This window comes from Helianthus annuus, chromosome 16, assembly GCF_002127325.2.
Source record: "Helianthus annuus cultivar XRQ/B chromosome 16, HanXRQr2.0-SUNRISE, whole genome shotgun sequence".
Classification (NCBI taxonomy): Eukaryota; Viridiplantae; Streptophyta; class Magnoliopsida; order Asterales; family Asteraceae; genus Helianthus; species Helianthus annuus.
This window is the reverse complement of record NC_035448.2, coordinates 29,458,551-29,602,729: the sequence shown is the minus strand read 5'-3', so window position 1 is coordinate 29,602,729 and position 144,179 is coordinate 29,458,551. Positions and strand designations below refer to the sequence as shown.

General features: G+C 39.4%; 5 protein-coding genes and 4 long non-coding RNA genes across 10 annotated transcripts in view; 2 read left to right on the top strand and 7 right to left on the bottom strand.

Moving 5' to 3' along the window:
* Window positions 1–1,444, bottom strand: part of LOC118488346 — a 3,603-nt gene extending 2,159 nt beyond the window's left edge. The window contains exons 1-2 of the long non-coding RNA XR_004884295.1: window positions 1,307–1,444; window positions 1,154–1,209 (exon numbers count right to left, since the gene is read on the bottom strand). This is a non-coding gene — a long non-coding RNA (uncharacterized LOC118488346). The remainder of the gene's footprint in view (window positions 1–1,153; window positions 1,210–1,306) is intronic.
* A 33,222-nt stretch (window positions 1,445–34,666) lies between these two features.
* Window positions 34,667–35,218, bottom strand: LOC110919183 (uncharacterized mitochondrial protein AtMg00860-like). The gene has a single exon (XM_022163460.1). It carries the CDS (start codon window positions 35,216–35,218, stop codon window positions 34,667–34,669), a length of 552 nt encoding a protein of 183 aa, XP_022019152.1.
* Window positions 35,219–57,151: 21,933 nt separating this feature from the next.
* On the bottom strand, window positions 57,152–66,058 carry LOC110917405. The gene is made up of 3 exons (XR_002580545.2): window positions 61,410–66,058; window positions 59,370–59,436; window positions 57,152–58,922 (listed from the first exon to the last, which is right to left on the bottom strand). It is a non-coding gene; the product is annotated as an uncharacterized LOC110917405 (long non-coding RNA).
* Window positions 66,059–66,928: 870 nt separating this feature from the next.
* LOC118488345 lies at window positions 66,929–72,547 on the top strand. Of its 2 annotated transcripts, none has more exons than XR_004884294.1 (2): window positions 66,929–67,400; window positions 67,982–72,547. It is a non-coding gene; the product is annotated as an uncharacterized LOC118488345 (long non-coding RNA). The 2 variants fall into 2 exon arrangements; XR_004884293.1 differs by having other exon boundaries at window positions 66,930–67,400; window positions 67,945–72,547.
* Window positions 72,548–73,586: 1,039 nt separating this feature from the next.
* LOC110919182 (glycine-rich cell wall structural protein 1) lies at window positions 73,587–83,595 on the bottom strand. The gene is made up of 2 exons (XM_022163459.1): window positions 82,595–83,595; window positions 73,587–73,893 (listed from the first exon to the last, which is right to left on the bottom strand). Exons 1-2 carry the CDS (start codon window positions 83,593–83,595, stop codon window positions 73,587–73,589), a joined length of 1,308 nt encoding a protein of 435 aa, XP_022019151.1.
* Window positions 83,596–85,599: 2,004 nt separating this feature from the next.
* On the top strand, window positions 85,600–90,597 carry LOC110919181. Its single transcript, XM_022163458.1, has 3 exons — window positions 85,600–86,329; window positions 86,621–88,390; window positions 88,481–90,597. The coding sequence occupies exons 1-3, from the start codon at window positions 85,600–85,602 to the stop codon at window positions 90,595–90,597; spliced, it is 4,617 nt and encodes a 1,538-aa protein (XP_022019150.1).
* Window positions 90,598–91,124: 527 nt separating this feature from the next.
* LOC110919180 lies at window positions 91,125–92,489 on the bottom strand. The gene is made up of 2 exons (XM_022163457.2): window positions 91,618–92,489; window positions 91,125–91,545 (listed from the first exon to the last, which is right to left on the bottom strand). Exons 1-2 carry the CDS (start codon window positions 92,434–92,436, stop codon window positions 91,216–91,218), a joined length of 1,149 nt encoding a protein of 382 aa, XP_022019149.2. The 5' UTR covers window positions 92,437–92,489; the 3' UTR covers window positions 91,125–91,215.
* Window positions 92,490–93,181: 692 nt separating this feature from the next.
* On the bottom strand, window positions 93,182–94,560 carry LOC118488344. The gene is made up of 2 exons (XM_035985762.1): window positions 93,342–94,560; window positions 93,182–93,227 (listed from the first exon to the last, which is right to left on the bottom strand). The coding sequence occupies exon 1, from the start codon at window positions 94,312–94,314 to the stop codon at window positions 93,553–93,555; it is 762 nt and encodes a 253-aa protein (XP_035841655.1). The 5' UTR covers window positions 94,315–94,560; the 3' UTR covers window positions 93,182–93,227; window positions 93,342–93,552.
* A 1,774-nt stretch (window positions 94,561–96,334) lies between these two features.
* LOC110915938 lies at window positions 96,335–99,915 on the bottom strand. Its single transcript, XR_002579368.2, has 2 exons — window positions 99,783–99,915; window positions 96,335–96,668 (listed from the first exon to the last, which is right to left on the bottom strand). It is a non-coding gene; the product is annotated as an uncharacterized LOC110915938 (long non-coding RNA).
* Between the last annotated feature and the right edge of the window lie 44,264 nt (window positions 99,916–144,179).

The window sequence follows — 144,179 nt, the reverse complement described above, 5'->3', positions numbered from 1 at the left end:
CATTATACTTGTCTAGGTCAAGCTCTAGCGAAAATCCGTACAAATCATTTAACTGAATAACAAATCATAACATGTTAATAAAAACTAATATTTCAAAAGGAAGCACAAATTTCAAAAGGGTTGATTCCAGCCTTAATCAGGGTTCCTTTTTTTTTTACCATTTTGGCCAGAATTTGGCGTGAATCTGTGCTTTAGCGCATTTCCAGTCACAACCAAGTTGCTGCACCTCGTTGCACCTCACACACTTTTGGTTTCCTTTCGAGTTAAGATATGTATTTCGACTAAACCAGAATTTCGACACACCTCAAATCTTGTGAAATAACATGAAGAAATTAGTATTAACTTCAAGTTCACTTCAACTGATAAAAAAGATTGGTGCCTCCTTCAATATTCCCATAAATGATTAAAATAATAAATAAATATATGGTCTCACAACTATTATATAAATGACAAATAAAAAATTAGCATGAACTGGATTTCACACTTCCACTAAAGAATACACAATGGATGCAGGGCATAAATAAAAGCATACACCCACATTAGGTGATTGGAATTGAGACAACAATTGTTGTGTAAATGGTTTCACTTGCATCCTACAGGTGATAACATGAAGAGCTGGATCAATTTCAAAATCAAATGAAGCAAAAAAAAAATTAATGTAACAAGAACTTCATAATTAAAATTAGCACTGTTAACTTGTAAACCTTTACACCAATGGAAAAAATCGAGTATCTTAATCATTAAAACCAGCAACCTCCATTCGTCTATCTACAAACCAATTATCCAGCGAGTGATGCGATGGTTAACTATTGCTACAGCCTAGACCTTTCTATAGAATCACAATGTAAGTTCGTTAACTACCCGATAAATACATGGTGGTTGAGATTAGCTTCACCCATTAACGGGTTCTCATTGGTCACAGATTTTTTTTTTGAAAGAGAACACTATCTTTTCAACCTAAAAAAGTAAATGCATAAACTATCTAATCAACAACATCCAAACATCAGCAAATACACATTCCCAGCACATAACAGTTGTACAAATACATACTGCAATCTTTAGTATTCATTGTTTTCTGTAAACCCTAAATTCTTATGTTTCTATCAAACAATTCGTTCACAAACAAAGCAAGAAACTACATAAAATGACTCACCCTTCGGTTTCAGAGTGGAGAAGATCAAGATATGTGTCCCATTTGTTTCCAATAACCTTAAAACACAAATTCGGGAACAAAGTTAAGATCATTCAAGAAGATTATGAAACCCTGTGCGTGTATAAAAAGAATAGATGTTGCATCAGGAGTTACCTTGCCTCAGGTGAAGCATCGAACCAGAATGATCATGTTTGCCGACACCTATTAATAATTCACCTTTCTTCTTCCTCAACTGTAACAGCCCGATTTCCATTATTACTGAATATTTTAATATTCGACTGAATATTTAGGTCCCAATTTTTTTTACACAAGCAATCTCAAGCCAAGGGTTATGGCACACCCAAACTACTTGATTTGTTGTTTTATTAACATTTGTATAAAATTAAAAATTTTAAATTATGCAGAAGCTTTATGGGCGGATGGTATTTGGCTCGGCATCGATCCCAATCACGGTCCAGCAACGCGTCCAACCTTGACATGGCAAACACCACATTGGGTTAGTAATGTAATTGATAAACGGTAACTATCCGTATGCGAACTAAATTAGTCACTAAAATAATTTTTAACATTTATCTCCTTTCCTTAGATTTTTAAGGACTTAATCCCAATATCCATTCATAACAAGGTTCACTTAACGCACTTCAATATTAAAGTGTTTAATACGGATTCTTTGGTCACTTCCATTTCTCCATTCGGATTGGTAATCAACCTAACCGACCCGTTAGGAAACCATAATTGGTTTGTTAACCCAATCCCATGTTCCCAAGCATATAGCTTTCATCTAATACACCTACAATCTTAATTTTAGGATACTTAGTTACAAAACAACTCATTGACTTACGATTTCATTATCGTCCTCATCACGTCCATATTTACGTTTTTACAAAAAGTGTAATTAAACATATTCTTTCGTTAAAACGTGTTAGAAATCATTAGAATTCCAACTTCCTTACAAAGCTTGTCATTTCTCCCAACCGTAACCTTAATTGTGGTTAGCCATTATAATACCGGTAATCGATACACATTCGCATGCTTCTGTTCTTCTTCTTTACAAATAATACTGGCGCTCCCCACGGAGAGACACTAGGCCGAATAAATCCCTTGTCGTGTAAATTTTGCAGCTGCGACAGTAATTCTTGTAGTTTCGATGGCGCTAGTCTATACGGTGCCTTAGCTACCGGTTTTGCGCCCGAGACTAACTTGATCCCAAACTCCACCTCACATCTTCAAACTCCCGTATGACCGGTACGTCTTTAACCTCTGGTGACTCTTCAGCCGAATCACGTATGTAAGTCAGGTATGCCTTACATCCGTGTTGAACGAGCTTACGAGCTTCCATTATCGAGCACATGATGCGTGTGTAGTGTGATATATTTTTAGATATATATTTAAGCCCTTTTTACACTTTTAGCCAAGTTTTAAATTTATAAAACACGATATTTACTAACACTAAACACACATATGGGCAAGTGCACCCATCGTGGACGTAGTATAGTGTTGGTAAGATACCGAGGTCGTCCAAGGACACAAGAGCTTTTAATACCGGTTTATCCTCAATGTCTAATCAAATCAAAAAGTGAAAAAAATGTTTTAAACTAAGAAAAATAAAAACTAACTAAATGCTGAAAAATAAAATAAAATAAAAACAGATAGACAAGATGAATCACTTGGATCCGACACGTGTGTTAGTATAACCTTTGATTATTTTCGCACTTTTGCACTTGTTTAAGAGATTATCTTAGTTATTGTAGTAGGCCCCTCTTTTGAAGGCGACGTTACCCTCAAACCAGTAGTTTGAGTCAGCAAGGATACAATCCTAAAGGGTCGGATTATTGAAAAATAATGAATTAAGTTATTAATGCGAATTGTGGTAGGCCCCGCTTTTGGCGGTGACGTTACCCTCGGCTAAGTAGTCTGAGTCAGCAGGGATACAGTCCTAAATAGCCGGGTTATAGTATTAATAGTAGTTAACTTATGAGGGGGTCAAAGAGTTTGGATCCCCGCCATCCAATACCTATGGGCATTGAAGGAGATCCTACTAAATTTGACCCAGGTCCCAAGCAGGACCTCTAAACGCTGAACAAGGGCAAGACCCTTACCAAACCGTTCCCTTAACCCCCGACCAGGTAGCCAACATACCTCCATATAGACCGTGGAGATATGAATGGTGAAAATCTTTTATTTTATATAGACAGTAAAATAATGCCAAGACACCACGGACAAACGATAAGGAAAGATCACCTTCAACATAAGTAACTAGTTATTAAAGTCATTAATACAAAACCAAATAAAAAGTGCAAAAGATTAAAAATAAAAAGTATTATACTAAACACTTGTCTTCACCAAGTGATGTAAGAGACTTAGGCAAACATGGCCTTGATTGTCAAGAACTCTTACGATCAATCTTGGATCCCGAGACGACTCACACACTCTACGATGGACAATGGATGATGGTGGTGGATGATGGTGTTATGGTGGTGGTGGGTGGTGGATGAGGTGTGAGAGAGGTGGTGTGCCAAGGGATGAGAGAGAATGAAGCCAAGCTCCTCTATTTATAGGCTGAACAGAAGGCTGGACACGGCCCCGTGCCCGTCTGACACTCTCTCTCCTCATTAATTATAATTGCGAATTACAATTAATGCGCCTGCTGTACTTTCACCACGCCCCCGTGCCCGCTGGACACGGCCCCGTGGTGGGCAATGGAAGCTTCTACTGGTTTGTCTTTTCTGCTGCTTCCTGGGCACGCCCCCGTGTTCGCTGGACACGGGGCGTGTTCAGACTCTGTTTCTTCTCCTTTGCCTTGGGAGGTGCCGTTGAGGGTCCGGGCAGTCTACTTTTGTTCCTTTTCTTGTATTTATGCTAGAATTAGTTGTCTTTTTGCTTCTTTTGTGATTTTGAGCTCATTTAATCCTGAAAATGCAAAAGGAAGACAAAAACACTATTTTTCCAACATTAGTACTCAAAAAGGGTTAGTTTTATGCCTTAATTGATGTGATTTATATGTTGCATTTTACACACATCAAATACCCCCACACTTGAACTTTTGCTTGTCCTCAAGCAAAACTCTTTAAATGTGGCTTACACTCTCAAATGGAATAGGTAGAAGAGAAGTTTTTTAGCTTGTCCTAGAGTGTCGGGAATCCAAGGTCTTTATAAGTTTTATTTTTATTTATTTACAATCCTATTCGTTATGATTTATTTTGAACGTTTCATAAGATAAATTACTTATTTGGGCATAGCATGCCTTATTAAAGTTCCATTTATATACAAGTTCACATACCTCACGGGAGATCACTCAATACTCGGCCGAAGGTGTATATTTTTAGTGAATCACTCGAGAGCGGCATGGAACTTACGCCTTCCATAGGCTTGCCAAGCAATCAATCCTCCTCCTTTTTAACTTTTTACCTTTGTAAATATCAAGAGGACTTTGGGGTGAAGGGTTAGGCTTGGGTTAAAGGTGGGTGGTTGGTTAGTGGTTAGTAAAAAGGGCGAAAATTGTAACAAGCGTCGGTTTTCGTGAAGTACCTTGTTTTTAGTGACTTTTTTATTTTGAAGTATTTCTCCAAACAAGCTTTTATAGCTTTTGTTTGTTTTTGACTTCATCATCATCATTTTTTTTTTTTTTGATCGTCACATAAAAAGGTGAGTTTTACGAAAAAGCGAGCTTGTTACTAAAATAAAGGGTGAAAAATAAAAAGGTTTTTGGTGGGTAAAAAGGGTTTTGGGGTAATGAAATGAAAGGTTTAGGCTCAAAGGGGCTATCTAGGGGGATTTTGGGTAGGTGATAAAAAAAATGAAAAATAATGGTTTTGAAAAAATGGTTAGTCCTAATGCCTCCATCATTTACTTACTTGGGTTTAAGTTGGTAAGGACCGGGAATGTATCGTCGTGGCAAGTTCTAGATTTGTAAGAACCAAGCGGCTATTCACACAAGAAACGAAAAATGAGCATTTAGTCTAAATATGTATATTTTTATGCTCAATAAAGGCTCAAAACTCACTTTTGTGGGAATAGGTTTTTAATTGATCAAGTATATATAATCGAATTTTTAACTAAGCTTGTCATGCCGTTTCATAATTTTCTTGTGTTGGTTCTTTTTATCATGACGCTATCGGTTGTAAACTTGTAAAAATATAACCTTTTTAGAACTTGTTATTCCCAACTTAAACTAAGACAAGTAAATAAAAAAAATGAAAAAGTTTTTGAAAAAATTTGGGGTGTTTAGCGGTTCCAATAGAGTTTTGTGTAAGGCTTGTGTTTAGGATTTTGCAAAATTTCAAGGTTTTAGCATCCCCCCCACACTTAAATTACACATTGTCCTCAATGTGTTCAAAAATAAAGTTTTTGGTTGATTAGAATGTGTAAAAGTGGGTTTAAAAGCAAAGTTTTATGTTACTGGCATCCTGGACACGGCCCCGTGTTGACCGGGCACGGCCCCGTGGTCAAGTGCCAGTAACAAAAATTACAGAATTTAAACAGAAGCCTGGACACGGGGGCGTGTCCGCTGAACACGGCCCGTGTCCAATTACCTGAACTGGGTGATTTTCTGCAGGGGGCTCAGCACGGGGCCGTGTTGGTTGGGCACGGCCCGTGTTGAGCCTTCTGTGATGGAGATTTGTGTCGGGTTGCTCTGTTCTTTTTGCATGGTTCCATTTTTCTCGTTCCCTTTTTCATCCATTACCACCATGAGTGTGTTTTATTCTGCAAAAACTAAAAGATTAAACTAAATTAAGGATAGTTCCGCGGAATGCCTCCGTGGTGCGCCACGTTTATAAGGGTCCTTGGCTAGACCCGATTTGAGGCTATATATCTTCTGAGTGGGATGCCTTGCTTCCCATGTTACACCGTCGGAGAGCAGCATCCAAGCTTGAATCAATAACCTTCATGTAGTTTACTGGGTCGTCGTCCTCTATTCTTTTCCCAACTCCGAACTTCACTTCATCATCCCCATACCTCAAAGTGAGTGTCCCGTCATTCATGTCTACCACCGCTTGTGCTGTGGCAAGGAAGGGTCTCCCTAGTATAAGGGGGACCTCGGTGTCTTCCTCCATATCGAGTATGACAAAGTCAACTGGATAAACGAATCTGCTTACCCTTACCAAGACATTCTCGATTACACCTTGTGGGAACTTGACGGATCGATCAGCGAGTTGTATGCTTATCTTTGTAGGGCTCGTGGTTCCCAAGCCAAGCCTTCTGAACATTGATAAGGGCATGAGGTTAATGCTAGCCCCTAGGTCGGCCAAGGCATTGCGAACGGGCGATTCCCCTATTGAGCATGGAATCGTTAAACTTCCGGGATCGATTTTCTTTTGGGGTAGTTTATTGAGTACGAGGGCAGAGCATTCTTCGCCTAAATTAACTAATTGTAAATTTTCAATTTTCTTTTTATGTGTAAGGAAGTCCCTCATAAATTTAGAGTATTTGGGCATTTGGGTTAGGACTTCGATAAAAGGAATATTGACATGCAATTGTTTTAACAGACTTTCGAATTTTGCGAATTGCTCATTGGTCTTTTGACGAATTAACCTACCGGGGTACGGAACTCGAGGAGCCTTGGTAGGCTCTGGTGATGGAGGAGAGTTCTTTTCCTGCAGAGGTGTTGGCATTGTTTCTTCCGTAGGTGGCGGTACTTCTGCAGGCCCTACGGTGCGGTTTCGTAGTGTGATGAGGTGAACTTGCGCCTTTGGGTTTGTTTCGGTATTGCTAGGTAATGCGCCTTGCGGTCTCTCAGAAAAGTTTTGAGCTATTTGATTTATTTGTTTTTCTATGTTTTGAATGCTAGCTTGTTGATTCCTAAAATTAGACTCTAATTGTAGAAATCTTTCCGAGTTTTTCTTATCAGTGTCAGAGACAAGGCGAGATATAGTATCTTCGAGCCTTTCTCGTCCACCTTGTTGTTGAGTGAAATTTTGTGACTCATTTCTTGATTGCTGAAAGTTTGTTCGTTGGGTTTGTTGGTTACTACTATTGCCGGGTTCCCTCCAACCAAGGTTTGGGTGGTTTCGCCATCCTAGGTTGTAAGTTCCCGTTGGAGGACCCGACGGCCTAGGTCTATTATCAATGTAGTTTACCATTTCTTGTTGATCGTCCGTTTCTTTCATGCAACTCCAATTTTCATGTGACCCACCACACCCTTCACAAGCCATAACCGAGACTGTTTTTGTCATTTCTAATTTTTTTATTTTTGAAGAAAGGGCCTCGATTTGGGCTTGTAAAGAAGTGCTTTCGTCGACCTTATGGGCGCCCGGGGCGATAGACTTATTTCCCCGGGGGGTGTGCCATTGAAAATTGGTTTGAGCAATTTCCTCAATCTGATTATATATTTCATGTGGGCGTCGGTTACCTAGAAGTCCCCCGGAGCTAGAATCAAGTGTCTGCCTAGTGTGTGGCAACAATCCATTGTAGAAAGTGGATACTTGTTGCCATATTGCGAGGCCGTGATAGGGACACTTGCGTAATAGCTCCTTGAACCTTTCCCAAGTTTCATATAAGGATTCCCCGTCCTCTTGTGAGTATGTATTAATTTCAGCCATTAATTTAGCAGTTTTAGCAGGAGGGAAATACTTATATAGAAATTTTTGGGCTAGTTCATCCCAGGTGTTTACCGAACCAGCTGGGAGGGCGTTGAGCCAAGCTTTCGCTCGGTCTTTTAGCGAGAATGGAAACATACGGAGGCGGATGGCGTCGTTTGATGCTCCATTGATCCGAAAGGTATCACATATTTCTAAGAAATTAGTTATATGTAGATGGGGATCCTCGTCCGCAAGCCCGTGGAAGGTTGCGGAGTTTTGGAGCATTTGTATCAAATGCGGTCGAAGCTCGAAGTTATTGGCTTCGACATTCGGAGCATTGATAGCGGCGCCTAGATTACCTACGGTGGGCCGTAGATAATCCATAAGGGTACGTTGGTCCGCCATTGGAGGTGGATCACCCGAAACCTTCTCTTGGTTTTTGGCTTTTAACCTTTTTCTGAGAAAGCATTCGGGTTCTTCTAATGGTTCTTTTATGTCTTTATTGGAACTGGAGCTCATACACTACGAGAGGTTGGCGTCGGGTTCCAAGTCCTGCAATAAAAACAGAAAAGAATGTTGGTCAGAAGGTTCACCACGGCCCCGTGTTGAGTGAACACGGCCCCGTGGTCGGAATTACAGTGATTGTTTTTCAGATCCCAGTTACTGGAAGTTGGACACGGCCCCGTGTTGCACCGGCACGGCCCCGTGGTCAGCCTTCTATAACTTGAAAAACAAAAAACTGTCAGTAACAATGCTGAGCACGGCCCGTGTCCGACCAGGCACGGCCCCGTGCTGAGCTCTGCAGAAGCTGAAAATCTAAGAAAAAATCCTAAAAAATTAAAGAAAAATAAAAATATGATTAGGCCGTTGATTCCTAACTTTCTTAAAATCCTTGTGTCCCCGGCAACGGCGCCAAAAACTTGATGCGTGTGTAGTGTGATATATTTTTAGATATATATTTAAGCCCTTTTTACACTTTTAGCCAAGTTTTAAATTTATAAAACACGATATTTACTAACACTAAACACACATATGGGCAAGTGCACCCATCGTGGACGTAGTATAGTGTTGGTAAGATACCGAGGTCGTCCAAGGACACAAGAGCTTTTAATACCGGTTTATCCTCAACGTCTAATCAAATCAAAAAGTGAGAAAAATGTTTTAAACTAAGAAAAATAAAAACTAACTAAATGCTGAAAAATAAAATAAAATAAAAACAGATAGACAAGATGGATCACTTGGATCCGACACGTGTGTTAGTATAACCTTTGATTATTTTCGCACTTTTGCACTTGTTTAAGAGATTATCTTAGTTATTGTAGTAGGCCCCTCTTTTGAAGGCGACGTTACCCTCAACCCAGTAGTTTGAGTCAGCAAGGATACAATCCTAAAGGGTCGGATTATTGAAAGATAATGAATTAAGTTATTAATGCAAATTGTGGTAGGCCCCGCTTTTGGCGGTGACGTTACCCTCGGCTAAGTAGTCTGAGTCAGCAGGGATACAGTCCTAAATAGTCGGGTTATAGTATTAATAGTAGTTAACTTATGAGGGGGTCAAAGAGTTTGGATCCCCGCCATCCAATACCTATGGGCATTGAAGGAGATCCTACTAAATTTGACCCAGGTCCCAAGCAGGACCTCTAAACGCTGAACAAGGGCAAGACCCTACCAAACCGTTCCCTTAACCCCCGACCAGGTAGCCAACATACCTCCATATAGATCGTGGAGATATGAATGGTGAAAATCTTTTATTTTATATAGACAGTAAAATAATGCCAAGACACCACGGACAAACGATAAGGAAAGATCACCTTCAACATAAGTAACTAGTTATTAAAGTCATTAATACAAAACCAAATAAAAAGTGCAAAAGATTAAAAATAAAAAGTATTATACTAAACACTTGTCTTCACCAAGTGATGTAAGAGACTTAGGCAAACATGGCCTTGATTGTCAAGAACTCTTACGATCAATCTTGGATCCCGACACGACTCACACACTCTACGATGGACAATGGATGATGGTGGTGGATGATGGTGTTATGGTGGTGGTGGGTGGTGGATGAGGTGTGAGAGAGGTGGTGTGCCAAGGGATGAGAGAGAATGAAGCCAAGCTCCTCTATTTATAGGCTGAACAGAAGGCTGGACACGGCCCCGTGTCCGCTGGACACGGCCCCGTGCCCGTCTGACACTCTCTCTCCTCATTAATTGTAATTGCGAATTACAATTAATGCGCCTGTTGTACTTTCACCATGCCCCCGTGCCCGCTGGACACGGCCCCGTGGTGGGCAATGGAAGCTTCTACTGGTTTGTCTTTTCTGCTGCTTCCTGGGCACGCCCCCGTGTTCGCTGGACACGGGGCGTGTTCAGACTCTGTTTCTTCTCCTTTGCCTTGGGAGGTGCCGTTGAGGGTCCGGGCAGTCTACTTTTGTTCCTTTTCTTGTATTTATGCTAGAATTAGTTGTCTTTTTGCTTTTTTTGTGATTTTGAGCTCATTTAATCCTGAAAATGCAAAAGGAAGACAAAAACACTATTTTTCCAACATTAGTACTGTCACACCCCGATTTCCACGTGTCTCACCAGTGGGCCCGGTGGGGGATTACCGTGACGATGTTGGCAACAATATAGTCAAACCACACAATTATATAAATGCACAGCGGAAGCTTAAGATAAATATATAAACTTCAACCTCTGGTTGTAATATCAAATGTATTACAGAAGTTGAATATATCCACAGCGGATCAAAAATAATAAATATTGTTCATTCAGATGCAGCATCGAGTTTGCGAGACTATGTACGATGCTTAGGAAGCTAATACCAGCCCATTTCGTATAATTTAATAAGCAAGGTTATGGTCCGTTCACGTGTCCGAAATACTCGTTTTATTTTCAAAATGGCGTTACGGTCAACTTCTAGGCGATTAACGGAAATGCGCAAAAGACTCGGATAACTCATGAACCGATCACAGAGGTTTATACCATCATGTAACCTGGTCCTAAGAGAGTCCTAAGGTATATCTATACCTCACTAAAACGGGTCAGAACTGAAGTCAATGCAAAAGTCAAACTTTTGCGACATTCGGCTCTGAACCGGGTCAATATAGCAAATGGTCGATTCAAACGAGCGCAAACAAGTTTATATACTTAATATCATATTTTATGAGTGTCAAAACAGGTTTCTTAGTATGTACATTACAGATTATGCATAAATCGCTAAAATAGCATTCTGTTGACTTTTTAAGTGCGCGTTTGACTCGATATTTGACATAGTTAGAGTGGTGATCAGGGGGAACCCTTTTTGAGGTTTATTACCCACATAAATACCAACTCAAAACCACTTTTGATCCGTCATAAGACTGAACCATTTGCAAGTTATTGAAATGACAACCGTTAGTTACGACAGTTGTGTTTATAAGCTATAACTATGAAAATGCAAGACCATATTGATTGTGAACGACTTACAGAAGTGGTATCTTGCTTAGAGAGCAGAAGGGAATGCTAGAGAGCTCTTAGAATGATCAGATAGAAGTGTTTGTGTTGTGGTGAATGTTATGAACCAAATGTGCTTATTTATAGTGTTCACAAGACCTCAAGATCATCACAACTCAGTCTACCTTTGATCATGGATCATGGGCAGGTGTCCCTAAGTGATATGGGTCGAGTAGGGGGCACCCATGCTCCATTAATTGGTTGTTTGGTCGTTCAAAGGCTCCAAAAGGCAAGATGTTACAACTTTCTGCATCTGGGCGTCTAATGCGGCCCGCATGGGAGTTCCATGCGTTTATAATGCGGGTCGCCTGAGATCCAATTATCAGACGCGTATATTAGGAGGCTCGCGGCCCGCCTCAACTTATCCCTAACCTTCACGCGGGTAGCGAGAGGTTATAAATTCAGAAATTTTAAATCTTTTGTCATGATTGCGAAATCCTGGTAATTAATAACGAAATCTTTCGTAATGATTTACCTGACCTTTCGGGTTTGAAGGGGTAACTTTGCGGTTTGGCCCTCGGTTATTTACCGATAGGGGCCTCGTGTTATTTACCCGCATTATTAAGTCCCCGGTTAGTTTATTAATTATTTGGAAAGCCTTAATTTTCACTGTTGACGCTTTTAACCCTTCTCATACGAATTTGAGTATAACTCTCTCGTTTTAAGACGGAACTTCGCGGAATTTATACAGTATATTCTAGTGAGCGTATAATACTGTTACGAAGCCTTGGGAACGTTAAAGGGTCACTCAGAGGTATAACTAAACATGTTGACACAGTTAACCCCTGTAACTCGTAATCTCTCACTTTCTTCCGCGTTTCGCTTCCGTACGATCTATGTTCTATTCGTTTGAAGGTACAAGCATTATTTAGGGTTACTATACAGTATATTTACCCTTGTTGACATTTATAACCCTCGAATTTATATACTTTCAAGGTTTGTCAAAATTAGTCCTTTATTTAATATCAATGCCACGTGTAAACAAATGACACGTGTTAACACATTATTGGACACAAAAATTCGAGGTGTTACAAGTACTCAAAAAGGGTTAGTTTTATGCCTTAATTGATGTGATTTATATGTTGCATTTTACACACATCAGCACACAATAGGGTTACAACTCTTCTCCCCATAAATAGTAACGTGCTTTCCGCTCGGAGATGTTAGTTGTATCTCCTTACGGTAACATATTACTTTTGCGTGGTGTCGAGATAGCCAATCCATCCCGATTACCACCTGGAATTCTCCCATCAACATGGGTATCAAATCAACTAAATATTCCTCATCATCGTTGATCAATTTGCAATCCCGGCACATATCACAAACAATAAAACTTTTGTTATTAGCTATTTCTACTTCTAGGGGCATAGGCAATTTTGTTAACAAAAACATAGGGTGTTGAATAAATCGATGTGAAACAAAATATCTATTTGAACCCGTATCAAATAAAATTCATGCTGGAATTGAATTTACAGTAAATATACCTGAAACCACATCGGGTTCGACTTTGCCCTCGGCCGCCGTTATGTGGAAGGACCTCGCCTTTGATTTCAGGGCTTCGGTCATTGTGTCGGTAGTTTCATTCCTTCCAATCAATTTTGGGCACTCGGACTTCTTGTGTCCCGGTTTATAGCATTTATAGCACACCGACACTTTACCAGGGCAATTGGAAGCCCCGTGCCCCACCTTCTCACACGTAGCACATGGCTTGTTTTTGAAGTAACATTCGCCCCGATGTGCTTTCTCACATGTTTTACATTAAGGTGATCCCCCTTTTGTGTTTCCCTTCTTCGGAAACTCGTTCGGCTTCTGTTTCTTTGTGGGGCTTGGATTTACATCCAACGCCCTCCTTTCACCTCTTTCGATATGTTCCTTCAACTCGATCTCTCTTTCTCATGCGGCATTTACAATTTCTGTGAGATCTTCATATTTCGAGGGAGTCATAAACTCCCGATATCCGCACTTAGCATGTTATAATAGTAGTAAATCTTCTGCTCTTCCGTCTGCACCAACTCGTCGCAGAACCTTAGCTTGTCAAGAAACACCCCCTTGATCTTATAAATTGATTCTCCTTTTTGTCTCAATTGAATAAATTATTCTTTTATTTTATTGATCACTGCTTCGGGCTATGGTGTTTAAGGAATTGTACTTTGAACTCCTCCCACATCATAGTTCTTGTGGTCTCGATTCCTTGTTCCTTTTTAAGATTATCCCACCAATTTTTTGCTTGACCTCTTAATTGACCGGTTCCGTAAGCTACGAAGTCGGTCTCATCACAATGCATTCACTCGAAAACACCTTCAATGTCGTTAAACCATCGTTGACAAATGATTGGATCAACTTCGCCATTGTAAATTGGGGGGTTTACATGCCATAAACTTGTTATACGGGCATGCCTTCACCTTACCCTTGTCTCTTTCTTGTGTAAGACTCTCCTTGAGTTCATTTATCTTGTCTTCTACCACCGATAGAATCATGGTTTGTAGTCTATCCATGAATTGTGGTAGACTAGCTTCCAAGGCTTTTTTGACTTCTTTGGAAATCTTCTCTTGCATCTCTTTAGTTATGTGAGATGTCGTATCTCCACCGGTTGCATCAGACATTTCTTTAACTGAAATGTCCACAGTAATTGATTAATAACTTGTTCAATCCACTTCCATTTCGTTACATGGAATTTATACTCATCACACTTAATCATATGTGATATATTATTCTTTTTCGGTTTGGTCAAGTATATAACTTGCCTCACCTTTTATACTTAGTGTATTTCCCAGGTTCGAGCGTATAAAACACTCCTCCCATACACTTTTTATATCATTTATTTCTATAATCTTTCAATTTAAAACTCAATTATAGTTAGTTCTTACCGGATGTCTTGATCAAGCCATGAACCAAACACGTTTCATCTATAACCTTAAGCTCTGATAACCAACTTATAAGACCCATACTTATAACTATCTTAATTTAACAAAATTACCATCTTTATAAAATTTTTGAACCAAAATTTCCATAATATCACATGGAAATTTGATAGTTAATACATAACAACATTGTCTTAAACATGTATTTAGTTACATAACTATTACGTGGCCACTAAGTAATTAATTCATTAACGTGAGATTAACAAAAGGTGCAGAAACAAAATCTTCAACGTGTTTGGTTTCTTATATTGGCTTTATCTTCATCCCAAGGATTTTTGAAATTGACCTGAAACTAAAAGTTTTACAATTTATTAGAGTTATAACGCAATGGGAACAAACCACTAGACTTTGTATGCAAAAATTAGTAATTTCAGCAAGTTTTGGACTAGGGCGGAGTCGGCGACGGCCCCAGGCCGCGTCGGCGACGCCCCCTAGTTTTTTACGTCAGCAACATTTGCCGTAGAGAGTCAAGAAAGGCGTCGGCCACCACCAACACTAGACACAGCGTTGGCGACGGCCAGTCATGGCGTCATCGACGCCCCCTCCTTCTGCTTTGATGTTGTGTTGTCTTTATCCTCCGATAACACCAAATCTTTCATAACTTTTAAACCGTTCACCCGTTTAACCTTCCGTTTCTTCCTACGTGATCGTAATTTGATATTCTATCATTTGGTCTTGAAGTCCAATATCCGGATTAACATTATTCTTAATTTATAGGCTCACGGCTTTGTATTTATTTACAATATTTTGACCCGTTCATGTTTTTATCAAACAAACCCATTGTTTATATTCCGAAACTCACATGAACATTATAACTATAAAATTTCCTCATTATCCGGAGTTCCATTCATAGGAATTATTCGACCCATTCAAATACTAGTAGTTGAACATATTTAACAAAATTCCTTCATGCAGAATTGTGCATCTACTAGTCATACTCACCATAAGAGTCTATGACTTTTTAACCCGCATTCCCGATTCTCGGTTTACGCGTATAATTAATCTCCTACTCATTATCCGGATATTATTCTGAAGTCATTACTTATGCAACCATTATGGTATGCATTAAGACTTCATTTGACCCGTTTGGTTAGTCTAACGAAATCCATCGCTTTTACTTACCAAACCTTGATCTTTCTAGCAATTTGAACCGTTTGGTTAACTTAGCGAAGTCCATCGCTTTCATATAACCAAACCTTTCATAATTTCATTATTTGACTCGTTTGAATGTATTAGCGAAATCCATCACCTTCAAACATTCAAACAAAATATCGTTTTTTCTCATTTTTTACCCATTTGAATGTATTAGTGAAATCCATCACTTTCAAACATTCAAACTTATCGTTAGTCCTTTATTCATTAATTCGGTTTATTCGTACGGAATCCACCGCTTTAGAACAAACCGAACTTCATGATGATACCTTTTCTTATTCAACATATATAAACGTAAAAATAAGAACAAAAGATCTACGGAGCATGTGGCCACGTACCTTTAAAGCTTCTCCTTTAGACGTGTGTTCGCTCCGGCTTAACTTCCCGAAGCTTCACCTGAGTTACCTATTAGGTGCAACCCATTATAATTAGAACATTTATCCATTGCTAAGGCATGTAACTTGCCCAAGCTCTCAATCATGAGTTTTAATCAACAATTTTCGTTTAATATTCGAAATGGTTCTTTTAGGCGTTTTATCGAACACCTTGTGTGCGTGGATTTTTATGCTACTTCTAATGACTACAATTTACCCATATTTTCTCATTTCATTACTTCCACATTCGCAACAAGACCAAAGTATCATCAAATTTCAATTCATCATTCATCAAGTGTATCTTTTAATCATCATACATCATGTTTTACATACTTTTAGTAAAACCCATTTACATATACATGTGCTATTAAACCCTAACACTTTGTTCAAGCAATCACTTCATGGATTTAGCAAGTGTAATGATTCTAAGTAACTAAACTACCATTATTTCACTTTAATTCTTACAATTTATGCAGGAATTGTTATATCAAGAATTTCTCCAAACCCCATAACATCACAAAATGCTAAAATTCAACATACCTTATGATACCCTAGTAGGGGTGATCAACAATCTTCGTTTATACACTATCAAAGATTCGATTTTCCCCTTCAATTTAATTAGATTGATGAATTTTAGGGTTTTGGTGATCTTCCCTTTTTGTTCTCTGGTTTGGTCGACCAGAACACACACTGAAGTGTGTGTTTTGTGTCAAAATGTCTTTTTATTAAAATTAGTTTTCCAATTGTCCAATTCAATCCCTTAAGTTCTTAGATTTTATAAAAAGGACTCCATTTCATGTTGTTCATCAATTAGCAACATAATATTAACTAGGTCACATGTTCCTAGTTATAATTCATAAGTTCATGACCAACATATGTCTATTTATATATATATATATATATATATATATATAGAGAGAGAGAGAGAGAGAGAGAGAGTAAACTGCAATTTTACCCATTGGGATTTAGGCCAATTGGCACTCTGACCCCCTCTAACGAAATAATTGCAATTTACCCCCCCAACGTTGATGTTATGTCGCAATTTTACCCCCTGCTGTCAATTATGTTAACAGATCTGTTAACTTTAATGTGAAATGACTATTTTACCCTTTAATATTACCCCCCAATGTTCTTGTTATGTCGCATAATTACCCCCCACTGGTAAATTACTAAATTGTCCTTTCTTATTACCCCCTATACTTTGTTGTAAGAAACAGTATTACCCCCTGCAGTAACCAAAACCCTTTCCTGCCTAAACCACCATTAGCCGCCATCACCCCCCTCCACCACCATCAGCCGCCACCACCCATATATATCGATCACAGCCTTAGTTATAAATCCTTTGAAACCTGGGTAAACTATTATTAACACTCTGCTCTTAATAATCACCACCACCACCATCGTAGTTGGTGTGCCTTTCAAATATGCCATCATCTTCATTTCCCAACTACAATTAGCCACCAAATCCAACTTTCTCACACACACAAACATCATTAACCATACACAGCCACATTAGTTATTTAACGTTTAGATAAAAGTAGATATCTAACCACCGGATAACAAAACATTAAGGTCATCGCAAATCTTGTATCTCTTGATTATAAAACAAGCTTTTGGACAATCCAACTTAAAACAATCAACAGCGACAAAAACATCAACAAAAAAACATATTCTAGTAAGATGATCATAACAAGTAAAAACATAGTCTACTTCATCCAAACTGAAAGAGTCTGACAGGAAACACAAATACCCGAATTTGGATTTAACATATTCAAACAGTGGTGACAAGAACACAAAGCAAAATCGCTTACCTTGTTAATTTGATAGAATTAAAAGTCGTCTTCATATTCCTCAGTAATATGCTTAGCAAGCTCTTGTTCCTGTTGTTGCCTCTCTCTCTCTCCCCTCTTCTCAGCACTTTCTTTTTCCTTCACCGGAAAAATCGATGATGTCGTCACTAAAGTGATGATGTTCAGTCGACGACGGAGACGGCGGAGGAGACGGTGGGGGTTTGTGGCGGAGGAGACATCTCCGTTTTATGGCAGAGGAGACATCGCCGGTTTGTGGCTGAGGAGACATCACCGGAACCCTAAGTCTAAGCTCTTTAGTAGCTTTCCACAACAGCTTTCATCATATTTCAAAGTTGTCACTTCCAAGCAACCCTTCTTGGCTGATTTGTTTCATCCCTTTCTTCAAGTGAATCTGTTGTACCCATTTGTTGTAAGATGAGTAAATTCTAAACAAACTTCAAGATCAACAGATTTCAGCATCCCCATTTGTGGTCCTGTGAAAAAGGTTATACCTTTCTTGCTTTCTATCCAGTTTTGGTAGCTATTCTATTATGGGTTATCTCTGTTTTTAAGTTTAGGTTGTGGATTTGATATTTTGAAGTACACAAACCCTAATTTTGCTATGTTTTCTATCTGCATATGTGAAACGAAGTTGCCGAAGAAGGTGTGATGATTGCCGGAGAAGTGATGATTGCCGGAGAAAGTGTCGCAGTTGATGTCGCCGGAGAAGAAATGAAGGAGAGCTTAATAGGTGGGGGGTAAGATTGCAGCGAGTGTGATATATTAGGGTGTTATGTTGAGTAAGATATAAAACTAGTGTGGAAAAGACGATTATACCCTTTGATCGTTAATAACTTATGTTGACTTTAAACAGAATTAGACAGCAGGGGGTAAAATTGTGACATAACATCAACGTTGGGGGGTAAATTGCAATTATTTCGTTAGAGGGGGTCAGAGTGCCAATTGGCCTAAACCCCAGGGGGTAAAATTGCAGTTTACTCATATATATATATATATTATATTTTTGGGGTGTTACAACTTCAACCCCCTTAAAAAGGGTTTCGTCCCCGAAACTAGGATACGTACCAAATAATGAAGGGTATAGCCATTTCATCTCTTCTTCGGACTCCCAAGTGGTGTCTGATCCCTTTCGATTCTCCCATTTGACCTTCACTTGGTCAATTTCCTTACTTCATAGGCTTTTGACCTTTCGGTCAAGGATTTCAATAGGCTTCACCATGTAATTAAGTTTGTCATCAACTTCAATGTCGTCGTAACGAACGTAGGTCGTCTCATCGGCCAAACACTTTCGGAGATGTGAAACGTGAAAAGTGTTATGTATACCAGTTAATTCTTCGAGTAATTCCAAACGATACGCAACCTTGCCGACCATGTCGATTACTTTGAAGGGTCTGATAAACCTTGGACTTAATTTCCCCCTTTTTTCTGAATCGGATGATTCCCTTCCACGAAGATACTTTAAGCATTACTTTATCGCTGATTTGAAACTCGATGGGTCTTCGTCTTTATCCGCATAAGACTTTTGTTCAACTTGATCTGCTTTTAAATGAGCTCGGACCACATCGATCTTCTCATTAGTAGCTCTCACTACGTCTTTGTGAGCGAGTTCACGAGGACCTGTCAGTCCCGTAAACCGGATCTTTCAATGATATCAAACCTAATCTTATGAGAGTGCGGAAACCAAACACAAGATGATTCAAGATAAACCAAAAAATATGAAAAATAAAGAACAAACCGAATCACCTTTCAAACTTGCACATGATTCTATTACTATCAACTAGCAAAACCGGCTGGTACAAGTTCACAACCAAAATCGCCTCCCTCTCTAGCTCTCTAGAATTTCTGTAACAATGGAGGTTCCAAACCTAAAACAAGTTGAAAACTTGTTTATATACTAACTCAAGCCCACTTCCCTACATGGGCTCCACTTGGGCCTGCTTGGCCCACATGGCCTAAAGCTGGGCCCAAGTGACCTATAAAGGTCCAAAACCTAATATTAACTAACCCGGTAAGACCTAGTTCTTAACCATAGCCCGTTGTGTTAATTTGATGCGTCAGTCTCACACTTTAGGGCCTAACAATCTCCCCCTAGACTGATGCCATCAAATTGTCTTCATAACTTGAATTCATCAACGTCTTCAACGAAATCTATGGTTGTCGCTCTGAACTCTCAGCACAGGGTCTCTTTCTTCAACTCTTGTGGTTAGCTTCATATCAAGATCTCGATCAGCTTTAGCTTGAAAGTCTTTGTTAAAAAGAATGTGAGAGGAGGATTCTCAACAGCTTTTTTTCTTCAATCTTTGTCTTTCAAGCAGGTTCACGGTACTTCTTCGAATGCACTATCACTGCCAGACGGCAATTCGTATCTGATTCTTCTGACTCAGGTACATCTTGATGTTGTGCTGCTTCAGGCTTCTTCAGCAACTAACAGCATCTCAGTCTTCATCAACCCTTGTTCTTGATTTAAATCAAGTTCTGCACATGCTCACAAACTCATAAGCAAGCATTTCTTATGCAACAGGGAGAGTACCATATGAACACTAGGTACATCCAAGTAATTGTACTCGGATTTCACAATTTAAACTCTTTCAACTTTTTATGATCAGTCAAATCTTCAAGAACGATTACAATTTTTTAATTTTAAGAAAAACAAATAAACACTCTATTTTTTGGGTTTCTGATTTTATAGGAAAACAAGACACTATTTTTGTATTTTTGTTTTTTTTATTTTTAAGAACTAAAAACAAATAAAAACTCAAAATATAAACAACTACCTTAATATACAATTACAATTGCAATGGTATCAAAATTCGTTCTCAGGCAGACTAAGGAACACTTTTCAATACGAGCCTAATCAAACTGGTCTATGCGATGGCCAATATGTTTGTCCACTTAAACTTTAACGCTCAACTTTCAATTTTCAACTTCGTGATATGCTTAAGGTAATATTATACTATTATACCCGTGTGTCCCATTCCAAGGCATACTCCCGCGATCAAGGTAAGCACAACAATTCATCATAACTGGTGAGTATACGGATGTCATCCTTTTTTATTTACAATGTTAGACCATTGGTGACAGGTCAGTACTTTCGTACAGCAGAGCGACCAATGATTTTGTCCAACGAGGGCGAGGTAAATACCATTTTGGTACGAATTTGGCTCTTTGAGCATTTGGAATATTCTCATTTTGAGATTTTGATTCCTTAGGGTTTTTGTCCTCTTGGGATCTTTTAAGATATCCTGACTGTGTCTAGGTCTGCATATAATCTGGATGCAACAGAAGGACAGCCAAGATATCCCCGGATGATTCAACAATATAAAGACCTGAAACCTCAGATGTTGGCTATCTATCAACGCAAGATTTAAGACCATAAAATCATACACCGTTGGTATGTTACCCACATGGTACATAGTTCGTTACGTTTATATCACTTAGTATCTTTTATCATTTTGAGCGTTAAGCCTATCAATATATCGCAGTAGATCCTAGACTTTTCAGCTATGGCACCTTACATGCGTTAGTCAAACCCTTTAACACGGACATTTATTTCACTTCCTACATCATGCAATTTTTCTTTTTGGCTTTTTCATTTTTCTAATGTTTTTGTATTTTTCTCATTTTCTCCCCCTAAAGCAATACATATATATACAACAAACTCTTTTTGTATTTTTCTTTTCTGAGATTTCTCCCCCTAAACTCTATATCTATCTATATGTCCCTCTCCCCCCTAAATTTGTGCATAAATCTTGTATTTTTGCGCAAATTTACCATTTACTAGAGAAATGACACGTTATATACAAAATAATGAACTAATAAAGAGAAAAAAAATTTTTTGCTTAACCGTTCTGTCATCAGATTGAAGACTAATCAATATTCAAATCAAGTACTGAATTTAAACGGTACCTTTTGTTGATCTTATCTTACTTCTCTAATCTCCTCCAAAGGAAACATATCATCTGTAAAAAAAAAATTTGAACTTTTTACAACAGTGAAATGTTACCCGTTTTTATCTCTGGAACAACCGCTATCAACATTCCAGAGATTGTCAATAGCTACTCCTTAGTTGTTCCTGAAAAGTAAGGAGATTATTAAGACATTGGTACCCAGGCCATCGTGGTCCTGGGTTTACCTGAAGCATCAAAATAAGACACTTCTTTTAAACATAAGTCCCCTTTAGTTTCAAGGATTGGAGACGTTGCTGCTTTGGATTTGGGTTTCCAAATCTCTTTCGGTTTAACAAACGTGTTTGTTGCTTTCGGTTGAGCAACTTTAGCTAATTCAGGCTTGTTAGTTTTAGAAAAATGTTTTTGTTCTTGAACAGCCTTGCGTTTGTTTTTAGCAGCGTTCCAATCTCCATCAGAAGGTTTAACCTTGGGATTCACATTCTTCATTGCCTTAGGTGATGATACCTTCATTGGCTTGGAATGATTGTTATCCTTTGATGTAACCCTCTGATTTTGCATATAGTAGGGTACATAGGGACGCCTTGTGCAGTTTCGAGCAATGTGACAAGCAATGCCACAGTTGAAGCATGTTTGTCTCTTCACGTAGAAAGCATTTTGATCAGCTGGATTTGCTCTTGCAGGCCCTGAAGGACAAACCGGTTGTTAGTGCACTACATCTGTCGACTTCGTCATGTATCGAGTCTTAGATTGCATTGTATAGTTTAGGGCACATTTTACGAGAAAATAGGAGAATGTATGTGTACTAGATCCTGATTTCGCTCATAGGGTCATTTCAGGTGATTTCGCTCGAAACCCTTAGTTGCTGATTTCGCTCCTGTGATCCCTGTGTTGTTTGGAGCGAAATCTGGATAGTATATATAGTAGTCTTGAGTGAAATCAGTAGAACAGTTGTATGATTTCCATACCGAAGTGCTGCCGGTGTGAAGAATGAGTGTAATTGCATTCCAATCAATACAATCAGTAGTTAAAGTAAAGAATCAGCTGTTTCTAGCTTTGTTTCTTGTTATTCCGCACCTGAAACAGAGTAAAGCTCCTCTGAACGACTCATTCGGGTCAGGTCACGATCCTACAATTGGTATCAGAGCTCAGGAGGAGGAGTTCTGCAGAGATTAGCTGGAATTCATCAAGTTTTCTTACTTCTACACCTTCTATCATCATTTCAGAGAGATTTACCGGTCAAAATTGGATCAAAATTTCACAGATAATAGATAATTGGACAAAGACAAATCCCTGAAAGTTTGACACCTAAATTCGGACTAAAAATGGACAAAATGGACATCCGAGCTGATTTCGCTCGACATGAAATTGTCTGATTTCGCTCTTGGTGTCCTGATTTCGCTCAAGTTGCAGGTTAATTTCGCTCCTGGGATATCATTCTTGAGATTTCGCTCCAGGGTAACTTCTTGATTTCGCTCCAAGCTGCTCAAAATATCTGATTTCGCTCTAAAGTCAGGCTAATTTCGCTCTTGTGACACAATTGATAGAGATTTCGCTCAAAAGTACATTGGGATTTCGCTCCTGGGTGACATATTCAGTGATTTCGCTCCTGTGGTTTCTAGGATTTTGCTCCAAACTAATAAGCTGTTAATTTCGCTCCAAAGTGTCTGTTTTTGAACAACGTATTGACAAATCATGGATACCGAGTTTTACAACGTGTTTGCTACACCGTCTAGCCCGTCTATCATTGCACAAGCCATGAATTTAGAAAACGAGACGAGAACTACACAAAAACCCCTGAAACTGATGAGTATCGAAAAATTTGGTGCAGGCAAATCATCTAAGGTCTTGGGAATGTATTCTGAAGAAATATGTGTTGCCTCGAACAGATTTGCAGGTTATCAAAGATCTATCAGAGTTTACTGATCAAGAACGGGTTATGTATAAAGCCGAAAAGATGATGATCAGTCTGCTTCAGCAAGCTATCAAAGAAGACGTCTTCATATTGCTTCAGCACGACAAAACTGCAAAATCGATCTGGGATACACTTAAAGTTAAATTTGAAGGTAGTGAGAATATGATAAAGAGCAAAAAGGCATTGCTCAAGAAAGAGTTTGATCTGTTTAGCAGTCTACCGGGTGAAGACACGAAGAAGCTGATTGAACGCTACTGTCACTTAGTGCGATCCATGTCAATGTTGAGTATTACAAAAGATCGTGAAGAGTGGGTAGACAAGCTAGCCGATGTGCTACCGCAGAAAGAGTGGGGAACATATTTGATGATTCTGAAGAATACGGGTGTTTATGATGGGCTAACGATTTCTCAGTTTATAGAAAAGATTGAAAGTCAGGATCTGGAACAGCAGAAGATCGCTAGGATGAACAGTCCAAGTGGTCAACAGGACATAAAGATGTACTACAAAGGTAGTGTTCCGGTTCCAGAAGCTGAGAGAAGTCCGAAAATCCAGACTGCATTTAGTGCTGGTAATTCAACAGAAAAGGTTGATCAGGGTTCAAGCAAAAGCAGCAGCGGATTCTCATCATTTCCAAGTGTCAATCCAAAAGAGTCAAATACAAGCTTTCATTCTCAGAGCACAAAGACAGGAAATGGTTATGTGATTCAGTGCAACATCGCTTTAAATCTTCCAGAAGGTCAAAGTTTTTCGGAAGAAACTGCTAAAGACCACATGGCTTTACATGGATCTGTGTTACTCTCGTATGAAGGTTTAGTTGTTGGTCGGATCGAAAATCCTATGCTCACAAAGGAGGATTACGATCAGATAGATGTCAAAGAGATGGAATTAATGGATATTAAATGGTGTTTAGCTAGCGTTCTTAGGCGTGCTGAAAAGTTCAAAATGATTACCGGGAGAAATGACTTTCTTGATGCACATGTTTCTACTTTAGGTTTTGATAAATCTAAAGTTACTTGTTTTCGATGCAGGGAGAAGGGCCATTTCAAACGGGAATGCAAGAACAGGGAAGCTAGTGGAGCTCAGAATCCGTTTGGAAAAGACGATTACTACCGGAAAGCCATTTATCAGCAGGTTGGTCAATCACAAGATTCACAAACGGCTCATGGTAGAAAGATCGAGGATTCAAAGAGAGCGTGTTTGGTAGATTTCAACTGGAACAACTACATATCACCCGAAAGCAAAGCATGTTTAGTCGATCAAGATGATGAAAGGGTACCTGAAGGCTTCAGCTGGGATATGTTTGTTGATGAAAAAGGGGATTTCAAAGCCTTCATCGCTAAGATTGTTAGAGAACCAGACATGTTTGCCACATGGATGAAGTCTATTAGTGAGACTGTGAAGAGTGTGGAGGAAGAGTCTGTTGTTTCTGATGAAAGCTCATTAAGTACTGATGAAAATTCACAGAGTTCAGATGAGAGTGTACAAAATGATGTTAGCTCAGAAAAAGAAGTTGTCTTTGATCAAACACCATCTGATTCTGGTTTATCAGATGCTAGTTCTGAAAAATCTGTACAGTTTGATCAATCACCTCCAGATGACAGTAGTGATGATGAGGAAGAAAAACACATTAATGTTGCTAAAACTCATCTTTTTCCTGAAAGTTTTCATTTCTATTTTGCAGATCGCATGGAGAAGCTGAAGGAGAAAAGAGCTGCAAAAGAACAACAAGAATTGAAGGTTGAAAATGTTGTTCAGAATGAGAATATTGAAAGTGTTGCTAAGAAGATGATTGAAACTGAGCAAGGGTGATAGTAGAAGAGAAGGTGATTGAAGCAGAAAAGGTGGTTGAAGTGGTGAAAACAATCGAAGTTGAAAAGATTGTTGAAGTTGTTAAGCCTTGCATGAAGTGTTTGGAAGCATGCAAGGAATGTGCAGCAAACGACGATATAATTGATGAGTATGAGAAGAAGAAGAAGAAGGAGCAGTTATTGTTCAATCTCAACTATGTAAAAGAATCTTATGATGTCTTGAACAAAACAGTAACTGGTCTTCAAAAGACAAATTCTGAGAGAGAACAAGCACTAACGATAATGAATGCTGTAATGATGACAAAGCAGAAATCTATCAACTTCTATATCGAAGAGAGTGCTAAATGGAAGCAAGAGTTGGAGACAGAAAAGATCGAGAATGAGAGAATTAGACGTTTATTGCAAAGTTATTCTAGTTCTGATTATCTCATTGATCGTATTTACCCAACTGTTGCAGGTATGGAAGCTTTTCAAGATGACAAGCTAAAGAAGAAAGATAGTGGTAAGAAACCGAATGTTAGCTATAACAAGTGTCCGCCTCCAATTTGGGAAGGGTACTCTCCTAGAAAACCAAATGAGGAGCAACTTGAAAAAGCAGTCAATATAAAGCTAAAAACCGATACAACTGGTGAATTACCAGAAAACATCGATGTCACGTTCACCTCGTCTGACACTGATTATGAGTCTGAGTTAATCAAAAAGGTGGTCGATCAGGTGTTGGATACTGATGAGGAGTCCGAGTCAAAGTCTGAGTCTGGAGGGTCAAATTCGTCAGTCAACAGTCCAAAGTCGTCGGTTAAACGGTCTTATAGTAAAGAACTTTTGTTATCAAAAGCAAATTTGGATGATGAAACATTTGAAGTAGCATACACTTTAAATGATTCGGATAAATTATACTGTGACAAAGAGTTTCCAATAAGAAGTGTTCGTTTTGACATGATCAAAAAAGTTTTCAAAATGACAGAAATTAATATTTCTGAAATAAAAGACTTAAATCTTACTAGAAAACCTAAAAAATACACTTCAAGAGTTCAACAACGTCTAAACAAGAAAAAAGGTTACAATTCTGGTTCTGGTTTTCAAAAGAAACCTAACCAAAATCGTAGCTACAAAAAGAAAGGTTTAGGATTTATTCCACCAGAAAATCATAAAAATATGAAAAATTCTAAAACAAAAACAGAATTTCTTTCAGGTGGAAGTGCAGAAGAGGAACAGAAGAAACCATTCTGGAGTCAGTCAAATCAAGAGTTTCTTGCTGAAAAAAAGAAGGAATGGAACTGGAGTGTCTCATTCAAAGGAAACTCGAACCTGTTACCAATGCAATGAAGCTGGTCACATTGCATGGAATTGTCCGAAAAATGCCAAGACAAAACAGGGAGTTTCTAAGAAACTAAAAGAGAAAGTTGTTGATGTTGAACCACCAACCGAAAAACTTAAAATTTTTGAAAACTCAACTTATGAGGTTGGTGAGTGTTCTAAAAAGAATTTTTACAAAAATAAAGAGAAAGAGAACCAAGTTTGGTTGTTAAAAAGGTTGATGAGAAAGTCGGCGATGAATCTGGTTCCACAAAGCCAGAAGAGCCACAAGTTGAGGTGAAAATTTCAGTGAATGATGATGAGTTTCCATCATTGAAATTTGAAGAGGTTAAACAGAAAGTTGGTAAAGTTGAGATCTCGAATCAGTTTTACACAGAGAAAACTAAGTTTGATGTCGAGAAAACATTCAATGGGAGTGTTAAGAAAATTTTTGGGAAAATGTTGAATGGGAAAGCAAAGGGGGTTAAAGATTTTTATGCTACTAAAAAGGCAACATACAACCCTACTGCGCAAGAATTGAAAACCATCAAGTCTGAAAAGACTTGGATGGAAGTTTGTTTTCCTTAAAGTCTTAGGACTACGCTGGAGATCCCAAGTTTATATCGTGGATCAGGAATTGGCATCATTCATGTTTTATGAGTTTGTTTGAAAGATTTTTGAATGAGGTTAAATTTTGCAGGTTGAATGACTACGCCGGAGCTTCCAGGTAGGTAAGTGCGAAGCAGGAATCAGCACTCTGATTGGTAAAAGGGTTATGTAGACGTAACATTCCTACAGTTTGTATTGTGCGTATTTTTACAAGTGGTACAGAGGTTACTGAAGTGCAAATGGTAAATCAGGGACATTAAGTTGTACTTGATTTACTACATATGTGATTGATGAACAAGATGATGAACCATAACCCCAAATCAATTATTGATGATCCTACAAGTGGTAAAAACAAACTTATTTTCCGGAAAAATCATTTTGATTAAAACAAACTTAAGTGTTTTGAGATCTAAATGAGAAAATGGTTTGTTGAAAGGGGAGTTCTGATTGTTTATGCATGGTGAATGGCGATTTGATGCGATTTAATATCGGTTGTCACTTTATTTGTATAGTTTGTGTTGAATTTTCTTTTAATTGGGTCAAGAGCTTAGATAGTTTTCAAATTTCCTTTGAAATGTGTTTGCATTTTAGGGGGAGTAGAAAATTTCAGAAAATCCAAAAACATTAGAAAATTTGAAAAAGCCAAAAACATTATAAAATCAAAAATTGAGTTTTGTTGTGAAAAGAGGAAATGATAGTACATCAGTGGGTTGTCACAACATGCTAAAGAAATGAAAAGATAAAAATGTGATAAACAATCTTACTACGGATGTGTCAGTAGGTTTTTACACATTTAGTAAATTGTGACGAGATATAAACATAAAAAATTCAAACTTGATTATTCTGTGGGTAACAACTTCTTGAATATATAGGTAACCCCTGAAATCTTGTTTGAAAGGTCCCTTATTCTGAGATACTAGGTCTTTATGCTCAGTGATATCTGGGGTATTATCCCGGGACTTCTGCTGTATGGAAGTACTGACCTAGTCCCCGGATAATGCTTTCTGCAAATGCTTGAAACATAGCATCGCCCTCAGCAAGTTGATGAAACAAAAAAATTGATAGTCGCTGCTGTTGTAATTAAAAGATCCTCTAAAGGGGACACACCTAAAGTCGAAGCCGTCATCTCTTTGCGTCTACGGAAGTATCGACCTGAGCTCTCACGGCCCTCACACCTAACCCCTGAACAGATATCATCTGTGGTATACTCACCTGTAAGACTGAATATTGGGATCTGGATACGGGAGTATATTCAAGTAGTGGGACACACGGATAAGTTCAAGAGCTTAAAACATTAACATCGTATCTCGAAACGATTGAAATTTGTGTGAAAATTTAAGTGGACAAATATACTAACAATCTAGGTGAATTGTTTAAAACTTAACATGAAATCGCAGCTTAACGGTGTTAGTGATATGTCTCATTAACTGATATGATCCTCTTACACGAACTCACAAAAATATTGTTTGTAAATAGTTCATTTCTGCATTTTCTTGATTCTTCAATTGGTCTCAGTTACTTTCTTTCAGAAAATCCAAAAAGATTTTGTGTGTGTTTTAGCATAAACTTTTGAAAAAGTCAAAAAGATTTTCGACAACTGATGTTGGAAAGCTGATTTTCAAAATTCCGAGTGCTAAACATGATGACATTGTTGTGAGGGGGAGTGTGTCTTGAACATCAAATGTGTTTTGTAAATCAACAAGTGGTTCATCATAGAGGAAGTTTTTCTAAGAGGGAGTCGCTGTTGGTGTATACGTTTATTCTTAAATTGTTAAATGTAAATCTTATTTTGAGTTAGAGTTTATGCAGGTTAAGTTGAGCCAGGTTAATTCAATCCTGAGATCTAAGCTAAACTAAAGCCAGGTTACGATACTTGAGGACTCTGATTGAAGAAAGCCAGGTTTCTGATTCCTGTAGACTCTGAAATCAAAAGCCAGGCTGATCGATACTAAAGATTCTGTGGATAGAGCTAGAGCCAAGTTTTGATTAAGGGGAAAAAGTTAAAGCCAGGCATCAATCTTGGACTTGTGAAATCCAGACAACGATCCCGTAGCAGATGTTGCTGAAGAACAAAGAAATACCAGCAAATCAAGAGGGGGAGTCTGGAGATTTTCAAGTAGATATTGTTAAAGGGGAGTCTGTTGTTGAAGATAGAGAGAGAGAAGCCCAGAGACTGATCAAGACTGAAGAAGTGAAGACATGAAGTTGTCAAAGACTCGATGGACGACTCGTCAACATCTGAGGGGGAGTCTGTTGGTGCACTGCATCTGTCGACTTTGTCTTGTATCGAGTCTTAGATTGCATTGTATAGATTAGGGCACATTTTACGAGAAAATACGAGAATGTATGTGTATTAGATCATGATTTCGCTCATAGGGTCATTTCAGGTGATTTCGCCCGAAACCCTTAGTTGCTGATTTCGCTCCTGTGATCCCTGTGTTGTTTGGAGCGAAATCTGGATAGTATATATAGTAGTCTTGAGCGAAATCAGTAGAACAGTTGTATGATTTCCATACCGAAGTGCTGCCGGTGTGAAGAATGAGTGTAATTGCATTCCAATCAATACAATCAGTAGTTAAAGTAAAGAATCAGCTGTTTCTAGCTTTGTTTCTTGTTATTCCGCACCTGAAACAGAGTAAAGCTCCTCTGAACGACTCATTCGGGTCAGGTCACGATCCTACACCGGTCCTTTTTGCGTTGGATACGCCTGCACATTACTCTTAGACGAAAATGAATTTGGATGCTTGTAGTAGTTGTTTGCAAAAGTCTTGTTGCTCTGAGCACCATTCTTCGTCTTTTCTCCCTGATTGGAGCTTTTCTTCACCTTGTCACGAGCCTTACGAGATTGTGATTGTTCTTGATGAGCAGACTTCTTATATCCCTAATTTTGAACTGCTCGTTTTGGCTCCTTTTGTGTGTTGTGAACCGGCTCACAAACATCAGCACAAGAGTGAATATTGGCATTTTGTTGCACGTTTGGACGATGAACACAATTTCTAGCAATGTTTCCAGGAATTCCACAGTTGAAACATGTCTGTCACTTCAATGTATGGAGATTCTGAGATCCAATAGCAGCAGCTAACCTGATGGGTTTAGATGAACTAGCTTGCTTTGATTACTTTGCTTGTGTTCCATGTGCCTTTTCTGAGTTCTTCTGTACCTGTTGATCAAAACTAGCACATGTATGAGATTCAGACAGATGATGCTTCTTGTCTTTTACAATTTTATCATAATCATTTTGAGAAGACGATTCAGTTTCTGTTTTAACTTCCTTTTCAGAAACATTTTCTTGTGACTGTTCATTTATAGTGACCACATCTTCTTTTATAAAATCAGGTTCAATTTTAATTTCAGAAGATGTTGAAGATGAAGTTCATCAACACATGTTCCATCAACACATGTATCATGTGAGTTTAATTGTGGTTCACTTTCAACTACGGTTTTCAATGGGGTCCCACTAGATTCAACATTAGGGACGTCCACTGAGACCAATTCAGAAGAAGAATTAGGATATTCTTGATTTTCTTGAGAAGGAGTTTCAGTGGTTTCACTGAATGTATCCTGGGGGACCTCACCTGTAACACTATCATCAACTGAAGAGTTAGAAACATCACAATCACAAGCATTAACTGAAAAACATTCATCACCACACTTATTGTTCAAGGATTCAACACAAACATCATCAGTCTTGCCCAAAACATCAGGCTCACTCGACGACACATAAGCATAAAACGACTCAAACAAAGTTTTTCCAAAAGCAATATCAGAATCAGTTTGAACAAAATAATTTTCAGAAATATCATAATTAAAAACTTGTTCACTCCCAAGAACATCTCCACACTTTACTTCAGGTACTTCATCTGCACATGAAGACAAAGCATTAGGATCAATTGAGCCTTTAGAAACAAAATTAATTGAAGTGGATCCCTGTTTCTCAACAGGTCTGCCATTAGCTGATGACTTATTGTTTTTAGGACCGTAAGTCATTTTACTTTCATTCATCAGTTCCTCCTCAGTCATAGGTAGATATGTGTAATTATCATTGTAAGGAGGAGGAGCCTGATTGTAACCCAATCCACACCCTTTCTTTTTCTTGTATGCAAGTTGTTGATCACACAAATTTTTAACTAGTTTGCTGGAAGACTCATATTTTTTAATATTGAGTTCATTAATTTGATATCTATCTCTGATATCTTCCAGTTCTTTAATTAAAATGCATACTTTCTCCTGAGCTTCTAGGAAATGGGTTGTTTTTACACTTACATCATCTTTGAGTTTGATGATGTCTTTTCGCTGAGCCTTAATTTTTTCATTATAAAGTTTTTCATTTTTTGATAAAGTGAAGTTTTTATTTTTTATATCTTGATAATCCTGTATTAGCTCAGCGTTGTGTATTCTATAAGCTTCAACCCTTTATCTACACTCAGGAGTGCAGAAGACAGAAAGTATATCTTCAACAATCATTTCTTGAGCCACGGGTTTGTGAAACATAAATGCCATAATTTCAGCTGGTGGTTGTTACTTTTGTTCTTTCCCCCAAAACATAAACCAAACGAGAACCCGTGTACTCGCTAACTCAAACCCTTTGGTAATCGAACTAGCTTCCTGAACCGCACCTCAAAACCCTGTCAAAACTTACTCCCAAAACAAACAAACCCCTTTTTTTAATTTTCATTATTAAAAGAAAACCTAATTATAATTATTATTATTACTATTATTATTACTAATATATTAATATATTATAATTAATGATTATGTAATGATGACCTATTGATTAATATTATTATATTATAAAATTAAACCTAACTGTCAGATGTCTTCGTCGTTCAAACAACTCACCCCAAAACTTAAATCAATATATCATGACAATGAAGGACGACGATGAACTTAACGGCGATCAGTGGTTGTCGGAGATGCGATGTGTTGATGATGACGAACGACGGCCGGAGAAGATGACCGGAGTTGCAGGTTACGTCGGTGAACTATGATGTGACGATGGTAACTGGATGATGAACGAAGATGATGAAGAAAAAGGTGGTGGAAGAATCGTGTGAGGATATGGCCGGAGGAGTTGTATGATCTTGTTAGGAACGACAGAACAATGATCGGTGATATGTGGTTGCGAGTCGGAACAGTGCGAGTCGGAACAGAAATGTGACTCGAGAACTTAGTCGAAATCAGAAGATATGGGACTCGAAACCGATGGTTGCGACTCGAAAACGTGATTGCGACTCGGAACCAGATAATGATTGATGACTCGAGACCTGGCTATGAGTCGAAACCTGGTGACTGACTTGAGACGATGGTTGCGACTGAAATGATGTTCTGTGGGAGTCGAAACAGTGAATCGAAACCGGCACTCGGAACCTGATGAAGATGATGAGTCGAGACCACTCGGAAATAGTGAAGATGAAGATGGGACTCGAGACCTGTGAAGTGGTTGCGACACAAGAATGATGACTCGAGATCTCGGTTGCGACTCGAGAAGAATGACTCGAGACCGTGAAGTCGAGACCGTGAAGTTGAGACTGTGAAGATGATGAGTGAAACTTTAGTGATGTGTCGAGACCGTGACTCGAGACCTCTGTTTCCTGAAAAATTGGACTCGAGACCGGGGAGGTAATGAATGGAGGTTGCAAATGACTCGAAACCAGAGAATGATTGACTCGAGACCTCAATATTGTATCAGATGGTTTTGGAAATGTTTTGAAGTTTTGGAAAACTCATAAATAGAAAGTTGAAAGTTGAAAACAGATTTTGAGATTTCCCTTTTTTTTAATTTGGAAACAAGAATTTTTCCAAAACAACTAAACAACCAGATATTTCGAAAATTTTGGGATTGATTAAATCCTTTTTCAAACTTATCAAAAATAAAAAATTCAAATCTTAACAACTTTCAAAAAATCAAAACACCAAAATATAGCGATTTTTGATAAAATTTTGATGAATGCTACGAAGAACACCGAACCAAAAATTACAAAAATCTTGAATCTTTGATATCACACCGAGCCGAGAAATAGGTTCTAATGGCTCTGATACCAATTGTAAGTCCTGTAAACCGAATCTGTTAATGATATCAAACCTAATCTTGTGAGAGTGCGGAAACCAAACACAAGATGATTCAACATAAACCGAAAAATATGAAAAACAAAGAACAAACCGAATCACCTTTCAAACTTGCACACGATTCTATTACTATCAACTAGCAAAACCGTCTGGTACAAGTTCACAACCAAAATCGCCTCCCCTCTCTAGCTCTCTAGAATTTATGTAACAATGGAGGTTCCAAACCTAAAACAAGTTGAAAACTTGTTTATATACTAACTCAAGCCCACTTCCCTACATGGGCTCCACTTGGGCCTGCTTGGCCCACATGGCCTAAAGCTTGGCCCAAATGACCTATAAAGGTCCAAAACCTAATATTAACTAACCCGGTAAGACCCAGTTCGTAACCATAGCCCGTTGTGTTAATTTGATGTGTCAGTCTCATACTTTAGGGCCTAACAGGACCCACTTCACCCCAACACACAGAGGTTCAACAATTCCGACCGTAAAGCATTTCGTACGGAGCCATTCCACTACTTGAATGGTAACTGTTGTTATACGAAAACTCAACTAACGGTAGATAAACATCCCAACTACCGCCGAAATCGATAATACATGCTTGAAGCATGTCTTCTGGTGTTTGAATTGTTCGCTCGCTTTGTCCATCAGTCTGTGGGTGATATGCGGTACTAATAAATAGTTTAGTACCCATTTGTTCTTGAAAATCATGCCAAAAGTTTGAGGTGAACCGCGTATCTCTATCAGACACGATGGATACCGGCACCCCGTGGCACGTTATGATTTCATTCGTATATACTTCTGACATATTTTCAGAAGTATAAGTTTCACGGATGGGAATAAAATGGACACTCTTTGTCAATCTATCCCCGACTACCCAAATGGCGTCGAATCCACGAGCCGTCTTCGGTAATTTGGTTAATAGATCCATAGTAACATGTTCCCATTTCCAAACCGGTATGTCTAGTGGTTGCAGTTTACCATAAGGTTTTTGATGCTCCGCCTTTACTCGTAAACAAGTTAGACATTTTTCGACATACTTTATTACATCTCTTTTCATCCCGGGCCACCAATAATTTGTTTTCAGATCTTGATACATCTTGGTCGCCCCCGGGTGAATCGAATATCGTGATTTGTGTGCTTCGTCAAGAAGAAGGTCCTTGACACCACACGTGTTCAGAACCCATAATCTCCCAAACCGAGTCTTTAACCCGTTTTCGCCATTCATCAAATCCTTTGCTTGGCCGTTTATACCTTCTTTCTCCTAGTTCTCTTCTTTCGCTGCTTCAATCTAGGCTTCTCGTATTCGTTCGAGTAAACCCGATGTTACCACCAATTGCATTCATCGTACTCGGATAGGAGTATATTCTTGTTTTCGACTAAGGGCATCTGCCACTACATTGGCCTTTCCAGGGTGATAATGGATTTCACAATCATAGTCTTTCACCGTTTCTAACCAACGTCTTTGTCTCATATTCAACTCCTTTTGATCAAAGAAATATTTAAGACTTTTATGGTCGGTGAAAATGGTACATTTCACACCATACAGGTAATGCCTCCAAATCTTTAGGGCGAAAACCACCGCCACTAACTTAAGGTCGTAAGTCGAGTATTTCTTCTCATGAACTTTTATTTGCCTTGAAGCATACGCGATCACCTTTCCCCTTTGCATGAGTACACATCTAAGACCAAGCTGGGATGCGTCAGAATATACGACCATGTCATCGATTCCTCCGGTGAAGTTAATACCGGTGCACTGGTTAATATTTCCTTGATTACTTGAAAAGAATTCTCTTGTGCACTTCCCCAAATAAATTTCTCTTCCTTGCGGGTCAACTTAGTCAAAGGTGATGCGATTTTGGAGAAATCTTGAATAAATCTCCTATAGTAACCCACAAGTCCTAGGAAACTCCTAATTTCCGATGGATTCTTCGGAGGTTTCCATTTCGACACCGATTCTATTTTCGATGGGTCCACCAACACCCCGTCGGCACTTATAACGTGCCCAAGAAATTGTACCTTGCGTAGCCAAAAGGCACATTTCGAAAACTTCGCGTAAAGTCTTTCCCGCCTAAGCATCTCTAGTACCTCGCGCAAATGGCGCGCGTGATCCGCTTCGCTCTTCGAATACACGAGAATGTCGTCGATGAATACTGTCACCGACTTGTCTAACATTGGATTGCAAACCCGGTTCATGAGGTCCATGAAGGCCACAGGTGCATTTGTTAATCCGAAAGACATCATAAGAAATTCGTAATGTCCATAACGCGTTCAGAATGCCATTTTCGGTATGTCTTCATCCTTCACCTTCAACTGGTGATAGCCCGACCTTAAGTCGATCTTCGAAAATTAACTTGCGCCCTGCAATTGATCGAACAAATCATCGATACTCGGAAGCGGGTATCGACTCTGTACCATAAGTTTATTTAAGTCCTGGTAATTGATACACATTCGCATGCTTCCGTCCTTCTTCTTTACAAATAATATCGGAGCTCCCCACGGAGAGATACTAGGCCAAATAAATCCCTTGTCGAGTAAATCTTGCAGCTGCGATAGTAACTCTTGTTGTTCCGATGGCACTAGTCTATACGGTGCCTTAGCTACCGGTTTTGCGCCCGAGACTAACTCGATCCCAAACTCCACCTCACGCTCGGGTGGTATCCCTAGTAAATCTTCCGGGAACACATCTTCAAACTTCCGTACGACTGGTACGTCTTTAATCTCTGGTGACTCTTCAGTCGAATCTCGTATGTAAGTCAGGTATGCCTTCATCCGTGTTGAATGAGCTTACGAGCTTCCATTATCGAGCACACAATTGGGTTACAACTCTTCTCCACATAAATAGTAACATGCTTTTCGCTCGGAGATGTTAGTTGTATCTCCTTACGGTAACAAATTACTTTTGTGTGGTGTTGAGATAGCCAATCCATCACGATTACCATCTGGAATCTCCAATCGACATGGGTATCAAATCAACTAAATATTCCTCATCATCGTTGCTCAATTTGCAATCCCGGCACATATCACAAACAATAAAACTTTTGTTATTACCTATTTCTACTTCTAGGGGCATGGGCAATTTTGTTAACATAAACGTAGGGTGTTGAATAAATCGATGTGAAACAAAAGATCTATTTGCACCCATACCAAATAAAATTCGTGCTGGAATTGAATTACAGTAAATATACCTAAAATTGTCACACCCCAAAATACTTCGCAGCGAAATATATAACGTAGTGGAGACGGAAGTTGGTGCCCATTTATATCTTGTCGATCGATGCATTTAATTGTTGGACATTTTAGTATGTTTTAAATGTAAGTTATTTAAACATTACGTTTTAAGACACGACACAACCATGACATAGTTAAGTTGTTTATGATCCTCATGGATCTTATTACATTCGTCCCAGAAGTTTTAAAAGTTAGTCCAACATTATTAAATAACAAAACATGCATCAACAACCACAAGATACGCCATAATTTCCCGAAGCCGAACTCAAGTACCTGTAGAACACGTTAAAAAGCAAGTGTCAACACAAAGGAAGGTGAGTTCACATATTCACTTACAACCAATTTTATTCCAAGGAAAACTTTCTGATTAGGTGTTTATTTGAAAACATCCATATAAATTTTAGAAAGTCCATTTTACTTCCTTACTAAAATCCATGTGCCTTCCGTCGGTTCATCGATCCGACAACTGTAATATATATGCTGCCCAGGTTTTGTATATTAAATTATTGCGTCAACTTTCAAACTCGTATGTTAGCTAGACGATACGAACTATATATTAACCATGCAGGGATAATCAAAGCTAGACAATAAACAGAATATTAATTCGTCGTTTGACTTGACACGGGGCGACCGGTCACGACGGGGTTGTCAACCCGATAGATCTACCAACAATTCATCGCGTGCAATACTTAACTAATTAAACGACATCATGGGCGCAGGGTTCTCTCTTTGAGAACAATATGATGTCTGCCTCACGTACAATATATATATCCTACTAATATAACAATTTAATACACGACGTTGTACGAATTCCCCTTATTCTCCATCATATGAGACCCAGTCAAGAATTCATCCCCAACTGTACGGTCTTGTTTCACTTAAGAAATACCGTACATACAATATTCATTCATCAAAAACGTTTTACTTCGAAACGTATAACTTATCAAATTTCATATATTTTCAGCGAAAATATATATTTTATATTAAAAGGTATGTTTTATTTCGAAAACATTATTAAATCCTTTTAACGACGTGTTCTACCCCCAAAATATATACAAAGCAGCAAAAAGAGGGGTTTAGTGACACTCACCTTTGGGTGCGTATTTTAAATAGCGCAATCCCAGAGATTGATTTCTACATGTTCTATTATATATATATAGGAAGGATTTTAAATTAGTACACATAACACAAAAATCCTAAGTTTCTCTGTTTCTTAGAATTATCACATAACTTTGAGATTTTCTCGAAAAGTTATCGTTTTTAATATGTTGGCACGTTAATATATATATATATATATATATATATATATATATATATATATTTATGATTTTGCGACTTGAACGATTTTATTGGTGACCAATATTGTGTAAATCCGTTAACTCTCCCGTTTATACGCAATATATCTACAATTTGCGCGTCGTAATATATATACATAAACGTTCACATAATTTAACACCGAAACACACGAAATCTTGATAACTTATCTATTTTGTCATTTTTAAAGCAAATATACATAAAATTCCTCATATGTATCAAATTTCATGCTCGACAAACAAGTTACACATTTAACGCAATTTTTTACCGTTTCTACCGCACAAAACGCATAAGTATACATACATAGTCTAAATTTCCCACTATCAAGTTAACACTTAAAATATTATCACATTTACATGTTTAAATCACTTAACACATTTTATCACATAAGGTTCACTCAAAATTTACCCATGCTAGTGTTCATCGAAAAATGCGTATTTTAGCGATTTGATAACGGTTTCAGGCGTCGGAAGTCACGTATGACCAACCAAACACCAAGTAAACTTAAAATTAGTTAAAATACTTATTTTTAAACTAAAAATATCATTTTACTTACTGATCTAAATCAGTTTTATATAAATCACTTGAAAAGCCGATTTTTGACCATTTTAACGCATAGTTTTGCGTTAAACGTTACTATAACCATCCCAACTCGAAATGACTTGATATTTTGACACAATATATGTTATTTATTGATTAAAATAGTGGTTATAATCAGACTAGTGCAGTTTTTATTTAAGTCACATAGATCATGCGATTTCACGTATTTTACAACCTTTAATGCACCAAGTATAACATGCAAAGCTATCAAGCATTATAACAAAGTTATATATCACTAAACACTTTTAAAATAACTTTATTTTAGTGTTTATAATCTGATTAAAACTGATTTTTACTAAATCATACTCAAATCACATTTTTATGATCTCATATCATCATGCATGTTCAAGTAAATGCATCTAATGCACTCATACAACATCAACATCATCATCATCTTTTATGTTCTAATCATACTCAAGAACACATTAATATCCTATTTTACATAACTTCTATATTATCCATCATCATACAATTCATTCATACATAATTACAAGTATCTTTCATTTACACACTAACTAACAAAACTCATTTGTGTGCACACACATATGTACATATACGACACACACACATGTGTGCTCATCCATCCAAAATTTATTTTAACATATTCATCTTTTAATCATATGATCTTTTATAAAACCACATTTGATCATGCATGTATTTATCTTTTCAAGAATCATGTCAAACAAGAATCAACCCAAATATCAAACCTCAAACTCTTACATATATATTTACACACTCACGGCCACATACATATATGTATGTATTTCCATTTTGTTTTGACTAAAACCATTTTCTTGTTTAAATTTCAAGTTTGTGAAGAATTCTAAGATTCAAGAGAAACCCTTCACTATTATTTTCAACACTAAGAATCAAGAACACTTTTTAAAAAGAATAGTTTTATACCCTCAAGATTCAAGTGGGTTTTTGATTAAAAAGATGATATGAAGCTCAGTTCTTGCTTGAAACTCCTTGGAATCACCTTCAAACCTTCAAATGGCCTTGAAATCACCTTGGAATGAGCTTGAATATCCATGAACAAGCTAAGAATTTTCGAATTTGCTGTGTTAGAGGAGGTGTTCGGCTGATTTTAGGAAAGAGAGAGAGAGAGTTTTGATGGTGTTTGTGACAATATTCTTGAAATGGTGGAAGATATTGGGAGTTTTGAGGAGAGTGTCATCATGCACCTCCATTTAGACTCATGCACCTCCATTTAGACCAATAGGAGCTTGAGAGAGAGAGTGCAAATGGCTTGCATGGCTGCCAACTTTCTCAACACACACACCCCCATATATATATATTTATATATATATATATATATATATATATATATATACACACACGCATACACACATATATATAGATTAAAACTGGTATTTTACTGGATAACGGGTATTTTATCTAGCATTTTAATCCCGTTTTAGTGCGTTTTAAATTATTTTTAACACCCTATAAAAATAAAATCACCAAAATATTATTGAACAATATTTTGTTTGCCGGGACTGGCTACGTTGCCGGTATTTGGCAGTATGCGCGCTGTGCTTCGCGGTACGCGCTTAAAATCGCAAAAATAGGGATTTATGCGTTTTTATTTATTTTTATCATTCTAAAGTAATAAACTCATCAAATTATTACTAAAATGATTGTCAGTTGCCTTGACAGGCTGTGTTGACAGTATTTTGTCGGTACACGCGCTGTATTGCGCGGTACGCGCTTAAACTCGAAAAATAGAGTTTCTTAGCGTTTTAATTTATTCTTCCTCGTGAATATGATTAAAATTATTATTCTAATCATAACAGACAATTTTTAGGATTTTAACACTGATCAGGTGGTCACCGACGTTCCTTTCGCATTTTAACCGTTACGCGATAAGCGTTTATCTTACCGTGGCCAACATAATTTTTACCAAAGTTTAAATTTACCAACTCATTAAATTTCACATATAAACATCATAATCAGTCAAATATGGCCTCTTATCTATTCACAACACGTGTTACAATTGTACGGTACGGCCTGAAAAGTCGGGTGTCACAGTCTCCCCCTGTTTAGGAAATTTCGTCCCCGAAATTTTTACTCTACAGGTTTTGTTTTCACACTGGGTGGAAACAGCAAAAACAAGTTTGATGAATATAGTCTTATAGTTTCTGCGAGAAACTTTGATTCTTACAAAGAATCTTCGTAGACCTATATTACGTACACTCTCAATTCCTAATCTCACATCTCAACGCTCTCCACCCTTTCCATGGTTCAACATTTACAAGCACTTAATCAAGAAGATTAAGTCAAACTCCACCAATTCGGGTTCTACATACGTATATTTACATATACATTACCTCGTATCTAAGATAGTAGGAATTTACACTCGATTGATCCAACTCGAGATGGGCTCTCGAAAGAATCAAATCTCATAAACTCGTCTTCCTTCCTTCTTGCATTCATTTCAGATATTCACAAATCGCCAAATCGGTAAATCGCATACACGACTATAATGCTGTAGTCGCCTGTCCGGTTATTAGCATAACTCTTCTAGCTATACGTACTGCTTCTACGGTGTTTCGATAAACTTCCGTTTATCTTCCCAACAAATCTCTATAAAGAAAAAAATCAGTGTATTATCCATTATACACTTTCTCAACTAAACTCAAACAATACATCATGTACACTACTCCATCCTAATGGTAGCTTGAGCCTATAAGCGATTGATCCAACTCAAGATGGGCTCTTGAAAGGACCTAATCATTGTGGCTCAACTCTTTTTTCTCTGCTAAACCTAATAGCATCTCTCACAAAATACTCCTTTAACAGAACCAAATCTTCAATCTGGAATCGCAATGGTTCCTTCAATTGTCCCTGTAAACCTCCTGTTGATCAATTTGCGACTTTTAACCTTTCCTCGATCCAGGCAAATCTTGTCGCTGGTTTCCTAGATAAACTAAGGTCTGGTTAATTGTCCTTTGTCACGTCAGCTCGACAAAATGGTGATCAACACTTCCGTCCATACAAGGCTGTAAACCGAGCAACCTAAATACTAGCGTGTTAATTATTATTGTAAGATAACTCTGCCAAGGGCATGTGAGTATCTTAACTTCCTTCGGAGTCCATCATACACGCTTGTAACACCCCGTGTTTTCGAATGTCAAAGTCAAAGTCAAAGTCAAAGTCAAAGTCCAAGTCAACTTTGACTTTCTTTGACTATAAATTAGTCTATTTTATGTTTTATTGTATTATGTGGAGTAAGTGTTGTAATCAAGAAAGAATCGAAGTAATCGAATGTTTGATCGACGCGAACCGACTTACGACTGTGAATAGTAGGAAGTAACAATGCGATAAAGTTAATCAATCAATAATCAAGCTAATCCAACCATCAATCAAACTCGAATCTCGAGCTATGCGAATTTGGTGTTATATTACTTGTGTGTGTACCTTACGTGTTACCTGTGCGTGCTTATTTTATGTTTTGTGTGGTATTCAATCGAATCAATCGAAACTCGAATCTCAAATCAAATGCAATCGAAATCGAACTATGACGAATGGTAACGTAAGGATAGTGGGAAATATAGATGATTGTATGTTAGATATAGTAGTTGGGACTGAAAGTAATTTGAATAGGAAACTCTATCGTACTCGTATCGTCTTCAATCGAAATCGAAATATCAAAAATCGTCGCACCGAACACTCGAACCAGGCTTTTGATCGATCAGGCTGTCAGCCGATCGAACAGCCTAGCCGATCGGACAGACTGTCCGATCGAGCAGGCTCTCCGATCGGGATGCCTGGCCGATCGGCCAGCCCTTTCCTCTTTTGGAGCCTATAAATAGGGCTGTCATTATCATTCTTTCCACTTTTGGAAACTCTCTGACCGACCAGCTCATGCTCCTCTTCTTTCCTCAGATTTCTTCCGATTCCGGTAAGTTTTCATCCTAAATCTTGTACTTTCTTGATCAAAACATGCTCCTACACCTTTCTATCTTTCGAATCTTGACTTCTAACCGTGAAATCATCAAGATCTAAGCATTCTAGGATGATGTCATCATGGTGTTCTTCAAGAACATCATGTTTTGGCCTCAATCCACCATGAATAGCTTCGATCTAACCGATTTCCACATAAACAAGCTAAGATCTATTACAGATCTAAACATTTACATGGTGTGAAGGATTGAAAGAAGGATTTCCAACTTTCTTCCAACTCTTTTACACTCAATGCCTTCAAACCGGTAGAAACGGAGCTTGAGCCAACTCACTAATCATCCCAATGGTTTTGTGGTTCAAGATTCGGGTTCTATCTACGAGGTTCACCGACTTCGGGTTAAACGTTAAACTGCCATCCCGAACCGTTCACCGGCCAGACTTGGGTGATTCCTGTTCGAGCAGGAGAAACAAGTAAGGACGAAGGTTCCCTGGTCCAGCTCGTTGTCAAACTACCTCAATATAACGTCAAATAATCAGAACAGCCAAGTGTTAGACGAATATGCCGACCAGGTCAGGGTGCTGGCCGAACGGTTAGGCTGTTCGAACGAACAACCCAACCGATCGGACATGCCAGCCGATCGGCTAGCATATGGCCCCACACCTTAACAATTTCATGAAGTATGGTATTGAACGAGGTATTGTTCGATTGAACAGCCGTTTGTCAACATTACTCCTCGGATCATGAGATACTATGCTTCAATACGTAATCGATTCTCAATTCGATTGACGTATAGGAATGCCACCCGATCGAGCATGCTGTTCGATCGAGTATGATGTTCGATTGAGTGACATCCTGCTGAGGACTACTACTGAAGTTCCTAACCGATCGGTTAAGCGGACCGATCGAACAGACCGTTCGATCGATCGACCTGAAAGGTAAGAACACTTCAGTGTTCTCAAATACTACAACGAAAACTTCAAAAGGTCAAACCATCATACACAAACACATCCTACTCAAAGGAAGAAACAATCCACTCGAACAGTCCAGCCGATCGAGCCTCCCGGCCGACCGAACAGACTGTCCGAACGGATCTTCTAACCGAACGAACAACCCGTTCGATCGAACCTACTGTTCGATCGACCAGACTGTTCGACCCACTTACACTTGTTTCCATTTTACGTGTATTCATCGTTATGCTATCGAACTGTTCAGGCTAACCCTACTCTCAAGCGCTCCCTTCAATCCATCAATCAATCGCTGTGAGTATACAAGATCCCTTTTTGCTTTTAGCACTTTTGGGTGTTACATACGTTACTTATCAAAACCACTATCGAACACACTTCTCAACTATTTAAACGCTAACCGATTCGCATGTATTACGTGACTAAATGATTGCTTGTTGATTGTGTTTACATGTGGAATGTTGTCTACCTGCCTTAACGACGTAGTACTATAGTTTGGACTCAGCACCCGTTCACACGGGGGTTGTTAAGGATAATTACTTGCATGGATTACGGTGGTAATCATGTATTGCGAACTGTCTCGGACAGTCAACTCGCAGTCGTTGGTATCGATAGATCCATGTCGATAATTAACATGCTTCGTTTTCCTCTGTGTACTTGCTGGTTATGCGTAAGCTATTTCGAACTCTATATGCTATTATCAAACTTGTATGCTCACCTTTACATTATATGTATTGACTTTATTTTAACGTATGTGACAGGTGTTTAAGATGTTTGCTTGCTAGGAAAGCGAGGCTAGAATAAAGCTCTAGAGGCCCCCAACAAATAGTTGTCTGTCAGGAAAAAGCAACTAGAGCATAGTTGTCTGTAGATCTTGTCAGGCTGGGTCTTTAGGAGCATTTGAACAAAATTTATTTGTCTTATTTAAATCTGAGTTGTCGGAACAGAATATTTGACTAGTTGTTATCTGTAATAATTTGTTTGTTATTTGGGACACGGTATGGGACGTGTTATTTAAACTGAATAGTGATAATAATTGTTATGGAAACTTCTGGACAATCTGTTTCGCTCAGTGCATGCCCCGATGATTCCGCCATCGGTTGGGGTGTGACAACGCTCCCAATTTTGCTTCAAGGGTCCGAAAAACTTCCTATTATCTTGTTGTCCAATCAGTTTCCCTTTTCCTTTTAGGGTTATTAGTGTTGAAGGCTGCACTAATTTAGGGAAATTCTTAATAAATCTCCGGTAGCACCTAGCTAGTCCTATGGATCATCATACTCCCGACGGGGTCTTTAGCGCTCCTCATCATTCACCAGCTCCATAGTTAACTTCAAACGTTACTCATGATTCTCCTTGGTTCGCACATAGGCAAGTATGTCGTCGATGAATATTATCACGAATTCATCCGATTAGGGTTTCCATACCCTGTTCATTAGATTTACGAATATAAATGGCGCATTAATTTAGTCAAAGGCATGACTAATAACTCGTAATGGCCATATCGCGTTCGAAAAGCAGTCTTCAGCATATCTTCGTCAGCAACCGTCAACTGATAATGTCCCAATCGTAAATCGATCTTCATGTAGCAGCTGGATCCCGATAGCTTGATCGAACAAATCGTCAATCATCGGTAAAGGGTACCGATTCTTGATAGTCAACTTGTTCAAATCTCTGAAATCCTCTCACATCCTGAAGGATCCATCCTTCTTCCTCTTCAAACAAACAGTTGCACCTCAAACGAAAAGCTTGATCAAAAGAAACCCTTGTCCAAAGGCTCTTAAAACTATCTCGACATTTCAATCATTCTCAAACGGTGCTTAATCTATAAGGAGATTGTGCAATTGGGCGCAGCACCGAGTGCTAGATCGATCCGAAATTCGATCTGTCTCGTAGGGGAAAATCCAGGTAAGTCTTTTTAGGAAGACTTCTGGATAATTGCGACCAATAGGAATCTCTCCGATATTCCTACATTTGGCCTTCGTATCCACCATGTTAACTAAGAACGCAGGAAAGCCCTTTCCCAACAACTTGAGCATCCTTACCAAACTGACAACTCTCAACTATCAACACTCAACATTCGACTCAGTCGATCTCCGCGAACAACTACCACCTTTCTACCGTCATCAAGACGAGATATTCCAGCTAGCTTCTTCCAGCGATAGTCCCCACTTCATCCTCGAAAAATGAATCCATTCTTTCATCTTTGTCAAAGCTCCCCAGCTCCACTGGAAATAAACTGTCACACCCCAACCAATGGCGGAAACATCGGGATGAGACGAAGTGTGAAGATTGCTCGAGACATCATAACGCTAATAATTGTGACAAGTATTTAAATAATCGTTTCATTTCATTTCTAAAGAATCAAGTACAAGGTTTTGAAACAAAATACAACAACATAAATAATAAAATGATACAATACAAATACAATTCTTTCTAAGTGTGTATCTAAGCATCCTACTAGATTCCATGCATCGTCAACATCCACCTGTAACATGTTAAAATAAAGTTCAATGCAAAAGCAAAGGCGAGTATACAAGTTTGATACGTACATAGCAAAAGATAAGTTTGAACAATTCCTCATAGCAAGCATGTGATTCAAGATAAACATTTAAACATGGTATGTGTCTAACATATCAAACCAAGGAAACGCAATATGCTCATGACATTACCGAGATAAAGGGGCGGGTCGTTAATCCTATAGCGCTACATATGTCACGGTTTGGCTCGTACGAAGTTAATGATAAATTCAACACATAAGATAAATCCAAGTTTAAAGCATCAAGCCATCACGTATACAAGCATGTTATAGGAATGTTCATGTGTTTAAGCAAAATGTTCACGTGTAAGTTTGTTGATAGATAAACATGTTACACCCCAAAAGTGGTAAAAGTAAAAAGGGGGAATACGAGTATACTCACAAAGTTTGCATATGCTTTCCAATTATCCAATTATTGACGAGTTGATGAGGTTGGAAGATTGAATGTGTAGGGTTAAAGTTCAAGTATGCTTAGAGTCGAGATTCGATATTCAAAACAACATAAAAAGTAAGATATGTGAATAGCATGTGAATATAATCATCTTGACACTTGGTAACCACAAGGGTTATGATAATGTTTTCATGAGTTGAACACCCATAAGAATCACAACAAGGTTTAGGTCTTAGGTGATGTTCTACTACTTTAACATATAAACATGAGTTCAACATCAAAGGTTCGAATGAGTGTATATATATACCTAGGTTAAGTACTACATATTATTTAGTCCAATAATTCAAGTAGGAGGTAGAAGATTAGAATCTTCATTTAGGCACCTCGTGTTATCATAGATGTCATGTATGGGGTAGGAAGGACATGCTTCCATTTAGGAACCCCTTGAATGTTCACCACTTCACTTGGTGTAACAACAACCAAGGAGGGTCACGAACTAGGATTTGCACAATAACATAAACAACCTAACTATAGAGAAATCATCAAATCACGTGAGGATTGTATGTAGGACAACCCAAGTTGTTCCCTAATCACTCATGTATCAAAGGCTATGTTTGACATGATTTGTGGGTTGAAACCCTAGACAAAACACCAAGTTTATGAGGTTTAATCCTCTGATTTTAAATGTCTCAACCTTGTTTTTAAGCTTAACCAACCATGGGATAAGTTGTAAGCATTAGGACATAGGTATGAGATGTGTTGAACACAAGTTACATAGGTATAAACAAGTTTTTGATGAACATGAAAACAAACAGAAAGTTTATGGATGATTTCGGGGCATTTGCAGGTCTGATTTCTCCAAGGAGAAGTCTAGGAATTGAACCCCATGATTATCCAAGTAAGTAGGAAAAAGAATCAAGTGATTTCGTTAAGAAATGAGTGAGTTATGCTCATTTTCGTGAAGGGGTGTCAATCTGCTCGAACCTTTGCTTTCAGCTACGGTTTGGAGGATGTTTTGAGAGTTTTTAGTGTTGCAAAAGTGGTAGAGAGGCTGGTTATAAGTGGTATTTATAGGGGGAAGGATTAGGGTTTCAATGGGTTGGGCTTTGGAAGTGTTTAGAAGGGGTTACACCTTGAAACTAGCCCACAAAACCCAACTATATGGGGCTGAATTTTGCTGAATTGGGGCTGCCATATTTCTTTATTTTTTTTATTTTTTTTAAAACGTTATAATGAGTAATTTTGTTAGTTAAGTTGTGTAATAATATGCAACAATGTTTCCCCTAACTTGTAACAAGGTGAAATATGAAATAAAACATGATTTAACTAGGTAAAAAGTGTAATGTACAAGTATGTAACATGTTTGTAAATGACAAGTATATGTCACATATTAGATGATTAACCGTTGTATAAATAAGCATATTATTAGGGGTTTTTAGGTATCAACAATTTAAGGACAAGCATGGACATGCATCGTGAATAAGTATCGTATAAGTATGAATTACAAATAAGGATTCGATGTACAATGAATTCGAACGTATGAACATGTATGAATATGTAGATGGTGAATTTAAAGAAATACGAATTTTATTTATGATCCAAGTCTCGGATTTTACAACGAGAAGACGACTATAATAATACAAGATTTCCAAAAATAGCATTACAAGGCGAGCTTTCTAATTATGGAAAGTACGTAGAAGCAGGGCGTTACAGTCTCCCCTCCTTTAGGAAATTTCGTCCCGAAATTTATTCAAGAGGAAGACTTGAAAGAGTTTTGGCAAAAGGTGACTATTAAGAATTGAGACTTGAAAATTTTGAAACGTAAAAAGTATGAAATTTTGAAGGATGACAAGATAGGTTTGCAAAGGAGTTCGTTTGTCTAAAATGATTTGAGGTACCAAACATAATTGGAAAAGTATAGTTGCGTATATGGAATTGAACGATTGACTCTTAATAAACGAATGCAAGTATAAGAATGGCATATGTATTGGATAGACAAAAGTAGCGTGCTAAGAATGAAGTCTCGTCATGGATAATCGGATATAGCGCGTTTGTGAGTTGTTTAAAGTTTGAATTAGGTCTAAAAGGTCTGCAAAACACTGATTTTCTCATGGCACGTCTTACGAAAGTTTGGTAACATGATGAAAACACTTATGTATAGGAAGTACCAGCGGCGTATCCACCATGTTTTGACCACATTACGTCCGTTTCGTGTTCGGTGTCATGTTACGTTCCGTGTCTTACCATACACAGTAGTACACTCTATGGTTTTTCATGAGGCAATCACTATAATCCCGTGTGCACCCACGATTATCTTGATCGTCGCATGATCCGCATAGCTTGTACTAGTTGTGTATGAATCGGGGTATACATAAAAAGTTTAGAATGTGTACGTACAAGAATATGGTATATAAGCAAGTCCATGTTTAAGTATGTGTGGGACCCACACAAGCGAATCCCTCAGGTTACGCTCGCGTATAGGTACGAATGTATGAATCATGAGTATAAGCAAAATTATGAGCATAAGTATAAGTTTTAGTATGAATATACACGTAAGTATGGGTATCAAACGTACGCGTAGTATGAGTATACGTGTAAGCATGAAACGTATAAATATAATTAAAATCATAAAACGCATGAGTACAAGTATGAATACGATTACAAGTATAAGCATAAAATGTGTTGTTATGAATATGAGTGAGAGGGTGAGTATATTAATTGAAACATAACAAAGTTACGTATGTAAGAGTGCTCAAAAGGTTGAGTATGTAGATACGAACAATATAAGTGAAATTGTTGCGATGAAGCGACAAAACGTGTATGATGACATGCATGTATAGTTGTTTAAACGAAACGTTGAGTTTATTGAATCAAATTTAGATTGGGCTTGGTTTAAAAAGGTAGAATATAGTTTGCATATGTAAGAGGATATAAAGTACTTATTGGTCATGCATATCGTATTTTGTAATGAATGGAAATGCTACCTTTGTTTTAAAAGAGTTTACGAAATCCGAAGATGGTCGGTCCCCATGGAGTCTTCTTGCCCACGTGTTTTGAAAAATAGGTGTAGGAAAAGGTAAGTTCGTTTCATCAAAACAAGAAATTTTGGAGTTTTTGTGAATACGTTGATCCTTGGAAAAGGGATTTATCAAAGGTCTTAGTGTTCATTTTAAAGGGTTTTGACAAATGGTTCGTTGATGTTGGAGATATTCTTTGGTAAAACGATCTCATAATATCTATAAGATCCTATAGGTAATTGAGAAAGGTTGGTTTGGTTTCAATTAAGAATGGAAGTCTCTAGTATGACGATATAATGTGAGCAAGTTTTAGTGATTAAGTCGAATACGAAGTTCATGGGCAAGAGTTTCATTGGGCCGATTAAATTGATAGGTAGCATTTCGTAAGGTTTTGAAGTTTGCGTAATAAAATGTTTTAAGACATGATTAAGAATCTCGTGTATATGAGTTGAGTACATTTTGACAAATCAATGTATTTTGAAATCGGTATGAGTGGGTATTTTGAATAATGATAAACAATTTGGGTATAAAATATGATCGAGTTTGCATAATAAGATATTTTGAAGAGACATTTTGGTAACGATCACCTAGGTAAGGGAATCACCCCTAACTCGTTGGTGAGGTCGTTTTTAAGAAAAGGGGAGTGGAGTTAATCGTCAAGGTAAGGAAATCACTCCAATCTCGATGATACCTCTCCACTAGTTGTTACAAGGAATATGAATTTAAATTATATGAAAATCATGCATATATAAATGTATCGAAAAGGTTCGATATGTTGTGCGTGTGAAAAGAGAAATCAAGGTAAACTCGAGGTTGAAAGATTGCATCGTATAAAATGAACAATAGAAACACATGTTTGACCAAAGTTTGGAGTGTTCCAAACGGAACTTTGACTAACCAAAGTGGTCGAAAAGTCTTTTGAATTTGAGGAGCATGCGTTGGCCTAATAGGTAAAATACTCTCGCCGACAAGTCGGTTAATGGTATTTACCCTTCCGGTTACTACATGTCCCAAATCAATCGAAATTTCGAGACTTGGCGGGATTTAACAAAAATATCAAGGAGTGGAACTAGTCGCCAAGGTGCGGGTTTCACCCCTAACTTGACGATTTCGTATCCTAAGTGTGGTTGGTACTCGTCGGGTCAAAATTTAATTTCAACACTTTGACGAGGGTCCACTAGAGTTTGAAATTCGAATTTCTCCATCAAGGTGAGGATTTCACTCCTAACTTGGTGGTGAATTCCGTGTAAAAAGAAAAGTAGAAGGATTGAGAGTCATTCACCAAATTGTGGGTTTCACGCCTATTTTGGGTGAACTCGTCTCGTTTGTGTAATATGTGTGTTGTCGGATTTAGAATAGTCGAGTAAAACGCGTGAGGAAAAGTGTATATTAAAGATTAAACAAACAAGTATAACATGTCAAGAATATCACAATAAAAGTGAAATGATGAAACGAATATTAATGCATAAAAAGTATGTCAAGAACACACATAAAGGATAAGACGATGAAACAGGTATTAACACATAATAAAAATAAGTATAGCATGTTAAGTGTTAACGCATAAGTGACACATATGCTTGCAAGATCAAGAGAATAAATAAAAGCAAATAAGATAGCATGCAAGTAGTTTTAAGTAAAAGGTACGAATAAGGCTCTAGAACTATAGACTAGGTTAAAGCATTCCTACTTTTCCTAATTCCCTATAGTTATGGCTCTGATACCAATCTGTCACACCCCAACCAATGGCGGAAACATCGGGATGAGACGAAGTGTGAAGATTGCTCGAGACATCATAACGCTAATAATTGTGACAAGTATTTAAATAATCATTTCATTTCATTTCTAAAGAATCAAGTATAAGGTTTTGAAACAAAATACAACAACATAAATAATAAAATGATACAATACAAATACAATTCTTTCTAAGTGTGTATCTAAGCATCCTACTAGATTCCATGCATCGTCAACATCCACCTGTAACATGTTAAAATAAAGTTCAATGCAAAAGCAAAGGCGAGTATACAAGTTTGATACGTACATAGCAAAAGATAAGTTTGAACAATTCCTCATAGCAAGCATGTGATTCAAGATAAACATTTAAACATGGTATGTGTCTAACATATCAAACCAAGGAAACGCAATATGCTCATGACATTACCGAGATAAAGGGGCGGGTCGTTAATCCTATAGCGCTACATATGTCACGGTTTGGCTCGTACGAAGTTAATGATAAATTCAACACATAAGATAAATCCAAGTTTAAAGCATCAAGCCATCACGTATACAAGCATGTTATAGGAATGTTCATGTGTTTAAGCAAAATGTTCACGTGTAAGTTTGTTGATAGATAAACATGTTACACCCCAAAAGTGGTAAAAGTAAAAAGGGGGAATACGAGTATACTCACAAAGTTTGCATATGCTTTCCAATTATCCAATTATTGACGAGTTGATGAGGTTGGAAGATTGAATGTGTAGGGTTAAAGTTCAAGTATGCTTAGAGTCGAGATTCGGTATTCAAAACAACATAAAAAGTAAGATATGTGAATAGCATGTGAAAATAATCATCTTCAACACTTAACACTTGTATGACACTTGGTAACCACAAGGGTTATGATAATGTTTTCATGAGTTGAACACCCATAAGAATCACAACAAGGTTTAGGTCTTAGGTGATGTTCTACTACTTTAACATATAAACATGAGTTCAACATCAAAGGTTCGAATGAGTGTATATATATACCTAGGTTAAGTACTACATATTATTTAGTCCAATAATTCCAGTAGGAGGTAGAAGATTAGAATCTTCATTTAGGCACCTCGTGTTATCATAGATGTCATGTATGGGGTAGGAAGGACATGCTTCCATTTAGGAACCCCTTGAATGTTCACCACTTCACTTGGTGTAACAACAACCAAGGAGGGTCACGAACTAGGATTTGCACAATAACATAAACAACCTAACTATAGAGAAATCATCAAATCACGTGAGGATTGTATGTAGGACAACCCAAGTTGTTCCCTAATCACTCATGTATCAAAGGCTATGTTTGACATGATTTGTGGGTTGAAACCCTAGACAAAACACCAAGTTTATGAGGTTTAATCCTCTGATTTTAAATGTCTCAACCTTGTTTTTAAGCTTAACCAACCATGGGATAAGTTGTAAGCATTAGGACATAGGTATGAGATGTGTTGAACACAAGTTACATAGGTATAAACAAGTTTTTGATGAAAATGAAAACAAACAGAATGTTTATGGATGATTTCGGGGCATTTCCAGGTCTGATTTCTCCAAGGAGAAGTCTAGGAATCGAACCCCATGATTATCCAAGTAAGTAGGAAAAAGAATCAAGTGATTTCGTTAAGAAATGAGTGAGTTATGCTCATTTTCGTGAAGGGGTGTCAATCTGCTCGAACCTTTGCTTTCAGCTACGGTTTGGAGGATGTTTTGAGAGTTTTTAGTGTTGCAAAAGTGGTAGAGAGGCTGGTTATAAGTGGTATTTATAGGGGGGAAGGATTAGGGTTTCAATGGGTTGGGCTTTGGAAGTGTTTAGAAGGGGTTACACCTTGAAACTAGCCCACAAAACCCAACTATATGGGGCTGAATTTTGCTGAATTGGGGCTGCCATATTTCTTTATTTTTTTATTTTTTTAAAACATTATAATGAGTAATTTTGTTAGTTAAGTTGTGTAATAATATGCAACAATGTTTCCCCTAACTTGTAACAAGGTGAAATATGAAATAAAACATGATTTAACTAGGTAAAAAGTGTAATGTACAAGTATGTAACATGTTTGTAAGTGACAAGTATATGTCACATATTAGATGATTAACCGTTGTATAAATAAGCATATTATTAGGGGTTTTTAGGTATCAACAATTTAAGGACAAGCATGGACATGCATCGTGAATAAGTATCGTATAACTATGAATTACAAATAAGGATTCGATGTACAATGAATTCGAACGTATGAACATGTATGAATATGTAGATGGTGAATTTAAAGAAATACGAATTTTATTTATGATCCAAGTCTCGGATTTTACAACGAGAAGACGACTTTAATAATACAAGATTTCCAAAAATAGCATTACAAGGCGAGCTTTCTAATTATGGAAAGTACGCAGAAGCAGGGCGTTACATAAACCAACTCTAGAACTACGATCACTTTACTAAATACTACAACCGCAAACAACCTCACCAGTTCCCATCAACTTACCAATTGCTAGTTCTATCCGGCACTTTTTACTCAGCTTACTTGTAGGTGAACACGAAAATGGTTCAGAGTTTCTCGAACAAAACTCAAGTTAGCTTTGGTATTAAAAGTATGAACATAGATTGGTTTTTGATTTGAAACATGCCGGTAACAACAGCAAGATCATCTCGTGCCTTCCCAGCGTTTAGCTCGAATGCTGTACTTCTGGCATCCTGACCCTTCATTTTCAGACAATCTCTCTCGAAATGTCCTTGCTCACCACACTCGTAGCATCCTTTGAACGTAACTCCATCCAATGTACTCTTGGCATAGCACTCGCGAGTCATATCTCCAGTCCGACCACATCTGGCGCACTTTCTCCACTCATCCTCGTGAGTCTTCCTCTCAAGACCACTCCTGCCATCCTTGGCGTTATCCTTTCCCGACTCTCTAGGGTTAGCTACACACGCTTCTCAACGATATCCTTACTCAAACTCTCTGACTTTTGCTTTCGCGAATCCCCAGATCTAGGCTCGGAATGCAGAATTATTTGAATGGTCGATCCGCTAAGACGGCCCGACATCTCGCATACCGTTGCCACGTCATTGCATAGGGTACCAGTAAATGATCTTGGGTTACAACCCTGGATTGTTTTATGTGTACATCTATGTACTGTTCACAAAGTTAATGAAAATTCAGAATTACGCTCCGATTATATCATAACACATGAACTATTAAAACTTTCCGATCATTATATCACCTGAAGGGATTCCGATTCTGTGTCCCACCAAAACCATGCCCGTGAGCACCACATCCACGTTCCTGGCCATCATTTTGGTTAGCATTGCGCTGTTCCATGGCAGTATTAACGTGTTGGGCTATGAGTTGTGCCAACTCCTCAGGGGTAATAGGTAGTCCAGAACCCTGTCTCGCTTTTGGCGGCATTTCTTCGTTGCTATTATTTACAACAATAATAATCACATAAGACGATAACAAAAAATAATTCAATCATTAAATGGTAGTGGACCAAACATTGCGCATGTATAATATCCACATATTAATGAGAACAATTCTTAAACCAAAAGAAACTCATTTGATATTTATTAAACCAGAAATTTACAAGGCTTATTTCTAATACTAAGACTAATCAAAATTCGGCGTGTCTACATCAACACCCGTAACAAGTCTATATGAAATTTCCTCCTAAATATCTAAAAATTTGGCATGCAAGCCATAAATAAGGTTCATCAAATAAGACATACAAAACAAACAACAGAAACAACCAACAACTAACGCTTCAATTCCTGGAAGTCCAACATCTTCCTAGCCAGCTCTTCTAGCTCATCATAACAGTCCATCTGTCCCTCGGAGTCCTTCACCATCTCCATGCCTCCGCGTAACGTGGCGAACTGACGATCATAGTGAGAGTGATTGATCCAAATCTCCTTCTGCTTCTTCAAAGCGGACACTGTCTCAACTCTCGAAGTCGATGCGATCTCTCCAACGGGTCGAGTCCTCTTTCTACGGTGAGTGTAGACTAAAAGAGGTGTAGCAAAACACGTGAATCGAGTAACGGAGTAGACGATTCTGTCGACGGGCGTAAGAATCTCAAGTGTAGGCTCGACAGTATCCATGAGCAGGTCTACTAATGGCTCTATAAGCCGAGACGTGACATATCATAACTGTACAAAGTAAGTGTGTGATCAACGTGAATAGTAACACATAAGGCCTAAATAAACAAAAAATCACGTATGCACATAAACACATAAGGGTTTTCATACATGATAAAATTTTCCATGTTTATTTAAAAAATTGGCTTCGAGAATTTTGGACTTTAAATCTCAAAATTCTTCGGTTGAAGTCTAGTGTTTTCCTCCGAAAACATCTAGTTCGATAACAACCAATGGCTCTGATACCAACTTCTGTCACACCCCAAAATATGTCACAGCGGAATATATAACGTAGTGGAGACGGAAGTTGGTGCCCATTTATATCTTGTCGATCGATGTATTTAATTGTTGGACATTTTAGTATGTTTTAAATGTAAGTTATTTAAACATTACGTTTTAAGACACGACACAACCATGACATAGTCAAGTTGTTTATGATCCTCATGGATCTTATTTAATTCGTCCCAGAAGTTTTAAAAGTTAGTCCAACATTATTAAATAACAAAACATGCGTCAACAACCACAAGATACGCCATAATTTCCCGAAGCCGAACTCAAGTACCTGTAGAACACGTTAAAAATCAAGTGTCAACACAAAGGAAAGTGAGTTCACATATTCACTTACAACCAATTTTATTCCAAGGAAAACTTTCTGATTAGGTGTTTATTTGAAAACATCCATATAAATTTTAGAAAGTCCATTTTACTTCCCACTATCAAGTTAACACTTAACATATTATCACATTTACATGTTTAAATCACTTAACACATTTTATCACATAAGGTTCACTCAAAATTTACCCATACTAGTGTTCATCGAAAAATGCGTATTTTAGCAATTCGGTAACGGTTTCGGGCGTCGGAAGTCACGTATGACCAACCAAACACCAAGTAAACTTAAAATTAGTTAAAATAATTATTTTTAAACTAAAAATATCAGTTTACGTACTGATCTAAATCAGTTTTATATAAATCACCTGAAAAGCCGATTTTTTGACCGTTTTAACGCATAGTTTTGCGTTAAACGTTACTATAACCATCCCAACTCGAAATAACTTGATATTTTAACAAATATATGTTATTTATTGATTAAAATAGTGGTTATAATCAGATTAGTGCAGTTTTTGTTTAAGTCACATAGATCATGCTATTTCACGTATTTTACAACCTTTAATGCACCAAGTACAACATGCAAAGCTATCAAACATTATAACAAAGTTATATATCACTAAAAACTTTTAAAATAACTTTATTTTAGTGTTCATAATCTGATTAAAACTGATTTTTATTAAATCATACTCAAATCACCTTTTTATGATCTCATATCATCATGCATGTTCAAGTAAATGCATCTAATGCACTCATACAACATCATCATCATCTTTTATGTTCTAACCATTCTCAAGAACACATTAATATCATATTATACATAACTCAACCTATATTATCCATCATCATACAATTCATTCATACATAATTACAAGTATCTTTCATTTACACACTAACTAACAAAACTCATTTGTGTGCACACACATATGTACATATACGACACACACACACGTGTGTGCTCATCCATACAAAATTTATTTTAACATATTCATCTTTTAATCATATGATCTTTTATAAAACCACATTTGATCATGCATGTATTTATCTTTTCAAGAATCATGTCAAACAAGAATCAACCCAAAAATCAAAACTCAAACTCTTACATATATATTTACACACTCACGGCCACATACATATATGTATGTATTTCCATTTTGTTTTGACTAAAACCATTTTCTTGTTTAAATTTCAAGTTTGTGAAGAATTCTAAGATTCAAGAGAAACCCATCACTATTATTTTCAACACTAAGAATCAATAACACTTTTTAAAAAGAATAGTTTTATACCCTCAAGATTCAAGTGGGTTTTTGATTAAAAAGATGATATGAAGCTCGGTTCTTGCTTGAAACTCCTTGGAATCACCTTCAAACCTTCAAATGGCCTTGGAATGAGCTTGAATCTCCATGAACAAGCTAAGAATTTTCGAATTTGATGTGTTAGAGGAGGTGTTCGGCTGATTTTAGGAGAGAGAGAGAGAGTTTTGATGGTGTTTGTGACAATATTCTTGAAATGGTGGAAGATATTGGGAGTTTTGAGGAGAGTGTCATCATGCACCTCTATTTAGACCAATAGGAGCTTGAGAGAGAGAGTGCAAATGGCTTGCATGGATTCCAACTTTCTCAACACACACACCCCCATATATATATATATATATACACGCATACACACATATATATAGATTAAAACTGGTATTTTACTGGATACCGGATATTTTATCTAGCGTTTTAATCCTGTTTTAGTGCGTTTTAAATTATTTTTAACAATCTATAAAAATAAAATCACCAAAATGTTATTGAACAATATTTTGTTTGCCGGGACTCGCTACGTTGCCGGTATTTGGCAGTATGCGCGATGTGCTTCGCGGTACGCGCTTAAAATCGCAAAAATAGGGATTTATGCGTTTTTATTTATTTTTATCATTCTAAAGTAATAAAGTTATCAAATTATTACTAAAATGATGGTCAGTTGCCTTGACAGGCTGTGTTGACAGTATTTTGTCGGTACACGCGCTGCATTGCGCGGTACGCGCTTAAACTCGAAAAATAGAGTTTCTTAGCGTTTTAATTTATTCTTCCTCACGAATATGATTAAAATTTTTATTCTAATCACAAAAGACTATTTTTGGATTTTAACACTGATCGGGTGGTCACCGACGTTCGTTTCGTATTTTAACCGTTACGCGATAAGCGTTTATCTTACCGTGGCCAACATAATTTTTACCAAAGTTTAAATTTACCAACTCATTAAATTTCACATATAAACATCATAATCAGTCAAATATGGCCTTTTATCTATTCACAACACATGTTACAATTGTACGGTACGGCCTGAAAAGCCGGGTGTCACAGAAATCACATCGGGTTCGACTTTGGCCTCGGCCGCCGTTATGTGGAAGGACGTCGCCTTTGATTTCGGGTCTTTGGTCTTCGTGTCCGTATTTTCATTCCTTCCAATCAATTCCGGGCACTCAGACTTCTTGTGTCTCGGTTTATAGCATTTATAGCACAGCGACACTTTACCAGGGCAATTGGAAGCCCCGTGCCCCACCTTTCCACACATAGCACATGGCTTTTTTTTGAAGTAACATTCGCCCCGATGTGCTTTCCCACATGTTTTAGATTGAGGTGATCCCCCTTTTGTGTTTCCCTTCTTCGAAAACTCGTTCGGCTTTTGTTTCTTAGTGGGGCTTGGATTTGCATCCAACGCCCTCCTTTCACCTCTTTCGATATGTTTCTTCAACTCGATATCTCTTTCTCGTGCGGCATTTACAAATTCTGTGAGATGTTCATATTTCGAGGGAGTCATAAACTCTCGATACTCAGCACTTAGCATGTTATAATAGTAGTAAATCTTCTGCTCTTCCGTCTGCACTAACTTGTCGCAGAACCTTAGCTTGTCAAGAAACACCCCCGTGATCTTATCAATTGATTCTCCTTTTTGTCTTAATTGAATAAATTATTCTTTTATTTTATTGATCACTGCCTTCGGGCTATGGTGTTTAAGGAATGGTACTTTGAACTCCTCCCATGTCATAGTTATCGTGGTCTCGATTCCTTGTTCCTTTTTAAGATTGTCCCACCAATATTTTGCTTGACCTCTTAATTGAACGGTTCTGTAAGCTACGAAGTCGATCTCATCGCAATGCGTTCTATTGAAAACACCTTCAATGTCGCTAATCCATCATTGACAAACGATTGGATCAACTTCGCCATTGTAAATTGGGGATTTACATGCCATAAACTTGTTATACGGGCATGCCTTCACCTTACCCTTGTCTCTTTCTTGTGTGAGACTCTCCTTGAGTTCATTTATCTTGTCTTCTACCACCGATAGAATCATGGTTTGTAGTCTATCCATGAATTGTGGTAGACTAGCTTCCAAGGCTTTTCCAACTTCTTCGGAAATCTTTTCTTGCATCTCTTCAGTTATGTGGGATATCGTATCTCCTCCGGTTGCACCAGACATTTCTTTAACTGAAATGTCCACATTAATTGATTAATGACTTGTTCAATTCATTTCTAGTTCGTCACATGGAAATTTATACTCATCACACTTAATCATATGTGATGTATTATTCTTTTTCGGTTTGGTCAAGCATATAACTTGCCTCACCTTTTATACGTAGTGTATTTCTCAGGTTCGAGCGTATAATACCCTCCACCCATACACTTTTTATATCATTTATTTCTCTAAATCTTTCAATTTAAAACTCAATTATAGTTAGTTCTTACCGGATGTCTTGATCAACCCTTGAACCGAACACGTTTCATCTTTAACCTTAAGCTCTGATAACCAACTTATAAGACCCATACTTATAACTATCTTAATTTAACAAAATTACTAACTTTATAAAATTTTTGAACCAAAATTATTAACGTAAAAATAAGAACAAAAGATCTACGGAGCATGTAGCCACGTACCTTTAAAGCTTATCCTTTAGACGTGCGTTCGCTCCAGCTTGACTTCCCGAAGCTTCACCCGAGTTACCTATTAGGTGCAACCCATTATAATTAGAACGTTAATCCATTGCTAAGGCATGTAACTTGCCCAAGCTCTCAATCATGAGTTCTAATCAACAATTTTCGTTTAATAATCGAAATGGTAATTATTTTAAGCGTTTTATCGAACACCTTGTGTGCGTGGATTTTTATGCTACTTCTAATGACTACAAGTAATCATCAGTTACCCATATTTTCTCATTTTGTTAATTCCACATTCTCAACAAGACCAAAGTATCATCAAATTTCAATTCATCATTCATCAAGTATATCTTTTAATCATCATACATCATGTTTTACATACTTTTACTAAAACCCATTTACATATACATGTGCTATTAAACCCTAACACAATGTTTAAGTAATCACTTCATGGATTTAGCAAGTATGATGATTCTAAGTAGCTAAACTACCATTATTTCACTTTAATTCTTACAATTTATGCAGATATTGTTATATCAAGAATTTCTCCAAACCTCATAACATCACCAAATGCTAAAATTCAACATACCTTATGATACCCTAGTAGGGGTGATCAACAATCTTCATTTATACACTATCAGTCCCTTAAGTTCTTATGATCCAATTCGGTCCCTTAAGTTCTTAGATTTTATAAAAAGGACTCCATTTCATGTTGTTCATCAATTAGCAACATAATATTAACTAGGTCACATGTTCCTAGTTATAATTCATAAGTTCATGACCAACATATGTCTATTTATATATATATAAATAAATATATATATATATACATATAGCCAGGATCATTTCAGAATCATAAATATTTATAGAACTCGCACAACTCCTAATAAACAATCTTTTTATTTATATATTTTTATGTTTAGGATAATTTTATCATTTATTATGTGTATTTTTATGATTACATACATGTTAAGAGTAATTTTATCATTTTTATATGTAATTTTATAATTACACATATATAAACTAGTTTTTTTACATATATGTAATTAGTTATGACACATATATATAATTTTGGCAATTAAACATATGTAAACTAACTTTAACATGTATGTAATCAAAGAAATACATATAATAGATGATAAAAATATCCTAAATACAAAAACTTATATATAAAATGATTATTTATTAGGAGTTCTGAAAGTTCTGTAGTTATTTAGAGTTCTGAAATGAACTCAACCCTACACACACACACACACACACACATATATATATATATATTATATTTTTGGGGTGTTACATTAATGTATATTACTTGGGTGATTTAATCACCCAACTTTTTATCTCAAACATTATAGTCAACCCTTCCCTTCATGAGGAATAACTTATTTTTGAGTACCTGGCGTGGGTCAAAATATTAACCCGGTCATTCTTACCATTTTTGCCTTGATTTAACTAGTCATTTCATCACATGTCCATCAAATACGCTAACCTGTAGGTCATCTACTTGGAAGACACAACATTAGATATTCTTGGTCAAATGATGACAACACCACCAATTGACCATATGGTTTACACCATTAGGTTCGTCTCAATACTTCAACATTTTTAGCAATTATAATCTACTCGTAATTCTTTATTTCGACCCATTTCAGGGTTTATACAATGGGGTCCAAATTAGTACATCATCATTACTATCCCAGGTTGTCTATTTACCAACCTTCATTTTGACCCGTATCATGGTTTATACCATGGAGTCCAATTTAGCACATCCTTACAACTATCACAAGTTGCCTATATACAATTCCTTAATTTGACCCGTATCATGGTTTATACCACGGAGTTTCGTTTAGTACATCGTTACAACTATCACAAGTTGTCTAATTACCAATCTTCTTTTTTACCCGTTTCATGGTTTATACCATGGGGTCCAATTTTCATTACATATCGGTTACCAACTTGTACCGGTAACCTTTCAATACTTGATAGGTCGTTACATGTGCATTAACCATATTTCTATACTAAAGTGTAAGTATTACTTACCTTTCATCCAAGCAAGTCTTCCTCGTGTCTTTATCCCGTTTGATCATCTCCTCCAAGATTCACCTAGCTCGTCAAGAGTCAAACTATCATATTACCCATAAGATGGTTAGTTTAGTCGTTTCATATTATGACAACCATTTCCTATGGGTTTTCTTGCATATAATTTAGTTAACTAAATCATAGGTCAGTTTGACTTTCTTAAAAGTCAAACTACCCATATGTATTATATGCTTTAATCATTCTTTTCTCATTTTCACAACTTCTTTGACAAGCTTATTTGTAGGTAGTTTAAATACTTGCAATAAACCAAATAACATACTTAATGTTCATTAAACCATTGTTTTATGAACAACGCAAAGTATAAACAAAATACAACCTTTCTTGGATTAAGTTTATCAATACAATGTGCAGCAACTTTATAATATAGTTGCTGAAATCGACTCTTTCGACCACTTTACGGTTTTATTTAGCCTTTCATGATCAAAGATGAAATGTAATATACTCAAAGATCTTTCCAGCCCAAAAAGAATCAGCTCAATCCAAGCTTCCTAGAATTAATTAATATTTTCACAAGATCAGCTCAGAGGTCAAAATGCTTCCAATCAGCTTGCTGTCAAAACAGTTATGCCAAATTTGGACACTATTTTGACCCATTTAACTTTAGAATTTGACAAACATGTTCAAACATAAAACGTAGTATGTTTTAATAGCTTTTTGAGCATATGGCTCAACCTCACAGGTCGTTCCAGTGATTTTATTTTATATGATTTTTTAAAAACTGTTGCCCAATAATTTTTAATCCCAATCAGCTTTGTTATCTCTTCTTGTTCAAGCGTTTCATCAAGCACCTTGTGTGCAACACACAACATCAAATTTCTCCAGCCCATTTAAGTGTTCTAAATCCTTAAATTCTAGCATAATTAACAATATACTAACATCAAACTTCAAATCTAATCATGCATTCACTAATTCAAGTAGCTAAATGCCACAAGAACAACAAAACATGGCCAATTTCATCTACCTTGATGAATGCATCAAGTTTTCCATAAAACCCTCTTTACCAAATCATAAATCTAGTTCATGCCTTGAGTTAGACTGCGGGGTATGGGGCTTGGGTTGGGGCGTGGGGTGGGGAAAACGCCCAAGCTACCACCCCGGGTGGGCTTGGGTTGGGGCGTGGCCCAAGGGGCGGGAGTTTAAAGCCGGGCGTGGGGCGGGCTAGCCATCCTATGTGGCGGGCTCCTATTCGCTTTGTTGGCCGGGCGTGGGGCAGGCTAGCCATCCTATGTAATTATTTTTTAATAAACTGCCAAGCCACGCCCCAACCCAAGCCTCGCCATACCCCACGGACACGTTACTCACCGGTGGTGGGGCTTCAACTCCACGTGTCAACTCATGCCCCCAACCCAAACCCCACCATACCCCACAGTCTTAGATGAGCAATGGAGGGTAAAAATCCATAATTTCAAGCGTCCAACACCCCATTTTAGTGAGGAAATTCTTGATTTGGGACAATGGATGAGTTTAGGGTTCCTCCCTTCTCCTTCTTGTAAATGTCGACATATACACACAATGTGTGTGTTCTTTAAGTTAAAATGCAGGGAATTATTAAGGTTTAGCCATTTGACAATTTTGGTCCCTTAACTTGCATCTTAACTTAATTAACAATGCCCATATTTTAACCATAACATGTGGTACATATTTTAACTAGGTTATTACCCTGTTAATTTCTACAACATATGTATGTATGTATATATACACAACATCATCTTTTATTTATTCATTTAAATAAAAGAGTACCACTCTAATATTAAATTAAAGAGTTTACGTTTTAGGGTGTTACATCAACTTCACGAGAAACCCTAGAAAAAAATCAGATCCAGCCATCACCCCAACACACCTTCGTTCTTCTTTTACGTTAAAATCAACAAACAACACTAGCAATTAAAAAAAATCTACGTTAAGAAAGAAAATATGCTTAATTGTAGTGTCAGAAAGATGAAACCGAATCAAACCTAATCAAACAAAACCGAGCATTGGAATCAGATTGTAAATGAAACGGAAGTAGGAACCGAACTGATGACTACCAGGTTATCATCACAGCCCTAAATGCGGATCTTGAAACCCTAGATGGAAAGATGGTTTGAATTTTGAAAGATGGGAGGCACTCTGGATTTGAGAGAGAGGGGGAGGGATTGAAAGTATAGTTTGAATTTTGAAAGTGGAGCCAGAACTATCATTGTTATTTGTGTATTATTAATATTAATATTAAATATTAATTGAGGATATAAATTGATGATGCAAAAATGACATAAGATTGGCATTATTGGTTAGCCTATATGACTGCTACGTCAGCATTGTTGTGATGTCCTGCTCGTTTTTCCTTTTATAGACTGGGGAGGTTTTCTAATCATATTTATAAGCATAAAGCATAAACCATGATAAAATATTTAGATTTAAAGGAAAAATTTTTTCTTTTACTTTGAATCATGCACGCTTTAACTTGCAACTAGTCCGACATAATTATGGCCACGTATTCGATGACTGTGAAGAAAAAAATATGTTAGTTGCTACTTGGTTTTGTTTTTTTTTTTTTTATACCTGCATTTGTCCAAGTTACTTGATTTTCTCATTATATTTCTAAGCAATCATATATGTTGAAAGTTCATGGTTAACCTATGAAATAGTCTAAATGGTGAGATTAAACATTCAGATTTTACTCTTTTTAATTCTTGATTTCTACTAAAAGTCACTCTTTCTCATTCAACCTACTAGGCTGCTTAAGTAGCCAACTTACATGACAGTCACTCTTAGCCAACTTACATGACGCTTACATAAAAGGAAAAACAAATAGTAAACTACCTAATTCCCAAACAACCTACAACTCAAGAGGGATTTCGGATATATAGTTCGGGTAAGCGGGTATTCGGTTTCATGAGTGTAATTAGAAGTTCTGTTCAACAGGTTCATTATGTTTATTGATGTTTTTTTGTTTTTTATGCAAATAGTTTCAGTTTACAAATTTCCTATATTAATTTTTGTTGGCCACTTACCATTGTGATCTTATAATGATGTAGGCTAGTTACGACTTACGAGTTACGAGGGTAGATAGATAGTCTTTCAACAGCCGAGTTTGAGGAGTCAATAAGTGGAACCAATGAAGTTAGAACCAATGGAGTTGATGGTTTCTAGTATGATATACAATTGCATATATAGGAACTTTACATATAAAATCTTATTCATGGCTACAGAATTTATAGATTTTTTTTATTTTTTAGAATTTTTAAATTTTTTAAAGATTTTTTTAGAATTTTTCTAATTTTTAGATTTTTTTTATTTTGTACAATTTTTTTATTCTTTTGGATTTTTTTATAATGTTTTGTTTTTCTTATTTTTTAGAGTTTTTTTATAATATTCTTTTAATGTGGATCGATCCGAATAGTGATCCATCTATTTAAAATTATTTGGATATGGATCGGATCATGATCCATTATGTTGGATCATAGATCGGATCATGATCCATTTAAGTTGGATCATTAATGGATGATAAATCCATATCTTTCAGGCCTAATTTAAAGCAATTAAAATGTCATGTCACTGTATTTTATTATTAGGAACGAAAAAAAGGTTTTTACATGCCAAATTATCGTATCAAGGTAACTTAGATAATTGTATAATATTGGGAGTTTGAAAAATAAATCAAATCCGAGTTATTTTAAATAGATAAAGAAAAAAAAGTTTAGTGAGTTTTAGTGAAACATATTGGAAACTTGTTATAAAGTTACTCGTTAAAAGTATTATAAAAGTAACTAGGTAGTGGTGTCCGTACGTTGTGGCGCTTTTGTTACTCGGGAGGATTCGATGGATATTGGTTTGATTTGTTACGGTGCCAACACTATAATTAGTATTTATACAATGATTAAATATTTAAAAAAGTTACAAAATATAAGTACTAGGTTTACTACAAAATAGAATCTAAGTTCACGCACTTCTTTAAAATTCGAATCCATTGTGGGCAAACTTTAGAAGTTCAAAGTTCAAACACACTACGATATAACTTTATACACAAATGACAAATATATAAACTTTATACCGATTAAGGATTGTTCACTTCCATTGCCTCTATCCAAAGGCAGTAAGGGACTACCTATTTCGCAATCACTGCTAAGGTGGCATTGCCACCACGGCTACACCTTTGCCACCTCCCCCAAGACCTTGACCACGACCTTCTCCAAATCCTCCGCCACGACCAGGTGGTCCACCTCTTGGACGACAGCGAGCACGCGGACGACATCTACGTGGGTTAAGTTCACACTCTCGACAACTCCATTTCCCAGCCTCGATTGTTTCATCTCCATGAGTGATTACACTCATGTGACACACAATAATGATAAGAAGAACCAACGCACAAACCCATGTATGAGATAACCCCATAAGTTTATATGACTCAACCTCGACTTACTTTGGCGGCCATACAAGTTTTCTAAATGTTAGAATATATAGACATCTATGTACATCCACTTGCATTCAACTATGCGGCAATAATTGCTTGCATAATAGTTGATTTATTGCTTGCTAACGTGTTGAGCCATTGGGGATATAAGCCAACCGGAGGGGATCGCCAATTATATAAAAAAACCAAAAACGAAAAAAAAACATACAGAAACTATTTTTTTATATTTTTTATTATATTATTTAATTAGTTTAAGAATTAATTAGATTTTTCTCAAATCAAATGTGCTTGGTTTTTTCACAAAAACTAAATGAGTACGATATATATTGTAACAAAAACGGAGTTGTTTAAAAAAAATACCTTTTTATGTCAAAAGTATAATTGTTTAACACGTATTGAGTTAACATTTCTGATGAATCTTAACAAGTTGTGTTCGTGTCTTAAAAGGTCCTGTTCGTTTATTATCAAGTCGTATGATACGTTTGTAAGTTTTTTCGTGTCTTGACATGTCGTGTTCGTGTAACTAGGTTATTATCATGTTCGTGTTTGAAAAAACTGACATGATAAGATTTCGTGTCGTGTTCGTGTCCGTGTTCGTGTTCGTGTTCGTGTTCGTGTTCATGTCTTAACAGGTTGTGCATGACACAATATGTCAGCCCTACTTTTGCCTACATTGACATAAAAACGTCTTTTTTTTTTTACATTTTACCCTACCATAACACATACTTAAAAATTGGCTAGATGACCTCAAATAATTCGGGTTTTTAAAAAAAAAAAAAAAAAAAAAAAAAAAAAAAAAAAAAAAAAAAAAAAAAAAAAAACATGTATTCTATTAATAAGAAATGAAAATAGGTTGGTATAATTGGGTGAGAAATTAAATGGATAGACATGTGCATTTAAGGCGATGTTATAATCACTTTAATATCTTTCATGTCCTGTGAAAGACTTCTTAACCTTCTTTTGTCTTTACATCCATGAAGATTGACATAATCTTCTCTCTAATTAATATGGTTTTTTGCACTTAAATCTTCTGTCGGTATGTCGACAATTCTACAAAATATCAACTACAATAGTTATATTATATCGTCTTTGTTAAAATAATACTATATTTGTTCCAGTTTTTTACCAAACATTTTATTGATATTAATATTATTATTTTTTTATGTTTGTTGGGCTTGCTGGATTATTGTACAAGTGTTGTGGGCTTACAAAAATAAAGACATAAAAGGCTAAGTGTGAGATGGGCTTTTAGGGCGCTGGAACTAGCAGCTATATAAACAGAAGTGCAACATCAGTCAACGTGCTGAAAAGGGATTTTCTCAAGAGTGAGTTCATCATAATGCAAGAACCTGTTCGTTCACTATATAATCACCACCAGCTGTTCTTCCACTACTTACACTAGTGACCAGATCAGTCTAGCCTTCGGCAATGCTTACGGCAATCAGGTTTATGTGCCGAGAATAGATGATTCGTCAACGAGGACGTTTGAGCGGCGTTCATCGGATATGTTTGAGATATACAGGGCGTCCACGTATGAGGTATGTTATTTGTATTTGTACAGGAGTGGATACGACGGGTGGATGCCATAGAGAGTAATTGTGTATTGGGGTTTTCAACTTCTTTGTTATGGTGAAAACGTAATCTATCATGTCCGTTGTTACAGATCATCATAATTTATCACTTTCTATTGTTGAAGAACTCACAATTTTGTGAGTTCTTCTAGGGTTGGTGGTCTTTTTTGGTTTGGTTATAATCACTTAATAAAAGTTTTCGTCATCGTTCTTGTCGCTTTTTATGTGTTCTTGTGTACATCTATCTTTTTGACATGGTATTACAGTGATAGGCTCTTTTAGTTGGTTTTCCTGGGTTACTAGAAATCAAAAGGTTTTAAAATTCAAATCGAATCTAGGGTTTTGAAGTTTGATTTGGAATCAGTCCCAAGTAAAGTTGTCGCATATCATCTGATTTGATTTAAGATTCTGGAATTCACGACCGTTTTAGTGAACAAATAGTTTTTTGTTAATACATTGTTTGGGGCTATTGGCGATGATTATATGTTGACTGGAATCGTGTCTTCTGTAGTTGGTAATGTTGCGATTTTTATCTCTGCTCTTTAAAGATTTTGTTTCCATTGGCGAAAGGAATAAACTATGCAACCAGTGGTTGGTCACTTGATCTTTGAACACAAACCCTAGTGGTTGTACTCCCATTGGAAGGATGTTGGTATTTTCTTTCATCTTTCTTCTACAAGGAAACACTGTAAGTTCTTCTTGTTCTCTGAGTTTTTGTGTTTTTCTACTGGAGTGGTGTTTTCTCTGTGTTAAAAATTAGAGAATAGCTTTCTTGTTTTTTCTATCATATATATGGCTTCTGTTAGTGTTGTGTGATTTAGTCTGGTATAAATATCATACTTGACCAACTCATTATTCTTGTTTTCTTGATGCTCTTCTATATTTGTTATAAGATGTCTACTGGATCCATGAATAATAACACCAATACAACTCAAACTCATATAAGTAGATTAGATTTGAGAGATTTTAGATTATTCTCTTAGCGTTTCTAAACTGTCGCTTGTTATTTTTCACACTCAGTATCTCTCGAGGGCTAGATTTAGGTTTTGATCTTGGTTCGACGTGTTGTAGAACCTGTTATCATATAGATTTAGTGAGAGTTGTGACAGATCATTATATTGATGGTCTTCAAGTGTTTGTGGGGATTTCATTCTTGATTTCATGTTATTCTAAGCCTAGATCTAGGGCTCTGATCAATTGTTGTCAACGATTCTATATCTTCTGTTGGGTATTGAAGTATGTCATATCTAGAGTTGTCAGATCAGAACCCTAGCTCTCCGAGGTCCGGTTATAACGGTTGTCCATTATAGATTAGTGGCTAGGGTTTATTCTCAAGTTTTGTTCTTGCTGTCAAACCGTTGTTACTGGCGTTGATATTTGTGGTCAAATTGTTTAATTAGTGTGATTATTATTGATGTATTTTGATGATCGAAGATCTGATGTATCATGAACTGCTTAACTTCCATTTGAGTGATGTAAGAATTCTTGAAGTTAATTCTGATTTGTGAGGTCACTTTTTGCTGCCATTGGTTTTGTCTTATGGCACAACGTTTGGTTGAATAAACTCGTATTCCCAAGTGAAGAATACGGTTCAGTTTATCATAGACAACAAACCCTAATTAGTAGTTTGCTTGCTTTGGAGTTTTAAGCGATTGCACTGTAAGTTTTCTATTCCTATTGGTTGCTAGAGTACTTGGTAAAAACTTTCTTCATTGTTTTTTATTTCAGTCACAGTCACACGATTACTATATTGTGATAAGCATTTGTGACCGGGTTAGGTGGACCGTTATTGATCATAGGGAGAGCCACACCCTGTTTTATGTGTTGCATTTCTGTGTTGTTTTTTTGTGCTTTGGGTTACATCATTCTTTGGTTTAGAATGCTTGTGGGTTTTTTGGTCATTGTTTGTCCTTTTATTTGTTAATATTTAGTGAAAATGGTTGGCACGGGACTTGTTTTTACTAATGAAACATTAATAAGTAAACCGGATGCACGTAATTCATTGTATAATCATGCTAATGACTCTATCACTTTGACTTTTGTTACCATGGATATGAAAGGTACTAAAAATGTTTAGTTTGGTAAGGTGCAATGTTACTAGCATTAATTGTTTAAATTAAAGTTGGTTTCACAAATAGGGCATGCGGTTTTATGATAATATCTTATCACATTTGACAACCTTAAATATAGTGGAAATGATTTGTATGGAAGAGATGCCAAAAAGAATCTTGCGAACACTTTAGACTGAATACTTGGTTTGATATTGTGTTTTAAACATTGACTCAATAAAGTTTGTTAATTGTACTAATCATTGTGCACTTACTATTTACTGTGTTAACGCCTAATGGCTGGAGGGGTTAAAAAGTTTGAATTTTTTAAGAGGAATCATTTTTAGTAGCTTGGTTAGGGTCTCAGTAATACTCTTTGATCATTCTCGTTTGTTTTCTCTCGTGTTTTACTAAATATAGGGTTTTATTTGTGATTCTACATGTTGTAGAGTTGTATTACCTGTTAGATTTAGTGAGGGTTCTAATTTCAGATCCTCTTGTTAATGATCTGTGTATTAGTGTGACTTTTTTCTTTGCAAGTTGAATTAAGATAAAAATTTCAGTTTTCTTCTCTCAAAGTGTGTGAGGCACAGCATAGATCTAGGGTGTATCGTATAACAAACCTGTTAGATCTGATGTTGTTCTTGTAGATAAATCATTATGTTAATGATCTGTGAGAGTATTAGATCAGATTTGAGACATGAAAAAAAGTTCTTCATATTTTTTTTCTTTTAAGGTTTTAGAAGATAATTTTTTAGCTTCTCTTTTAGATCCTCTCGTGTACTAGATTTAGGATTGTGATCGTAGTTCTTCAAATTTGTAGAACCGATTATCTGTTAGATTTAGTTGAGTTGGTCATCTGGTAGATTAAGAGATGTGATCGTAGTGTCTTTGATAAATTCTTGTTGTTTACATTGAGAGTTTATGTTGAATAAAGTTTTGGATTACTAGCTCATATGGGTTTCATGGTGGTTAGCTTGACCTGTATGTCTTATCGTCTATATCTTGTTGTTTGGTCAGTCGAACCGTGTGGTTCACGTGTTTAACGTCAAGATTATTTTTGAGTTTTATTATTAGTCTTGTATGTCTTCTCTTGTGAGAGTTTTGTTTGTTTTGGTGCAAGCTGTGTGATTGTTTTTCTTGTAAAGGTTATACTATCTTGAAGATATGTTCTTGGATAGTGTTTGCCTTTATCTCACTCGTCTTGGATTTTTCATGTTTTGAGTCCGACCGTTGTGAGGTTTGTGTAGGGTCATTGTATTGGTGATCTTATTCGTCTCTTTGAGACTTCATCGCCGTTCGTAGTGATGTTAGTTCACTGGTCTAGGTGATGCTTGTTTTTTTCTTCCATACTGGTCTAGGGTCGTTTGTAGATTCTTCGTGTTGTTGAGTCTAGTCCCGTTAGATCGTAGTGTTGTTTCTTGAATGGTGTTATAGCCTTATGTGTTGTCTCTTGTGTAAGAGATTTTTCTCGTTTTAAAATCATGTGGTTTTGTGGATTATCAAAAAAAAAAATTAGGCTGTAATCATTGTTATCTGATAAGGAATTGTGTGATTCTTCTTGTTTTATCAGACATGGTTTTGGGTCTTGTGATTCAATTTTTTTGTAAAGTTGTAAAAGTTTTGGTTAAATCAAATTAGTCTTTAAGTTCTTTACAAGTTTTAACATAAGTTGTATTTGTAAAGTCGTAAAATTTTTTGATAAATCAAATTCTTTACAATTGTTTGACATGAATTTTAGATATGGTTCTAATATTTATAGAGTCTTGTGACTCTTGTGAGTTATGAGATGTGTTTCTCATATGGTTATATTGAATCATGTGATTCTATGTATAATCAGAATATTCTTTTGATTTTTTTTTTTTTTTTGTGGGGTTCATGAAATTGTTTCTTGCCCTTTGGCTATATAAAAAAAGAGGGTTGTTATGACAAAATATTTCATTATTTCTAATCTCTAGTGAGAAATTAAGCTTCTTATGTGTAAAGTGCCACAAGTTAACCTGGATTAATTCTAAACTGGAGAAGTGGATCTAGTGTTGTTGATTGGAATGATAGTTGCGAGTGCAAAAATTGTTATTTCCTTTTTTTTAGGATACATCATGTAGGTCGATATTGAAGTGACAAATTTGCAGGAGTGTAAATGCTGATGACATGGGTGGCTAAAAAAATCAAGCTTGGAAAACTTGAAAAATCATTTAGTGAAGTGTTTGTACTTCTAATGTTTTTTTCTATTCACTTTCTACATTACTTAATGGGTATAACTATGATGGTTATTCAAAAGGTTTGTTAGTCAGTCAACATGTCCAAGTATGTAAAAAAAACTTGAGTTTGTTTGATGTGTTTGGTAATACAACTGAGAGGCGGTGTTAAAATAATACTATATCTGTTCCAGTTTTTTACCAAACATTTTATTGATATTAATATTATTTGTTTTTTTTATTTTGTATGTTGGGCTTGCTGGATTATTCTACAAGTGTTGTGGGCTTACAAAAATAAAGACATAAAAGGTTAAGTGTGAGATGGGCTTTTAGGGCGCTGGAACTAGCAGCTATATAAACAGAAGTGCAACATCAGTCAACGTGCTGAAAAGGGATTTTCACAAGAGTGAGTTCATCAGAATGCAAGAACCTGTTTGTTCACTGTAGAAATCACCACCAGCTGTTCTTCCACTACTTACACTCGTGACCAGATCAGTCTAGCCTTCGGCAATGCTTACGGCAATTAGGTTTATGTGCCGAGAATAGATGATCCGTCAACGAGGACGTTTGAGCGGTGTTCATCGGATACGTTTGAGATATATGGGCCGTGTACGTATGAGGTATGTTATTTGTATTTGTACAGGAGTGGATACGACGGGTGGATTCCAGAGAGAGTAATTGTGTAATGAGGTTTTCAACTTCTTTGTTATGGTGAAAACGTAATCTATCATGTCCGTTGTTACAAATCATCATAATTGATCACTTTCTATTGTTGAAGAACTCACAATTTTGTGAGTTCTAGGGTTGGTGGTCTTTTTTGGTTTGGGTATAATCACTTAACAAAAGTTTCCGTCATCGTTCTTGTCGCTTTTTTTGTGTTCTTGTGTACATCCATATTTTTGACAGTCTTTAAGTCTTTAAACAGGTATCAGAGATTACTGACAAAGTTGATCATTAAAATGTCAAATGTACAAGAGTGTTTGGACAATAAGCAGTTCAATAAGCATCGACGATATGATAAGTTGTACAAATGAGTGTTTGTACAACTTATGAACATGGAAGATAGAAAATAACGTGGATGGTGGGTCATGATCATGAAATTTGTCATGTAGGGAGAGCTATCATCGATATTTTTTTGTGGCTATGAATCGAAGAAGTATTGGTCGTCTTAATAAGATATTACAATCATGTTAGTTTCATTTTCTTTGTTGTCTAATCGTTGCAATTATGTTAGATTTTGATGCCACTGAGGAGTTTCTTCTAAGCATAAAGTAATAGTAAAATAAAGACAAAAAATTAACAGACATGAGAAACTCTGAAGCACTATAACCCCTTTAAAACGTAGATAATAAGGTCTTACATAGTAACATAAGCATCTCCGTTAAAACTAGTGGTCAAACGACTTATGATATAACACAAGTCTCTAAGAAGATATGTGTTCAATCAGATGTGCATAAAAAATATCTCCTCACAAAATCTAAGAATCGAAGTCATGCCTTCGAACCAAGCATAGTACATCAGTTAATCGTATAATATTGTATATGTAACCCAAGAAATTAAATTCGTATTATGAGCCCGGCACATGACTTTGCAAAGAAATCACAAACTACCTTTACAAAAAATAATTAAAGGCTGTTCAAATATCATTCAGTTGAGTAATGAGTCAACATGGATTTTCAGTAAAAGTATTTTTATTACTATAAATCCAAATATTTAATAAAAAAGTTTGTTTATGATAGTAATAGATATTATATAATGTAGAACATACAATAATTATGATATATGTTTTATATAAAGATGAGTAAACATAGCCAAAAACTTAATGATTTTATATATTAATAATGGATTAACTTTAACAAGATAAAAGATGCAATTACAACATATAAATACTTTATATAACTTCAACATTAGAAGCCACCGCCAACTCCTCCACCCGCCCCACCACCAGCGCCAAAACCACCACCTTTACCTACTCCTCCACCACCTCCACTACCGCCTCCAATTCCTCCTCCTGCCCCGAATCCTCCACCACTACCTAAACCACCACCTCCTCCACTTCCTCCACCTACACCACCACCAGCTCCGAAACCCCCTCCACTCCCTGAACCTCCTCCTAAACCGCCACCTCCACCAGTTCCGCCACCAACACCACCACCGGCACCACCACCCACTCCTCCTCCAGTTCCAAACCCGCCACCACTTCCAGAGCCTCTCCTGTCACACCCCAACCAATGGCGGAAACATCGGGATGAGACGAAGTGTGAAGATTGCTCGAGACATCATAACGCTATTTGTGACAATAATTTAATAATCCAAATTTCATTTCCAAAATAAATGTCAAAACATTACAAGAAAAGCAAATAACAACATTGTTCAACATAACATAAACAAAATTGATACAACACTTTAAACCTAAACGTCTAAGTGAGTATCTAGGCATCTTTGCTATCCGTTTTCATTTCATCATCATCAACCTGTAACATGTTTAAAAATACAATTCAATGCAAAAGCAAAGGCGAGTATACAAGTTTGGTACGTACATAGCATAAGTTAAAAAGTGTGATCAATTCCTCATGGCAAGCATATGATTCAAGATAAACCTTAAATATGGCATGTGTCTAACATATCAAACCAAGAAAACGCAATATGCTCAAGACATAACCTCAAGTTTACGGGCGGGTCGTTAATCCTATAGCGCTACATATGTCAAGGTTTGGCTCGTACGAAGTTAATGATAAGTTCAACACATAAGAATAACCCAAGTTTAAAGTATCAAGTCATCACGTATACAAGCATGTTATAGGAACGTTCATGTGTTTAACAAAGTGTTCATGTGTAAGTTAATAGGTAAACATGTTACACCCCAAAAGTGGTAAAAGTAAAAAGGGGGAAATACGAGTATACTCACGGTTTACAAGTGGTGACTTGAAGTTCCGAGAGCAAGTTTGTGGATGAATTAGTTCGGAGCACCTTGTCCTTCTACACAAGGAAACGTAGGTGTGTGAGTTTGGCGTATAACGGAAGATTATAGATTCGGGGTTTTTAAAATATAGAAAGTAACATAGGTGAAAATAATCATCTTGTACACATAACTCTTGTTCTTGACACTATTGAAACTCAAAAGAGTTGGTATGATTTCATGGATTCTAAGATCCATTAGAGTCGTAACAAGGGCATGGTCATAGATGATGTAACGTCCACTTAACAAATAACTATTAAGTCATCATCAAGTCTTAGTTACTTAGATGTATACATATAGAATAACTTAGATATTATATAGTTTACAAGTCTTAAGATTCAAGCATGAGGTAGGAGATTAATGTCTCCATTTAGGTACCTCTTTGTGTCATAGAATACATACATGAGGTAGGAAGAACAAGCTTCCATTTAGGCACCTCTATTGTTCACCACTACACTTGTTGTTATAAACAACAAGGAGGGTCATGAACATACAAGTATCAAGGTATTAACAACAACTAATCTATAGCAAAACATCAAGTAATGAGTGGATTCTTATGAAGGATAGCCCAAGCTAATCCAACCATCACACATTCAACAAGTTTCACACTTGAACATTACTTGTGGGTAAAACCCTAATTAAAAACAGAAAGTTTATGAGGTTTTAACCTCTGATTTAGATGTCTCAACCATGTTTTTAAGCTTAACCAACCATAAGAGGGGTTGTAAGCATTAGGACATTGGTTTGAGATGTGTTTCACACAAGTTAGATGAAGTTTGCATAAGTTTGAAACAAAACAGAAAGTTTTTGGTCAATTTCGGAGCAATTCCAGGTCTGATTTCTCCAAGGAGAAGTCTAGGAATCGAACCCCATGATTATACAAGCAAGTAGGAAAAAAGAATCGAGTGAATCGGATAAGAATTGAGTGAGTTATGCTCATTTTCGTGAAGGGGTGTCAATCTACTCGAACCTTTGCTTTCAGCTACGGTTTGGAGGATGTTTTGAGAGTTTTTAGTGTTGCAAAAGTGGTAGGGAGGCTGGTTATAAGTGGTATTTATAGGGGGAAGGATTAGGGTTTCAATGGGTTGGGCTTTGGAAGTGTTTAGAAGGGGTTACACCTTGAAACTAGCCCACAAAACCCAACTATATGGGGCTGAATTTTGCTGAATTTGGGCTGCCATGTTTCTTTAGTTTTTTATTTTTTTAAAACATTATAATGAGTAATTTTATTAGTTAAGTTGTGTAATAATATGCAACAATGTTTCCCCTAACTTGTAACAAGGTGAAATATGAAATAAAACATGATTTAACTAGGCAAAAAGTGTAATGTACAAGTATGTAACATGTTTGTAAGTAACAAGTATATGTCACATATTTACAAGTTCAACATATGTTTGTAAGTATCACAAAGAAGTATCAAATGATCTCATGATTAATCGTATTATGGTGTATGTATAGTATGTAACAAGGAAATGCAAGTTTTCATTCATGATCAAAATCTCGAGTTTACAACGAGTACTAGAAGGAACGAGTACAATGATACAAAGCTTCCAAAATTAGCAACACGAGTAAGACAAGCTATAAATAGAAAGTACAAAACACAGGGCGTTACAGTCTCCCCTCCTTTAGGAAATTTCGTCCCGAAATTTAGGAAGACTCAGGGAAAAGATGAGGATATTTCGATTTCATTTCGCTTTCGAGCTCCCAAGTAAATTCAGCGCCACGTTTTCCTTCCCATCGAACTTTGACAATAGGAATTCGACTGCGCCTCAATTGCTTGGTTCCTTGGTCCATGATTTCGACCGGTTTTTCTACAAAGTGAAGTGTTTCGTTGACTTGCAAGTCTTCGAGAGGAACGTGGAGTCCTTCGTCAGCTAGGCATTTCTTTAAGTTGGACACATGGAAGACAGGGTGTACATTGCTGAGTCCTTCAGGCAGGTCCAGTCTATACGCAACCTTGCCAATCCTTTCGAGAATCTTGAAAGGACCAACGTAGCGAGGTGCGAGTTTCCCTTTCTTGCCAAATCGAACCACGCCTTTCCAAGGGGATACCTTGAGAAGCACGTTGTCACCTGTCTCGAATTCCATAGGTTTGCGTCCTTTGTCAGCGTAACTCTTCTGTCGGTTCCTGGCTTTCAATAAGTTGTCTCGAACCTGTAAAATCTTGTCCGTAGCCTCTTGTATAAGCTCGGGACCGGTGATTTGGGCTTGACCAATCTCGTGCCAAGAAATAGGCGAACGGCACTTGCGACCATACAATGCTTCGAAAGGAGCCATTTGGATACTCGTGTGATAGCTGTTATTGTACGAGAATTCAGCCAAGGGCAAGTATGAATCCCAGTTGCCACCAAAATCTATTACGCATGAACGAAGCATATCCTCTAAGGTTTGGATAGTACGCTCGGTTTGACCGTCAGTCTGAGGATGGAAGGCGGTGCTAAGGTTAAGCTTAGTACCCATAGCAGATTGAAAAGTTTCCCAAAGACGAGACGTAAAACGAGCATCACGATCAGAAATGATATCAATGGGCGTCCCATGACGACAGATGATTTCCTTCATGTAGACCTTAGCCAATTTCTCGACTTTGAAGTCTTCACGAATGGGGAGGAAGTGAGCTGATTTGGTCAATCGGTCAACGACGACCCATATGCTGTCATGACCAGCTGTAGTGCGAGGAAGCTTAGTGATGAAATCCATGGCAATGCTCTCCCACTTCCAAACGGGAATTATTGGTTGTTCGAGCAAGCCAGAGGGACGTTGATGTTCGGCTTTTACTTTGGAACACGTAAGACATTTAGAAACGAAGGTGGCTATATCCTTCTTCATTCCAGGCCACCAATAGGAAGTACGCATATCATGGTACATCTTATCGGCACCAGGGTGAATAGAATATTTCGTGTTATGGGCCTCCTTCATCAGGAAATTGCGAAGATCGTCACGATTGGGAATCCAGATGCGATTGAGATAGTATAGAATACCATCGGGTTTGGACACAAGACTATTCTCAGCACCACATTGCATTTCGTTGTAGAGGTTACCCTCATTAACGGATGTATACTGGGCGTTACGTATGCGATTTTGAAGATCGTGGACGAGTTGGAAACAACGGATACTTTGGACGTGAGTTTTACGACTCAGGGCGTCGGCTACTACATTCGCCTTACCCGGGTGGTATTTGATTTCGCAGTCATAGTCGTTTAACAATTCCACCCAACGACGTTGACGCATGTTTAGTTCTTTTTGATTGAAGATGTGTTGAAGGCTCTTATGGTCGGTGAAGACTACACATTTAGTACCATAAAGGTAGTGTCGCCAAATCTTCAATGCAAAAACGACCGCACCAAGTTCAAGGTCGTGAGTGGTATAGTTTTTCTCATGAATTTTGAGTTGCCTCGATGCGTAAGCGATAACTTTGTCACGTTGCATAAGGACACAACCAAGACCAAGGTTTGAAGCGTCGCAATACACGACAAAATCATCGTTACCATCAGGAAGCGTTAGGATAGGAGCATTGCAAAGCATGTCCTTGAGCGTTTGAAAAGACTCTTCTTGTTCGGGACCCCAAACAAAAGGTCTCTCTTTTTGAGTCAAGGAGGTCAAAGGAACAGCGATTTTCGAAAAGTTGGAGATAAAACGACGGTAGTAACCAGCAAGACCAAGAAACGAACGGATTTCGGACGGAGATTTAGGTGCGACCCAATTTTTCACAGCTTCGATTTTTGCGGGATCAACGTGAATACCAAGTTTGTTGACAGTGAGACCAAGGAATTGAACTTCTTGTAACCAAAATTCACACTTGGAGAATTTGGCATATAGGTGTTCAGTACGAAGGAGTTCAAGAATAAGGCGCAAGTGTTGCTCATGCTCTGCTTGCGTCTTGGAATAGATGAGGATATCGTCGATGAAGACGATCACAAAACGGTCCAAGTATGCTTTGCACACGCGGTTCATTAAGTCCATAAAGACAGCAGGTGCGTTGGTCAAACCAAAGGGCATGACCACGAACTCATAATGACCATAACGCGTACGAAAGGCGGTTTTAGGCACATCTTCTTCGAGTACTCGAAGTTGATGATACCCAGAACGAAGATCGATCTTTGAAAAGCAGGTTGCGCCTTGCAATTGATCGAAGAGGTCATCAATGCGAGGAAGAGGGTATCGATTCTTGATAGTAAGCTTGTTGAGCTCACGATAGTCAATACACATACGAAAGGACCCATCTTTCTTCTTGACGAATAAAACGGGAGCGCCCCAAGGAGAAGTACTAGGGCGTATGAAGCCTTTGTTAAGAAGCTCTTGAAGTTGACTCGAGAGCTCTTGCATCTCAGAGGGTGCTAAACGATAGGGGGACTTAGCGACAGGCGTAGCGCCAGGCACTAAATCGATGCGAAAATCGACAGAACGAGCAGGAGGAGGACCAGGAAGGTCTTCGGGAAATACATCCGGAAAGTCACGTACAACAGGAACGTCACTTATGCTTGGGCCTTTATCCTTCTTTTCCACGATGTGGGCGAGAAAGGCGAAGGTACCCTTGCGTAAGCACTTGTTTGCCTTGATGCATGACATAAGCTTAAGGCCTTGAGAAGGCTTTTCACCATAGACGTGTAGAGAATCACCATTTGGAAGAGGCAAGCGAATAAACTTCTCAGAACAGACAACTTCAGCACGAACTCGCCTAAGCCAGTCCATACCTACTATGACGTCGAAACTACCCATTTGCATAGGTATGAGATCGATTGAGAACGTATGATCGTTAAGGATTAGTGAACAATTGGAGAGAACAGAATTGACTTTGACGGTTTTACCATTAGCAACTTCGACAGCGAAAGATTTTGGCAACCTAGAGCGTTTACACTTGAGCAAAGACTCGAATTCTAACGACACAAAACTTTTATCGGCACCAGTATCAAATAGGCATGAAGCATAGACATGGTTAATGAGAAACGTACCAGTGATGACGTCGACAATTCCAAAGTGGGTCGAAAGTCCTTTCGATTTAGAGATATTGTGCTTTGGCCTATAAGTAAGATACTCTCGTCGAGAAGCGATTAACGGTATCTTACCCTTCCGGTTACTACACATCTCTAAATGATTGGAACATTCGGGACTTTGGCGAGAATAAAAAAAATCAAGGAATGGGACTTAATCGACAAGATGCGGGTTTCACCCCTAACTTGACGATTTCGTACCCTAAATGTGGTTGGTACTTGTCGGCCAAAATAAAATTTTGACACTTTGACAAGGGTCCACTAGAGTTGAAATGGAAATTACCATTAAGTTGTGGATGTCACTCCTAGCTTAATGGTGAAATTTCGTGCAAAAATAGATTAAAGGTAGAGTGAGAGTCGTTTACCAAATTGTGGGTTTCACGCCTATTTTGGTAAAGTTGTCTCGTTGATGTTACAAGAGTATAAAATAGCAAAAGTGTATTCGTGTTAGCCTTAGGAAAGGCACATAAATTTATTAACAAGAAGTGTAGCTAGGAAGCATGTAAGATAGAGCACAAATGTTTTAAACAACAAATAAGAGACAAAGTTCCTAAAACTATAGACTAGGGCAAAAGCATGGCAATTTTCCTAATTCCCTATAGTTATGGCTCTGATACCAATCTGTCACACCCCAACCAATGGCGGAAACATCGGGATGAGACGAAGTGTGAAGATTGCTCGAGACATCATAACGCTATTTGTGACAATAATTTAATAATCCAAATTTCATTTCCAAAATAAATGTCAAAACATTACAAGAAAAGCAAATAACAACATTGTTCAACATAACATAAACAAAATTGATACAACACTTTAAACCTAAACGTCTAAGTGAGTATCTAGGCATCTTTGCTATCCGTTTTCATTTCATCATCATCAACCTGTAACATGTTTAAAAATACAATTCAATGCAAAAGCAAAGGCGAGTATACAAGTTTGGTACGTACATAGCATAAGTTAAAAAGTGTGATCAATTCCTCATGGCAAGCATATGATTCAAGATAAACCTTAAATATGGCATGTGTCTAACATATCAAACCAAGAAAACGCAATATGCTCAAGACATAACCTCAAGTTTACGGGCGGGTCGTTAATCCTATAGCGCTACATATGTCAAGGTTTGGCTCGTACGAAGTTAATGATAAGTTCAACACATAAGAATAACCCAAGTTTAAAGTATCAAGTCATCACGTATACAAGCATGTTATAGGAACGTTCATGTGTTTAACAAAGTGTTCATGTGTAAGTTAATAGGTAAACATGTTACACCCCAAAAGTGGTAAAAGTAAAAAGGGGGAAATACGAGTATACTCACGGTTTACAAGTGGTGACTTGAAGTTCCGAGAGCAAGTTTGTGGATGAATTAGTTCGGAGCACCTTGTCCTTCTACACAAGGAAACGTAGGTGTGTGAGTTTGGCGTATAACGGAAGATTATAGATTCGGGGTTTTTAAAATATAGAAAGTAACATAGGTGAAAATAATCATCTTGTACACATAACTCTTGTTCTTGACACTATTGAAACTCAAAAGAGTTGGTATGATTTCATGGATTCTAAGATCCATTAGAGTCGTAACAAGGGCATGGTCATAGATGATGTAACGTCCACTTAACAAATAACTATTAAGTCATCATCAAGTCTTAGTTACTTAGATGTATACATATAGAATAACTTAGATATTATATAGTTTACAAGTCTTAAGATTCAAGCATGAGGTAGGAGATTAATGTCTCCATTTAGGTACCTCTTTGTGTCATAGAATACATACATGAGGTAGGAAGAACAAGCTTCCATTTAGGCACCTCTATTGTTCACCACTACACTTGTTGTTATAAACAACAAGGAGGGTCATGAACATACAAGTATCAAGGTATTAACAACAACTAATCTATAGCAAAACATCAAGTAATGAGTGGATTCTTATGAAGGATAGCCCAAGCTAATCCAACCATCACACATTCAACAAGTTTCACACTTGAACATTACTTGTGGGTAAAACCCTAATTAAAAACAGAAAGTTTATGAGGTTTTAACCTCTGATTTAGATGTCTCAACCATGTTTTTAAGCTTAACCAACCATAAGAGGGGTTGTAAGCATTAGGACATTGGTTTGAGATGTGTTTCACACAAGTTAGATGAAGTTTGCATAAGTTTGAAACAAAACAGAAAGTTTTTGGTCAATTTCGGAGCAATTCCAGGTCTGATTTCTCCAAGGAGAAGTCTAGGAATCGAACCCCATGATTATACAAGCAAGTAGGAAAAAAGAATCGAGTGAATCGGATAAGAATTGAGTGAGTTATGCTCATTTTCGTGAAGGGGTGTCAATCTACTCGAACCTTTGCTTTCAGCTACGGTTTGGAGGATGTTTTGAGAGTTTTTAGTGTTGCAAAAGTGGTAGGGAGGCTGGTTATAAGTGGTATTTATAGGGGGAAGGATTAGGGTTTCAATGGGTTGGGCTTTGGAAGTGTTTAGAAGGGGTTACACCTTGAAACTAGCCCACAAAACCCAACTATATGGGGCTGAATTTTGCTGAATTTGGGCTGCCATGTTTCTTTAGTTTTTTATTTTTTTAAAACATTATAATGAGTAATTTTATTAGTTAAGTTGTGTAATAATATGCAACAATGTTTCCCCTAACTTGTAACAAGGTGAAATATGAAATAAAACATGATTTAACTAGGCAAAAAGTGTAATGTACAAGTATGTAACATGTTTGTAAGTAACAAGTATATGTCACATATTTACAAGTTCAACATATGTTTGTAAGTATCACAAAGAAGTATCAAATGATCTCATGATTAATCGTATTATGGTGTATGTATAGTATGTAACAAGGAAATGCAAGTTTTCATTCATGATCAAAATCTCGAGTTTACAACGAGTACTAGAAGGAACGAGTACAATGATACAAAGCTTCCAAAATTAGCAACACGAGTAAGACAAGCTATAAATAGAAAGTACAAAACACAGGGCGTTACATCTCCCTACTCCACCGCCTCCACCACTACCACCACCAATACCGCCACCACCTCCACCTCCAACACCACCACCCACTCCTCCTCCTTTACCAAACCCACCACCACTTCCTGAACCTCCCCCTACACCACCGCCTCCACCACTACCACCGCCAATGCCGCCACCACCACCCACTCCTCCCCCTTTACCAAACCCACCACCACTTCCTGAACCTCCCCCTACACCACTGCCTCCACCACTACCACCGCCAATGCCACCACCACCACCCACTCCTCCTCCTTTACCAAACCCACCACCACTTCCTGAACCTCCCCCTACACCACCGCCTCCACCACTACCACCGCCAATGCCACCACCACCTCCAACACCACCACCCACTCCTCCTCCTTTACCAAACCCACCACCACTTCCTGAACCTCCCCCTACACCACCGCCTCCACCACTACCACCACCAATGCCACCACCACCTCCAACCCCACCACCTACTCCTCCCCCTTTACCAAACCCGCCACTACTTCCAGAGCCTCCCCCTACACCACTTCCACCGCCAATGCCACCACCGACTCCTCCACCCTTACCAAACCTGCCACCACTTCCAGAGCCTCCCCCTACACCACCGCCTCCTCCAACACCACCACCCACTCCTCCCCCTTTACCAAACCCGCCACCACTTCCTACACCACCACCTCCACCACTACCACCCCCAAAACCACCGCCAATGCCACCACCACCACCAACTCCTCCCCCACCTCCAACCCCGCCGCCACCTCCTGAACCTCCCCCTAACCCTCCACCACCACCCCCTCCAAACCCACCACCCCCACCAAGGCCACCAGTTTTTTGACTACCACAACCTTTCCGTCCAAATCCACATTCATTACCACCCCACCTATCCTTCTCAACACTCTGATCTCCAAGAGAAATTACACTCAATTGAGACCCAATGGCGATCAAAAGAATAACCATGCACACCCATTTATGTGAACACCCCATATTTGTCTTATCACTCAACTTATGATCGCATGCATATTTTCATGCAGAAAGATGGGGTTATATAGTGTGATGTTGAACAATTCTTAAAGCGCGATTTACAAGCATAGACTAAAACTAAAGTTGCATTTGCATTTGCATGCATGAGTGATTAATGCAAATGTCCGCGTTAAACCGTTGGGCGATAAATCAATTGTAGTGTTGACCTTTTTAACCATCATAGTCAAAGATGAGGCTTATGGCTTCCGACATATTATCAATAGAGCACGTTCTTGTATCAACTATTTCACATGAAATTAGTTTCGAGGTTATAATAATATTGTTAACTAAGAAGTGAATAATATTATTTATTTATGTGGAGTTGTTTTTGGAGTAATTTATTTTGATTCGTTAGTTAAGTAAATTAACCACTTTGTCACCTCTAATTCTTATTGATATATATCCTTTTTGGCTTTGTTTATTTGGGTGTTTTTATGGGTAAAACTAATTAAGAATTGAATCGAAGTCATTTTGTATTATAATAGGGAATTTTAAATCAAAAGGTCAAGCAAGATGGTTTACTTGATTCGATTATTTCTCTGTATTTTTTAGGTATTCTAGTTGAAGAGGTATGGTCCCAATTCCCTGCCTACATGGCAGGGACCACACCACTTTTTGTGCACACAAGGCATCCACATCATCCGGATCTTCTAGAAGCTTCCAGAAGACAACCGGATAAGGCCCAGCTGGCATCAAAGATGCCTCGCCCAACATCAAGGACAATACGTGGCACCATACACAGGAAGCCACATGGGCCTGCGACAATCCAGGGAGCAGGGCTGACATGACCAGTACGAGGTGCCCAACACCGTCGAATGCAGGGACGCCACGTGTACCACTATGCCGTCCCTGACAGAGCAGACCAAGAGGATATTCCCCTTGGTCGGACAGCTGGCGCACACCCACAGCTGGCACAGCTGCTTCCTCCTTCTTCACCCTCCGGCTATAAATAGAACCCTTCATCATTCAGGTTAAGGATCTTGGCTCTCTTTACTCACTCTATACAAACACTATTTTATTCATCTCGGAACAGTACTTATTCTCACGCCGGAGCCTGGTTAAGAGGGAAAACCTCCCTTTCCCCTCTTAACGAGACTAACGGTGTTTACTGTTTTGCAGATCTCGAGCCTTGGATACGAGCGAGAGAAGAGGTTGAACCCTATAAGTGAAACGACCCCTTTGGTTATCCTTGGTGTTAACCATTGTTTCAACATTGGCGCCATCCGCTTTTTTGCAAGACCACTCTCACCTCTTTTTCTCTTTTAGAAAACACTCGTAAAAATGGCAGACCAGAATCATTCACACCCAGCTGACGGAGAAATCTCTTCTTTTGAACTCGTTTCGGACACGGCACACGTCCAACGCAGTCAAAGGAACGAGACCATCCAGGAAGGCCAGCTGAACAACGAGTTCCCGTCCATTTTTGGAAGTGCGTCCAGAGCTGCTAGCCAGACCACAACTGGACCCATTTTCCAAACACCAACAAGAATTATCACTCAGACCACAAACGGGGCTGCTCTCCAACCTTCAACGGGGATGTTACATCAAACCCCACCGCCGATGCAGACTGTAAGCCATGGGCCAGGCCCTTCGGCACCATCGGAACAAGCACAACTCAACTATTCTGCACTTTTAGGGCTACCCGAAGGAAAAACTCTGGCTTCCTGGTATGCCGAACAGATGGCGTCTATAAACCTTGTCTATACGCAGCTCAGCGCACAACAAGCCTTGCTCCAAGCACAGGCTAACCAATCAGCGTTCGTAACTCCACAACCAAGGTCTCTGAGTACACACACGGCTCAGCAGACAAACGCGTGGAACTTACGACCAGAAAGAGAACCAGTGCAACAGGTCAGAAGACCCAGCATACAAGACACGCGCGATACCTATGCTGAAACAGAGAGCAACTTCGTCCAAACTTCCAATCAGCAACGAAGACCGATCCAAGCCCGCTTGGGCGCACGAAACATGAATACAGAATGGGAAGAGGAGGAAGACGACCCAACGTACAAGGCAGAGTCCACAGTGTTTAGCAGACTTCCTCCAGAGCATGAGGCTTACAAACCAACCAAGCGCGCGGGGTACAACCCCAAGGCAGAACACGACTTCACCCTGAGCTATCGTCCTGAGGACATGGCTGAAAATTCAAAATTTATTCCAGAAATCGCGTGCGCGGCCATCGACAAAACAAAGTTACCGCACAACGTAGGTAAATACAATGGGTTGACGGATCCAGATGATCACCTCCAGGTGTTCAAAGGCGCAGGAGCAACAGGTGGTTGGAACCTACCAACATGGTGTCACTTGTTTGCTCAAACTTTCGTTGGTGCGGCACGCATCTGGTTCGACAATTTACCAGCTGGAAAAATCAAGTCATGGGTCGACTTCCGAGAAAAATTCTTAGCACACTTTTCTCAACAGCGAAGACACGCCAGAGACCCAGGTGATTGTCTGAACATATACCGAAAAGACTACGAAAGCGTAGAGGATTTTATTACGAGGTACAACAAAGAATGTCTGGAAATTGGAGACATACCGGAAAAAATGATGCGCGCACACTTCATGCGAGCAGTCAAATGCGACGATCTGGTTAAAAGAATCAAAGGGCGCGACGGAGGACCCAAAGACTGGGAAACCTTCATTGAAGCAGCCAAAACCATTGCGCAGACAGATAGGCAACTGACCGGTGACGATCACCGTCAGCGCGCACACAACCACCACGATCGAAACAACAGAAGGGGTAGAAATCAACCCTGGAGGGCTTCTGGGAACAGAGAAAGAAGTCCCCCACGGGACGACGCACGCCATACGATCAATCAGATAGCCCATCGAAAAGAAGTAAAGCGCGAAAATAGAGAAAAGCAGTGGACTCCACTAACTAAAACACCTTCTGAAGTCTTAGCTACAGAGAACCATCAATTCAAGCCACCTTTGCAGATGCGCAACAAAAGGGGTCAAGACCCAAATCTCTTCTGTGAATTCCACAAAGACACGGGCCACTTGACCGATGATTGCTTCAGCTTAAAACAAGAAATCGAAAGAGCTCTAAGAGACGGCAAGCTCGGTCACTTAGTCAAAGGAGGAAAGCGCGATTACCGCCAGATACAACGAAGAGACGAAGGTCCAGACAACAAGAAGCTCAGAAAGCTAGAAACCCATATGGTGCAAGGAGGACCACGGCGACCAAGAAAAAACTACAACAAACGCGCGCAGGATGATTCATGGCGCGAGAAGCAAGTAGTATTCCCAGTTGTCAGGGGAGGTCCAAGAGAAAAGCGGCCAATAGTCATTCCAGGTGTGATCGGCCACTACCAAACAGATTACATCTTTATTGATCCCGGAAGCACCGCAGACATCATATATGAACAGTGCTTCAATCAATTCGACCAAGAGGATAAGGCGCGCCTAGAACCAGTTGACTACCCATTAACTGGATTCTGCAATGAGGCCGTCTTTCCCTTAGGACAAATATCTTTCCCAGTATTGCTTTCCGACGGGAGAAATTCAAGAACTGAAGAAGTCACATTCATGGTGCTACCGGCACATTCAAGACATGACATCCTTTTAGGACGAGAATCCCAAGGAGATTTCAGCATGATCTGTTCCGCACCACATTCTGCCATAGGCTTTCCAACCGAAACAGGCGTTGCGTTGATATACGCAAGCAAGGAAGTGCTAGCAACAGACGAAATCAGGCCGGCAAAAGCAAGCAAGCCCGCACCGCGCAGAGAGGCAGAAAAATGGGTATTGAACAGTGCATACCCAGAACAAACGGTCACTCTGGGACCCGCAATGTCTGACCTAACGCGTGCGGCGCTAAAGAAATTACTGCATGACAACATGGATGTGTTCGCCTGGACACCAGCCGATATGGTTGGCGTTCCACGGCACATTGCGGAACACCGGTTAAACGTCTCAGAGGATGCAAAGCCAGTAGTGCATGCCAAACGACACCTGGGGGACATCAAACATGATGCAATGAAGGAACAAGTGTTAGAACTGCTAAACGCAGGAATCATCAGGGAAGTCCGGTACCAAACGTGGGTGGCAAGCCCAGTCATGGTGAAGAAACCGAATGGTAGTTGGCGAATGTGCGTCGACTACAAGGATCTGAACAAAGCATGCCCCCGTGACTGCTATGCGTTGCCCGACATAGACGAGAAAATAGATTCTTTGGCAACGTTTCGGTGGAAATGTTTTCTGGATTGCTACAAGGGATACCACCAGGTCCAGATGGCTGTTCAAGACGAGGATAAAACCGCATTCCGCACGCCAACGGGGCTATACTGCTACACCAAGATGCCGTTCGGCTTAAAGAATGCCGGTGCTACGTATCAACGATTGATGAACGAAACATTTAGTGACGCCATCGGTAAATACATCGAGGTATACATGGACGATCTGGTAATCATGAGCAGGGAGGAGAGCGCAATGCTGATAAATATTCAGAAAACCTTCAACACGCTGCGCAGCGTGAGCATCAAACTGAATCCAGCAAAATGCTCATTTGGAATGGAGGAAGGAAAGTTTCTGGGATTCATAGTCACCAAAGACGGTTTTAAGGTGAACCCAGAAAAGGTCCAGGCCATAGAGAGGATGCCTTCACCAGCAAGCATCAAAGATATGCAAAAGCTCGCAGGACGATTGGCAGCCCTCAATCGATTCCTAGCAAATCACGCGGCAAAATCCTTCCCATTCATCAAGACCTTACGAAACTGCATGAAGAAAACCCAATTCCAATGGACTCCGGAAGCAGAAAGCGCGTTCCGCGAGATGAAAGACTGTCTCATCAAGCTGCCAACTCTAACCGCACCTAACAAAGGAGAACCTTTGGTTTTGTACCTCTCAGCTTCCGACAGGGCCGTCGGTGCCGTATTGCTGGTTGATCGACAAGGTGTCCAAACACCTGTGTATTATGTGTCCAGAACCCTAACCGACCCAGAAACAAGATACGCAATCATGGAAAAGCTTGTCCTTGCACTGATTCACGCGTCAAGAAGGCTACGCCGATATTTCGCCAATCACGTCATCCACGTGTTAACAAATTACAATATTGGGAATATCCTAGCAAGGCCGGAAATATCAGGAAGGTTGGCCAAATGGGCGATAGAGCTAGGGGGACTCAACGTAGTCTTCAGACCACGACCGTCGATAAAGGGCCAAGTTTTGGCAGACTTCATGACGGAAGTCCCCGATGACAAAGACAGAGAATGCAAGGCGATGGAGAAAGCAGAGAAAAAACAAATCGAAGAACCATGGATGTTGTATACTGACGGTGCGTCCAACGAAGATGGGGCAGGTGCGGGGCTGCGGCTAGTGAGCCCAGACAAAAACGAGTTCACCTACGCCATACGTCTGGACTTCAAGAGCACAAATAACGAGGCAGAGTATGAAGCCTTTCTGGCCGGCTTGCGCTTAGCAATCAAAATGGGAGTCCGACATATTGAGGCACATGTGGACTCCATGCTAGTGGCAGGCCAAATCAACGGTCAATACGAAGCCAAGGGCGACATCATGGCACTCTATCTCAACCAGGCAAAGACGTTGCTGCAAACTTTCTATTCTTACAAGGTGCACCACATAAACCGCAGCGAAAACAAGCCAGCAGACGCCTTAAGCAAGCTTGCGTCAACAAGTTTTCAGCACCTAGCCAAAGACGTACGAATAGAAGTTTTAAGCAACCCGTCTGTGCCACTCCGAGAAGTCAGCGTCATCCAAACAGGAACCACGTCATGGATGACACCCATCATCATGTACTTACAGTCCGGGATACTCCCAGAAAATAAAGCCGAGGCGCGGAAAATCCAATATAAATCAGAACATTATCAAATGGCGGATGGGATATTGTACCGAAAGTCATATCTCGGCCCTCTGTTGAGATGTGTTGACGCCGACGACGCAAATTATCTGATCCGGGAAGTACATGAGGGCATCTGCGGCATCCACGCCGGGCCACGCATGGTAGTGGCTAAAGTAATGAACGCCGGGTACTACTGGCCCGGAATGCACCTCGATGCCGTGAAAGAACTAAGGAAATGCAGCGGCTGCCAACGGCATGCACCAAAAACCATGCGTCCAAAAAATGAGTTGGTGCCTGTAACAACCGCATGGCCCTTTCAGCAATGGGGCATAGACATGGTGGGCCCCTTTCCAGAAGCTCCGGGGGCAGTCAAGTTTATCATCGTCGCGGTCGATTACTTCACCAAGTGGGTAGAAGCAAAAGCACTTGCGTCAACCACGTCGGCAGTCGTTAAACGCTTTATCTGGGAACAAATCATATGCCGTTTCGGCCTGCCACTCCGAATCATCACCGACAATGGTACAAACTTTGCAGCAGATGATCTCGAACGATGGTTCAAGGAACTAAACATCGAACATACCTTCTCGTCGGTCGCACATCCGCAAGGGAATGGTCAAGTTGAAGCGGTCAACAAGAGCATCGTCGATGGCATCAAAGCAAGGCTCGGTGAAAAAAGACGAGGGTGGGTCGACGAGCTACCAAGCATATTGTGGGCCCATAGAACAATGCCCAAAACAAGCAATGGAGAAACACCCTTCAGCTTGGTCTATGGGTCCGAAGCTGTGATCCCAGCAGAAATCGGACTCCCATCTCCAAGAATGCTCTCCATGAATCTGATCAATAACGAAGAAGAACGGAGGATCGATCTAGACCTCCTAGAAGAACGAAGGGAGATGGCTGCAATCAATGAAGCCAAGTACAAATCAAAGCTTGAAAAGTATTACAACTCCCGAGTCCGGATCTGCACCTTCAACCCAGGCGATTATGTCTTAAGGGACAATGAAGCATCCAACACAGAAAAACCAGGGAAACTGGCTCCCAAATGGGAAGGCCCATACATCATTGATGCGGTCCTCGGCAAGGGAGCATACAAGCTACGCACCATGAACGACAAAGAGGTTCCACGAACCTGGAACGCCCAACAGTTACGAAAATGCTACATATAAACATGTAATCGTATAAGGCAAATCGCCGACACATTTACTTAATACAAGAAGTGTTTGGCTACCTTTATTTCATGCAAATTTTTTGTCACAACTGCATTTATTACTTCGGGCGTACACGAAAACATCAATGGCTCGACCATAGGAAACGTTGTAGACCTCCAAGGCTCGTCACAACCAAGTGAACAGCCGGGTCAGAAACACAACCAAAGCCTACAAAACGCCAAAAAACATAACTTCGTGCCCACATAAACACGAAAACATCGATAGCAAGGCAACTAAACATTGTAATGCTCCCAAGGCTGCAACCCCAGCCGAGCTCACACAATAACCTGCAACTCGATCACTTCGTATATCACATACAAGCGCGCATACTTAAACGACAGAATAAAAACGTTGTCATAACACAACATCACCTGTCAGCGCCATCATTCATTCGCGACACCTAATCAAAGTAATTAAAACATGCACATATTATGACGATTTCAAAATTTGCATAAACACAATCAGAGCAACAAACAATTGTCAAAGTACACAAAAGTGCAAAGTAAGAAATTGTCTTGAAACATCATTACAAGCCCATACAAGGCTGTACGCGGCACACAGGCCGGAAATCCCAAACTAAGTGCGGCTGGAACCAGCACCACCCGCACCGCTAGCATCATCTTCTCCCAATGCCTTCTTTAACAAAGCTACCCCATCCGCTTTGAGGGCCAACTTACCAGCAGCCTTAACTACGGCAAAATCAAGCATTGCAAACTCTCGCCGTTTCTTCGCATACGCATTATCGCAATCAGCCTTATACAGCTCAAACTTGTAATCCTTCTCATTGTTTGCAGCAGCACACCTGCCTTCAGCATATCCATTCTTGCGGCCACTATTATAACCTGCCCCACCCAACTCAAACATGTATTGGGCAAGCTCAGGAGAATTCAAGATACGATCAGCAAGCTGCATGAAAAACAAGGTCGAATAAGATAACAGAAAAAACTACACAAAAGTAGAACAGGCAAAGAACATTACCAATGGAACACCGCGAGATAGCAGCCACCTACTATCAGCTGAAGCTTCCTCAGCAAGGAGCTCAGACGCACGGCACTCCGCCGTCTTCTCATCAAGAAGACGCTGAGCAGCCTCACATTCCGAAGTCTTCGCTTGCACAAGAAGCTCCAGCTTATCTATCCGCGCAATATACTCCTTTTCCTTCTTCTCCGCCGCAAGACGCGCTTGATGAGCCTCTTCCGCGAGAGCAGTCTTCTCACCGGACAGCCGCACAATAGCATCACGCTGCGACTGCATCTCCGCGTTCGTACGAGCACATGCCGACTCCCAATCCTTTTGTTTTTGCTCGTTTAACCGTTTCTGCTCTTCAAATTTCCGCTCAGCCTCAGTAACCCGCCATTGCAGACCCTTCTGCTCTGTGTTAAATTTTTCCTTCTCTTCAGCAAATGCCTTCTTGGCCTCCTCAAACGCCATAGTTTCTTCTCCCATAGAACGCCACTCACGAAGAATCTCCTGAGAGGTGGCAAAGAAGTTAACCCCAGCCGTAACATGATCATCTATAAGGGCAAAGCGGCTGCGGTTTTTCTGAAACATCCTCTCGGCAGGAGGAAGGGATAATGAGAAGAACTCCTTACAGTTCTGCAAATCATTCATGCGAGAGCCCTGAGTAAGGCCCCAACGGGGGACGTGCGGCAAATCATCGCAAGCCGGGTTACCCCAGGAATCACCAGGATTTTGTTCAAAGTGCGGACTCCGCACAAAGCCAGAAGTGGCTCCACCTTCAACGGGAGGACGTTTTGTGTAAATGGTTTGTTGTGGAGTAGTCTCACTAGACTCCATCTCCACTTCAATACCTTTACCCTTATCAACTCCACCAGCATCACCGCCAACATCACCACCCGCAGCGTCACCTCCCTCAAATATACCTTCAAACCCTTCACCGCCCTTCACAGTTACATCAGCATCATCTCGAGGAGGGGTCAAGCCAACAGTCCTCGAAGGAGGAGAGGTAGGTGGAGTAATCTGAGAAATATCCACTGGCCGCGGCTTCTTGCTAGTCTTAGATTCTGCCACAAAATTACAATTAGCAAAAAAGACAAAATGAAAGATGACAGAAACATACGCAGAAACTAAGTTACCAGGCCGGGAAGCAGAAGCCTCAAATATCTTCTCCAACAAATTCCCTCGACCCCCACTAAATACACCCAAATCAACCTCAGATTCAGAAGGGGCTGGGGGGGCATCCTTCTGAAGCTTGGCCTTCTTGGCCGCAAGAAGGGCAGCAGCTTGTTTATCAAGATGACGCTTATGATCATCAAGAGCCTTCTTCTTCATGTGCTCAGTTAAAGTAGCTTTATCGTCAGGATCAGACCCTTGACGCACCTCCCCAGGGCCTAGGCCAGACAATGTATCAGACACTACCACATAATCTAGATAAGGAAGAGTAGAAGGTTGCTTACGAGAAGATCCAGCAGCTCCACCCTCTTTCTTCCCTTCCTTTCTTACAGATTTCTCCGTCCTTGCCCTCTTACTCGTCTCCAACTGGGCAGACGGACCAACAGATGCCTCCGCATCGTCATCACCCTCAGCAAACCCATGTACCGGCTCAGCAACACCACCAGGCGTGGTACCTGCACGCGCGGAATGAGATATTAGATCTTCAACATCCCGGTCAGAACTTCCACTAGAAAGGATAACGATTTCCTCTCGACCAGAGTCGACCAAGTCGTCCTCATCATCCTCACCAAGAACTTCATTGGCGTATCCACTCAAACTCGCATCGGTAGGATGAAGAAAACGGTCATGTATTTGCTCCAACCACGTTGGATTCCCATCAGCTTGGATAGCTTCAACCATGGCACCTGCTGATTTCGGATCCAAGGCATTCAGCAAACTATAACCAACTGCAAGGTGGAAACAAAAATAAGGACACATAATAAAAATAAAGGGAAATAATCAAGAGATGAGACATGAAAGAACAATACATTTGCCCTTATGGCTATACGCAGGCTGACCCAACGGATGTTTAGGAACCCACAACAAACTCATCCCTGCACCAACCAAGGCCATCTCATCCAGTTGAGAAATAGCCGTCGGCTTCGCAGTTATCTTCTTAAACCAGTCTTGATCACCATAGTTGGGAAGAACATCCACCCTGGGAACCCCTTGTTCCACATGCCTATACGACATATCCGTCGGAATCACACCGCGACGGATGTAGAAAAACTTTTGCTTCCAGTCATGAATGCCCTTTATCGGCACCGAACACACCTGAGCGACCCCCATCCTAGCCTGGAAAGAGTAGAACCCACTGGAATACGAAACACTATAAAAAGTGTTGAACATTGGAAACGTCGGTTCAACTCGATAAGACCGGCAAACAAACTCGAAGTGAGTAATCCGGGGGAGCCCAATAGCATTTATCTGAGAAATATGAAGACCATAACCTCTCAGAACGTCAGCAACAAACTTAGTAATGGGCAACCTAAAATTGCCTTCCCGGAAGAAAGCAGCGTATAAAGTGATAAAACCAGGGGGGGCATCCAGTGCAGTAGATCCAGACGGAGGATATCGAGCCCCCCACTCAGATCGAAAGTTATGTCCTCTAACGAGGTTCTGGAATTCATCTTCTTTCCAGTTAATCTGGGCCTGGTCAGGACCAGGAGGTGCTCTACTCTTATGTTTCCTCTTCTTTTGAGTAGGATTCTTATCAGCCATGATAAAAATCAAGAAGAAAACGACTTGAATAAAGGTGAAAGATAGAACAAAGGAGAAGAAGATAGAGAGAAATTGCACTGAGAATTTGAAAGTGAACGAAGAAAGTGAATAACCGCTCTGCTATTTATACTCATCGCATTAAATGCGAGAGATAGTGGAACGTCAGGAGGCAGGAAAAGTAACCAATAGATGGCCGACACGTCAGAGGAAAGAGAAGACGTCGCCTCATTTTTCGAGAAGCATGGGCAACAGGGTCTGCTGATGTGACAGAAAGTCACTGCAAAAGCAACTGTTCACCTCCGAAAAGATAGGGATGTCAGACGGTCACACCAAACGCTTCCCCATAACCACCAAACTTCAAACAGAAGAAAGCACAAAAGGGCCAAAACCCATGCGGCATGCGTCCATTTGGCTCACTTTTTTCAAAAGGCCAAAACCCATGCGGCATGCGTCCATTTGGCTCACTTTTTTCAAAGGGCCAAAACCCATGCGGCATGCGTCCATTTGGCTCACTTTTTTCAAAGGGCCAAAACCCATGCGGCATGCGTCCATTTGGCTCACTTTTTTCAAAGGGCCAAAACCCATGCGGCATGCGTCCATTTGGCTCACTTTTTTCAAAAGGCCAAAACCCATGCGGCATGCGTCCACTTGGCTCACCTTTTTCAAAGGCCAAAACCCATGCGGCATGCGTCCATTTGGCTCACTTTTTTCAAAGGCCAAGACCCACGCGGCATGCGTCCACTCGGCTCAATTTATATTCACCAATTCCAACGCGATGCATAAAAACCACAACTCTCATAAGTCCAGAATCCCTCCTAGACGATCAACTCAACTAGAAGGCACACTGGACTGGGGGGACTTGAAGAGGTATGGTCCCAATTCCCTGCCTACATGGCAGGGACCACACCACTTTTTGTGCACACAAGGCATCCACATCATCCGGATCTTCTAGAAGCTTCCAGAAGACAACCGGATAAGGCCCAGCTGGCATCAAAGATGCCTCGCCCAACATCAAGGACAATACGTGGCACCATACACAGGAAGCCACATGGGCCTGCGACAATCCAGGGAGCAGGGCTGACATGACCAGTACGAGGTGCCCAACACCGTCGAATGCAGGGACGCCACGTGTACCACTATGCCGTCCCTGACAGAGCAGACCAAGAGGATATTCCCCTTGGTCGGACAGCTGGCGCACACCCACAGCTGGCACAGCTGCTTCCTCCTTCTTCACCCTCCGGCTATAAATAGAACCCTTCATCATTCAGGTTAAGGATCTTGGCTCTCTTTACTCACTCTATACAAACACTATTTTATTCATCTCGGAACAGTACTTATTCTCACGCCGGAGCCTGGTTAAGAGGGAAAACCTCCCTTTCCCCTCTTAACGAGACTAACGGTGTTTACTGTTTTGCAGATCTCGAGCCTTGGATACGAGCGAGAGAAGAGGTTGAACCCTATAAGTGAAACGACCCCTTTGGTTATCCTTGGTGTTAACCATTGTTTCAACACTAGTCGTAATTATAAGTGTAAATTTAGGTGGACCGAGTGGATTAAAAACTCAATTATGTTTATAAAACGGCTAATCTCAATGCGTGTCTGTTTTGATTAGAACTCGTTTTGGTGTAGACCATATTATTACTTTTTAAAACAACCTATTTTGAAGTCTTGTTTTGACCCGAACAGTTTTAACATGTCACCCAACTTGACTTGTCCGAGTTTCTAGAACCACTAGCCGGCGACATTAACCACCATAAAAAGTATAATGTGTGAATTTGTTTTGATACTTTTACTCTAAAATACTAATCTCAGCGTGTCTATTTTATATAAATTTTTTTCTGACCTGAACCAATTTATTACTTTTTTAAAACAATATGTTTTAACGTGAACCGTTTTGTTCAGAACCTATTTGGCCTAAAACCGTCTTAACATGTCACCCAATCCCAATCACCCTTGAGTGATGGGTTAGGAACATTACACATAAATGAGTGATTTTGGACTTTTGAAGAAAGGTGACGAGTTATATGTATTACCTTTTCAATCAATAATTTAAATGAAGAATAAAGTGTGAAAATACATTCTTCCATAAGTTATACTATAACGAAACGACTTCTCCAACAAACGAAAGAAGTAGTTGTGAAAGTGGGAAGTTTGAAGTCTCAGAGGGGAACTCAACATTGTGAAAGTGGGAAGTTTGAAGTCTTAGAGGGGAACTCGCAACATTGTTCGATCAAGATAACGAGCATAGCCTTGTCTTCATCAACTTCAACCCCTCGGATCCGCTGTTTGCGTATCAACAATGTCTAGGCTAGGCTTTTTCCCCGCATTTTGATTGTAGTTCTTTGTTTGTTCATCTGCATAAAATAGTTCAATGTTGGTTATTCCACAACCTTTTTATTGCATATGTTGACACATTTTAAAGATAGAATAATACGTAATGAAAAGAAAATCAATGCTTATAGAGAGTAAAATATTGTAAATGGTTAACTATATATATTTAAATATATGAATGAAATCTGATGCAAATCGGAGTTAACTTGCAAATGATACAAATAAACAAATAAGTAGAGTAATTATTAGTTACCTTAGTTTAATAAATTTACTAACCTGGTTACGTATGTGTTTCACATAAAATAATACTAACTTGAAAAAAGTAATAAATAACTATACATTATAAATAAATAAATAAATAAACATCTAGTTTTTACACAAGGTAATTGGATTTAAATAATCATAAATTTCATCTATTGGGCGGAATTAATCCTAACAAAAAAAATGTTTAGAGATAGTCCGAGTTTTGAACGTATTTTTGCCTCCAACGATCCCGTAGTAACTAAATGTTAACTCAGTTAGTTTTTTGATAACGTGAAATGCTTATGTGACAAAAAATTAACTTTTTGATGATGTAGCATGCATATGTGGCAAAAACTTTAACTTTTGATGACATGGCATGCTTATGTGGTTAAAACTTTAACTTTGATGACGTGACATGCTTATGTGGCTAAAACTTTAACTTTTTATGACGTGGCATGCTTATGTAGCAACAAAATTATTTTGATGACATGGTATGCTTATGTGGCAAAACGTTAACTTTTTTTATAACATGGCATGGTTATGTAAAAGGGTAATTGGAATAATATATGGATCCGAAATTGAATACGCTACTAAAACAATCATTTGTAAAAGGGTTATTGAATTTTTAATATCCTAACTTTCATCTATCGACCGGAATTGATCTCAACTAAAGAAATGTTTAAAGACAGTCCTAGCTTTAACGTATTTTCCTTCAACGATCCTATACTAACGGAATGTTAGCCCAGTTAGTTTTTTGATGACGTGGCATGCTTATGTGGTCATAACTTTAAATTTTTTTATTACATGCTATGTTATCAAAATACTATCTGGGTTTACATTCAGTTAGTATTAGATTGTTGAAGTACGTTCAAAATTAGGAATGTCTTTAAACATATCCTTAATTGGGATTAATCTCGGCCAATAGATATAAGTCGAGATTAATTGGGAGATAGACTAGGCGGTGATCGCTAATTCAATCCTTGAACTAAGCGGGTTTTATCTCGCCGCATTGTCGTGCCTTCGGGCAAATGTTCATGGGTTCCGGCCCTAGGTAAGGGTTTTCCTCGATTCAAAGACGAGTGTATCTCGCTGTGGTGAATTTCGTTAGTAACCAATTTGAAGGATTCATTAGCCGTTCAAAAAATATTCAATAACTCTTATATATAAGAGAGTTGTTTATCAAGCTTGGGTCAAACTTGATTTAAGCTTCAAGCAATCAGATTTCAGATATCACATGAAAAGGGAGGATCGTTTACTTTCCTACCAAGTAATTTTAAGTTGTATTACCCCATAACCTTTCAAATTTTGGTTTTAGAAACTATATACAAAATGGTTGTCTCTAGAAAAATAAGAATAACATGTATGGTATTTAAAAACAAATTATTATTTTTTAAATTGAAATGTGGTTTAATTTATTAGTCGTGATAGAAAGGCTTAACAAAATACAAAAGAAACCATCATCACTTTGGTGGGGTGGTAGAGTCTTTGTGACTCTTAGGGGCTGTTTGGTAGCCTCTTAATGAACGTTCAGATACTACATCTTAATGGTTTAAAACCTCTGAATGAATGAGAGGTAATCTCAAGTCTGAATGGTTAAGAGGTAACCTCTGAATGGTAAATCATCACATGTCACATTCTTCTACCTTCTCATTGGTAAAATTGTTAATGGTTCCATTAAGAGGTAGCCTCTTAATGACCATTCAGAGGCTACCAAACAGCCCCTTAGAGAGATATAAGGGTTCAATTCCTAGCAGTAGGTAAATTTGGTGTAATTTAAAAGTACCGATTATGTAACTTTTGCCGTTAAAAAAAAGCAAAATACAAAAGAAAAAAAAAATAATGGAATGTGCGAGAAGGAGAAAAAGATATATTCTCATAAACCCACAAGAACCCACCAATTTGGTGGGCTTGTAATAACCCGTGTTTCATGTGTCAAAATTCAATATCAAATCCCATGATCACTAACCAAAGACTTGTTATCATTTCTATCACCAAACGCTTATTCCCAAATCTCCATTAAAACATCGTAAATTTTGAAATTATTTTTATTTAAGATTACTTAATACTCTTTTCTATAAATGCCTATACGATGAAAGGTGGTGATTTTTACACGAAAAAAAAAAAAAAAACACTTATTCGAACATATACAACGAAAGTGATACTAATTTATTATACAGAAATTCATGAAAGAGTAACTATATTTAATCAAAGAGTATTTGAAGAAATCATGGATATATTAGGGTTCCGATTTATGTGTTTTAGATTTTTTTTTCATTAAATGTGAATATTTCTTGTTATATCAGATTGATGGGTTCTTGTGCCTCCAACGTGGGTGGTATGGGAGTATCTCCGCTACACATACTCTAAAATCTCGACATTTTACAGACAGTTAAAAATTACTTTTATAAAATTTAAGCGGTTTTAGACGGTTTTCATACCAAAATCACTTATTTTGGCTTTTTTTACTCTATACTGTCGGGTGGATCTCGAAAGATATGAAAGATCTCCCTACGTACACTATAGAGGTACAAGAGACCAATCAAATAAAAAAAAATAAAACACTAACACTCTCATCAAATTACAAATGAAAGATCAAAAGGTGAGTACTAATAAAGTTTATTAGTGATCCAAAATTTGTCACTGATTCAAAATTTGTCGTTAAAAATTAAATAAATAAAGTTTATCCATAGCTTTAATAACTATCAACTATCATGGTGATCATCGATCATATAGCATTGCCTATTTCTGGGTATCAAGTTATCAACTAGTTTACCAAAAAAAAAAAACGACAAATGTTTGGTCGTTTTATATATCATATATACATTACGGTCCATATAAATAACAATATAATAACTATTTTAACATTAAAAATAGAAAAATAGAGCAGAAGATACCTGAGAGAAGCAGGAAAGAAGAGGTCTCAGATGACTGAAAACACCAGACTCCTTGCATATTACAAAATCAATTAATTATTAAATGGGAAATAAATATGATGAAATTTAGGAAGAAATTATAAGCTTTGTGGAATTGATTAAATAGGAGGGTGTTAGTTTTAGGTATTAAAAGGTTCATTGAACCTGGTCACAATTAAGGTATAGGTCAAAAGCTACTGAAATTGTGCCCTTCCAAAAGGTTATTGCTCCTAAATTCAAATAATATATAACATAAATATAAATATTCCCTTCTTTCTTTCCACCAACTAAATGTGTCTTTTCTCAATAATATAAGGTTCTTTTTTTGTTTTTGAATGGCTATAAAAATACAAATTTTGTATAAGAAATATTAATTTAAATCTATATATCTATGGGTATAATAGCAAGATGTTTGTTTTGTTTTGTCTTTTTGAGTTTTATAATAGTAAAAATAGCGTCATTCTAAGCACATTTGGCAATTGGCGTTATGACAAAGTATGGGAATGTTTGTAACGTGTAAAACAAAATACCAAAAAACGCATAAAAGCTAGGCTATCCGTTACATAAAACAAGTACAAATATTTTTTAATTATTTATCACAAATACAAATAACATAAATCACAAATACAAATAATCAATTGACTACTATTCATACATACAAATAATCAGTCGGCAAATTATAAATATTAATAAGTACATGATTACCTATCACAAATACATATAACGAGTTGATTGCAAATGAACAAAAAATACAACAATACTTTGTTTTGACGAAGCACCCTTACGTGTGTATCTTCATGGTCATTCCTAGAGACAAGACCAGACATTGGCATGCATCCTCGTCTACATAGAATAAATAGACATAACGCATAATAATACTAATATTAATAATAATAATAACAACAACAACAATATAACATTATCAAACTCTATAACCTGAAACATGTCGAAAATAATGAGTTAATTTCAAAGAAATTGGTGAGCATACATAGATTTGCGAAAATACGTAAGTAGCATGTCAAGTGTATCTCAAACGATCTTGTGAAAACTAACACTTTGGAACAAATGGTGTGTACAACCAAACCTAGTGACTGAACCAGTTTGAAAACCGAAAATTTGTATGTATGTACGTATGTACGTATGTACGTGTGTATGTGTGTATGTATGTATGTATGTATGTATGTATGTATGTATGTATGTATGTATGTATGTATGTATGTATGTATGTATGTATGTATGTATGTATGTATGTATGTATGTATGTATGTATGTATGTATGTATGTATGTATGTATGTATGTATGTATGTATGTATGTATGTATGTATGTATGTATGTATGTATGTATGTATGTATGTATGTATGTATGTATGTATGTATGTATGTATGTATGTATGTATGTATGTATGTATGTATGTATGTATGTATGTATGTATGTATGTATGTATGTATGTATGTATGTATGTATGTATGTATGTATGTATGTATGTATGTATGTATGTATGTATGTATGTATGTATGTATGTATGTATGTATGTATGTATGTATGTATGTATGTATGTATGTATGTATGTATGTATGTATGTATGTATGTATGTATGTATGTATGTATGTATGTATGTATGTATGTATGTATGTATGTATGTATGTATGTATGTATGTATGTATGTATGTATGTATGTATGTATGTGTGTATGTATGTATGTGTTGTTTCAATCATCCTGGGAAAACAAATGTTGGATGGGTGTGTCAGACCTATAACGCTGTTGTTACAACAAATATAAGACCAGGAGTAGTGGACAGTTTGGATAGGCAAAAGGCTTCAAGGGTTGAAGTTTGCCTAACGCGGTTCGTGGAGTCCCCCTACATTTGCTAGACGTAGAAGGAGGTTCACTAGTTATGTTTGTTGTTTACTTGATATCTTTGGCTAAAGAAGGTTCAGCCTCAGATATAAGGGCAAGGAAAGTTTTATAATTTGAAGTAAGGAAGAGAAGTATGCATGAAGCAAGTTCTCGAAAGACAAGAGAGAAGATCAGAGATCATAGAAGATCCAGACTGATCAGGAATGTCCTAAATGAATGATATGTAATGTTATTTATAGAGAATGTTTCTTCCCAAAGGGGAAACCTTTGACTTAGTGAACCTCTGCTGCAGTAGGAGGCTTACCCATTTAGGGGTTGAAGGCTTTGGACCTGCGGATAAAAGGTTGTTCTCTTTTGCACACGCCACTTTGGCGGCTGAGTTGGTGAGTTATCAGTTGATGTGACTGATTACTGTGCTTGTTCTCTTCTGCTTACAACGTTTCGCGAGTTTTGATCCCTTTAACCATTAAACCTTTTGAGTTGTTATATGGTTTAGCCATATTATTGAGGCTTGGGTTACCCCCGTCATCAGCCCCCCAAGTCAGAGGTGTTTGTGGTGTATGCTCAAATGCTTCTGACTTTTACACATTGTTTTTTATTGCTTAAAGGCTTCGAGGCTTCAGGGGTTCGGAGCAGTTGAGAATTTGAATTTTGAAATGACAACTGATGTGATGCGTGGCAGTTTCTCAGGCGGCGGTTGTAATTACACAATAGGTAATTATAACTTCTTCTTTTAATATTTATTTCTCATTTATTTACATTTGATAACTTTTCACTTATCTTCTCCAAGGTTTCCGTTGATTTCTTCCTTCGTTCAGGTTAGTCATCATCTTTCTTTCTTCGCTTTTTCTGTTCATCGTTTTAATCATGGGTGCATGTAAGGATCTTTCTGTTAGTTTTTCTCGCCTTACTCAAGAGGAAGTAGAGGCCTTTTGTATGGAATGGGGCATTGGTTTAAAATTCAATCCGGTTGCACCGGGTTGTGACAAGTCCGTTGATCAATGCCCTTCTGGGTCTATTGCTTTATACTGTCGCCATTTCGAGTTCTCCAATCTTCGTCATCCATTCTCAACCTTTGTATTGAATGTTTTAGAGTATTACCGAGTTTCGTTTGGTCAAATCCATCCAAACGGTATGGCTAGGGTTACATTTTGAAGTTTTATGCCGGGCCTCCGGTTATGATCCCTCTTTGTTGTTGTTCCGCCGATTCTTCCGTTTGGCGAAGAACGGTGATTGGTTTACCTTCGAAACATCTAAAGTCGACACTTGTTTGATTTCTTCCATGGTTACCACCCTTGGTGCCTGGAAAGATCGGTTATTCTGAGTTTCAGAGTCGATTGTTCCCTTTAAAATGGTGTGGAGACACCCAGACGCCATTCTCAATGAACCGGAACCCTCTGAGTCTGATTTGAATGATTGTTTTCTTAAGGCCATCCGGGAATGTCCTTCAAGGGTTCAGCCTTTTCCTGAACGTTTGCTAGTTTTGTTGGGTATTAGCAAATTGTGGGATAAGCCTGATCGGGATCCGGTTCTTATGAGGAGTGGTCAGGGTATGCATTTCCCCTGCTTTACTTTTTTACATTCCTTTGAATTGTTTGCTTATGTTTTGTTTCTTATGAATTTTGCAGTCATGTCTGCGTTGGATTTTGTGAAGAGTGACGACACATCAGGTGTTGTTTTTACGGATGCTCAAGCTGCAGAGGGTGATGATGCAGTTGCTAGGGGTTCTGAACACAGATTTAAAGATGTGGGGTATGTTAGTGTTCCAAATGTCAAGGGTTTTACCAAGACTGCTGCTCCTAAGGCTTTGACCCATCGTTATGCTCGTCGTATGTTGAAAAGTGCTGCTCAATCCACTTCTTCTGATCCTGTGGAATTGAGTGATGACATTGAAGTTTCTGAGGGTCAAGGCCCTGATGCTAAGAAGAACATAGTTGTTCTTGGTAAGAAGAAAGCTTCAAGTAAGAAGGTTACAATAACCCCTGTTCAAGGTTCATCAAGTAAGGATGTTGAAGGTTTGAGTGAAGATGAGGTTTATGTTCCAAATTGGTGTGTTAAGGTTGGGGACAATTTTAAGGATGCCAATGTTTGTGCTGATGTGTTGGCAAATTTTGCTCCTCCTGGTGTTCGAGGTGCCATATCAGAGATGGAGGGTGACACCATGCTTTCAAGGTTGATGTTGAGCTCCTGCAACCTTTCTGCCCTAGTGGCTGAAGGTGTCACTCCCTTTCGTAAGGGGATGCAGGAGTATGAAGAGTTCTCAAAGAAGAAGGAGAAGATGAAGGCTTCTATGGCTGTCATGAAAAAGGATATTGATAGCTTTTCGAAGAAGGAGGAAGCTTGGGTTAAGAAGGTTGGTGAGTTGACCCGCAGGCACGAGATTGAGATTAGTGATTTGTAGAAGAGTTTTGAGGCGGATAAGTTGAAACTGAAGGCTGAAAGGGAAGCCTTGGTTGTTCAGAAGAAGGCCTTTGTTGAAGAAAATGAAGACTTAAAGGCTTCTGTGGTTCAAGCTACTGCTGATAACCAGTGGCTTATTGAGCAAAGCTTCCAGCAGGTTGTCACTTATCTCCTTCACTCTACTGAATTTAACTCTGCCATTGGGGAGGTCTACACGAGATTGCTGAACTATGGGAAACATTTGGGCTTGGTTGCTGGTTTCAAACTTCACGAGTCTGGTCAAGCCTTAGAACAATCTCCTTTGTTTCGCCCTGAATCTTCTGAGATTTTTAAGGAGTCTGTTAATCAGATGGAAAGGCTGACTTACCCTTATGTAAGTGAAGTTCTTTCTTGCTTTAGTAAACCTCTTTCGGTGTTACAGGGGCTGAAACCAGCTGGGCTAAATGAGAAGGTTTTGTGCTGAAGTGCTTGATTCCCTCTCCAAGAAGCATTCTCGTTCAGGTGATAGTGAAGAGACTTTTTCGGAGGACACGGATGTTTCCAAGGAAGCAAGCCTTGAAGGTTCAGTGGTTGCAGGGGATGGTGGCCCTAAGGCCAAGAAAGCAAAGAAGGGCAAGAAAGGTAAGAGTGATGGTTCTGGGGCTTCGAAGCCTTCTGCTGGTGTTTAAACAATATATTCTTAGCTTTCTTAGCACTTAAAACAATTTCATGTTTTGTATGTTTTTAAACTTGTAACTTGGGAGGGAACCGCTTAGGTCCCTATGGTGGTTGAAGCCTTGAAGGCTTCGTTGAACAATTTGTAGGTTTTAAGGCCCTTAAGGCCCCTTATGCTATGCTTTAATTTTCTAGTATTTGTGCTATGTTGTGACTTTTTATGTTGCCTTTGTTTTGTGTTGTGTTGTGTATTTTCTAAAACAACTTGGTTAAGCAACTTGCGGCTTGAAGCCTTCGAAGCTTCCGGGTGTTGCTTGAAGTTTGTGGCTTGGTGCTTTACTAGGTGTTTTTAATTCTAAGTTTCATACAACCTTTTTTTTTTGTGTTGTTGTTTTGCTCCTTTTCTTGTGCTTTGTTTTTGTGATTGTCTTTGTTGGTTTTTTGTTTTCCTTATGTTACTTATACCTTGAAGGGTTCAGTGCCGCAGTCACTTAGCCTTGGTATCTTTAACAAGAAGGCATAACACTTATCCTATTTATCATTTTACTTGGTTTAATTTTGGCTCGTAAGCCTGTTGATGATGGTTTGTTTTTTGAAAGATTTTCTAAGGCTTAAGGAACATTTGTTGAAGGCTGCTCAGACCCGTCTATGAGACAAGTTTGTTGGAAAAAAAAATTTAAGTCTCATTGTAACACCTCGAAAAATTTCGTCCAATAATGTCTTGACACGTGTCATAAGGTTCCGTTATGAGAAAACATACTTTAGAGGGACTAAAAGTGACAAACAGTGAAAACTATGGAACGTAAGGGTCCAAAGTGTCAACAATGGATAAATAGGCTCTATGATAACCCCACATAATGTTTATAACCTTTAACGGATGGTTCATGGATCATACGACGCGGAAATTGCACAAAAGTGAAGTATTGTAAACTATAGGGGCCAAAAGTGTCAACATGTTCAATTTATACCTCTGAGTGAACTTTTGGCAGACCCGAAGCTTTGTATAGCTAAAATATACTCACTAGAATATGTGGTAAAAATTTCATGAAGTTTCGTCAACGTATGAGAAAGTTATGGCCAAAACCGTACTTAAGGGACTAAAAGCGTCAACGTCGAATTCAGGGCTTTTCGGTTGAGCGCAAAGTTATCCGAGGGCATTACCATGTTGGTAAAAGTCCTAAGGTTCTTAAAAACCAAGTTTGGGGGTTTACGGGTCGAGAAAAATAGCCGAAACATCGCGTACAAGTTCAGGGGTCAAAGCTGTCAACAATTGAAAGTTGTTTGGCTGAACAAGGGGTCAGGCGACCCGCCTGGGAAAGCCCAAGCGGGCCGCGTGGGTTGCCCAGCGTGCAGAAATCGTATTTGGGTCATTTTGAGTCCGAATTCAAGTGCCTTACAGTTGTATCTTGCCTCCAATTTAACCAATAACATGCCATGCATGCCTACAACTACAGTGGCCTCGAAAATTTGGGTTTAAATCAAGTTTTGATCTCATTTTGGTCATTTACAATTGAAGAACAAGTGCTCTCAACATTCAAGAACTTCAAGCAAGCTCTCTGGAGGAAATCTGATCATCAAGGCCGACTTCTAGTGTCCACTAAACATCTTTAGGACCTTTGTAAGCCTTCAATTCGTTCTCTAATCCGTTTTTGTAGTGATTATTGATAAAAGTCAAACTGGGTGTTCATAACCTTTGACTTTCTGATTAAACGGATTTCTTTCAGTCTTTTCTCGAATTGAAACTTGTTATAGATTGGTATTTATGTGGGAAACAAACCCTCTAAAGGGTACTAACTGATTCCCACTACATGCATGCTTAATGTCGAGTCAAACCTATTTCTAAAAAGTCAACAGAAGCGATTTTTGTGAAAAATGACATGATTAATGATATAGATGACATGCAACCTGATTGATCCTTAAAAATGACTTGTAATACATATAAGAATGTGTTCTAATCATCATCAACTCGACGATCTATAGTATAGACACGAATCGGAACCGAAAGTCTTGTAAAACGATTATTTAGTAGACTATCGATTCGGATTCGTACATGCATGTTCAAGATCTGTATTGGAAAGTATTTTTGACTATTTTTATTTTAGTTAAACTTTCTGGAATTTTCTTTGATTGAGTCTATGCTTAGCCTATTCGAATGCATGTTTCCGGTTTATGCATAAAGTTGACTATTTTGCCCTTTTTGATTTAACACGGGATTTTTGGAAAAGTGAAAGGATAGAAATCTTTATTTTTATTATATAAACTTGCACCGAAAGTTTCGGATCAGTTGGTGGTCCAGATTGTGTGTTATGGCCATTAGCGTAAAACTATATTATAAATTTACATAAACGGCCCTTTTTGCGTAGAACCCGTTTCTGGCCACGTTTTGGTACAAAACTTTCTACCAACTAATGTATTATAATATTCTGGGAATTTTGATGATTTTTAATTAATTTTTGGCTGAACGGATCCTAGATCACCTAGTCATTTCGGCTTATGTCGGTTTTGACCGTTTTAGCCATAAAATGAGTTTTACACATCCTTTTGACCCGAAACCTTTTTCTACTGATTTTATATGATGAATAAATTATTATAAGACTTCTGGAAATATAAAAATCTCAGATTTTATTTGAAAACCCGAAAACGTCCTTAAATCGCATTTTTAGCGTTTTTAACGCATAGTAAGCGTTATACTTATTTTTAACATATAAGACTTGTACCTACTGATGTGTTTAGCATATTTTCATATAAAAACAGTAAGTATAAGTATATGAACTCAGACTTCCAGTTTTGGCATTTTTAGCCCTTGTGAAATTACTAAATTGCCCCTACGGTGCATAGCTTGGTTTTAAATGATAAATTTGGTATATGGGTCATACCCTACTGATATAATATGTTATATTAAGTATATTTACTGTATGAACCAGACCCGAAACTCAGATTTATAATTTTACCCTTTTATTATCTTTTAAATGACCAAAATGCCCTTCTAAGGCATAAATTGGGTTTAAAATTATCCCGGGCAATATAAAACATAACTTACTGATATAATATCATATTTTAAGCATATTATCTCAGGGAACTTGCATTTGAATCTTTTGGCTACCCGTATCGCCCTTTTCGCGTTCGGTTCGGTTTACGTAACTAGTTTGCGTAAATTGACCGAGACGGGTCAAACATTATCATTTTTATCTCAAAATCCAGAATGTATTTAGTATACCCATATTATACAAGTATTCAAACTTGTCGGGTCTAAATCACATTCTACCCGGTCTTTCGCTTAATCGTGCGTAAACCGTATCATTCCTAAAACTAACCGGTCAAAGCTTAAGCTTAAATAAAAGGCCGTTAGGAATCTAATAGGTTAATTATAAACCTTTGTTCCAGATTAGGAAGCCCGGTAAAAGCTACCAACACTTATCGTTTGTGACTTATACTTGCTCAGGTAAATACATTTTGACTTATTTTCCCTATACGGGCTTGGGGTACGGTATTTAAAATACCGCTTGATCGGGCGCACAAGTCATGCGCCCTATGGGTGTACAGTCTTGAATAGCTTGTGTGATTTCGTTTAAACAGTTTTGTCTTACTTAAAGGCTTTGGGGGGTTGTTGACCGTGTCCCGGATATCCTTGGCATTATCTTACGAGATGGCCACGACCAGAGCACGGGGTGTAGGCGTACACCCGTCGTGTATAACTCTTTGATGTGGTGTGTCAATTAAATCTCTAGCCCGGACAGTAGATCCCGGGCCACCAGAGATATAAGTGCATGTAATTCGTTCACAAGTTTATATTATATAAATATCCCAAGTTAATAAAAATATTTATGCCTTGTGCATTTAAATAAATTTTCAATCATTTTCAAAATGAGTCAGTCGATTTGTATTTACCAGTGTAAACTGACGTATTTTTCCCAAAAGGTTAAGTGCAGGTACTATACGGAAATAGGCTGGTTGTTTCCTAAAGAGCGTCCACTATAGTCTCGCAAGCTCGGACGACAATTATCTGTTGAACTATTTTTATCTTATTTTATTTGATCCGCCTGTGGATCCATTTCAACTATTGTGATATTTATTATTACACTTTATTTAAAAGTTGAAATGTTTCTATTCTGCTTCCGCTGTGCATTATTATATTGTGTCGATTGTCTATGACGATGCCAACTACGTCACTGTACCCCACACCGGGCCCACCGGTGACACGTGGAAATGGGGGTGTGACAGGTTGGTATCAGAGCCAACGCTGAGTGAATTAAACACTATCCTAATGTGTTTAATCTCAGTTACACAAATGCACATTCCTCGATTTTCGAGTCTAGACAAAGAACTTAGGAGATGTTCAACTTTTCGTTTAATTTATTTATTATTGCATTGTCTTATATATATTGTTGTGCAACTTGTTTGATTTTGACAGGATCACTATGCCGCCAAGAATGAGAGGTCGAGGAGGATTTGCTACTACCCACGACCATGAGGCAGGGCCCTCACATAGGCGAGCACCATCCGCCACGCACAACACAGCCGCCAACGACCTTTGGAGGTCTTTCGCCGAGCCTGCTAGACACTCGGTGTCCGCCAGCACTTCACCGTCTTTACCCCACTCGTTTGGGCCCCACTCGGAGAATGGGCCCCATGGTTCGCATGGATCCTACATACCTTTACAGCAGTCACCGCACCAGTATCCAGCGCCAGCCTACCAGGGTTTGTATAACCCTAATGCTTATGTGGAGGAGCCAGTGGGCCATAACCCACTCGGACCGGAGGACCACTTTTCTGGTGGTCACGAGATGGATGTCGACGAGGATACGGACCCCTCGCTACCACCATCAGGTACGCCTAACCACCCGATTGAGATATCGGATGGGTCGCCATTTAGGGGATCACCCTATAATGGTGGGGACAGCTTCCAGGAGAGGTTTAAGCAGCATGATTGGTACTTCACCCCTAGCCACAACTCTCCGATGCTTCAATCACTCCATGGTACTCCGATGCTCCAATCGCTCCATGGTTCGCCGGTGCACTCACAGCACCACTCGCAGCAGCTCCAGCAGCAGCCGCCTCTACCGCAGGACCTACCTGAGGCCCTGTGGCGTGACGTGATCACTCCGTCACCACCGCCGCCGCCAGTTTTACCTCCTCCACCTCAGAGGCCGAGGAGGAACGCGCGCATGTCTACGCGCGGAGGGATTCGCATAGGCACCCCTCCACGTGTTAGTAGCAGCCGCTACACGTCTCTACCCGGGGAGTCCGAGACAGGGGAGTCTCAGCATCCCGTATCGGAGGTTACCTCTATACCGATCCCGCCCCTGCCACCGCAGAATTTTGGAGAGCCGATTCCGGCTTATGCTAGTGCCGCTCAGTTCAACCCGTTCGAGCATGTATTCCCTCAGGGTTATGATTACACGGGAGACCCTTATTGGCAAGCTGTGAACTATAGCTCACTCCCACCGAGTGGTCCACTTGGAGACCCTTGGGCTGCCGGCCCATCTACTTTTGGTTACCCTCCGGGTTACCAGCAGCCACCGCAGCCGCAGCCTTACCAGCCGCCGCAGCCGCAGCACTACCAGCCACCACCACCGGCGCCTATGATGTCGCCACCGCAGGTTCAGGAAATCCTGCATGGGATTGATAGCATGCGACGGGAGATGCAAAATGATCGCCGTCACAACCGTGGCATGTTCCAGAAGGTATTCGATTTGCTCAAGGGTAAGAGCAAGAAGGATCGTTGAATCCTTCGATTATCATTTCATGTACTCATGTCCCTGCGTGGACATTTATTCCAGTACTCTACCCCTGCGTGGGTATATCTATCTTATTCTACCCCTGCGTGGGTATGCTATTCTGTTGACCCCTGCGTGGGTTTGCTTTATTGTGTTTTGTTATTGTTGTTACTTGTTTAGCCCCTGCGCGGGCCTGTTATTCATGTTATCCATGTTATTTCAAAGTCCCGTTTAGGGCAAATATGTACTGGTATTTTATTGGAAATTTAAATGGTTAATTTGAATTTATCATTTTATTTATATGCATGAATAATATTAAAATAATGGAAAATATCAATTTTTATTTGATTTGCCATTTTATAAGAATCTTAGTAAGGTATAGCCTAGCCTGAATGCCTTATTAACAGGCCTGGCCCTGATGGTAAAACCTGGTTGAAAGGATTCAACTCCCTGTTAACATCTGAGAACATGTTAACATTCTGGGCTAAGCGTGATCTGTAGAATCACACGACCCACCTTTTAATAAATTATCTACAGATTATATCTGTATACAAGTCTATTAATGACTTGATACCTACGGGTTATGACTATGTCATATAGTGGCAGTTGTGGTCTATGACTCCCTGCCTAGTAAAAGATTATCTACATATTATATCTGTATACAAGTCTATTAATGGCTTGATACCTACGGGTTATGACTAGGTCATATAGTGGCAGTTGTGGTCTATGACTCCCTGCCTAGTAAAGAAATATCTACAGATTATATCTGTACACAAGTCTATTAATGGCTTGATACCTACGGGTCATAACTATGTTATGTAATGACAGTTGTGGTTTATGACTCTCTGTCTAGTAAAGGATTATTTGTTTAATTATACAATTTATAATCCTATAAAAATCTAAATTTATAATTTAGTGATTGTCCTTGTGACTAGGCCTATGGTGCCAATATATATATTTTCATTCCTTGATTGCTAATAAGAGCCTGAATGAAATTTATTAAATTAACTGCTAAGGTTTTTGATACCATGGTTAATAAATCGTCTAGGACGATAATACTGTTAGGTTCTAAATAAGACCTTGTCCTTTATTGTAGCTTAAAGCTACGATGGCCAAATCGGAAGAAACCAACAGTCATTCTGGGGAACGCTCAGATAATGCAAAGATTCACGTTACCGGTGCAGAATTGCAAGCACTGATAGATAATGCTGTCGCCAAGGCTATGGATAGGCAGTTCAAAGAATCTAGTGGTACTCGGAGTAGGACCCGAACGGAAACGCACGCAAAGCCCAAGACTCATTCTGAGGCTCATAGTAAGCCGCCGTCTAAAAAGAGTGAGCCGAAGAAAGCTGAGGATGACAATCATTCCTCCAACCACAGCAGCGTCCCAAAGCAGGAGATTGAACTGAAACGTGACACGTACAGCAGGTCCTGTACGTACAAATACTTTGTATCTTGCAAGCCCAGAGATTTCACTGGGGAAAAAGGAGCCGTCGACTGCATGACGTGGATTGACGAGATGGACACTGTAGTTGATATCAGCGGGTGTGCTGATAGGGACGTCGTGAAGTACGTGTCCCAGTCATTCAAAGGAGATGCGTTAGCATGGTGGAAGTCACTACTTCAAGCTGCCGGTAAGGCCGCCCTATATAGCATGAACTGGGATCAGTTTGTAGCACTGATCAAGGAGAACTTCTGTCCGCAGCACGAGGTCGAACGAATCGAATCGGATTTTGTATCCTTAGTTATGAAGAACCTCGATTGTCAAGCGTATCTTACTACGTTCAACACGTTGTCTCGTTTAGTGCCTTACTTGGTGACCCCGGAGCCGCGTAGGATCGCTCGATTTATTGGGGGTCTGGCACCGGAGATAAAGGCGAGTGTTAAAGCTTCAAGACCTACAACATTTAGATCCGTAGCAGATCTATCCCTCTCCCTCACTCAAGACGTGGTTAGATTGAGAGCTATGAAGAGCTCTGAGGAGAACAAACGAAAACGTGAGGATGACACCTCACGAAGGTCTGAGAAGCGACATAGAGGGAACAACGACCACAGGAAAGGGTCGGGGTCTAGGAAAAGTGATCATCAGTCGGGTGAGAAACCCAGATGCAAGATTTGTAGGAGACACCACTTTGGGAGGTGTCGGTTTGAAACAAAATCCCAGTCTTCGGAGAAACGATGTCGAATCTGCAAGTCCACAGATCATAAGGCTGTGGATTGCAAGAAAATGAAGGATGCAACGTGTTTTGGTTGCAAAGAAAAAGGTCACATTCGGCCCAACTGCCCAAAGTTTGCAAAGAAGGCCGAGGAAGGGAAGAAGACTAATGCGAGAGTCTTCAAAATGGACGCAAAGGAAGCAGTCCTTGATGATAACGTCATTACCGGTACGTTTCTTGTAAATGATGTTTTTGCTAGAGTCTTGTTTGATTCAGGAGCCGATAAGTCGTTTGTAGATAATAAGTTTTGTAAACTATTAAACCTTCCTGTTAAAACCTTAAGTGTGAAATATGAGGTGGAATTAGCCGATGGAACTTTAGAAACCGCCTCGACTGTTCTAGATGGATGTGTTATATCCATTAGGAATCATTCCTTCCCGCTATCCTTGCTTCCCTTTAAGATTAGCTGGATTCGACATAGTGATAGGCATGGATTGGTTGTCGAGTAACCAAGCCCAGATTCTGTGCAATAGAAAGCAAGTGATAGTGAAGACTCCGTCTGGTGAGTCGCTTACTATTCAAGGAGATACCCAGCATGGATTGCCTGAGCAAGTGTCCATGCTCAAAGCATCCAGATGCATGCAGAAGGGATGTGTCATTTATATGGCACAAGTTACCATAGAGGAGCCGAAGCCGAAGATTGAAGATATTCCTGTTATCTCGGAATATCCTGAAGTATTTCCTGAAGAACTACCTGGTTTGCCACCAGATAGGCAAGTAGAGTTTCGGATAGATATCATTCCAGGTGCTGCACCTGTAGCAAGAGCACCATACAGATTGGCACCAACAGAGATGAAGGAGTTGAGGACGCAGTTGGATGAGCTTTTAGCCAAAGGTTTTATTAGACCTAGCTCGTCTCCTTGGGGAGCGCCAATCTTGTTCGTTAAGAAGAAGGATGGTTCGATGCGTCTGTGCATCGATTATCGTGAGCTTAATAAGGTCACTATCAAGAATCGGTATCCGTTACCCAGGATCGACGATCTGTTCGATCAGTTGCAAGGAGCAAGTTATTTCTCCAAGATTGACCTGAGGTCAGGTTATCATCAGTTGAAGGTCAAGGAGGAAGACGTACACAAGACCGCGTTTAGGACTCGTTATGGGCATTACGAGTTCCTAGTGATGCCGTTTGGACTCCCTAACGCACCAGCCGCGTTCATGGATCTCATGAATCGCGTCTGCAAGCCTTATCTAGATAAATTCGTTATCGTCTTTATTGATGACATTCTTATCTACTCGAAGAGCCAAGCTGACCATGAGAAACACCTTCGTTGTATTCTCAAACTTTTGAATCAAGAGAAGCTTTATGCCAAATTCTCGAAGTGTGAATTTTGGCTTCGAGAAGTCCAGTTCCTTGGACATGTTGTAAGTGAGCGTGGTATCCAAGTAGATCCCGCTAAAGTAGAAGCAGTCATGAACTGGCAGGAGCCGAAGACTCCTACTGAGATTCGTAGTTTCCTCGGATTGGCAGGATATTATAGGAGATTCATCGAGAACTTCTCAAGGATTGCTGCGCCCCTAACCGCATTAACCCGTAAGAAGATTAAGTTCGATTGGGGCCCTAAGCAGCAGGAATCCTTCGATGTTTTGAAGAAGAAGCTGAGCAATGCGCCAGTGTTGACATTGCCCGATGGTATAGACGAATTTGTGGTGTATTGTGATGCATCACATACGGGCATGGGCTGTGTACTCATGCAGAAAGGCAAAGTCATTGCCTACGCTTCTCGACAGCTCAAGGTGCACGAGAAGAACTACACCACCCACGATTTGGAATTGGGTGCGGTTGTATTTGCTTTGAAGCTATGGAGACACTACTTGTATGGAACCAAGTGCATAATTTATTCGGATCACAAGAGTCTTCAGCATCTGTTCAATCAGAAGGAATTGAACATGCGTCAAAGGCGATGGATGGAAACTCTCAATGATTATGATTGCGAGATACGATACCATCCAGGCAAGGCAAATGTGGTTGCCGACGCCTTAAGTAGAAAGGAAAGGGTTAAACCGATCAGAATCAATGCCAAGCGCATTGAAATAAGAAATAATTTGAATGAAAGGGTGTTAGCTGCACAGAAGGAAGCTGTGCTGGAAGCTAACTATCCTGCAGAAAAGTTGGGAGTAACTGAGGAGCAGTTATCCCACGACAAAGATGGAATGCTACGACTAAACGGACGAATATGGGTTCCAGTTTATGGAGGACTTCGGGATGTTATCCTCCAGGAAGCCCACAGCTCTAAATATTCCGTTCATCCTGGAGCTGATAAGATGTACCAGGATTTGAAATCAAACTACTGGTGGATTGGTTTGAAAAAGTCCGTGGCCGAGTATGTGGCCAAATGTTTGACTTGTGCGCAAGTCAAAGCTGAGCATCAGAAACCGTCAGGTCTGCTTCAGCAACCTGAAATTCCCAAGTGGAAATGGGAAATGGTGACAATGGATTTTATCACCAAGTTGCCGAAAACGAAAAAGGGAAATGATACCATATGGGTCATAGTTGACAGACTGACTAAGTCAGCTCATTTTCTACCCATCAAGGAGACGTATAGCTCAGATATGTTAGCACAATTATACGTCGATAAGATAGTAGCGCTACATGGTATACCTATATCTATTATCTCTGATAGGGATACTAGATATACGTCGCATTTTTGGAAGAGTTTCCAACAATCGTTGGGCACTCGTTTGAATTTTAGTACGGCTTATCATCCTCAGACTGATGGTCAGAGTGAGCGTACTATTCAAACCTTGGAAGACATGCTTCGTGCATGTGCGATCGACTTAGGTGGTAGTTGGGATAAGAACCTACCGCTGATTGAATTCTCCTACAACAATAGCTACCATTCCAGCATAAAGGCTGCGCCTTTTGAGGCCCTATACGGTAGAAAGTGTAGATCGCCCATTTGTTGGGCAGAAGTTGGAGATGTCCAGTTGTCTGGACCAGATATCGTCTTTGAGACGACAGACAAGATCGTTCAGATCCGTGATCGTTTGAAAGCTGCCAGGGATAGGCAGAAAAGTTATGCGGATCCTAAGCGCAAAGATTTTCACTTTGATGTGGGTGAAAAAGTATTGCTCAAAGTATCACCTTGGAAAGGTGTGATGAGATTTGGAAAGAAAGGCAAGCTGAGCCCGAGATATATAGGACCTTTCGAGATAATCGAACGTGTCGGGGCAGTCGCTTACAAGTTAAACTTGCCTGAAGAGCTTAGTGCCATTCATAATGTGTTTCACATCTGTAATTTGAAGAAGTGTTTCGCTGACGATTCACTGGTTATACCGCATACAGATATACACATAGACGAAAGTCTAAAGTTTGTTGAAAAACCTTTGTCGATTGAGGATCGACAGGTAAAGAAGCTTCGAAGAAAGCATGTGCCTATTGTAAAGGTCAAATGGGATGCCCGTAGAGGTCCCGAATACACGTGGGAAGTGGAATCCACGATGAAAGAAAAATATCCCCATTTGTTTGAATAAATCTCGGGGTCGAGATTTCTTTTAAGGGGGTGAGGATGTAACACCTCGAAAAATTTCGTCCAATAATGTCTTGACACGTGTCATAAGGTTCCGTTATGAGAAAACATACTTTAGAGGGACTAAAAGTGACAAACAGTGAAAACTATGGAACGTAAGGGTCCAAAGTGTCAACAATGGATAAATAGGCTCTATGATAACCCCACATAATGTTTATAACCTTTAACGGATGGTTCATGGATCATACGACGCGGAAATTGCACAAAAGTGAAGTATTGTAAACTATAGGGGCCAAAAGTGTCAACATGTTCAATTTATACCTCTGAGTGAACTTTTGGCAGACCCGAAGCTTTGTATAGCTAAAATATACTCACTAGAATATGTGGTAAAAATTTCATGAAGTTTCGTCAACGTATGAGAAAGTTATGGCCAAAACCGTACTTAAGGGACTAAAAGCGTCAACGTCGAATTCAGGGCTTTTCGGTTGAGCGCAAAGTTATCCGAGGGCATTACCATGTTGGTAAAAGTCCTAAGGTTCTTAAAAACCAAGTTTGGGGGTTTACGGGTCGAGAAAAATAGCCGAAACATCGCGTACAAGTTCAGGGGTCAAAGCTGTCAACAATTGAAAGTTGTTTGGCTGAACAAGGGGTCAGGCGACCCGCCTGGGAAAGCCCAAGCGGGCCGCGTGGGTTGCCCAGCGTGCAGAAATCGTATTTGGGTCATTTTGAGTCCGAATTCAAGTGCCTTACAGTTGTATCTTGCCTCCAATTTAACCAATAACATGCCATGCATGCCTACAACTACAGTGGCCTCGAAAATTTGGGTTTAAATCAAGTTTTGATCTCATTTTGGTCATTTACAATTGAAGAACAAGTGCTCTCAACATTCAAGAACTTCAAGCAAGCTCTCTGGAGGAAATCTGATCATCAAGGCCGACTTCTAGTGTCCACTAAACATCTTTAGGACCTTTGTAAGCCTTCAATTCGTTCTCTAATCCGTTTTTGTAGTGATTATTGATAAAAGTCAAACTGGGTGTTCATAACCTTTGACTTTCTGATTAAACGGATTTCTTTCAGTCTTTTCTCGAATTGAAACTTGTTATAGATTGGTATTTATGTGGGAAACAAACCCTCTAAAGGGTACTAACTGATTCCCACTACATGCATGCTTAATGTCGAGTCAAACCTATTTCTAAAAAGTCAACAGAAGCGATTTTTGTGAAAAATGACATGATTAATGATATAGATGACATGCAACCTGATTGATCCTTAAAAATGACTTGTAATACATATAAGAATGTGTTCTAATCATCATCAACTCGACGATCTATAGTATAGACACGAATCGGAACCGAAAGTCTTGTAAAACGATTATTTAGTAGACTATCGATTCGGATTCATACATGCATGTTCAAGATCTGTATTGGAAAGTATTTTTGACTATTTTTATTTTAGTTAAACTTTCTGGAATTTTCTTTGATTGAGTCTATGCTTAGCCTATTCGAATGCATGTTTCCGGTTTATGCATAAAGTTGACTATTTTGCCCTTTTTGATTTAACACGGGATTTTTGGAAAAGTGAAAGGATAGAAATCTTTATTTTTATTATATAAACTTGCACCGAAAGTTTCGGATCAGTTGGTGGTCCAGATTGTGTGTTATGGCCATTAGCGTAAAACTATATTATAAATTTACATAAACGGCCCTTTTTGCGTAGAACCCGTTTCTGGCCACGTTTTGGTACAAAACTTTCTACCAACTAATGTATTATAATATTCTGGGAATTTGGATGATTTTTAATTAATTTTTGGCTGAACGGATCCTAGATCACCTAGTCATTTCGGCTTATGTCGGTTTTGACCGTTTTAGCCATAAAATGAGTTTTACACATCCTTTTGACCCGAAACCTTTTTCTACTGATTTTATATGATGAATAAATTATTATAAGACTTCTGGAAATATAAAAATCTCAGATTTTATTTGAAAACCCGAAAACGTCCTTAAATCGCATTTTTAGCGTTTTTAACGCATAGTAAGCGTTATACTTATTTTTAACATATAAGACTTGTACCTACTGATGTGTTTAGCATATTTTCATATAAAAACAGTAAGTATAAGTATATGAACTCAGACTTCCAGTTTTGGCATTTTTAGCCCTTGTGAAATTACTAAATTGCCCCTACGGTGCATAGCTTGGTTTTAAATGATAAATTTGGTATATGGGTCATACCCTACTGATATAATATGTTATATTAAGTATATTTACTGTATGAACCAGACCCGAAACTCAGATTTATAATTTTACCCTTTTATTATCTTTTAAATGACCAAAATGCCCTTCTAAGGCATAAATTGGGTTTAAAATTATCCCGGGCAATATAAAACATAACTTACTGATATAATATCATATTTTAAGCATATTATCTCAGGGAACTTGCATTTGAATCTTTTGGCTACCCGTATCGCCCTTTTCGCGTTCGGTTCGGTTTACGTAACTAGTTTGCGTAAATTGACCGAGACGGGTCAAACATTATCATTTTTATCTCAAAATCCAGAATGTATTTAGTATACCCATATTATACAAGTATTCAAACTTGTCGGGTCTAAATCACATTCTACCCGGTCTTTCGCTTAATCGTGCGTAAACCGTATCATTCCTAAAACTAACCGGTCAAAGCTTAAGCTTAAATAAAAGGCCGTTAGGAATCTAATAGGTTAATTATAAACCTTTGTTCCAGATTAGGAAGCCCGGTAAAAGCTACCAACACTTATCGTTTGTGACTTATACTTGCTCAGGTAAATACATTTTGACTTATTTTCCCTATACGGGCTTGGGGTACGGTATTTAAAATACCGCTTGATCGGGCGCACAAGTCCTGCGCCCTATGGGTGTACAGTCTTGAATAGCTTGTGTGATTTCGTTTAAACAGTTTTGTCTTACTTAAAGGCTTTGGGGGGTTGTTGACCGTGTCCCGGATATCCTTGGCATTATCTTACGAGATGGCCACGACCAGAGCACGGGGTGTAGGCGTACACCCGTCGTGTATAACTCTTTGATGTGGTGTGTCAATTAAATCTCTAGCCCGGACAGTAGATCCCGGGCCACCAGAGATATAAGTGCATGTAATTCGTTCACAAGTTTATATTATATAAATATCCCAAGTTAATAAAAATATTTATGCCTTGTGCATTTAAATAAATTTTCAATCATTTTCAAAATGAGTCAGTCGATTTGTATTTACCAGTGTAAACTGACGTATTTTTCCCAAAAGGTTAAGTGCAGGTACTATACGGAAATAGGCTGGTTGTTTCCTAAAGAGCGTCCACTATAGTCTCGCAAGCTCGGACGACAATTATCTGTTGAACTATTTTTATCTTATTTTATTTGATCCGCCTGTGGATCCATTTCAACTATTGTGATATTTATTATTACACTTTATTTAAAAGTTGAAATGTTTCTATTCTGCTTCCGCTGTGCATTATTATATTGTGTCGATTGTCTATGACGATGCCAACTACGTCACTGTACCCCACACCGGGCCCACCGGTGACACGTGGAAATGGGGGTGTGACACTCATGGAGTTCTATTGATATAGGAACTCACCCCTTATATAGGTCCATTCAACCCTTGAACCTATTGAGCGATGTAGCCTGGGAGCTCATCCCCTTACATGACCCTTGTCATGGAGTTTTTTGCTAGGTTCTCAACCTGATAATAGGATAAAAAGACAAGTTTTAACAAGAACCTCATTGTTCATTCATCAAAGTGTGTAAATTACAAGGGAACAAAAACAACACTTTGCCAACTTTTTTTCTAATACATGTTTCTAGACGTGGAACCTTTTAAGGTTTTTGCCGTTCCAATGCCTGGGAAGCTTTTTGCCATTTGAATCAGCTAGCTTGTAGGATCCTCCCTTGTGAGCTTCGAGGATGGCATATGGTCTTTCCCATTTGGGACCAAGTTTTCCCTGGCTTTCCTTCTTGCTTGCCTCATTGTTTCTTAGGACTAGGTCACCAGGCTTGAATCGTTCATGTTTTACCCGGGCATTGTAGTAGGATTCCATCTTTTGTTTGTATCTTGCTTCTTGAATGGCTGCTTGATCTCGTGCTTCTTCTAGGAGTTCCAAGTTCAACATCGTATCTTTCTTATTTGCTTCTAGATCAATGTTGAACGTTCTCTTTGTTGTAACTCCTATTTCTACTGGGATTATAGCTTCATATCCGAACACCAAGCTATAAGGTGTTTTCTTGTGACTTATTTTTTCAGTGATTCTGATTGCCCATAACACGTTTGGGAGTTCTTCAAGCCAATTGGTGTCATGTTTTCCCAATCGTGTTTTGATACCCTCCACAATGCTTTGATTTATTCTTTCAACCTGGCCGTTGGATTGAGGGTATGCTACTAAGCTGAAGTCTTGCGTTATTCGGAACTCTTTGCACCATGAGCTGAAAGGCTTTTCAGCAAACTGTTTTCCATTGTCCGTGACCAATACCCCTGGTAACCCAAATCGGCAAATGATTTGCTTTCCTGTTATTTTTGCCAGTGGTTTCACCTCCGACCATTTAGTGAAGTAGTCCACCGCTACTAGAAGGAATTTGACTACTCCTTTGGCCGGAGGGAATGGTCCAACAATGTCCATTCCCCATTTGTGGAATAGCCAGGCAGATGAGATGGGAACCAAGTCATGCTTTGAGCTTTTTGGCACTGGAGCATGTATTTGACAGGCTTCACATTTTTTCAGTTGCTCGTTTGCATCTCGATGCATGGTGGGCTAAAAATACCCGAGGTTCATCAACTTTGAGACTACTGATCTTGGGCCGAAATGAGCTCCACAAATTCCTTCGTGAACCTCCTTGATCAAGTATTGACTTTGTTCCGGGCCAACACAACGAAGCAATGGTGCAAGATTACCAGGTCATCCACATAAGCTTCCATGTTTTTTCCAGAATAGCTTTAACCTTGTTGGGATTGGCTTTTAAGATTTGCTTTCCTACAATGTGCCCCAGGAACTTGCCTTCCTCAAACCCAAACGAACATTTTACCGGGTTTAGCTTCATGTTTATCTTTCTGAGGTTTCAGAATGTCTCTTGAATATTATCAAGCATTTGGCCTTCAGTCTTGCTCTTGATTACCAGGTCATCCACATAAGCTTCCATGTTTTTTCCAATTTGTTCAACAAACGCTTTGTCCACCAATCTTTGGTAGGTTGCACCTGCATTTTTCATGCCAAAAGGCATCTTTTGGTAGCAAAAAGTACCTTTTTCGGTATGGAATGCCGTTTTCTCTTCATCTTCCTTTTTCATTTGAATTTGGTGGTAGCCTTTATAGGCATCAAGGAAGCACTTAAATGGGAACCCTGTAAGCGAGTCCACTTTGAGATCAATCTCGGGTAAAGGATAACAATCCTTTAGGCAGGCCTTATTCAAATCTTTGAAATCAATGCACATTCTCCATGACCCATCGGGCTTCGTGACCATCACAGGGTTGGCTATCTAAGAGTGGTACTTGACTTCTCGGAATATGTCGGCTTGCACCAACCCTTCAACCTCTTTACATGCAGCTGCACTTCGATCAGGGATAAGGCTCCTTTTTTGCTGAACAATGGGCTTCACATTTGGTGGAATCTTAAGCTCATGTTCGGCAATTTCCCTAGGGATGCCGGTCATGTCATCAGGACACCATGCAAAGATGTCCATGTTGTGGGTCAGCAACTTCTTGAGGTATGAAAGAGTTTCTTGAGTAAGGTTAGTGTTTACCCTTATCCTTTGTTCGGGATACTTGGGGTTAATGGTCCAACCTTGTTCTTCACTTTCCTTTTTTCCTGAGCTTTCTCCTTCAACCAGGAAGGCTTCCCGGGTTGGTTGAAGGGTTGCAACTCCTTTTTTGGTTGGGAACTTGACAATGCCTTGGCCAACAGAGACAGCCATGCTAAATTCACTCTGTCCTGGCCTTCCTATGATAATATCACCTTCCATGAAACAAACGTCAAGTGTCAGTTGGCCTAAAGGCTTGATGGGGATATCAGCGATTCCCTTGATGGATGACTCAGCTGGCTGAAGCCTTGAACGCTCCTGGTTACTGAGTTGGTTGAAGTATATTTCAAACATTATTTCTGTTGCTGCACCCATGTCAATGTATGCTTTACTTGTCTTCAACGTTCCCACAGTAGCTTCAACTACCAAAGGGTTTGAATGAATGTCACACCCCCAATTTCCACGTGTCACCGGTGGGCCCGGTGGAGGGTATGGTGACGTAGTTGGCATCATCATAGACAAACAACACAATATAATAATGCACAGTGGAAGCAGAAATAGATTCATTTCAACTTTAAATAAAATGTAATATTAAATATCACGAGTAGTTGAAACGGATCCACAGGCGGATCAAATAAAATAAGATAATTGTTCAACAGTTTTATTGTCGTCCGAGCTTGCGAGACTATTGTGGACGCTCTAGGTGACAGCCAGCCTAGTACGTGTTGTACCTGCACTTAACCTTTTGGGAAAATACGTCAGTTTACACTGGTAAATACAAATTAACTGACTCATTTTGAAAATTATTGAAAATTGATTTAAATGCACATGGCATAAAATATTTTTATAACTTGGGATAATTATGCAATATAATCTTGTGGACGAATTACATGTTACTTGTGCGTTCAGTAGCCCGGATCTTGTCCGGGTTAAAGATCAATAGACACACCACATTAAAGAGTTATACACTGACAGGTGTACGCCTACACCTCGTGCTCTGGTCGTGGCCATCTCGTAAGATGATGCCAAGGATATCCTGGACATGGTCATTAACCCCCCAAAGGCTTTAAGTAAAACAAGACTGTTTAAACGAGCCGATCAAATTATTCAATTGAACACCCAAGGGTGCAAGATTTGTACGCTCGATCAAGCGGTATTCTATATACCGTAACCCAAGCCCGTATAGGGAAAATAAGTTAAAAGTATTTACCTGAGTAAGTATGAATCACAATTGGCAAGTGAGGGTAGCTTTTACTGGGCCTCCTATTCTGGAACAAAGGTTTATAATAACCTATTAGATTCCTAACGGGTCTTTTATTTAAGCCTAAGCTTGACCGGTTAGTTTTAAGGACGATACGGTTCAAGCGCACGATTAAGCGAAGACCGGATAGAATGTGATTTAGACCCGACAAGTTTGAATACTTGTATAATATGGGTATACTAAATACATTCTGGATTTTGAGACAAAAATGATAACGTTTGACCCGTTTCGGTCAATCTATGCAAACTAGTTACATAAACCGAACCGAACGCTAAAAGAGCGTTACGGGTAGCCAAAAGAGTCATATGCAAGTTCCCTGAGATAATATGCTTCAAATATGTTATAATATCAGCAAGTTATGTTCTATTATGCCCCGAATGAATTTAAACTCAATTTATGCCTTATAAGGGCATTTTGGTCATTTAAAAGATTATAAAAGGGTTAAATTGGAAATCTGAGTTACAGGTCTGATTTATACAGTAAATATACTTAATTTGACATATTATAACAGTAGGGTATGACCCATATACAAAACTTATCATTGAAAATCAAACTATGCACCTTAGGGGTATTTTGGTAATTTCACAAGGGCTAAAAATGTCAAAACTGGAAATCTGAGTTCAAAAACTTATACTTACTGTTATTTTATAAAAATATGCTAAATACATCAGTAGGTAAAATCCTTATATGTTTAATATGGGTATAACGCATACTATGCGTTAAAAACGCTTAGAAAGGCGATTTAGAGCCGTTTCCGGGTTTTCAAAAGAAAGCTGAGATTTTTATATTTCCAGAATGCTCAAAATAACTTATTTAACAAATAAAATCAGTAGAAAAAGGTTTGGGGTCAAAAGGATGCATAAAACTCATTTTATGGCTTAAAAGTTCAAAACCGGTATTAACCGAATCAAACTTAGAGACCTATGATACGATCAGCCAAAAATTAAATAAAAATCTTCAAAAATCCCAAAATATTATATAACATCAGTGGGTAAAAAGTTTTATATCAAAAAGTGGCCTTAAATAGGTTATACGCTAAATGCGCCGTTTACTTAGCATAAAGCTATAGTTTTACGATATCGGCCATAACTCAAAATCCGGACCTCCAACTGATATCAAATTTTCGGTGCAAGTTTATAAATCAGTAATAAAGGTTTCTACTCTTTCATTTTTCCAAAAATCACGTTTTATAACAAAAAGGGCAAAATAGTCAACTTTAAGCATAATCGGAAACATGCATATGAATCGGTTAAGCATGGAATCAATTTGCAAAATTCCAGAGAGTTACACATAAATAAAAATGGTCCGAAATAAGCTCTAATGCAGATCTCAACATGCATGCACGGATCCGAATCGAAAGTCAAAGAAAAAGTCATTTTATAAGACTTTCGGTTCCGATCCGAGTTTATACTAAAGATTGTCGAGTTGATCATGATAAAACATATTCTTACATTCATTATAAAGTTATTTTTGATGATCAAACTGATTGCATGTCATCTACATTGCCATTTATGCTATAATTTGCAAAAACACTTCCTGTTGACTTTTTAAGAACAACTTTGACTCGACAAATAGCATGCCTAGAGTGGGAATCAGAGAATACCCTTTTGAGGGTTTGTTTCCCACATAAATACCAACTTGTAAGTAGTTTCAATTTGAGAAATGACAGAGCCATCTTCGTTTAATCGAAAAGTCAAACTATATTTACTACGGATTGACTTTTGGCTAATAATCTATGCTAGAACGAATTAGAGAATGATATGAATGCTTACAAGAGTCCTAGAGAAGCTTAGATAGCACTTTGAAGTTGCCTTGTCGATCAGAAAGCCCCTGGAGTTGTCTTGTGAGTTTTTGAAAGTTGTGGTGTTCTTGTTCTCTAACTCAAGACCTCAAAAATGAAGCTTTTGATCAGATTAAATGGTGTCTCAGATGTTTGGAGAGTGCTACAGGTGTCCATACATGCATGGGATTCGATTGGTGCATTTTGGAGGTGGTGCAAGTTGTATACAACTCAAAATTCGGACCCAAACACTTCAGTTCGCGAGTTTCTGCATCTGGCAGTGGGTCGCGGCCCGCGTAAGGCAGCCCAGGCGGGCCGCCTGGGGTCTGCAGCTTCCAAACTTTTGTCAAATGTTGCAGTTTTGGTCCCTGTTCTTCGCACGCGAGGTTTTTGCCGTTTATCTTGACTCGTAAACCCTCAAACTTGATTTTTAGGAACCTTGGGACTTTTACCAACATGGTAATGTCCTCGGTTAACTTTGCGCTCACCCGAAAAGCCATGAAATTCGACGTTGACGCTTTTAACCCCTCAAGTACGGTTTTGGCCATAACTTTCTCATACGATAACGAAACTTCATGAAATTTTTACCACATATTCTAGTGAGTATATTCTAGAATTACAAAGCTTCGGGGCTGCCAAAAGATCACTCAGAGGTATAAATTCAACATGTTGACACTTTTAGTCCCTATAGTTTGTAATTCCTCACTTTCGTGCATTTTCCGCTTCGTATGATCCATGATCTATCCGTTTAGGGTTATAAACACCATGTAGGGTTATTATAGAGTCTATTTATCCATTTTTGACACTTTGGACCCTTACGTTCCATAGTTTTCACTGTTTGTCAACTTTAGTCCCTCTAAAGTATGTTTTCGCATATGCAAAGCCTATGACACGTGTCAATGCATTATTGGACGTAAATTTTCGAGGTGTTACATCCTCACCCCCTTAAAAGAAATCTCGACCTCGAGATTTACTGAAACAAATGAGGGTATTTTTCCTTCATCGTGGATTCCACTTCACATGTGTATTCGGGACCTCTACGGGCATCCCATTTGACCTTTACAATAGGTATATACTTCCTTCGAAGCTTCTTCACCTGTCGATCCTCGATCGACAATGGTTTTTCCACGAACTTCAAACTCTCATCTATGTGTATATCTGTATGCGGTATAACCAGTGATTCGTCAGCGAAACACTTCTTCAGATTACAGATGTGGAACACATTATGTATAGCGCTAAGTTCTTCAGGCAAGTTTAACTTATAAGCAACTGACCCGACACGTTCGACAATCTCGAAAGGTCCTATATATCTCGGGCTTAGCTTGCCTTTCTTACCAAATCGCATCACCCCTTTCCAGGGCGATACTTTAAGCAACACTTTATCACCTACATCGAAGTGAAAATCCTTGCGCTTAGGATCCGCATAACTCTTCTGCCTATCCCTGGCAGCTTTCAAACGATCACGAATCTGAATGATCTTGTCCGTCGTCTCAAAAACAATTTCTGGTCCTGATAGTTGGACATCTCCAACTTCTGCCCAACAGATGGGCGATCTACACTTTCTACCGTATAAAGCCTCAAAAGGCGCAGCTTTTATGCTGGAATGGTAGCTATTGTTGTAAGAGAATTCAATTAGTGGTAGGTTCTTATCCCAACTACCACCCAAATCGATCGCACATGCACGAAGCATGTCTTCCAGAGTTTGAATAGTACGCTCACTCTGACCATCAGTCTGAGGGTGATAGGCTGTACTAAAATTCAAACGAGTGCCCAATGATTGTTGGAAACTTTTCCAAAAATGTGACGTATACGTAGTATCTCTATCGGAGATAATAGATACAGGTATACCATGTAGCGCTACAATCTTATCAACGTATAACTGAGCTAACATATCGGAGCTATACGTCTCCTTGATGGGTAGAAAATGAGCTGACTTCGTCAGTCTATCTACTATGACCCATATAGTATCATTTCCTTTTCTCGTCTTTGGTAACTTGGTGATGAAATCCATTGTCACCATTTCCCATTTCCACTTGGGAATTTCAGGTTGTTGAAGCAAACTTGACGGCTTCTGGTGCTCAGCTTTGACTTGCGCACAAGTCAGACATTTAGCTACATGCTCAGCTACAGACTTCTTCAAACCAATCCACCAGTAGTTTGCTTTTAGGTCCTGGTACATCTTATCAGCTCCAGGATGAACGGAATATTTAGAGCTGTGGGCTTCCTGGAGGATAACATCCCGAAGTCCTCCATAAACTGGAACCCATATTCGTCCGTTCAGTCTTAGCATTCCATCTTTGTCGTAGGATAACTGCTCCTCAGTTACTCCTAACTTTTCTTCAGGATAGTTAGCTTCCAACACAGCTTCCTTCTGTGCAGCTAACACCCTTTCGTTCAAATTATTCCTTATTTCAATGCGCTTGGCATTGATCCTGATCGGTTTCACTCTTTCTTTTCTACTTAAGGCGTCAACAACTACATTTGCCTTGCCTGGATGGTATCTTATCTCACAGTCGTAATCATTTAAAGTTTCCATCCATCGCCTTTGTCGCATGTTCAATTCCTTCTGATTGAACAGGTGCTGAAGGCTCTTGTGATCCGAATAGATTACACACTTGGTTTCGTATAAGTAATGTCTCCACAGTTTCAATGCAAATACAACGGCACCCAATTCCAAGTCGTGGGTGGTGTAGTTCTTCTCGTGCACCTTTAATTAACGCGAAGCGTAGGCAATGATCTTGCCTCTCTGCATGAGTACACAGCCCATACCAGTGTGTGACGCATCGCAATACACCACGAATTCTTCTATACCATCGGGCAGTGTTAACACTGGCGCATTGCTCAATTTCTTCTTCAGAATGTCAAAGGATTCCTGCTGCTTAGGGCCCCAATCAAACTTAATCTTCTTACGAGTCAACGAAGTTAGGGGCGCAGCAATCCTCGAAAAGTTCTCGATGAATCGCCTATAGTATCCTGCTAATCCTAGGAAACTGCGAATCTCGGTAGGAGTCTTTGGCTCCTGCCAATTCATAACTGCTTCTACCTTAGCGGGATCTACTTGGATACCACGCTCACTTACTACATGTCCAAGGAACTGGACTTCTCGAAGCCAAAATTCACACTTTGAAAATTTGGCATAGAGTTTCTCATGATGTAGAAGTTTGAGAATACAACGAAGATGTTTCTCGTGGTCAGCCTGGTTCTTTGAATAGATAAGGATGTCGTCAATAAAGACGATAACGAATTTATCTAGATAAGGCTTGCAGACACGATTCATGAGATCCATGAATGCGGCTGGTGCGTTAGTGAGCCCAAAAGGCATCACTAGGAACTCGTAATGTCCATAACGAGTCCTAAACGCTGTCTTGTGTACGTCTTCCTCCTTGACCTTCAACTGGTGATAGCCCGACCTCAAGTCGATCTTCGAAAAGTAGCTTGCTCCTTGCAACTGATCGAACAGATCGTCGATCCTGGGTAATGGATATCTATTCTTGATAGTGACTTTATTAAGTTCACGGTAATCGATGCACAGGCGCATCGATCCATCCTTCTTTTTAACAAACAAGATTGGCGCTCCCCAAGGAGACGAGCTAGGTCTAATGAAACCTTTAGCTAACAGATCATCTAACTACGTCCTTAACTCCTTCATCTCCGTTGGTGCCAACCTATATGGTGCTCTTGCTACAGGCGCCGTACCTGGAATGATGTCTATTCGGAACTCCACTTGCCTATCCGGCGGTAAGCCGGGTAGTTCTTCAGGGAACACTTCAGGGTAATCCGAAATGACAGGGATATCTTCAATCTTTGGCTTTGGCTCATCAATAGTAACTTGTGCCATATAAATGACACAACCCTTCTGCAGACATCTGGATGCCTTGAGCATGGACACCTGCTCAGGCAATCCATGCTGGGTATCTCCTTGGATAGTGAGTGACTCACCAAACGGAGTTTTAACTACTACTTGCTTTCTGTTGCACACAATCTGGGCTTGGTTACGCGATAACCAATCCATGCCTATCACTATATCGAATCCGGCTAGCTTAAAGGGAAGCAAGGATAATGGGAAAGAATGATTCCTAATGGATATAACACATCCATCTAAAACAGTTGAGGCGGTTTCTATGGTTCCATCGGCTAATTCCACCTCATACTTCACACTTAAGGTTTTAACAGGTAGGTTTAACAACTTACAGAACTTATCATCTACAAATGACTTATCTGCTCCTGAATCAAATAGTACTCTAGCAAAAACATCATTTACAAGAAAAGTACCTGTAATGACGTTGTCATCTTGAACTGCTTCCTTAACGTCCATTTTGAAGACTCTTGCGTTGGTCTTCTTTCCCTCATCGGCTTTCTTAGCATTCTTTGGGCAATTAGGTCGGATGTGCCCTTTCTCATTGCAACCATAACAAGTTGCATCCTTTAGCTTCTTGCATTCCAAGGCTTTATGGTCCGTGGATTTGCAGATTCCACATTGTTTTGCGTGAGACTGGGATTTTGATTCTAAACGACACTTCCCAAAATGGTGTTTCTTGCAGGTCTTGCATCGGGGCTTATCCCCTGATGGTTGCCAATCTCTCTTAGATCCCGACCCTTTCCTGTGGTCGTTGTTCCCTCGGTGTCTTTTCTCCGATCTTCGTGAGGTGTCATCCTCACGTTTCCTCTTATTCTCCTCCGAGTTCTTAAGAGCTCTCAACCTGACTACATCTTGGGTGAGAGAGAGAGATAGATCAGCTACTGATCTGAACGTTGTAGGCCTCGATGCCTTAACGCTCGCCTTGATCTCTGGTGCCAAACCCCCAATAAAACGGGAGATCCTTCTCGGCTCTGGGGTTACCAGGTATGGCACTAGTCGAGATAGAGTGTTGAAAGTGGTAAGGTATGCCCGGCAGTCGAGGTTCTTCATCACTAGGGATACGAAATCTGATTCGATCCTTTCCACCTCATGTTGTGGACAGAAATTTTCTTTGATCAGGGCTACAAACTGATCCCATGACATACTATAAAGGGTGGCCTTACCGGCAGCTTGCAAAAGAGATTTCCACCACGCTAGAGCGTCCCCCTTGAATGATTGGGACACGTACTTCACTACGTCCCGATCAGCACACCCGCTGATATCTACAACCGTATCCATCTCATCTAACCAGGTCATACAGTCGACCGCTCCTTTCTCCCCAGTAAAATCTCTGGGTTTGCATGAAACGAAATATTTATACGTACAGGACTTGCTGTGCGTTTCATGTTTCTGCTTGATCTCCTTTTTTGGAACACTGCTGTGGGTAGAGGAGTGATTATCCTCATCATTCTTCTTTGGCTCATCTTTCTTTGATACATCATTCTTAGAGGGCGGCTTGCTATGAGCCTCTGAATGATTCTTGGATTTGGAACGTGGTACGGTTCGGGTCCTACTTCGAGTCCCGCTTGATTCCCTGAATTGCCTATCAATGGCCCTGGCAACAGCATTTTCTACCAGTGCTTGTAGCTCCGCACCAGTTACATGAATCTTAGTATTATCCGGGTTTTCCTCAGAATGATTGTTTGTTTCTTCCAACTTGGCCATGTAGCTTTAGGAGCTACATAAAAGTAAGGACAAGGTCTATTTAGAAACCTAACAGTATTATCGTTCTTGACGATTTATTAACCATGGTAATAAAAGCCATATTAGTTAATTTATTTAATTTCATTCAGCACTTATATTAGCAACTTTATCATAGAATGAAATATATATATTGGCACAATAGGCCTAGTCACTTGGACAAACTTCTAAATTTTAAATATAGAATTTTTATAGGATTAGAATTGTATAATTAAAACAATTAATCCTTTGCTTGGCAGGGAGTCTATAAACCACGGCTGCCTTTTTATTTTATATGACATTAGTCATAACCCGTAGGCATCAAGTCATAATCAGACATGTGTACAATATAATTTGGACAATTTATTAAAAAGGGTGACATGTGTGATTTTACAGATCACGCTAGCCAAGAATGTTAACATGTTTACAGATGTTAACAGAGATTTGAATCTTTTTAACCAGGTTTTACCATATTGGCCAGGCCTTTTAATAAGACATTCAAGCTAGGTTTTACCTTCTTAAGATTCTTATTAAAATGGTAAATTAAAATAATAATTGATATTTTTCATTTATTTGTATATTATGTTCATGCATATAGATAAAATGAAAAAAACTTAAATTAACCATTTTAGATAAAATAGACTAGTACCAGTTTGCCCTAAACGGGACTTTTACTCAAATAACATGCCCACGCAGGGGCTAAACCAAATAAACAACAAACAAACCCACGCAGGGGTTAAACAGAAACAAACATACCCACGCAGGGGTAGAACAGGAAAGAGATATACCCACGCAGGGGTAGAATACAGGAATAAATGTCCTCGCAGGGACATGAGTAAATAAGCTAACAAACAAAGGATTCAATAATCCTTCTTGCCTTTCCCCTTGATCAAATCAACCATCTTCTTAAACATTCCGCGGTTATGTCGGCGATCTTCCCACATTTCATGTCGCAATTCACGTCGCACATCGTTTATCCCCTGGAGGATTTCTTGCACTTGCGGTGGCGACATCATCGGCGCCTGCGGCGGTGGCGGATACTGCGGTGGTTGAGGAGGCTGCGGCTGCTGGTATCCATGCGATAAGTATCCAAAAGCTGATTGTCCCGTAGCCCAGGGACCTCCGAAAGCACCCTCCTGACTGAGAGGGTTGTAGCCCGAAGCTATCCAGTAAGGATCCCCTGTATAGTCATAACCTGGGGGAAAAGTCGGCTCAAAGGGATTAAATGCGGCCGCGCTAGCATAAGCGGGGATTGGGTTCCCAAAATCCTGTGGTGGTGGTGGCGCGATAGGCGCAGAAGTAACTTCTGAGACGGGATGCGAAGATTCTCCCATCTCTGGCTCCTCATGAAGGGGCGAGTATCGGCTGCTACCCGAATGTGGAGGGGTGCCGATGCGTATCCCTCCTCGTGTGGACATCCGGGCGTTCCTTCCCCTTCGCCTCTGAGGCGGAGGAGGCAAAACCGGAGGTGGTGGCGGCAGCGGAGTGACCACGTCGCGCCAGAAACCCTCTAAAGGATCCTGCTGCTGAGGCTGCTGCTGGGAGTGATGCTGGGAGTGCACGGGAGAGCTGTGGTAGGACTGGTGCATGGGAGAGTTATGGTAACTAGGGGTATAAACCCAGTCGTGCTGCTTGAATCTCTCCTCGAAACTGTCGGGACCATTGTAAGGTGATCCCAAAAACGGTGACCCATCAGATATCTCGATGGGGTGGTTCGGTGTACCGGACGGTGGCATGGAAGGATCGGTATCCTCATCGACCTCCATCTCGTTGCCACCCGGGAAGTGGTCTTCAGGTCCAAGTGGGTTATGACCCACTGGTCCTCCCAAGTAATCATCAGGGTTGTACAGGCCCTGATAGACAGGTGCTGGGTAATCAAAAGGTGACTGGTGGAGAGGGATGTAGGATTGGTGGGAGTTGTGGGGCTCATTTTCAGAATGAGGCCCAAAAGAGTGTGGTAGGGAAGGTGTGGTACTCAGTGATGCTGGGTGCCTGGCGGGTTCAGCGAACGATCTCCAAAGATCTCGGGCATCAGTGTTTTGGGGTCCTGAAGGGGTTCGCCTGTGCGAAGGCCCTGCTTCATGATCATGCGAGGTTGCGAATGCTCCTCGTCCCCTTCCTCGTACACGTGGCGGCATCTTGAACCTGTCAAAAATCAAACAAGTGGCACAACAAAATATATATAAGACAAAGTTAGAAAATAAAAGAAATTTGAACATTTCCTAAGTTCTTTGTCTAGACTCGAAAATCGAGGAATGTGCAATTGTGTAACTGAGATTAAACACAGAAGGCTAGTGTTTAATTCACTCAGCGTTGGCTCTGATACCAACCTGTCACACCCCCAATTTCCACGTGTCACCGGTGGGCCCGGTGGAGGGTATGGTGACGTAGTTGGCATCATCATAGACAAACAACACAATATAATAATGCACAGCGGAAGCAGAAATAGATTCATTTCAACTTTAAATAAAATGTAATATTAAATATCACGAGTAGTTGAAACGGATCCACAGGCGGATCAAATAAAATAAGATAATTGTTCAACAGTTTTATTGTCGTCCGAGCTTGCGAGACTATTGTGGACGCTCTAGGTGACAGCCAGCCTAGTACGTGTAGTACCTGCACTTAACCTTTTGGGAAAATACGTCAGTTTACACTGGTAAATACAAATTAACTGACTCATTTTGAAAATGATTGAAAATTGATTTAAATGCACATGGCATAAAATATTTTTATAACTTGGGATAATTATGCAATATAATCTTGTGAACGAATTACATGTTACTTGTGCGTTCAGTAGCCCGGATCTTGTCCGGGTTAAAGATCAATAGACACACCACATTAAAGAGTTATACACTGACAGGTGTACGCCTACACCTCGTGCTCTGGTCGTGGCCATCTCGTAAGATGATGCCAAGGATATCCGGGACATGGTCATTAACCCCCCAAAGGCTTTAAGTAAAACAAGACTGTTTAAACGAGCCGATCAAATTATTCAATTGAACACCCAAGGGTGCAAGATTTGTACGCTCGATCAAGCGGTATTCTATATACCGTAACCCAAGCCCGTATAGGGAAAATAAGTTAAAAGTATTTACCTGAGTAAGTATGAATCACAATTGGCAAGTGAGGGTAGCTTTTACCGGGCCTCCTATTCTGGAACAAAGGTTTATAATAACCTATTAGATTCCTAACGGGTCTTTTATTTAAGCCTAAGCTTGACCGGTTAGTTTTAAGGACGATACGGTTCAAGCGCACGATTAAGCGAAGACCGGATAGAATGTGATTTAGACCCGACAAGTTTGAATACTTGTATAATATGGGTATACTACATACATTCTGGATTTTGAGACAAAAATGATAACGTTTGACCCGTTTCGGTCAATCTATGCAAACTAGTTACATAAACCGAACCGAACGCTAAAAGAGCGTTACGGGTAGCCAAAAGAGTCATATGCAAGTTCCCTGAGATAATATGCTTCAAATATGTTATAATATCAGCAAGTTATGTTCTATTATGCCCCGAATGAATTTAAACTCAATTTATGCCTTATAAGGACATTTTGGTCATTTAAAAGATTATAAAAGGGTTAAATTGGAAATATGAGTTACAGGTCTGATTTATACAGTAAATATACTTAATTTGACATATTATAACAGTAGGGTATGACCCATATACAAAACTTATCATTTAAAATCAAACTATGCACCTTAGGGGTATTTTGGTAATTTCACAAGGGCTAAAAATGTCAAAACTGGAAATCTGAGTTCAAAAACTTATACTTACTGTTATTTTATAAAAATATGCTAAATACATCAGTAGGTAAAATCCTTATATGTTTAATATGGGTATAACGCATACTATGCGTTAAAAACGCTTAGAAAGGCGATTTAGAGCCGTTTCCGGGTTTTCAAAAGAAAGCTGAGATTTTTATATTTCCAGAATGCTCAAAATAACTTATTTAACAAATAAAATCAGTAGAAAAAGGTTTGGGGTCAAAAGGATGCATAAAACTCATTTTATGGCTTAAAAGTTCAAAACCGGTATTAACCGAATCAAACTTAGAGACCTATGATACGATCAGCCAAAAATTAAATAAAAATCTTCAAAAATCCCAAAATATTATATAACATCAGTGGGTAAAAAGTTTTATATCAAAAAGTGGCCTTAAATAGGTTATACGCTAAATGCGCTGTTTACTTAGCATAAAGCTATAGTTTTACGATATCGGCCATAACTCAAAATCCGGACCTCCAACTGATATCAAATTTTCGGTGCAAGTTTATAAACCAGTAATAAAGGTTTCTACTCTTTCATTTTTCCAAAAATCACGTTTTATAACAAAAAGGGCAAAATAGTCAACTTTAAGCATAATCGGAAACATGCATATGAATCGGTTAAGCATGGAATCAATTTGCAAAATTCCAGAGAGTTACACATAAATAAAAATGGTCCGAAATAAGCTCTAATGCAGATCTCAACATGCATGCACGGATCCGAATCGAAAGTCAAAGAAAAAGTCATTTTATAAGACTTTCGGTTCCGATCCGAGTTTATACTAAAGATTGTCGAGTTGATCATGATAAAACATATTCTTACATTCATTATAAAGTTATTTTTGATGATCAAACTGATTGCATGTCATCTACATTGCCATTTATGCTAAAATTTGCAAAAACACTTCCTGTTGACTTTTTAAGAACAACTTTGACTCGACAAATAGCATGCCTAGAGTGGGAATCAGAGAATACCCTTTTGAGGGTTTGTTTCCCACATAAATACCAACTTGTAAGTAGTTTCAATTTGAGAAATGACAGAGCCATCTTCGTTTAATCGAAAAGTCAAACTATATTTACTACGGATTGACTTTTGGCTAATAATCTATGCTAGAACGAATTAGAGAATGATATGAATGCTTACAAGAGTCCTAGAGAAGCTTAGATAGCACTTTGAAGTTGCCTTGTCGATCAGAAAGCCCCTGGAGTTGTCTTGTGAGTTTTTGAAAGTTGTGGTGTTCTTGTTCTCTAACTCAAGACCTCAAAAATGAAGCTTTTGATCAGATTAAATGGTGTCTCAGATGTTTGGAGAGTGCTACAGGTGTCCATACATGCATGGGATTCGATTGGTGCATTTTGGAGGTGGTGCAAGCTGTATACAACTCAAAATTCGGCCCCAAACACTTCAGTTCGCGAGTTTCTGCATCTGGCAGTGGGTCGCGGCCCGCGTAAGGCAGCCCAGGCGGGCCGCCTGGGGTCTGCAGCTTCCAAACTTTTGTCAAATGTTGCAGTTTTGGTCCCTGTTCTTCGCACGCGAGGTTTTTGCCGTTTATCTTGACTCGTAAACCCTCAAACTTGATTTTTAGGAACCTTGGGACTTTTACCAACATGGTAATGTCCTCGGTTAACTTTGCGCTCACCCGAAAAGCCATGAAATTCGACGTTGACGCTTTTAACCCCTCAAGTACGGTTTTGGCCATAACTTTCTCATACGATAACGAAACTTCATGAAATTTTTACCACATATTCTAGTGAGTATATTCTAGCATTACAAAGCTTCGGGGCTGCCAAAAGATCACTCAGAGGTATAAATTCAACATGTTGACACTTTTAGTCCCTATAGTTTGTAATTCCTCACTTTCGTGCATTTTCCGCTTCGTATGATCCATGATCTATCCGTTTAGGGTTATAAACACCATGTAGGGTTATTATAGAGTCTATTTATCCATTGTTGACACTTTGGACCCTTACGTTCCATAGTTTTCACTGTTTGTCAACTTTAGTCCCTCTAAAGTATGTTTTCGCATATGCAAAGCCTATGACACGTGTCAATGCATTATTGGACGTAAATTTTCGAGGTGTTACAATGAAGCCTCTTTTGTGGGGGCGGGAAGCACAAGCATTAAAGCTCCCAAGCTTCCAAGCGTTGCCGCTTGGTAGGGGTTCCTTCAATATTCACCATGTTTACTTCCTTGTTTTTTCTATCACCCATTTTATCTTTTACCCCCTTAACAAGTTGGGCAAGTTCTCCAGACTTGACCGCTTACTCAATTCTCTTTTTGAGTTGGAAGCAATCATTGGTATGATGGCCCTTCTCTTCATGGAACTCACAAAATTGAGTAGAATTTTCATTTCTTTTGCTCTTGGGCAGGGGTCTTGGTGGTCGGAAGCTATGCTTAACTTCTTCAGTTGCGAGTATTTCTTGAGGAGTTTTGGTTAGGGCTGTGAAGTTCACAGCCTTGTCCCTGCTCGAAGGGTTCCGACCTTCAGATCTTCGAGGGTCTGAACTTCGAGAGCATCTATCATAAGAACCATAGTTGCCTCTTTTTCGGTTGGGGTTGTTATGCCTCCAGTTGGGACCCCTCTTCCTCTGCTCCTTGATGTCAACCGCCTCTTCTCCCCTGATGTGAGCTTCAGCCCTTTCGGGGGCTTCTTCTAAGGTTTTGGGCAGGCACTTATTAAAGTCCCTAGTGAGATACTTAGAGGTGATTGCATTCATGAAGCCTGCAACCCTCATTTTTTCATCAGCCCCCACATACGTTAAACCTTCTTTTTTGTATCTCTCGATGAAATCCCTGAGGCTTTCGTCATCTTTTTGTTTGATTTGGAAGATCACAGTGGCATCCTTCACATATCTCTTTTACTGTGAGAATTTAGCCAAGAAACCCTTGCTCAAATCATCGAAGGTTCGAATGCTCTGGGCTGGTAAGTCATTGAACCAGATCCGAGTAGATCCTACGAGGGTTTGCATGAACATCAAGCAACATTCAGCGTTGGACCATTTCTCTATCCTTACTGCCCCTGTGAAGATCTGAAGGTGATTTTATGGATCTTCCGTTCCGTCATAGGTTCGTATGTGAGAAGGCATCTTTATCCTGGTTTGGAAATCGTAATCAGCAATTTGCTGAGAAAAGCATGACAGATTGCTTGGTTTGTATGGTTTGGCCAAATCTTCTTCTGTTCTTGTGCCCGGGTTGTTGTTAGCATTACCTTTGGTGGCCAGTACCTGGTTAATGAAGCGCTGCCAAGGGAAGCTTGCCATCATTTGGGCCATCATTTGTGGCATGAGGTTGAAGCCTTGAAGGCTTTCAGGTGCAGCTGCATAGTTCACCCCTATAGGAGCACTCATGACGGCACTTCGTGCCAAAGGGAGGACATGCAAGGCTTGTTCCCACGTGGTTGTTGCTGGATATGGAAGGCTTGCAACAGGAGATTGTAACAACTGATCCAAAGTTAGCTCGTGCCCTAATGGTGCACCGGTTGCCACAGGCTGAGAAGAGAATAGAGGAAAAGATGTTCGATCTGTCCTTGCAAATGTATGTGGACTGGGATTTGGAGGTGGATGGCTGGGACCAGCTTCATTTCTGGACACGGCTGGATGTGAGCTTGTGAAAGGAAGAACGGGCGGTCCAGGAGACAATGATGGTTCTGGTTCATCATAATCTAGCCTAATCCTTACTCCTTTGTCCCTTTCCCTGTTCACGTATTGGTTAAGGAGAGACCTTAACTACAGGAAATTGTTAGCGACCCCTTCAGGGGTAAGCTCAATACGTGTGGGAGTGTTGGATGCACCGACATTAGGAGATGGGACCCCTGAACGAGACGGGTCGGTGTTTGGAAGGAGAGAAACTCGGGGTATGTTGCTCCTGTTGGAGTGCTCCCCGGTGTTGAAAATGAAGTAGGTATAGCCAAAGAGGTTTGGCTAGTGCTGGGGGTAGAGGTACGTGGGACTTGATTTACCTCTCTTGGAGATTCTCCTTCAGACATGATAATTTCAGAGGGAATGGAGCTACACTACTGGTATTCTTTTGAGAAAAATGAGCGGCGTAGCCCTATGGTGGGCGCCAACTTGTTGTTACAACAAATATACGACCGGGAGTAGTGGACAGTCTGGATAGGCAAAAGGCTTCAAGGGTTGAAGTTTGCCTAACGTAGGTCGTGGAGTCCCCCTACGTTTGCTAGACGTAGAAGGAGGTTCACTAGTTATGTTTGTTGTTTACTTGATATCTTTGGCTGAAGAAGGTTCAGCCTCGGATATAAGGGCAAGTAAAGTTTTATAATTTGAAGTAAGGAAAAGAAGTATGCATGAAGCAAGTTCTCGAGAGACAAGAGAGAAGATCAGAGATCATAGAAGATCCAGACTCATCAGGAATGTCCTAAATGAATGATATGTAATGTGTAACACCCCATGTTTTCGAATGTCAAAGTCAAAGTCCAAGTCAACTTTGACTTTCTTTGACTATAGATAGTCTATTTTCAGTTTTATTTGTATTATGTGGAGTAAATGTTGTAATCAAGAAAGAATCAAAGTAATCGAATGTTTGATCGATGCAAATCGATTTACGACTGCGAATAGTAAGAAGTAACAATGCGATAAAGTTAAGAAATCTATAATCAAACCGATCTAGTTATCATCGAACTCGAATCTCGAATTATGCGAACCTTGGTTGTTGTATACGTGTGTGTGTGCCTTATGTGTTACCTGTGCGTGTTTAATTCATGTTTGGTGTGTTACTCAATCGAATCAATCGAAACTCGAATCGAAACTCGAAACTCAAATCGAATACAATCGAAATCGAACTACGACGAATGGTAACGTAAGGATAGGGTGAATCCTAGGAGATTGTATGTTAGATATAGTAGTGGGGACTGAAAGTAATTTGAATAGGAAACTCTGTCGTGCTCGTCTCGTCTTCAATCGAAATCAAAATATCGAAAATCGTCGCACCAAACACTCGAACAAGGCTGTTGATTGATCAGGCTGTCAGCCGATCGAACAGCCCAGCCGATCGGACAGACTGTCCGATCGAGCAGGCTGTCCGATCGGGATGCCTGGCCGATCGGCCAGCCCTTTCCTCTTTTGGAGCCTATAAATAGGGTTGTCATTGTCACTCTTTACCACTTTTGGAAAGTTCTGACCGACCAGCTCGTGCTCCTCCTTTTTCCTCAGATTTCTTCCGTTTTCGGTAAGTTTCCAACCTAAATCTTGTACTTTCTTACCCAAAACATACTCCTACACCTTTCTATCTTTCAAATCTTGATTTCTAACCGTGAAATCATCAAGATCTAAGCATTCTAGGATGATGTCATCATGGTGTTCTTCAAGAACATCATGTTTTGGCCTCAATCCACCATGAATAGCACGGATCTAACCGATTTCCACATAAACAAGTCAAGATCTATCAGAGATCTAAACATTTACATGATGTAAAGGATTGAAAGGAGGATTTCCAACTTTCTTTCAACTCTTTTACACTCAATGCCTTCAAACCGGTAGAAACGGAGCCTGAGCCAACTCACCGATCATTCTAATGGATGGGTGGTTCAAGATTCGGGTTCTATCTACGAGGTTCACAGACTACGGGTTAAACGTTAAACTGACGATCCGAACCGTTCACCGGCCGGACTTGGGTGATTCCTGTCTGAGCAGGAGAAACAAAGTAAGAACGAAAGTGTCATAGTTCAACTCGTTATCAAACTACCTCAACATAACGTCAATTAAGTGGAACAGCCAAGTGTTAGACGAACAGGCCAACCAGGTCAGGATGCTGACCGAATGGTTAGGCTGTTCGAAAGAACAGCCCAACCAATCGGACATGTCAGCCGATCGACCAGGCCAGCCGATCGGCTAGCATGTGGCCCCACACCTTGACAAATTCATGAGGTATGGTATTGAACGAAGTAATGACCGATCGAACAACTTAATCGATTGGTAAACATTACTCTTCGGATCATGAGATACTATGCTTCAACACTTAATCGATTTTCAACTCGTTCGACGCATTGGGGTGCCAACCTATCGAACATGCTATCAGAACGAACAGGCTGTTCGATCGGATATGCTGCTCGATCGAGTGACAACCTGATGAGGACTACTACTGAAGTTCCTGACCGATCGGATAAGCCGACCGATCGAACAGACCGTTCGATCGATCGACCTGAAAGGTAAGAACACTTCAGTGTTCTCAGATGCTACAACAAAAACTTCAAAAGTTCAAACCATCACACACAAACACATCCTACTCAAAGGAAGAAACAATCCACTCGAACAGTCCAACCGATCGAGCCTACCGGTCGATCGAGCAGGCTGTCCGAACAGATTGTCCAGCCGAACGAACAACCCACCCGATCGAACCTGCCGTTCGATCGACTAGGCTGTTCGACCCACTTACACTTGTTTCCATTCTATGTGTATTCATCGTTATGTTATCGAACTATTCAGGCTAACCCCACTCTCAAGCGCTCCCTTCAATCTGTCAATCAATCACTGTGAGTATACTCGATCCCTTTTTGCTTTTAGCACTTTTGGGTGTTACATTCGTTACTTATCAAAATCACTATCGAACACACTACTCAATTATTTGAACGCTAACCGATTCGCATGTATTACGTAACTAAGTGAATGCTGTCAACCTGCCTTAACGACGTAGTACTATAGTTTAGACTCAGCACCCGTTCACACGGGGGTTGTTAAGGACAATTACTTGCATGGATTACGGTGGTAATCATGTATTGCGAACCGTCTCGGACGGTCAACCCGCAGTCATTGGTATCGATAGGTCCATGTCGATAATTAACATGCTTCGTTTTCCTCTGTGTACGTGCTGGTTATGCGTAAACTATTCGAACTCTATATGCTATATCAACTTGTATGCTCACCTTCACATTTATGTATTGACTGTATTTTAACGTATGTGACAGGTGTTTAAGATGCTTGCTTGCTAGGAAAGCGAGGCTAGAATAAAGCTCTAGAGGCCCCAAACAAATAGTTGTCTGTCAGGAAAGAGCAACTAGAGCATAGTTGTCTGTAGATCTTGGCAGGCTGGGTCTTTAGGAGCATTTGAACAATATTTACGTTTTATATTAAATTAAATCTGAGTTGTCGGAACAGAATTACTTGTTTGGATGTTATCTGTAATAATGTATTTGTTTATTCGGGATACGGTATGGGACGTATCTTTAACTGGATTATATAGATAGTTGTTATGGAAACTTCTGGACAATCTGTTTTGCTCAGTGCCATGCCCCGATGATTCCGCCATCGGTTGAGGTGTGACAGATTGGTATCAAAGCCATAACTATAGGGAATTAGGCAAGACACGACCTAGTCCGGGTCGCTGTCTTAGAGACCTAGACTATAGTTAGGAACCAGCAAGACTCAGTTAGGTGTTATAACCAGATACCCTCGCTAGCACTGCACTCGAATTTATGACTAAGGTCGAGCGATTTAGTCAGGAATAGGTGTGAAAGCCGCAAACTCCCGGCTAGATTACTGGACTAATGTCGATTTCATCCATTTACCTATAATTTTCTCACGATTTTCGAACAACAAACGAGGAGGATTATACCAAATCAGGAGTGAAATCCATACTTTGATGAATAATCTCCTCAAACTTTACTAAAACAAGGAAGAAATTGCTAAGCCAGGGGTGAAACCCGAACCTTGGCAACTTATTCCAACTTTTACTCATCTCACCAAAGCCTCGACGGACTCCAACGACCTGAACTCACCAGTATGACTTAAGGAAAACGTGTTGAATGCCCAAGAATCAAGGCAGAAACGCGATCCCGAAAGTCGAAAAGTGACGACAAGTCTATTGTGAATAGTCAATGTCTAGTAGCCGCAGACAATCCATTACCTTGATTTTATGCGTTCCGATTTTGAGCCCGCAACTGCCTACTCTAATGCTTCGTCGATTTTTATGTGTTTTATGTGTATTTGCCTGTTATGTGTTTAATTTTGATGTTTGCTCGATTTTTGCTATCACTTCGATCAACACACACGACTCGTATTGCTATCTTATCTCAAAACGCTAACAAGTCGTTGTAATTCTAGACGATACTATAATACGATATACGCTATACTATACTCGACATGCTATACGATTATACGAAACTACTCGATATGCTATACGAACGACACGCGAGCTTTGAATGATAGGTTTCTGTATTTTGACTGCTTCTATGTTCAAATGTGGTGTACTCCTGTGTTTATGTGTCTCTGTGCTCTACGTGCCTATATGCTTCTGTGATTACGTGAATCTGTGGTTATGTGCCTACATGTTTGTGTGATGTATGTTTCGGCGTGTTTCTAAGCTTTAAGTAAGTAGTAGACGTGTGAGGTGAGATTCAATTACGTTGTGTTGAGTCCTGTGACGATGCCTGTTGCAGACCATGTCGGCGTCTGGATCCCGACACCATCTGACCCGCCAAGAGAAGAGAGACAAGCGTCTCGCTACTCTCATTGCCAAGAGTGAGGAAAAAGCTGTAAGCGACACATATGAAAACGCTAGCAAGTCATCTAAAGAGTCGCGAACCAACGCTCCCAAAGATGCTAGCAAGACTGGTTTCAGCTTCAAACAGTTTAAAGCATGCGGACCCAAGGAATTCACCGGAGAAGATGGCCCTACCGCCATGTTTCAATGGTTCGATTCAGTTGAAGTCACTCTGCGCCAAAGCGGTTGTCCTGAGAATCTCCGCACCCTCAATGCTACAGGCGTCTTCCAGTCCCTAGCTCTAGACTGGTGGACGGCCGAACGAAACAAGCGCGTAAATGATGCAGCTTATGAGCTGACTTGGGAGGAGTTAAAGGCAATTATGATGGACGAATTTTGCCCTCCCCATGAACGCCAAAAGCTGGAGGACGAGTTTTGGAACATCAAGCAGAAGGATGGAGACAACGCTGCCTTAACTGCACGCTTTAAGCAGCTCAGCATCATCTGTCCCGATCAGGTCAAGACTCCAGACATGGCCATCAAGAAGTATATTCGAGCTCTACCCGATTGTGTAGCCGACTTCGTTCACGCCGCCAAGACATTGTCAATTGAGGAGACCTACTTGCTTGCCGCCGAGATCAATGACAAGCGAGTAAAATCTGGTTTCTGGGATAAGCCATCCAAGTCTCTGCACCAAGCTACCGCCACGTCAACCGTCGACACCACCACTGCTCAACCCTCCAAGTCGTCAAGAAGAAGGAAGAAGCGCAACAACAACAACAACAGCTCCAGCAACAAGAACTGTGCTGTGACAACAACTGCTGCCCCTCTGCAAGCCGTACCGGCTCAGCAGCAGTCCCACCACCGACAAGCTCCAGTGATCAATGCGCCGCCAGCTAAGCGCGCTTACACAGGCCCCCACCCGCTCTGCCCGACATACTCATACCATCATCCGGTGGGAGTCGCCTGTCGTTTCTGCGCCCACTGCAACCTCTACGGCCATTTCACTGCGAACTGTCGCTATGGTCCCCGTCAAGCCCTAGTTCAAGCCGCCGCTCATCAAGCTCTACTTCCAGCCCCTCAAGGCCAACCTGCAGCTCAAGCACCCGCGGTCAATGCTCGAGTCTGCTTTGCATGTGGTGACCCTAACCACTTTGCAAACATGTGCCCGAACCGGGTTGTGAAGCAGGAACCCCAGCAGCAGCAGCCTCAGCAGCAACAGCAAGCAGCCCGTGCCAGAACCTTTAACATCAATGCCCGTCAAGCCCAGGCTGACAACAACGTGGTTAATGGTACGTTCCTTGTGAATGGTATTTATGCATCATGTTTGTTTGATACTGGAGCCGATAACTGCTTTGTGTCGTTTGAATTCGAGAAGCTCCTTAGTCGTAAGCGTTCTTATCTCCCCTCGTCATTCAAAGTCGAAGTTGCTACTGGAAGAACCGTTGCAGTTAACTCTGTTCTCACTGATTGTACTCTC

Excerpts from the sequence above, each read along its gene's own strand:
- LOC110919180 (XM_022163457.2), bottom strand. The coding sequence starts at position 92,436 with ATGGAGTCTAGTGAGACTACTCCACAACAAACCATTTACACAAAACGT. Across the intron at positions 91,546-91,617 it reads TATCTCGCGGTGTTCCATTG|CTTGCTGATCGTATCTTGAA; the intron begins GTAATGTTCTTT and ends TTTTTCATGCAG.
- LOC110919182 (XM_022163459.1), bottom strand. The coding sequence starts at position 83,595 with ATGGGGTGTTCACATAAATGGGTGTGCATGGTTATTCTTTTGATCGCC. Across the intron at positions 73,894-82,594 it reads GTAGGGAGATGTAACGCCCT|GAGAGGCTCTGGAAGTGGTG; the intron begins GTGTTTTGTACT and ends GGGGTGTGACAG.
- LOC110919183 (XM_022163460.1), bottom strand. The coding sequence starts at position 35,218 with ATGGACCTCATGAACCGGGTTTGCAATCCAATGTTAGACAAGTCGGTG.
- LOC110919181 (XM_022163458.1), top strand. The coding sequence starts at position 85,600 with ATGAATACAGAATGGGAAGAGGAGGAAGACGACCCAACGTACAAGGCA. Across the intron at positions 86,330-86,620 it reads ACTGACCGGTGACGATCACC|ACACGGGCCACTTGACCGAT; the intron begins GTCAGCGCGCAC and ends AATTCCACAAAG. Across the intron at positions 88,391-88,480 it reads ATGGACTCCGGAAGCAGAAA|CTTCCGACAGGGCCGTCGGT; the intron begins GCGCGTTCCGCG and ends TGTACCTCTCAG.
- LOC118488344 (XM_035985762.1), bottom strand. The coding sequence starts at position 94,314 with ATGGCTGATAAGAATCCTACTCAAAAGAAGAGGAAACATAAGAGTAGA.